Source organism: Cynocephalus volans, chromosome 11 (assembly GCF_027409185.1).
Source record: "Cynocephalus volans isolate mCynVol1 chromosome 11, mCynVol1.pri, whole genome shotgun sequence".
NCBI classification, from domain to species: domain Eukaryota; kingdom Metazoa; phylum Chordata; class Mammalia; order Dermoptera; family Cynocephalidae; genus Cynocephalus; species Cynocephalus volans.
The window spans coordinates 95,234,847-95,378,046 of record NC_084470.1 but is presented as its reverse complement, the minus strand read 5'-3'; the positions used below and the strand labels follow the sequence as shown (position 1 = coordinate 95,378,046).

General features: G+C 53.3%; 1 protein-coding gene across 2 annotated transcripts; it reads right to left on the bottom strand.

The window, feature by feature from the left end:
• Positions 1–50,607: 50,607 nt before the first annotated feature.
• On the bottom strand, positions 50,608–133,928 carry FBLN2 (fibulin 2). Of its 2 annotated transcripts, XM_063113965.1 has the most exons (18): positions 133,853–133,928; positions 107,880–109,190; positions 82,096–82,207; positions 80,603–80,732; positions 76,884–77,064; positions 72,797–73,006; positions 72,092–72,205; positions 71,278–71,379; positions 69,196–69,336; positions 64,823–64,957; positions 62,938–63,075; positions 61,061–61,204; positions 60,817–60,945; positions 60,266–60,391; positions 58,039–58,155; positions 57,393–57,521; positions 52,410–52,533; positions 50,608–51,456 (listed from the first exon to the last, which is right to left on the bottom strand). In XM_063113965.1, exons 2-18 carry the CDS (start codon positions 109,147–109,149, stop codon positions 51,099–51,101), a joined length of 3,660 nt encoding a protein of 1,219 aa, XP_062970035.1. In that variant the 5' UTR covers positions 109,150–109,190; positions 133,853–133,928; the 3' UTR covers positions 50,608–51,098. The 2 variants fall into 2 exon arrangements, with proteins under 2 accessions (XP_062970035.1, XP_062970036.1); XM_063113966.1 differs by lacking the exon at positions 69,196–69,336.
• Between the last annotated feature and the right edge of the window lie 9,272 nt (positions 133,929–143,200).

Below are 143,200 nucleotides of genomic sequence, written 5' to 3'. Positions count from 1 at the left end.
CAGGGTGCCGTACACACAGTGTTTAGAGTGCTCCCCTGGGGTTGGTACTGGCGCACAGTAAACTTGCCTCCCACTCCCCAACCTCCCTCCTCAGCCCAGTGTCACCCCCACCAGAAGTCTGTCCGGCCCTGCATGACACTCCCTCCCCCAACCTAGAGCAGGTCTCCAATTACTGTCTCTCATCACTGCCATCATAATCCTCCCCCAAACCCCACAGGTTGTAAGTTTGTGTCTATTTGTGTGTGTGTGACATCTGTCCCCTCACAAAACCATCCACTCTGGGAGGGCAGGACTGGGGTTGATTTGGCTCAGTGGTGCCACTCCAATACGAGGCACTGGGCCTGGTTCACTATCGGGGCTCAGTAAATATTTGGAGATGACTAGCCAGAGCATGGGGCTGCCCTTGCGTGAGTCACTTGATGTGAGAGTAGAGGGGGACCCAGGGATGGTGCTGGGCTCTGGAGAAAGGGGGCCAGGTGGGCTGGCTGTTGGGATGGGTGCTGACTTGCACAGAGCACACACAGCAGAGCAGGGACTCAAACCCAGCTTCCGTCCTCACCGGCCCCTTGTCTATCCATCTCAAGTGGTAGGCAGGCCCACTGACCACTGGCACCAGTCCCAGGGAAGGACTCCAAACACTGCACCTTGGGCTGTTGCTGCTGCTTGTACGAGTCCAGTGAGACAGGACATGCCCTGCGCTGGCCCTTTGACCGCCCATCCCACTGCCACCAGACAGTAGCTCCTTCATGTCTTCATCTGAGTAATGGCAGGGCTTGCAAACCCAGCACTCCCTGAGGCCCTCAGTGTCGAGGTTGGACAGGTCGGTGGGGTTGATGGGGCCTGGGGTGGGAAGGTAAGTGAGGGACGCTGACTCCACAGGGGGAGGCACCCCTGGGTGGTCTCGGAAATGTGTCATCAACAGCAGCAGCAGCAAGTAAGAGCACTCAAGTTGTCCCCACCTGGGACTCCTCCTACCGGGGCTTTCCCCACCCGATCTCCTTCCAGCTTCCTGCAGGAGCCTCACATCTATTCTGCCCCTTCCTGGGCTCTGTGCCCGTCCCCCAGATTCACAGTTATGGCAGCACCAGGCTTATAACTGGCATAATAAAAGCACAGAGAATTATGAGGCCATCCAGCAGGCAGGCAGCAGACCTGGCCTCCTAATGTAGGATTCCAGAGGTCCAAACATTCCCTCTCCCTGTCCCTGACAGTATAAGCATGTGACCTGGGCTTGGCCCACCAGATCGTCCCACCCAGATAGTGGATCCAAAACACAACTCGGAGACGCAGTGGAGATTCTAATTCACTCCGGGAACCTCAGGAACAGCGTCCCAACACACAGTCCCCAAGGCTCTGACCAAGGCTTTTCTCTGGTCTCAGCAGCCTCAGGTTGCAAGTATCCCAGGCACAGTTCTCCAGCCTTCTTGTAGACTCTGTGAAGCCTCTGACAGCCACATGCATTAGTTAGAACTGTGTGCACCTGCGTGTACCAGACCCCAGTTCCATGCTTAACCAAAAAGGCCTTTGGTTTTCCCTGAAGGGTGGCAGGCCAGGCCCAGGACAGCTATTTGAGGACAGGGACACAAGCTCCTTCTAGCTCCTGGTTCACCACCCTTAGCATGTGGCTTTCATCGTCACGCAGGCAGCAAGAAGAGGGGAGGGGGAGGGGAAAGGCCAGTGCCCATCTTTTCAGGAAACAATAGCCTTTTATGAACCCACTGAGGAGACTCCCACTTACACCCCACTGAACAGTACTGGGTCCCATGGCGCCCTGCAGCAGGAAGAGAGTCTGGAGAAGGAGCTCCAAGGACACATCATCCCTCTGAACCAAACTGGGGTCTGTTAAGAAGGAGGAAGGAGGGGAAAGGACGCAGGGCAGGCAATTAGCAGCATCTACCACCACTGCCCAAGCATTTCTCCTCTGCTTCTGGGTGATCACAACTAAGATCCCAATCCTCCCAATCTAGGAGGGCCAGGAATCCTCCCTGAGGAAGTGACATTCAAGCTAAGATCTGAAAGGTAATAGGAGTGACCTCAACGATATAGTGACAGAGAGTTCTGGGCAGAAGGAGGATGCTGAGGGAGAAGGCAGCATAGGATATCTGAGGGAAGGAAAGCAAGCCAGTGACTGGAGAACAGAGGGCAAGGGGCAGAGGGAGAAAAGGGCAGGAGGACAGGAGAGGAGAGGAAAGGGGGACAGGCCTCCTGGGCTGTGGGAAGGGTCTGTGACTGCCCTACGAGCAATGGGACCATCCACAGGGTTTTTGCTGGAAACTCATGACTTTTAAAGACCATCCAGGTCTGGAAGGGGCCAAGACAGGTGTGTGTATTAGTTAAAATAAGTTAATCCTGTAACAAAGAGCCCCCAAAACACAGTGGATTAAAAGAGCTAAGGTCCATTTCTCACTCATGTCACTGCCCAGTGCACAGTGGCCTGGGGCCCAACTCCACTCAGTCATTCAGGGATCCAGGCTCCTTCCACTTTGCACCCCTCCATCTTCAACATATGGCCACCAAGGTCACCATGGCATTGTCCAGCTGGGGAATGAAAACAGAGAACATGGGGAAGATGATGTGGAGTGGTGGAGGCCAGGGTCAGTAGTGTGCATCCTTCTGCCCACATTCCTTTTGCTGTAGTTTAATGGCATGACCCCAGCTAACTGCTAGGAGCTGGAACAGTGGCCTCATGCAGTGCCTGGGCTGAAGGGAATTAGCACAGACGTCACTGTACACTAGCAGTCTCTGCCACAGTTCGCCCCTTGGCCAACACATGTCCACAAGTGCTCTCCATCCTACCCATGGAAAGAACTCATCCTCTCCCCAAGGGAGACAACCCCAAGTCCCATCCAGCCACTGCAAGTCCTGGTGGGCTATGGACTACAGAGAAAACGTGTTTGTTGTCCCCTTTCACACACACACACACACACACACACACAGAATGTGATGACAGAGCAAAGGTAAGAACCTCAGTAGAAACTCCCATTCAGAAGAGGAAGAATGGCAGCCGTCCCACAGTGAGTGGCCCACTGCACGGTGAAATCTGATGGCGCAAGGACTGAGATTTCCCAGAGAGTCCCCTGACTAGACTCTGGCTCTGCTCTCCTGGAGACTCCTCGTCCGCTTTTCTCCGTGTGCGCTGGCCCCACCCTTTCTGGGATTCTTCCTTGTTGCCTCTGCGGCCACCTGTGATGTGGGAGCAGAGCAGTGTGTCCTCCAGGACGCCACAGAGTTCTCAGAACCTACGTGCTGCTTGTGGATAGTGGGGACCCAAGGGATATTTCAGGCTTCGGTCAAAGACTCTTCTTCGTCCAGGATCGTTGTTTCTTTAGCAATACAATTCCCTCCAACCCTGAGATTCTGATCTATTTGCTTCCAGTCAGTTCTATGTGCCAACAATCGTACCCACCACTCTTTCCTAGACTTAACTGTTGAGCTCAACTCATTTTCCCCCAACTTCCTTGCCTTCCTGCCTCTTCCTCTCAACTTAATCATGACAATCCTGAGGCTGTGTAATTGATGGAAATGTCACATCCTTCCTCTAATCTCTACTGCAGCCAGGGGTTTTTCTCAATCTTATTTCCTACTGTTTCAGGTCCAGGGGTGGTTGGCTTCTCCAACCCTGAAAACCCCCTTTCTCTGTTCCCTTTTGTTTCTGCTTCAAACCAGCTGTTACTCTCCTGAGCTCATCTCTTTCCTGTAATACCTTGCCAAACACAGCCAGTAGTGGCCAAGACACACTAATCCGCTAATTCTTTCCAACCACTTCCCCTAGAGCTACAGGCTCAGTGCCCACGTGCTCTGCCTTCCAAGTTATCACAGGCAACAGTTCTCCTAGATATTTTGCCACTTCATAACATGACTGCCATATATCAAAGACTCTAATGCCACTTTCCATACTGTCTGTCGCTCAGCAGCCAATGCCCCATGTATTAGATGCTTATGGTAACATTCACTGTAGAGCTCCAGTTTCTGTGTTAGTAAAAGAAAGCAACTGCTGTAATGGACAGCCCTGAATCTCAGCGGCTCATCACCACAAAGGTCTATTTCTCACTTTTGTGGTTCAGAGAGGAATGGCCAGCGAGCTCAGCTCCATGCCACCACATAGGGACTGTGGCTCCTTCTGTCTTGTGCACCAGCGTCTTCACTGTGCAGCCTTGGGCTGCCCTGGCATCATCCGGCCTGGAGTGGAGGCAGGCCATGTGCAGCAGAAGGATGCCTTCTCTGGGTCAGACTTGGAAATAGCAGGCATCTCTCTGCCCACAGTCCAGCCCCAGAACGCAGTCTCTAACTACATCAGTCTGACGGATGTCCCTATCAGTGTGCCCAGGAAGGAGGGCGGAGTTCAAATTTGGGGTCTAGTGTGTGCCCACAGGAGCCTCGGTCCATTCCTCTCTGCCTGAAACACAGGCAGACCCAGCATCCAGGGTTCCGATCCTAGTTTGTGACACTTCCCTTCCCCCGGGGTATAAATGGCGAACCCCTGCTCTGGGCCTGCCCCGTAGTCTACATAGGCCTCTCCCCAACGTTCCTCACTAAGGATGGCAATTGTCCCCTTACTTGATTCCTAGACCCTAGCGTGCAGGAACAGCACCAGACTCATGGGCACAGCACAGAGCCTGGCATGGAGAAGGTCCTGATCGGCATCTGAGAAAGAATGAACACGGCTGGACACTGCTCCCTGAAGCAGGGGAGTTTCCTTTGGTTGTACTTTTTGCCAGCTTGGAAGATGCATGACACCTCTTGCATGCTCTGGGCCACATCTCTGCTCCAGCTGTGGCTCTGATAACCAGCTCTGCACTGGGACCTCACGTGCTCACCTCGTTGATCCCTCATGGGCTATCTAAAGCCACCACATGGGACATAGCAGACCCCTGGAGCCACGCTGACACATGGCCAAACTGGAAGTACAGAGGATGCGCCATTCCATGAGGACTTAACCCCTGAGAGGTGGGAGCCCCTCTTCTATCCCTCGGGGGATAAGCCTGAGGTTCCCTGCACGCTCTTCAGAGGGTCCCCAGCAGGCTCAAGCCCCCGTTGCCCACAGCAGTGATTAGCTCAATAATGCCCCCTTGGACTGGCTTTCCCCTGCCCCAGCCTCATTCACCTCAATCTTCTACTCCTGGTCCCTGGGATTGCACCCCAGAATGAACTACCAGGTCCTAAAGCCTTGCTACAGGCTTTGCTTTTGGGAGGGAACCCAGGTAAAAAGACCAAGTGACTTCCAGGACTAGAAGCCCCTAGGAAACTGGCCTGCTCATGGAGAACCCCACACCTGAATTGTATTACTGCTACTGGAAAGACTAGCTGACCCCCCCAGCACCCCTGACCAGCCCAACCCAGCTGGCACCTGCTAGTTGGCTCCAAATGTTCTTTCCGTTCTGAAGCTCTCTGCTCTGGGGACTGTGGCATGTGTCCACCACATGGGAGGAGAGGGTCAAGTTCTCAGCTTGGCATTCAAGGCTCCCAAAACTGGGCTCTCCCCTCTCACCTTTCACTTCTTCATTTCCTCCCCAGTGCTCCCACCAACACCCACATGACAATTTGCACTCTTATGAGCTGAATTGTTTCCCCCCCAATTCATATATTGGAGCCTTCAGAATGTGACAGTATTTGAATAAAGGATCTTTAATGGGGTGATCAAGTTAAAATGAACTCATTTGGATGGGCCTCAATCCAATATGACTGGTGTCCTTCTAAGAAGAGGGATTAGGACACAGATATGCACAGAAGAAAGACCATGTGAGGACACAGAGGGAAGATGGCCACCCACAAGCCCAGGGGGAGACCTCAGGAGAAATCACCCTGCCAACACATGGTCTCAGACTTCCAGCAACTGTGAGGAAGAAGCTTCTGTCATTCGAGCCCCCCAGCCTGTGGTGGATTGTCATGGTGGCCAAGCAAACCAGTACCCCCACCTCCACTCCCCTGTCCCACCCTGGAGTGCCTCTCACACCTCCTGGGCTCCCCGGTCCTGCCCACCTCGGGGGCCACACACCACCACTTTCAAGAGCCCATCTCTCCCTGGGCCTCTCTCTCCTGGCTGTGGAGCAAGTGTGCTACAGGACAACCTCACCTCGTGCATAGGAGGAAGTGGGATAACATACAGAAAGCACCTGGCGATGCTCATAAAGACTGAGTATTTTCAAAAACAAAGGACTCCATCTCAGCGTCTCTGCTTGGAGAGAATTCTAGCCGGCTGCGCTGGAACCTGCCCTCCCTGGCCGCCCCCCACCTCCTGTCCCGGGGCCTGCAGAGACCTGGGCTCAGCCATGTACCTGGAGGCTGCTCCTCCCCAGGCCTCAGCCCCTCCCTCCGTTGACACACCACACTATTTTGAGACCCTTTTGTGCAGTCAAGTTGGGCCCTAGAGACAACGCAGTCACTGTGTCAGCTGGCCCATTTTGGGAGAATCCAGAAAATTACTGAATATGCAAATGAAATGCAAATGAGCTGCTTCTAAGCAGAAAGTGTTCCCTCTGGCATTTTTTGAGGGCCTGCTTTATTGAGTAGATATAAATGCCGGTAAGTGGCACAGCAACTGTTGGCATGGAAACAGGGCTTCCGCGGTGCTTAAGGAGACTTCACACCAATCCAGAAGCGACTGTGTCAAACACCCTCCCCCTGCACTCTTGTTCGCTCTGAAGCTTGCACTTCAGCTGGAGAGAGAGTTAAGCTTCAGACTCTGAGCGCTGAGTCGAGATTCAAGAGATTTGCCCCCAAAATGAACACAAGCTTTAGAGTCACACGGGCCTAGATTTAAATCTTGGCTCCCAAAATGCCCAGCTGTGAGAATTTGGGCAGGTTGCCAAATGCCTCCGACTCTCTGTTTCTTCACCTGTAAAATGGCTAAACCTTGGGGGAGCTGCACTGAGAATCACCAAGCTGGAGGGGTCCGTACTGCCCCACCCAGGCTGGGCGAAGGCTGCCAACAGGCTCCAGAGGGCCCAGAACAAGGCCTGGCACATAGAACACTCTCAACCAACACTCTGTCCTTCCTTTCTCCACCCCGGGAGGAAGGAAGACGCTTCTCTCAGGTTGATCCATACATCTTGTAGGCTATTTTTATTTGTGTTCCAGGTGAGATAGAACAAGTTAAAGCAGAGCATGAAATCTGAGGATTCCACCTTAAGGGGGAAAAAAAAAATCAACCTTTGCAAAAGCAAATAGTTGAAGCTGGTGCACTACTTGGGTGAAATTGTTACCCCTCGAGACATGTCTAAACTCTTCAGCATTATGAAAACTCTGAGGATTGCTTTGCCACCGAAAATTTATGGCCCCCAAATCATTCCTAAAAGACAGCGCACATTCCCAACTGAGGGTTTCCTTCTGGTACGACCAGCTCCTCTCTCCAGGAGAGCTGGGGAGGCCCACGGCTGCCGTGTCTTGGGACGCAGGTCCCATGTTTCTGCCTGAGGTGTCTGCTCTGTAGCGCCCATTAGGGGCCCGGCACATGGTAAGCGCTGGATAGACATTCCGTCTTTGTGTATTTCTGCCTAGTGGCAGCACCAAAATATGGCTTGGGAGAGTGCCCTTCCCCTCCCTAGAATGTCTTAGACCACCCCACCCCCTATCAGCCACACAAATAGAATCTCTGTCCAAGCTGCATGCTCACAGCTCACCGGCAGGGGTTGAGGACAATTGCCCCATACCCTCCTCTCAGAAACACTTGCACCCTTGGAGATGGGAAACCAGGACATGCCTATGCTGAAAGGAAACTTCCAGACTAAGTGGTTCAGCCCTGAGTTTTACGGCTGTGTAAACCTAGGCTCAAGGGGGGTGAGGAAATCTGCTGCCCGGGCTGCACTGGGGTGGAGCTGGGATTCGACCCCTAGCCCGCCTGAATTCAAAGTCCTGGCCCCTACCCCAGGGGCTCTTCTCCTGCAGGGCGGGGCAGGTAAGCATGTGGGGACTAGAGTTTAAAGATCCAGACCCAACCTCCTCTGGCGCTGGCCTCTCCACCAGCCCCAGGAGAATATCCCTGGGGTGGATCTTTTTTATCAACCCCAAAGCAGAGGCATTAGAGCAAGTGCATCCTTCTGCATCATAATCAACTACACAGAGAAGCAGGTGCCCCAGAGCCGCCGTGGCTCCCCGTGGCCAGGGTTCCGTCTGCGTACCTCAGCAGCTTCCTCTGCCCTCTGCCGGTGTCCCCTCGGCACCCCCAAACCCTCTCCCAGACTGGCTGCAGTCTGACCAGGCCTCTTTGAGTCCCTTCAGATGGGGACATTCCCACACTGCTCCCCCTCCTGCTCTCCCAGCCCCCTCGGGGCCCTGCCCTCTCTCAGTGGTGCCTCCTGAAGGTCCCCTGTCTTACCCAGCACCAAGCTCCAGCTACTTAGCACCAGGCATTCCCCCACATTCACCACCCTGCTGGGAGGCTTGCAGGGAAGAGCAGCCCATAGGAATGGGGACCTGAGAGGCTAAGCGACTTTCCCAAGGTCACACAGCTGGGAAGTGCTAGAGGCAGGCTCCACTCCAGGTCCCTCTGGCGTCACAGCTGCAGCAGTTCCCTACCCACTGCCCACTTCTGACCTGCACAGGGGTGAGCCCTGACTCCTTCCACCGCCCCCGCTAAGCTCAGCTGCCGTCAGCCATGACATCCAAGCACAGGCGAGATGCCAGGAAGGCCTGTGCTGAGCTGGGCGCCACACGCTCTCATCTGCTCTGAGGCTCAGAAAGGCTCAGGGACTCGCCCAGGTTCGCACAGCAGGTAAGAAACAGAGCAGTGCTTCCAAAGCAGCTCGTTTCAGGAGTCAGGGATCGCAATCTCAGGTGCCGTGGGGCCAGGCAGAACACATCCACGAGGACACTGGCTGGAAAGGGGAGTGGGGCTGGGAGACACGTCCTCCACCTAACGGGAAGCTGCTCCCAGCTCCAGCCACAGGTTAGCAGCTGAGCACACCATCACAACCAAAGTTTCTGATTTTTCAAGAGAAGGCGGAATTCCAGATTTTTATGGGAAACCTCCTATTTTTGAACATGGACACCTGCCCTGAGTGTTTTATGTAAAACAGATCACAACAAGGGAAACATATCTGCAGGTACGACACAAGCACCAAGTCTTCCAGCATAAGAGTTTCAGAGCAAAAGTGCATAGCTGCTTTTTACAGATGAGGAAACTGAGGACCAGAGATGGGGAGGGCAGCCACGGTTACACGGGGCTCAGTGGCAGAGTCCAGGCCAACAAGTCCTTCTGCAGAACGTATGACAGACTCAGCAAACAGGGGCTGTCAGCTCCCAACCCTGGGGACACCGGCCCTGGGCAGTCTCAAGGGAGACCAGAGACTGGGCAGTGGCCCCTCTGTGTGGAGAGGAGGCAGACCTCGTGTCTATGAGCCTCAATTTACCCATCTGAAAAATAGGGAAAGAAAAAAATAAGAATGCCTCCCCTCACTTCCATCTTTGTGAAGATGGTAAAGAAATGAAGGGTTTAAATAAATAAATCATCCCAAAACTATAAGAGGTGACAGTTCCCCTCTCTGCCCTGAACAGAGCTTCCTGGCCTGAGAACATGCCCAGGAGTGCCACCATGCATCCTCCTCTCTGGCTGGCACTGGGACCACACTTTACAGGTGAGAAGCCTGAGGCCCAGAGGGGCTTGGCAAGTGGCCGGCAGACCCAGGACCCCAGGATCAGTGGGCTGTCACCACAACCGCAGCTTAACTCACTGCTCCCTTTGAACTTCAAAGAATGGGCCTCGCCCTTCCAAAGCAGGCAGTAAATCAGGCAGGAGAAAGGAAACTGTCCATCCCAGCTGAGTTACGGCGGCCACGGCGAGACAGCCCTCACCTTCTGGGTCAGCCAGCCCCACCTTCACCTGCCCCCTCCCACCCCCTCCTGTCCCCTCCTGCCCCCCTGCCCCAGCCCATCTCCTTCATCCCCCTGCCACCCCTGGCTCCCAGGGTGTGTGGCTGGAGGCTCCTGTAGGACTCTGCCTCTAACCTCTCTCCCTCCAAGGCAGGCTGAAGGCCCTGTACACTCTCTGTTGAGGCCTGGCTTAGCCCACGCTTGCACTCCTCCTGGGATGGGGAGTTCACCTCATTCCCAGCCAACTCTACCTGACAGAGCTCTCCCTTCCTCGGGGTGGAGGTGGCTTCCTGGTGGCTCTCCCATCTCATTCCTGCAGGCTGGCCCTGCACTCCGGGTCACAGGCCCCTTCCTCCTTTTACCCCAGACAGCTCTGCAGAGATGGGGGACAACTACCTAGGTAGACAGAAAGCACCCTACCACAGGAGACCTAAGGGTTTGTTGGTGGGAACTCAGGGGTGAGGGTGCATATGGGTGATCTGCACTCGGAGTTACGTGGACTTGTGAGTGGAATGAGGGGGTCGTGGACAGCAGAGGGTGCATGAGTGTGACTGTGTGTGACCCCAGGGCAGGCACCGGTATGTGTGAGCAGCCTCTGAGGACAGGGATGTGAGGGAGTGCAGCAGCGGGTGTGCACGCATGTGAAAGTGGAGGGCAAGGTGAGTGTGTGATGTGCAGAGTGTGTGCTGGGGGCACTGGGGAAGCTCAGGGTGTGTCAAGAGCGGAAGTGTAAGTGTGGGAGGTTGGGAGCCTCTCTCTGAGTGTGTGTGTGAGAATGTGAGAGTGTGAGAGAGGTGTGTGTGAGAGTATGAGGGTGTGTGAGAGTGTGCATGAGACTGCGTATATGTGAGTGTGAGGAGAGAATGGTGTGGGTGTGACAGTTGTGAGTGTGTGGATGTGAGAGAGCATGTGCGAGTGTGAGAACGTGCAAGTGTGAGAATGCATGCATATCGAGTCGTGTGGATGTGTAAGAGCTGTGAGTTCATTGTGGGTGTGAGTGTGTAAGCACTGTGAGTGTGTTGTGGGTGGGTGTGTGAGTGCTGCGAGCCTATTGTGGGTGAGGGCCTGAGGCCCCGTCCATCTTGGGGCCACCAGGGGGCCCCACTCCCTCCAGACCCCTCACTGCTGGCCGGATGTCCCGTGCATGGCATCTGGACCTGCCCCTCCCTCTGCCCCCATCTAAGCCCCACCAGCCCCTCGGCCCTCTCTGCCTCTCTCTGGGATCCAATCAGCTGTGGGTCCCAGCAGCACCCACTGCGTTCACACCCCCATGCTCCCATCCCGACCACACAGAGGCTCCTTCCTGGCCTGCGGCCCCGTCTTGCCCCATGACATGCTCCTAGAGACACACGCGTGCAGCTGCACTCGGGTGCACGCTCACACATGAGCACACACACTCGTGCGCACACATTCACATACACACACGTGCACACACGTACACACATGCACACACACATGCACAAGCACAGGAGCCTGCAAGAGGAAGCAGCCTGCAGAACCCAGAGAAGGCGCGGCGCTTTCTCTCAGTGTCTCCAGGAGGGGAAGAGGAGCTTCCAGAGCCCTCTCCTCACTCCTCCAAGACCACCACGGCTGCTCAGCCACCTGTCTTCTGTTCCCCCGGCTCCTCAGGCCGAGCAGAGGCAGCAGCGCTGTGGGCACCAGCCCTGGGGCCCTGCATGGCCAGCTGACTATGCTATGGCCATGGCTTTGAGGATGGTCCCCTTGTTGAACCCCCTACCCTCTTCCAATTCAAGTGTGCCTCAGTTTCCTGCTGGGTGCCTTGAGCCAGTTTCCAGGCCTCCCACGAGTCACACACATACTCCTGCCCTGATCGGCTCCTCTCTGGCCTGGCCCAGGCGGCTTCTGTGTCCACCGCCACCCACTGCAGCCAGGGCGGGAGGGGGGCTGTGCCATTTGGCCTCAGCCTGCACAAGGCCCAGCCCCTGGAGTCTTGGGAGGAGTCAGCATCTCAGAAGCACAGGGGCTACCGTGGCAAGAGAAGACCCCACACCCCACACGGCCAAGGTCCTCCCTGCCTCCCTCTGGGGACACTTGGGCTCCATCTGGATGTGCTGGCCCTGGGGCGTAAGGGGCACGTCCCAGTGAAGACACAAGCAAGCCGCTGGACACGGAGATCTTGCATTCAGGAGAGAAGTCTGGGCAGCAGGCAGAGCTCTGAGGGTCTTCAGGATGTGGGAGATTCTAGAAACAGCTCCTTGATGTGGCTATCCAAATCTGTGTGTCCCCTCACTGCAGCCTGCTCCCAGCAGAGTGGAAGCTGCTTGTGGGAAGAAACCAGGAGTTACTTGCTGCCTTGGGACATAAAGTAGCAGACTGCAGTGCCACACACAGCAGGTGCTCAGTAAAGAGCTCATTACTCAAAACACAGAGACACAGAATGTTGGGGCTCAAAGGTCTTTGAAGATCCAAGACTCCCAAAGGGGCTTGAAAACTCTGAGGCCCACTGGGGCCCAACAGTTCCCGTCAGTGAGGGGAATGGCTGGTGGGGGCTGTGGGGAACTGGAGAGCCAGCTCTGGCTGCAGGGGCCCCACTGCCCAGACCCAGCCAACCATGCCCTGCAGGAGTATGGGCTCGAGGTGCACAATGAGCTCCCATCCAGAGCCCCTCATTTATTCCAAGCCTCTTTTTTTACTGAAAACAAATTGGGAGCTCCAAAAAACTTAAGACCCAGCTATGCTCAGCACCAGAGCAGAAGTCCAGGGAGCTCTACACTTGCACACACAGCCCATGTCCCAAGTACCAAGGGAGTGGCCGGGTTGGTGGGGGCAGAGAGTGCTGTTGGTGCCAAGCCTAGATCCCCCTTGCCAGGCATTGTGCCTGCTCCCCAGCTACTGCGAGGGTCCCCACTATCAGCTCAAAACCACACTTTATTGGGGAAGGCTCCTCAAGTTCTTGGAAATACCAGAAAGGATCATGTATCGTCTCCTCACACCCCCAGGGACCACCTGCAGCCACCAACTGACTGTTACTAGGTCTCGTCAGTCTGGACTTCAGCTCCATGTTGCTTTTGGCTCCCCAGAGCTCCCTGTGGGGTCGGCTGGAGGCTAGACAGCTCCTGCAGCCACATCCTTGCTTGATTCCCTCCTCTGCCTCACCCCCCTTCCCTCCTGCCCTTCTCCCCAGGTCCCTCCTGAGAGCTCCCTCGGTGAACCACAGGCACCCCAATCCCTGTCTCAGGCTCCACTCCTAGGGAAGCGACCTAAGCAGTGAGCGTGGCCATGCGAAGGCTGAGACGGCAGAGCCTGAGCACAGCTGGAGGCAAGAGGATGGAGACGGGGATGCAGAGAAGACAGATGCTGGGGAAAGGGGTCCCCTGGAACCCCATCTTGTACTCTCCGTGGGAAGTGTCAGAATATATCAAATGACAGTCAGTGTCAACTTGGAGAAAAACTGGGGGACAGTCATTATCACCATCTACCCCAAGAAATTCCATAGCCAGCCAGTCAACAAAACTCACGGAGGGCCTGCTGGGTGCTGGGGTGCTGGAGGGAGACACACATACGGTGAAGGCGCGGCCTCTGCACCCCGCCCACCTGCCGCCTTCACTCTCCTCCTTTGCTCCTATCCTTCCATCTGTCCTATCTTTCCAGATCATATTTCAGCCCCTGCATTTTTCCTATATTCATGGTAGCTTTGACACATACAGAACAACCTAAAGTTCTTGGAAACCTATGGAAGGAACAGAAGACAATGAGCTCTGGAAAAGCCCAGAAGAGGGAGGCATTGAGTCAGGCTGCAAATCCAAGAAGACTTCAGGGAGAAGGAGACCTCAATGCTGTTCCTGAGGGTGGAGGGGGATTTGGATAGGAGTAAGGGAAGGCTGTCATTTTTGGCTGGCATCATCCAGTCTCTCCTCATGCCCCTAGATGTCTTTCAGAAACCCTCCTTTGCCATTCTAGGGGCCCACCTCCCAGCATGGATGTCCAAGGCAGCAGCTTCACCCTCTCCCTGCCCTACAGCAGCCCCGGACAGGCATGAATCTGAGCTGGGCTGGCCAGATGCTCCAGTGCAGGACTCTAGGCCTTGAGAGAGTCACCCAAAGTCTGAGGACGGCTGAGGATGGCTGAGGAAGGAGTAGTTGGGAGGCAAGTGGGTCAGGCACGTGGTCTCTGCCTGCTCTCCAGAGATCGGCCCTTTTTTTTTTTTTTTCTGTAAACATGGTACCATATTTGGTCCTTGTCAAGCCCGTTCATGTTTTTGTCCCTTCACTCTCTGTAGACATACATCTATAACCTATAAACAGTATTGGGCTGTTTTTGCATTTTATACAAATGTATTCATTGCAAGTACCCTTTTTGTACCTTGCTTTGTCTGGCTCAAAGTTATGTTTTTTGAGATTTATCCATGTTGACATTGGTAGCTCAAATTCATTCATTTTAATACCTGTATGATTATTCAAAAATGTGAATACCTCAGAACTTCCCAGATGAACCATAGATTCAAGAGCAACCACAAAAGCTTAGATTTTAAGCTACTGAATGTGGGTTGTTTTGTTACACAGCAACAGCTAACTGATACAGACATGTAGGTGACTTTGGCATTTCACTGCTACAGACAGCAGAAACCAGTCCTATGTGTCCCTTGGTGCCCATGCATATGGCTGTCAAGTCACTATGGAGTAGAGTTTGACTGTTATCAACTGGCCTAGATATTCTTGTCCACTTTCCAAACTGGGTCTTCCTGACCCAGTGATTCTGTGAGCTTGCACCACCTCTTCAGTAGAAGAACCACCAAGCTGATCATAGACTTGTGAGCAATGCAAGTTGATGTCTAACTTTTTTAAAATGGTTGTTACTAATTTGGGGGGTGGTTTATTACCTGGCAATTGCTGATACAGAGAGCTACCACAATCTAGCTACCAATTGAAAAACATCCATCAAGCTCCTGAGATACAATTTCTTTAAGAGCAAGAGAAGCAACACAGAATTCTAAAACAGTCACACTCAGACAGCTTGGTTACAGCATTTCCATGCAGAAAAAAAAAAAAAAAGTGACTCTCAGAGCTCTTTAAATAACATCTCTAAATTGGGGCTCAGAATAACTGGTACGTGGTCCCAGCCCAGATGATCACAAGAAGTAGGACAGACCCATTGCTATTCCTGAGTCTCAGTATTCTTGTCTATAAAAGAGGGTACCAACTTCTCACAAATGTGTTGTGAGAATTATGCAAAATGATAGGATCTGGCACAGTTGCTATTTCAGTTCCTCTGCTCCTGAGGGACCGAGTAACCTGAGTAACCTGGGACAAGCCCCTGACACTTTCTGGACCTCTTCGTCTGTAGCTTGGAAGTAATCACCACTATCTCAGGAGAATTTGTGCAGTAGATGAGAGGATGGATGTCAGACGTGTGAATCAGAAAGGACACTTTTGGTGGCAAATAAAAGAAAACCCAATTTTAACTAGTCTAAAGTATAAGGAGAATTTATTAGATCACATAAAAGAAAATATGATGTCTTCAGGTATGGTTTGATCAAGGCTCCACCTTTGCTTCTCTACGATCCATTCTCTTCTACAGCCCTTTGGATGTTGGCTTTGCCCTCAGGATGACTTGCCCCCATGCAGCAGTTGGCTTAGGCACTCATTATTACATCACTATGACAAAAGGGATGGGACTGTGCCTCCTAGCTCAGGCCAAGCAGTGCCCATTCTGGAGCTAAGCTGGACACAGTCATTTCCAATATGTTATGACCACTGCTTAGTGGGGGGGATGGACAATTGGGCACTAAGGAGGCCAAAACAAGAACCCTGACAGGTGGCTAACCCTGTGACAGACACATGGGTTAAGGTACCACCTCCTCTATCACTGGCATGTCCCTGTCTGGGCCTCAGTTTCCCTTCCGGTAATACAAGGGGCTGCCTGGATTATGTTTCTAGATCTCCACCCCACCTCAACTCCCAGAGCCCAGGCCTGATAGACAGTTTGAGTCTTAGGTGGGGAGCTATAGCCCACCACCTGCCACTTAGGTGGAGTGGGTTCTAGGGGCACATGCTTCTGAGCAGAACAAATTGCCAGGGCATTGTTCTTCAATCTTTCCAGGGTGAGTGATTTCCAGGAGCTGGCTGGGGCAGGTGAATGATTTCCTAGCCCTGCCAAGCCCTTTCCAAGACTATAATTGCATTTCTAGTGACAGATTCTCAATCGGGCCCCTCAACCAGGGCCAGGATATAGTTCACACAGTTTGAAGCCATCTGTTTGTCTGCTGTCTGTCCACCTCCTGCCCACAGCCAGGGGTCTGGGCACTGTGGGTGGCAGCAGATGAACTGGAAGTTTCAGTCCTGGCTCTAGCACTGCATCATGCACAGTCACTAGCCACATTGGCTACTTATACCAAAAATTCAGGCCTCAGTCACACTAGCCATGTTTCAAGTGCTCAGTGGCCACATATTGGACAAGGCATACATAGGATAGTTTCAACATTGCAGAAAATTCTATGGGCAGCCCAACTCCTGCAGAAATCCAGTGGGAAACCCCAGGCCAGTCCCTTCTCCCTTCTGGTCCTCAATGTGTGCTTCTGTCCCTTCCAGCTCTGAGACTCAGTTTCCTCCTACGTAAAATGGGGGTGATAGTACTAATCTCAGAGGGATAAATATGTGAAATAAGGACTGTAAAATGCTGAGCACAGGGTCAGTAGTAACTGGAACATGGTCTAGGATTTAGACTGTGGACACTCCGAGGGAGGGGGAAGATGTCACAAGGAGGGGGCCTTTGAGCAGACTTTGCACGGGAGATTTGGTTGGGTGTCCACGCAACAGTCATTCCTTCTTTCTCCTTGCTAACACACCTTCAGTTTTCGGTGGGGCTAAAACTCATAGTCCCAGGGAATGAACGATGACTGATCTGTGCTCATCATGACACTTTGTAATCATTCACCTGTGACTGGTCAAGGGGCAACCACGTGACATCAGGGAAAGTCTGCTGGGGGTTCTGGGAAAATGTGTCCTCCCCATTAATGGAGAAGCACACCGCATGGGGAGAAAGCCCCCTTGAACCCTGCTCCCCACTTCCCGCTGCGACTCCATGGTGCCTGGTGCTTTGGCAGCCACATTTGGAGGCCACGAGGCACAATGTGAACACACGAGGAGGCTGCATGTGAGAACCGGGTCCCTGGTGTCTTTGTCGAGCCCCTGAACCCACACTGCACCCCTCTTCTTATAAGGTAAAAGTAAATGTCCCTGATGGATGGGTTTCTTGCAGCCAAAAGCATCCTGAGTGGTTTCATTCAAGGGTGAGTCAGAGTCTGCTAGGTGCGCATGACACAAAAGCACAGAGGACAGTATGCCAGGGACACGTGGGCATGACAGCAAATGCTGCTCCTGTGAATGGGAGGATGGCAGTGGGTGAGGCTGCAGGTGACTCTGGACTTGGGCAAGGGCAGCTCAGTGCCGAGCTGTGGAGTTTGGACTTCCACATGCATGCGGGTGGTGGGGGGGGGACTTCGGAGGGCTTAAAGGAGCTCCAGGGTTAACTGTGGGTGGGGATGGGCTGGTGGGGAGAGACTGGAGGCAGGGAGGCCGGGAGGAGGCCAGGAGGTGGCTGAGGGTGTGAGAGCCACCGACAGGGCAGGTGGGGAGCAGGTGAGCGATTTCAGGGGAAGGCTAGGGGATGCAGGTAGGTGTGGGTGACTGAACTATTGGTTGGTGGAGAGGAGCCGAGGGTGAAGAAGAAACTGAGAACAGGACCCTGGTGACACGGATGGCTGACACAGACCAAGGGGAGCAGAGAAAGGGGTCAGAGAAAAACCAGAAGACAAATTCAGGGAGGGTTTGCAGAAGGAGCAATGGGCACCTGCAGCAAATGCTGCTGAGACAGCTAAAACATCAGTGCTGCCACCACAATGGATCCAGAATCGCCCTGGCCACCGCTACCACCACCACCTCCCACCCGAGTCCATGCCACTAGCCCGTCTTAGCTGTGTCCTCTCCCCCACACACACTCCCTGCAGTCCAACCTCCCCACAGCAGCCAGAGGAAGCTGGCAAAACCTAAGCCGGGTCATGCCCTCCTAGCTCCACACTCTCCCATGGCTCCCATGTTGTTCCTTGAACAAGCCAAGCAGCTTTCCACCTCAGGGACTTTGCACTGGCTGTGCCCCCTGCCTGGAACACGCTTCTTTGAGATTTTGCAAAGCTGCATCCTTCACGTCCTTCAGTGAGGTCTTCCCTGGCTCCCTTTATAACACACCTTCCTCCTGCAGCACTCTGCTTCCCTACCCTGAGTTATTTTTCTCTACAGCGTGTACCTGAAGTATACGGTATCTGTGCCTATACTATAAATATGGGTGTATTTATCAGCTTGAATCAGCTCCACGAGGGCAGGGATTTGTGTCTGTTCTGTTCACTGTTGTGTCCCCCATGCCTAGAAGAGTACGTGAGAGTGGTCAGTGAAGTCTGCGGAATTAATGAACGACTGACGGTCAAGTACAATAAGGACCACAAATAGTTCTAAGTTCAGCAATGAATCCAGAAAGTGGGCAATGTAGAAGTGGAGGCAGCAGGTGTAGACAACTCATTTAGGAAGTTTGGCGGTGAGTGGAGAAAAGGAACAGGATATAGGGGAAAGGAAGTGGTGGAGGGCTTTATTCTTCAGATGAGTGTCATTTAAGCATGTTTAAATGCTGATGGAAGGAGCCAGAGAGAAAGGGGTTCAAGACCAGGACGGGGGTAACTGATAGAGCTGGCCAGACAAAGGGGGAGGGAGGGAACCCGGAGCCTTGCACGGCCAGCCCAGCAGCGACTTCGCAGGGGTGAGTGGAGGAGGGTGGGAAAAGAGTCATCTTGTTAATATACCTCTGAAAGTGGTCCCTGCAATGGGCAAGGCATACAGAGGACACACAATGTCAAAATTACTTGAAATTACTTTGGTTCATCCATGGGAGGCTTGAGGGACTGCTTGCTTATATTCCATATAAGAAGGAGAGCCAACAATATCTGACAAACATTTGCCAGGTGCCCACCCTATGCCAGGCACTGGGCACTGGAGAAAACTCTGTCTGTGATGTGACCACAACTAAGTACCAAGGAAAACAGACACTCTTTTCAGTAACCCTTCTTTAGGGATCATGAGAATCGTGTCTGTGCTGGTGTTTCCTCCTTTACGTGGCTACTAGGAAGACCAAAGGCAAATCGGCAGGTCGACTTTTAAAGACGTGTAATTCTGTGTCCCACATTAGTGCCTTCTTACCTCCTTCCCAGAGACAGTCTCTAGTTTAGATTTTTGTTTTGCTTCGCCCTGAAGTTTTTGTTTGTCTTTGAATTTGTTTGTGGGGGCTGCACTGCATAGAAAACCTAAATAATGATGACTTAACATGATAGTGATTTGTTTTTCTCTCTCAGAAGTCAAAGCCAGGAAGTGTACAAATCAGGCCTAGGCAGCTATTCTACACTATGCCTGGGGACTTGGGTTCCACCCCAGCCTACTCTACTTTCCTTCAGGTATGCCCCTTGTCCGCATGCTCACAAGGCACATGCAGGGTTCCAACCATCACGTCCACATCCCAGGCAGAAAGAAAACAATTGCTCAATTGCCAGAGGACAAACAACAAAATGAGTTTCCCAGGAGCCTATCACAGCAACTTCTGCTTAGAACTCATTGGCTAGCGCTGTGTCCCTTGGCCACTCCTAGCTGCAAGAGAAACTAAGAAATATAATTCTATACCTGGGCATAGTGCAACTCTGAACAAAATCAGAGTCCTATTACTTAGAAGAGGGGGAGATGGGTATTGGTTAGCAAAATAGCAGTGTCTACCATGGTTATTTATATATTTCTCTTTCATACTTTATAGCATAAAAAAATACAAATGTTGGAATGAATATAAGCCCTATAATGTCCAGGGCAGCTATAAGGTCTGTGTCTTTCTTGTCTGTGGCTTAGTCTTCAGTTTTCAAAGCAGAGCCTGGCACATAGTTGGCGCTCAACAAATACTTGTTGACTTGAAAAGGAACCAAGTGCTTCATGTATGGAGGTGAGTGTCATTATCCCCATTTTCTAGGGGAGAAAACAGCCTCTTCTCCTGACCTCAAAGAACATCAAGCCACAGAATCATTGGGCTTAAGGTTGTTATTTCACAGAGATGTGGCCCAGAAAATTTAAGTGACTTGCCCAAGATCACACGGAAAATTCATGGCAAAAACTAGAACCTGGGTCTGCAGAGATATATTTCAGATTAAATCTGATCCAAACTCAGCCCTGACAGTTGTCTATGGCAGGATTTCTGCATACACCAAGATACCGAAATTCCATTACCCACAGTGGACTTAGACATGGGCTCTTGATATGGGAGACTAAAGTCTTCCTTGAGTCATACAGCGGCTATAAGGTCAGGGGAATGGGGAAAATAATAAGTTTCGATCAAATTCAGGGTGAAACTGGTAAACAATGAACTTGAGGTGGGGAGGGGGGGTTGTTTTCCTCTAAAAGTCCATTTCCTTGAGTCAAAAGTCTTTTCGGCAGGATGGTTTTCCAGTAGACCATGAAGACCTGAACATGCCTAAAATATGTAATCACTTAATAAGTGCTGGAGAAACCCCACAGTGGAGCCCTGACAAGTTGCCACCCAAATCACAGTACAGCTTCAGCCCCCAGAGAGAAATCAAAGTCTCCATTATTAAAATGCATTATTTATGGCTTCCACAAAGTCTTCCAGACCCCTGACAGCTCAGGAATGAGCTCAGAAATTAACTCTTTGATATTATCAGGATCAATCCATCTCTCTGGATTCTTTACCACGTTCTTTTTTTTTTTTTTTTTTTTTTCCTTCTGAAAGGCACGTACTGAAGAGGAATTTCATTCAAGGCACAAAGGCGTGACGAAGCCAGCTGGGGACTTGCATTCAGTCCCTTCACTGATCAGCCTCTGATTCATCCGTCCTGTCTGTAAAGACAGAGATGACTTCTCATTTCATTGAAGGTGGCTGTGAGGACAGGAGAGACCAGGAAGTGGCCAGTGACGCAGAGAGTGAGAAACTGGAGAGCTCCTAGAGGCCACCTCATCCCACAGAGGCTAAGAGGGCACAAGACCTGGCCACTGTCACACAGCAAGCCTGTGCACCAAGGCTGTCGGAGATGGCAGGAAACCAGAATCCCAGGGCCAGCAGTGCTCTCCTGAAAGTCCTTGGCAAAGTTCCAACCCTGCTTGGAACCTCAGTTTCCCTCTCTGTAAACTGGCTGTGGACACGAGTCCAATGTATTACAAAGATTTTTGAATGATTAAACCCATATTTATTTTTCCAGCAAAATCATTCAAGGCAACCCCAAAATATAAAACAAACAAAAATAAAAAGAGCAGTCTTTTTTCCTCCTGATCCACTGACTACAGATGCCAAGGGACCCAGGAACTCTTGGGCTCCAGGAGGGGTTCTGGGATGGTGGGAAGCCATCCATGCCTTCTCCCTGAGCTTGATCCTGACTGTGCTGGCAGGTGGCAATAGCGGGGCGCCCCTCCTCTCCCTCCAGGGCCCCGCAGTGCAGAGACAAGACCTGGCCCACCCCGCCCTGCCCTGCAGGGGCCTCCTTGCTACCCGCTGGTCAGCCCTCCCCAGAAGCCACGCTACCAGGGTGAAGCCTGGGAAGCCGATGCCGAGGGAGGAAGGAGACTTCTGGCTAGGTCCCGAGTCTGTCACCAGGTCGCTGGGTGACTTCGGGCGAGTCACTTTCCCTCTCTAGGTCTCAGTTTTCTGTACAGATACAATGCCAAAGGGTATGTAGGACAGGAGTATTTTAGTTTAGCAAAAGGACATCCAACTCGAACTGGCTTTAACAAATGGAAACGTGAAATATATTGGATCCAGTAAAGGAAAAGCCCAGTGGTGGCTTCGATCGGGCAAAGGTGGATCCCAGTTCCAAACGACGCCATCAGGACCCTGTCTCTTGCCTTCTCCCAGCACTGTTTTCATCCCTGTGGCTTCACCCTCAGGCAGGGTTTGCCCCTCGGTAACAAGACGCCCACCAGCAGGTGGCGCTCGACTTCCAGCCACACAGCGCCACCCCCAGCGGAAAGAGAGGGGGCTCCCCGTGGTGCCGGTAGAATCTCAGGATTGGCGCTAATTGGCCTGTCTGTGTCATGTGACCTTCTCTGGACCCAATCACTGTGCCCAATTGGGTCATGCTCTTCTCTGATTGGCTAGGCTCGAGTCCTGTACTCACCTCTGGAGCCCTTCCCCAAACCATATTATTCCCCAAAGATAATAACAAAATCTCTGCTAAGAAGCGAAGTGGGCACTGGGTGGGGAAACCATCACAGGCAGGCTGGCACCTCCCCTCTTCCTGTCCCGGCCACCACGCCCCACCCCGCCTTGGTGCTGCGGCTGCTGGAGGACCTGTGTGCTCCCTGGGTGAGATGCTCGGATGGACCCTGGGGTAGGAATCAGGGTCTGCCCCCAGCCTAGTGTATAATGGTTGGGTAAATATTGGATGGGTGGGTGGGTGGATGGATGGAGGGAGGGGTGGAATACATATCTTCCAAGATAGTCCATCTTTCCCAGAAACTAGGACTGGGAAAAAGCACTCACACAGAGCTGCCAGTCTCCTTCAGTGTCAGACAGATATACAGAGGGTCCCAGCCCACAGACTTGCCTGCGTCCTCTGTCCTCAACCATTGCAGGGCAGCCCTACGGACACTGGGGGAGGTGGTGACCCAGCTCCTCCCATGGCTCCTCATGAAGTGAAGTCTCTCCTGCCTGGCTGCCCCTCTAGACACAGCACATCCTACCCCTGTCCTTTTCTCAAGGATCCCAGCTGCAGCATTTAGGGGGTTCTGAAGAGTACAGGAGTGGAGGTAGGAATCACCTCCCTCCTTGTGGGCCCTATGCCTTAGGTAATGTGTCCTGGGGGTACATTAGCTTTTCTGTGTCAAACAGAGACCGAGCTCCTGGACACCATGAACAAGGCTAAGCCATATCTTCTGATCCTGGCCATGTACAGCTTGCTTTTTGGCCCCAAGTGCTAGAATTGACATTCATTCCTAATCAGATTCACTTTGCATGATTCCTACCAGCATGACAACAACATTCTGAGTCCTGAGGCAGTCTGTGGCCTGTCCTGTCCATGGTTTGGGGCCATCCCCACTTCAGCCCAGTTGCCCCCTACCCATCCTTTGAGCAGCCATGGGCAGGACATAGTGGCATTTCTCCCCAGAGAGGCCACCGTGGAAGGGAAGTGGGCTCTCGCTTTACCTTCGCTGGAGAGGGGAGAGCACACCGTGTCCCCATGATGAGTGCCTGAGTCAGACCCTGACCCTTACCCCAATATTTTTTCTTTTCCATCCTTTGTTGTCCCCCTTATTCTAGGCTGGGGGCTCCAGTCCCCATCCTGCCAGAAGCTTCCCAAAGACTTAACCCTACTTCCCCCCGCCCCAAGAATCACTGACAAGTGGCCAGGACACACGTGTGTTCTGTGGTTTACAGATGGGGAAATTGAGGCCTGTAGAGAAGAGAGGCCCAAGGTCTCCCCATGCGTCAGGGGTCAGATTAGATTGCAGCTCTGTTAACACATCCCCACCACTTACCAGGTAGGGCTTCACAGTGGTTAGATTTCCCAGGTGGAATCCCAGACCCATCCCCCTGCAAGCCGGGTAAGCTTAGACAATGACCTCCCTGGGGTCGGTTTTCCCAGTTGTAAAATGGGGATGGTATAGGACTTACCCACATCACCCAGGAGTTATAAGGGTTAAATGTGGTAATCCACGTGGAGTGTGAAGAACGGTGCCCCAGACCTGGAAATGGACAACACCTCTGCATGTTTTCACTATCATGTGCCAGACACAGTGCTGGGCACATGACACACATCAGCACCTTCCTTCCTCATGACACTAGTTAGAAAGTGTTATTCTCATTTTACAGCTGGGGAAACTGAGACTCAGAGAAGGAAGCCAGGTCTGCTGCACTCTCTACCCCCAAACTGTCACTGTGTGTTCTGTTGACCAAGAGAACAAGCGTGTCCACCCAGGGTACTGCCTGCTTGCCTCCAAGTTCACGGTTATTCCCACATTTCCAGGCACCAGTCTTGGCTCTGAGGAGCCACAGGGAACAGCACAGATGAGGTCCCTGCTGCTTCTGATGTGGAGAGACCAGGGCTGACCTTCAACAGTACCCATTGTGACCTTTACTTGGTGCCCCACTGTGCCCCTGAAGGAGCTGGACCGTAAGCAAGTAAACAAATACATAAGAAAGACAAATTCCCAAAGTGATAATGCCACGATGAAGATAAACAGGATAATGAAGAGATGGAGGTGGACAGGTACATTTAAGCTAGGGTGGCCAGGAGAAACCTCTCAGGAAATACAATTTGAGTGTTCAGAAAAAGACAGATTGTGGCTAGGAGAGGGAAGGGAGTCCAGGCAGAGGAAACAGCAGGTGCAAAGGCCCTGAGGCGGGAATATGTTTGGTAGGTTTGAGGAACAGTGAGGAGGCCAGCATGGCAGTTTCCAGAATGAACTGGAAGCCATGGAGAGCAGGAAATGAGGCTAATGTTAAGGATCCCCAGGAACAAAGCCTGCCTTCCAAATTGGTATTGGCTCTTCCAAAGCATGGGGAATTAGGTTCAAAGGAGGAAACAAACGTAGCATGGATCACTTTTGATCCCAAAACATTCTGCATAAAAACTAACACACAGCTAGCTGCTGGGCGTATGAACTGGTATCAAGAATCAGACATTAAAAATTCACACCCTCAAACCAAGGTCAAGGTTTCGGATCCCTACACCAACCAGTGCCAAAAAAAAAAAAAAGCCCAATCTTTGAATGGGCCATTTTGCTTCGAGACACTGACACTAAGGAAAAGCATTAGATGGAGACAAAGATTAAGCTGCAAGAGTGACCAGGTACACGTTCAGCACAGCGGAGGAAACCTAGGAAGCCCTAATGTTGGTGGAGGGCTTGGCCACACACATTGAGCTCTGTCGAGGATATCATGTGGCCGGACAAAATGATGATGCAGAGAAACATTTAACAACATGTAAAGATGCACAGTATATACTGTTAAAATGGAAATTAGCATAGTCTCTTCTTTCTAAATAGAAACACGTATGTGTAGGCACAGAAAAGGAGATGGGAAATGCGAGTGATCGTCTCTGTAAGAGGACTGCAGACAGGTGCTCTCGTCTTCCTTTCGTTTATTTGAGTTTTTCCCCCTGAAGTTCCTTCAGTTCCTCTAAGTTATAAGGGGAAGTTTAAAGAGGTGCATGGTTTTGTGGTTCTGTAGTCAAGAAGGGCTCCGAGGCTGGCAGGTGCTGGGCCATGGCTCTGGTCCCTGAGGTCTGTCTGCCATCCACAGCCCTCTGGTGACACAGTACCCACACTCTCAGGGTCGTGGGGGAAGCCTATGCTGCCCTGGGCTGACCAGAGCAGAGGAGAGACATGGGGCCAGGGCTGGGACATGGACAGCCAGCACCCCTGGGGTATCCTAAGGTGCCAAGCCTTGTGTTGAAGCTTGCCCCACACTGCTTCCAATCTGGGAGATATTGTTGTCCCCACTTGACAGATGGGGAAACTGAGGCTCAGGGAAGGGAGCTAACCTACCCAAGGTCTCACAGCAGCACCAAGGCCAGGCCCCAAACTCAGGCCAGTCAGACTCCAGAGCACTGAGTCTCTGGCCATAAGAGTTGCTTATTATGGCCAGCTTATGGCCAGGTGTCCACCTGCACACTCACCGTCTCAGCTCCTGCCCCATGCCAGGTCCTACACATGCTCTCACCAGTGCCACATTTTGGGAAACTAGGCACAGAGAGGGTAAGCAACTTGCCTGAGGCCACAGAGCCTATATGAGGCAGAGCCTGGGCTCCAACTCCCCACTGCATTCCCCAGCTTCCACAGTGGCAGCAGTCCAGAGTGAGCTAGGAAGCCACCTCCTGTTCCTAAAGACTTGCTGGGGAAACTGAGGTAGTTGTGGGTGGTTGCTGGGAGCTGCTGATGGCCCCCTTCCCCGGGCACCCCAGCCTCCCTGTGCGACCCTCCCCGGAGACCAAGGGCCTTAGGTGGGGACTGATTGAAGGTCTTTGTTGGAGGTGCTCTCAAAGCCATGAAGTCCCACAGGAAGCCCAGAGAAAGCAGTGATGACTTGCCCAAGGTCACATGGCACAGCAACAGCAAGGCGGGGCCCATGGGCTGGAGTAAGGGGGCTGTCAAGGAGAAGGAAGGAGAGAGCTCGTGTCTTCCAGGCAGAGATTCCTCACGTCTGGCAATCACGTCATCGGCCAGGACGCTACGGCCCCGGAGTCACCGTCCCCGTCCTTCATGACCTCATCTCTTGGCTGGGCCCCAGAGCAGCGCCTGGGGCCTGGAATCAATACCTCTTGGCAGTGCCCAAGGCCCCCTGTCTTCCTGCGCCTCCCACCCCCAGCAGCCCCGCCCAGCACAAGGACCCACCACCTGCCTCCCATTCCCAGACAGCAAATTGGGGCTGCTGCTGCTCACGACAGGCTGGAAGCGGGTACTGAAATCCTCCAGGATCTCAAATGGATTCTCCTCCCCACCAGTGTCCTGCACTGAGCCCACTGCAGGGGGAGGAGGGAGGCTCCGCTCAAATCTAGCCATCTCCCCACCCTATGGGGGCAGCTCACAGGCCTCCCCAAGCCTTGGGTTCTTCCTGCATCTAAAGGAGAGAGGAATCCAACTTAGAGCAGCTGTGAGGTTCCACCGTACAACACAGTGCCTGGCAAACAGCAGGCACTTAACAAATGCTGAGTCCCTCCTGCCTCTAGTCTGGATGCTTACTTACTCATGCAAGTTCACAGTTAACAGCAACCACGTGAAGGAGGCCAGCTGGGGACTAACAACTCCATTATACAGATGGAAAAGTAGAGATTCTGGGAGGGTAACAGGGAAGCAGGCTTTGAAGCCAACACTTTGTGACTTCGAAATGCACCTCGAGGCTGCATCTCAGTGCCTGGGCTGGAAAGCCTCTTAGAGAACATGTTCCACACCCGTGTGCACCTGTTCATGGGTGGGAAACCGAGCATGGCTCAGAAGGGCCGAGGGAGTGTGGAAGGTCTGGGACCAAGTCAGAGGCAGGGCTGGGGGTCTGCACTCCAGGCCAGGGGGGAATGCCAGTCTTCGGGGCCCAAGACCTGGACAAGGCTGTAAAAGGACAGTCCCTCCACTGTGGTCATGTACTCTTGTGGCCGCCTGAGCATGGGTGAGCATCTACCATGTGCCCACCCACAGCAAGTGCTCCTGCCTTCATTGGACCCCCTAGGGAACTGATCTCCCTGTATCATGTTTTACTGGGATAGTGGGGCTTCACAGCATTGGGACAGGGTATCCTGGGAGCGGCTGAGAGAGTTGGGGACCTGTACTAGGCTGGGGCTGGAAAGCCAAGGCCCCAAGCCCCAGGCAAGTAGCAGAAGAGGCATGCGTGAAGCAGCTCTGCTGGGCAGACCACAGGGAGCGGTGGGGACCGAGGAGAGTGGGAGAGCAGGCGCTCCATCAGAAGGGAGAGGGGGAGCACTGGGCACCACGTGCAGGTAGGGGCTTCCACATTGTATGGCTTTTGAAGAAAGCACCAAGGCCAGATTTTTATATAAAATCTCCTCATTGAATCACTTAAAATGCTTAGCCTCAGACAAAACCCACCCGCAGGCTGAAGGAGGCCCCTCTAGAGAGGGCTGTGGCTGTCTGTGGGGCACTGGTGGTGAGGTGGCATAGGAGTAAGGGAACCTGGGGGTGGAGGTATTTGGGCTTAAACCTGGAGCCTCAGTTTCCTGGTCTGTAAAGTGGGTCCATCGGTTCCAACCTCGAAGGGTGACTGTGCAAATGCCTCCCGGGCTCTCTAGAACTCCAGAGGGCCAGGGCCCTGGGTGGGGAGGGGTCCCCTAGTGGCCCACCCCTGCCCCCTGCCGGCTGGCATTGGGGTCAGGAGGGCAGCACTGTGAGGTGAGGACCCTCACCCTGGCCCCCTGAGGCTGAGAACACCCCCTTGTGCAGTGGCAGCTGTGGATTTGGGACAGTTACTGGTGTCTTCACTGAACTTCCCTTTCTCTCCCAGCCCAGAAAGCTCTAGGGGAAGTCTGGGTGGGAGGGGACAGCAGGGGAACCTGGAACGCACTGTGGTTGCGGGGGGAGCGAAAGTGCACCAACCTCCTCGGGTCTTGCGCATCGTATTCAGGACACATTCCCCAGAATGCGTCTCACGCCAGCCAGGGCTCACACCACAGTGGACAGGAGCTGCCCTGTGGGTTGCCTGGACTCAGTTACCCAGCCCAAGCTGTCCGGAGCAGCCATAGCCTGTTGAACAGATGAGGCAGGGTTGGAGAGCCCTTCCTGCAGTTCTGAGTAGGGCAGGGCCACCACTTCAGCCACTGTGGTAAGCAAATAATGCCCCCCCCCCAAAGTTTCCTCATCCTGATCTCTGAAATCTGTACATATGCCCCCTCACATGACAAAAGAGACTTTGTGGAAGTGGTTAAATTAAGGACACAAGAGGAGATTGCCCTGGGCTACCCAGGCAGGCCACATGTAATCACAAGGATCAGGGCACAGGCAGAAAGAGATATTTGAAGAGGCCACACTGCTGGCGTTGAAGATGGGGGACAGGGCCACAAGCCAAGGAATGCAGGCTGCCTCTCCAAGCTGGAAAAGGCAAGGGGACAGATTCTCAGAAGGAACACAGCCCAGCTGACACCTTGGTTGTGGCCCAGTAAGACCCATTTTGGACTTCTGGCCTCCAGAACTATTAAGAGGATAAACATGTATTGTTTTAAGCTCCTACATTTGTAGTAGTTTGTTACAGCAACAATGGCAAAATAATACAGATGCAAGGTCCCCTTAAAGAGGACCTGGGATAGGAGCAGCTGGGCTGGGCATCGGGGCGGGGTGGGGGGCCAGGACACATCCCCTGCAGACGCTGCTCTACCCCCCAGGAAGGCCACATTCCCAGCTCGGGTGCAGCAGTGGGCACCGTGGTGGCCTCACCTCACCCATGGAGTGGTGGACATGCACATGGTGGGGAGGAGGTGACCACCACTCGCCCAAGCTATGCTGTGACATCCTACCCCCTCGCCTCAATGATTGGTCCAGATAAGCCAGGACAAGGCCAATCAGAGCAAGACCGGGCACAGACATGGCCCAATCTGTGCAAAGGCCAGAACCTCTGCAGACTCTGCTGGAAATCCTGCGAGTGAGGCCCAGAACCACTGCAGCCTCTTTGCCATCTTGAGGGAGTTAAAAACCAGAGGAGGCAGGGGGAGCAAGAGAATCACCAGTGAGAGAAGTAAAGGCTTGAGCCAGAGCAACAACTGCAGAGAAGACAGAGGGGCCAGAATGAGGAAGACTCAGGAGAGAGAGCGTGGTCCCAGAGCTCCATGGTACTGAGGAAGGAGGACAGTCTGCAGGCAAACAGCCACCACCACCAATCTCATCCACATTCTCCCCACAGCAGCCAGGGGCACACTGTAAAAACCTAGGTGAGACAGCTACCCTCTGTTGTTCAGAACCTCCTGTGGCCCCTGCCTCACCCTGAGTAAAAGCCAAAGTCTTTACTGTGGCTTCAAAGCTCTGCACGATTTGGCCTCTGACCTCGCTGCCCACCACCTTCTCCTTCCCCAGCCTGTACCCCCTGGGCCCTGCTCTCTAACTCAGACACACCAGGCACACACCAGCCACAGGGCCTTTGCTCAGCCTGTGCCTCCACCTGCTCACCCTCTCTCAGATGCTTCCTCAGCTCCCTCCTTCCTCCCTTGCTAGTCTTTGCACAAATGTCACCTCACAGGGACTTCCTCATTGACCATCACATCTAAAACTGCAACCCCTGCATCACCCCGCCACATTTCCCACTTGGTTTTGCTCCCTAATGCTTATCACAGAGCATTTATTTACCTATTTGTTTTGTTAACTGCCTGTAGCTCCCCAAGGGCAGGGGCTTTCTGTTTTTCCAGGGCCTACAACAGTGTTCTACACAGAATAGCAGCAAAATACATACTTGAATCAGAACCAGGAGACCTTCCTGGGGAAGCTGAGCTCTGATCCAGATATCTACCCTTACCACCTGCCCCAGTGCCTGGAGATTGCTCTGGGGCGCCCTCCACCGCCCCATTCACCTGGCCGTTGAGGCAGACCTCTGCAGTCTGCACAGACAACTTTGCCTTAAAAAGAGCAGGCATTCCTGGGCACCCCCCTCCCACCGCCTCTGGCCCTGGGGCCTCCAGTGCACGCAGGCACGTGTGCGGACAGGCCGCATGAGTGGATTCCAGTAGCTGAGGGAGCAGCCCGCAGGCCCAGAGAGAGAGGCTGCCCACCAAGGAGCACCACCAGCCCCCATCCTGGGAGAGCCCCAAAGCTGCTCCCTGTGAGGGGTCCTGCTCCTCAGCGTGCATGCGCACTTGCGCACACACACGTTCCAGGCACACTCCATTTGGAAATTCTAGAATCTCAAAATCTTAGAATTTTGAAAACTTGTTTATTTCAGTTTAGCCCATGTTCTGTTCCTGAAAGCCTGGGACATGGCAAATTGTACATTTCCAAATCCTCAGACCCCTCAAGAGTCCAAGCAGAAAGGCCCCACAAGATTGTTCTACAGCAGAGCCAGCTGACAGACCCCAGTACCGCCCTCCCTCTCTTCCCCTGATTTTCAGCTGGGCTCCCTGCCTCTCTCCCATCTAAGAGTGGCTGTGTGATTAAGCTCTGACCAGTGGGGTGCAAGCAAAAGTGCCCCACGTTAGCTTCCAGGGGCCCTTCTCAAAAGACAGCTAATGCCCATGCTCTGACCCTTTTTCTTGTTCCCTCCTACCTCTGTCCTGCTTAGAACTCAGATGTGATGGCTGGAACTTTGGCAGCTGACTTGGACTACAAGGACCAGATCTCCTGTTTGGTGTGGTAGAGCCAGGAGACAGAAGGAAGCTGGACCCCATGCCAGATTTGTAACCCTTACTTCAGGGCTTAAATATGGAAGAGACAGAAATGTCGCTCTTGTTTCAGCCATTGTTCTTTGGGGTTTGCATTTACAGTCTAACCTTCCTGCTGTGTAGATGGGGCAAGTGAGGCCCGAGTCAGGCATCCACCCATGCGAGACCAGACGATGAGTCAGGGTGGGGCCAGCACAGAACTCAGGCCCCTGCCTTGTCTCCCTGTGAGCCCCTGGGCTGGTTCCTTGGATTTCTGCTGTAATGGGTCACAAGACCCTCTTCTCCCCAGTCATCCTGGATATCCCTCTGCCTCATTTCCTCCTATGGTAGCCCCAAGGCCACTGGAGGCAGCCCTGGGTGGAGGCATTGGGAGGTCTGGGGTGTGCCAGGGCCTTCTGCCTGAACCTAGGCAAGGCCCTTCCCTTCCCTGGGAAGGGAAGATCGCTTCACCAGCCCCAGTTCCTTGCCTCCATGCCTTCCTTTCATGGCTTCTCCCAGGTCCCTTAAATCTCAGGACTAGAGGGCCTCAGGGGTCTCCCAGCCCAAACCCTCTCCCTTCCACAGCATGCTTGCAGATGGTCACCCAGGTGCTGCTTGGACACCTCAGGTGACAGGGGAACAATTCTTTCTGACAGTCCAGCCCAGCACTGCTGAGTTCCAACTGGGAAACCAGGGCCGCACGCAGAGCTCTCCCAGGGACAGAGACCAGGACCCCCTGAGGCTGCTCCTCTCGTGGGCGTCTGCTGCCCTGCCACACTTTGAATTCTGCATCCCAGGAAGAAGTTCTGGCAGGAGAGGGGAGCAAAGGGAATATCATCAACTCACCAGAGACCTCCTCAAGTTCTGGGTTTTTATCTTAGCAGATAACAGGGCAGCAGAAACTTGCCCGGGCCTCACAAGGCACAGGAAGGGACCCAGCGTGCATCGAGCCTTGGCTGTATACCAGGCAGAGTGCTGGGTGCTTTCCATACATGAGCTGATTTAAATTTTCTAACAGTACTCTAATGTATTCCCAGTTATTAACCCCATGTTACAAGTAAGGAAACTGAGGTGTGGAGAAAGTTGCCAAGGGTTGCTCAGCTAACAAATTCAGATTGATCCCAGTGCATCCTACTGCAGGTCTGCGCTCTTTCAGGGCCCAACTCTACCCCTGAAACCTGCAGTAGGCCCCAGGGGTGGGGTCTGAGCACTTGCCACCACTCCTCGCACCCCTCCCCACCTCCTACCACCATGTCCCAGTCAGGACAAGACTCCAACTTGCAGGAGAAATTATGAATAGGGCGAAAGAAAGTTGTCCTGGCCCCTATGCATGCCTTAAGTATTTAAATTCTTTTTCATAATTATCTCAAATAGCAATTATGGCAGGAGCAGATGCGCTTATCGCAGACAAGAAACCACCTGCCTTCCCATTTTTGTCAAAAGTGGAAACACTGACATTATTTTTGCGATTTGCTTCAATAGCTGTTTTCACTGTAAATACCACCTTAACCACAAGAAAAATACCCTGGGAGACGCTGGAGGTATTCGAGGTTTTGGAGGAATTACTCCAAGAGGGCTGTGGGTGTCTCACAGGACACAGAGAGAAAGAAACACGAAAAGCTGCTTCCTCACCAAGCTGAGAGAGGGTCTTTACTCCCTCGGGCAGGGGTTCACGGGGTGCTCCCCAAACCCCCTTCCTCCTCTCTGCCTCCAATTCCCAACCCCACTGTCACCTCCACCCACCCCCAGCTGCCCACCCAGGCAACATCTCATTCACCCCAAAGAACGTCAAAATGCCCCCTCCCAGGCACCACTGAAAACAAGGGGCTCCAGCGCCGGTGGGAGGTTCTAAGAATTCAAAGACTGGAAAGGACCAGGTTTCCAAGAACGCAGCATTCCAAAATTTGCAGGTCTCTAGTCCTCTTGCACAGTCTGGCACAGGAGAAGTTGGGGGTAAAAGGGAGCATTAGGGGATACCGCCTGGAAAATCACTTGCCCTGGAAGGGAAGGCCTATGGCATGGCAGGATGAGGGTCTGTTGGGCAAATCCTCCTCTTCAAAACTTCAGCATTCTCATCTGAACAGCAGGACTTTCCCAACCCTAAGCCCCCAAATCGGAAATGATATTGTCATTATTATTAATTATTATCATTGAGCATTTACTAAGTGCCAGGTACTGTGCTGGGTTCCAGATGTGCATTATGTAGTATGTCAGTTTTCTTACACAAGGTTCTCACACAACAGTTCTATCATCATCCCCACTTTACAGATGGGGAAACTGAGAGAGAGAGTGTAAGCAAGTTGCCCAAAGTCACACAGCTAATCAGCCGAAACACACACGACTGCAAGCAAACAATGTTACTGAGCACTTACGGTGTGACCCCTAGAGATGAAACTTTGTTCCCATTTCACAGATGCAGGCATTGGAGCTGAAAAAGACTCACCATACCAGAATTACAAGAGCCAGAGTTTTAGCAGGTGCTGTTCCTGCTGGTTAGAAAGGAGGAGAGTGGGAAAAGAGACCCACGGTTGGGTACAGAGAAGCAGAGAGGGAGGGGTCCTGTCTCCAGACCCGGCGCCTGACAGCGCTCAGATTCAGCCCTCAACCTCCGTCCCAGTCCCAGCTGTGTTCTCTGCTGCCCCTGTGTGGTTGATGGAGTTGGCAGCCTCTCGGAGCTGCGCAGCATTGGGGTCCGTCCGTACAGCTGGCTTGAGTGAGGAAGCGGGGACAGCACAAGGCAGAAGGCAAGTGGGCCCTAGGGCATAGGACGTGCGGCACAGTCCTGCCCTGCAGTCTCACTCTCCCCACTCCAGCCACACTGGTCACCTGTGAGCAGGCCAGCACATTCCCACTTCCCAGACTTTGCCCTTGCAGATCCTGCTGCCTGGGACACTCTTCCCCCCGCTTTGCACATCATTCAGTCTCCAGACCATATGACACCTCCTCTATCTAATCTGGGCCCCCTCACCATTGCCCTCTGCCGCTGACCCTGCTCTATTGTTCATCTTTATATTTGTCACCATCTAAATCACTTTATAAATTTGCTAACTATTCCTCCAGTAAAATAGTATCAGCATCAGTGTTTGGCACACAGTTGGTATGACTTCTGAGCAAATGACTGCATGAACAGCCCCATCAAATAGCTATCCCAACTCACTCACCCCCATTACGGGGCAGCTATGACTAAAATGGGGGACTTCCCCACAAGCCTGGGTCCTGTCTTCACAAGGGTCCCAGCCCTGCCCACTGACCTACTAACCCTTCCTGCCCCTCCTGCCCCAGAACAACCCTGCAGAGAATTAGGGAAAGCAGTTGGGACCCCTGAGCCTATGCTTCTCCAAGCCGAGCCACTCCATCTCCTCCCAGAATGGGATGTCTGGGGGTTGCTGTCCATCTCAGTGTCCACTGAAGGGTCTGGAGCTGAGCACAGAAGCCAGGGAGCTCAGAGAAGAAGAAAGAAGAACTGAACATCCCCTCCCTCACTGTAAGCATTGGCCTTTGGTAATGTGGCCTTACAGACAGTCATTCACTCAACAAATATATCTTCATGCTGCGCCATGCTGATACACAGGGTCTGCAGAAATGAATCTGGCCTGGATATTGCTCATGGGAGAGACAGATGGGCTTGGCCCCCTTCAACCTACACGCCTCTGTCTGGCTGCATGACCTTGGACAAGTCTGTTAGCTTCCTCATCTTCAGTTCCTCTTAGTGTGGGGCTTCAAGTATGGTCACAAAGCCCCCTTCTCATTGCTATTTAACCTGTCCTCACTCTGAATCTGTGCCTTTCACAAATACCCCCACCTGGTGTGCCTGCCTGCTCCTCCAGCGACGGCCCTTCTTCCCCTCTGCTGCTCAGGGGCTGGCAGCCTCAGCAGGGAAGAGGAATGTATAGCTCAGGGGGACAGCCAGGGGCATTGAAGGCTGCCCCACCTGCCCAGCACCCTTTGTGCACGGCCTGACAGCAGTTGTCATCACTGTCTTCTGGGATGAAGGGGATGGCCTGGCCCAGCATCCCCCAGACAAGCCTCTCTTGCTGTGTGAGGGAGTTGGGGAGACAGCTACCCACTTTTGTTGAGCACCTACTGTGTGCCACACCCCATCCCAGACACGCCTCCTCAGCCTGTGTGAGAAGCATCTGTGCTCCACTTTATGGGAAGACTGGGGCTCAGAGCATTCAGCAACTTGCCCACACACCCAGTTCGTGTGTCTCCAAGGCTACCGTGTTGGCCTGGCACCGACTTCACCTCTACGGCTGAATCTGCTGGGGTCTTTCCCAGAAAGAGAAAAGTGTGGACCAAATATCTCCTGGACGTTTCCAGTCATCTGCAAGGTATACGCTGCTACATTTTCCAACTTTCTGATTCTCTGCGCTTCCCACCGTAAGCCTTGGGGTCTCTGAGCCAGTGCCTCAAATGCACTGTAATAATGCACCTGGTAACCACTCCAGGTGTTCTGCTAGGGCTGAACTGCCCTGACTCATCCCGGCCTCATCACACCCTGCGAGGCTGGTACTGTCATTAACCCCATCTCACAGGTGAGGCAACCTAGGCACGGAAAAGTTAGGGCACTTGCCTGGGGCCATACAGCTAGCTGGTCAAGGGCAGAGACAGGAGCTCAATGCAGGCTGTCTGGCTCCACGGTCTGTGCTCCTCAGGCCACAATGCACTAAAACTCAGAGAGCACGAGTCCTAAATTCCTAAATTCTGAGGCTGAAATTTCAAAACAGCAATATCACAAACACCTAAGACGTGTCATCTCTTTAATGGAATGTTCCCGAGACCTCCGTCTTCGGCTCTCTGGAAAAGCATTCGGGCCCAGAGATTTCCGGGGACCTGTGCCCTCTGGAGAAGTGGCCCCGACACCCTAAGGTCCCTGTCTCCGGGCAGCAGCTCCCCCTGAAGAGTGCGGGGAAGGCGGCTCCCTTCAGGAGGGATCCCCAGGGTGGCTTGGCGCCTCCCTCCCGCCTGGGTCCCGCCCGCGGGGGCACCCTGGGGCACGCTGAGTCGGGGCGTCCCCGGGGCAATGGCAGTGGGCGAGCCGGCGCTGGGGGCGGGCGGCCCGCACGAGCCCGGCCTTGGGGCGGCGGCGGGGAGCCCCTCGGCGCGGGCGGGCCCTTCCTGCGCGGAGCCGGGGCGCCCCGGGAGGCTGCAGGCTGCAGGCAGCCAGGGTGGGGACGAGCGGCCCGCCCCCTGCTGGCGCCTCGCAGGCCGGCGTTCTCGGCCGCTGCAGGCCCGGGCAGTCTAGCGCCCCCGAGAGGCGGGTGCGCGCGGAGGAACGTGAGACACGGGGTGGCCTCAGCGGTAGCCACGCTGAGACTGTCCTCACCTCGGCCGAGCCCACTTCTGCCCCCGCGGGCGTGCAAGCCGGGAGGTGGGCTCAGCGTCGAGTTTATCAAAGCGGAGCCGTGTACAGATGGGAGTGCCAGGGCTGGGGGCGTAGAGAAAAGCGAGGGAACCTGCCCGAAGCCACCATGGGCCGGGGACACGCCCCTGGGTCCTGTTGCCCCCGACCCTCCACCTCTGGCCCTGTAAACTCTAACCTTTCATCTTCTGCCTTGCAAACTGTAAGCTGCGGAGTCGGGGGCAGGGTGGCCAGAGTGGGATTCCCAGGTCTTGGCCATCGGCCACTCAACAAGCAGGACCTCAGGCAGGGTCCTTTCCCCAAACCAGGCAGCTCTGGAATTAACAAAGGGAGGTGGGCGCTGCCTCTGCCGGATCCTCGCTCCTCTGTTTCCATGGCAACCCCTCCTGCAGGATAGGAATTACCTGTATCACTTTAGCACACTTGAGAGAGAAGGGTACAGATGGGGAAACCGAGGCCTACAGAGGGGCAGCAACTTGCTGAAGGTTTCCCCCATCACACCACAGAGTCTGTCTCCCAAAGACCCCCAGACAATAATCATACAACTAAATATATAAAATAAACATATAAAAAGGTGAGAAAACAGAGAACAAGAGGTGGGGGAGCAGTGGTTACTGGGCGGGGAAGACCACTCTGAGGAGGTGACGTTTGAGCCTGATGAACACCTGAGGAGCAACACGTTGCAGGCGGCAGGTGCAAATGCCCTGAGGTGGGAATGCACACAGTGAGCTCAGGACCATGAGGAGCCCCACGTTGGGTGGATGTGGCAGAAGGAGTGAGGGAAGGAGATACAGTCAGAGAGGTGGCAGGGGCCAGAATTCCGAGGGTCTTATAAGCCCCAGTAAGGAATTTAAATTTATTTTGGTGTGATGGGAAATGATCGGGGGGTGGAGGAGCTGAGAACAGTCAAGTCATCTATAATAGTTGCTCAGGCAGCTGCAAGAAGAAGGGCTTGTGAGGACAGGACAGGAGAGGGTGCGGGTGAGGGAGGAGGCAGAGAGACTGCAGAGGCGATGGCACTGATGCAGGCGAGCGACCTGGTGGCTGGGACCAGCCTGCAGAAGTGGTCAGATTCTGGAGTGTTCTGAGACTTGCGCAGGGCTCACCGCTGGTTTGGATTTTGGGGTGAGAGAGAGAAGTCAGGCTACTCCAGGTTTCCAACTGAGCAACAAGGTAACCAATGGCACCATCTCCCAACTCAGGCTCGCCCCTCCTCCCACCCCCAGTCCTTCCTGCTGTGACTCCTGGACTCAGTCTGCTGCCAGCAAAACTGCCAAAACCACTTGCCCGCACGAGCCCCAGCTCACTCCTGAGGACCCCTGTTGAGAGGCTTCCTCTTCAACACCCACACGTGGAGGGATGGCCGGGATGGTGTGCAGGGAACAAAGACCGTGTGGATGGGGAGAGCTCTCCAAAAGAAAACAGGGGGAGGGCTCTGCAGGTGAGCACATTAACTCATGTCCTGCAGACACGCACCATCAGGGGTGGCCAGTAAGATTATGCCCATTCACAGTTGAAGAAACTGAGGCTCGGGGAGGCAGGGTGTCCCAGCCAATGTCCCAGCCAATGTCCCCCAAGAGCTGGGCTCAACCCAGGTGCCATCAGTTGAACCGTGTCCCCTTTACCTGGGGTGGTGGTGGGCTCCCCAGGGAGTCTCTGTCCTCCAGCAGTGACAGGGAGACATGTGTTCACTTGGGGCCCAATATGCAGTGAGGCTACTATCTCAGGATGCTTCCTGCTTCTCCTGCCAGCCTGCCACCCTGCTCCACCCACCCCTGCCCAGCGCCTGGTTTGCAGACTCTGTTGGGCCCCCCGCGGGGATGGCTCAGCCACTGCGAAGGGCATCAGCCTGGTGACTCTTCCCAGGGTGGGAGCATCAAGGCATAAATCCTGACCCAGCTGACAGTATCCTGGAGCAGGCGCAGAAGCCGTACTGTCCCCTTCCTGTCCCCACCCTTCCTGGCATGTTTCACAGGGTCAGAGTGGCTGGAATGGAGAGGACAAGCACATAAACCTTTGCCCTAGCTGTGCCGACCAGCCTTGAGCTTCCGACCTGATAAAGGGGTGGAGAAGAGGATGAGGCCGGGCCCTGCACTGACCTCCAGGGCCGAGACAGCAGGCTGTAGAAGGCCCAGCCCCAGTGGGGACATTTAGGGGGCTGTGCTGAAGCAATAGCAAAGCCCCCTCAAGTGGCATGCAGAGAGGAACCTGGAGCAGATGCTTCAGGCAGTGGGGGGTGCATGCAGCTCACGACAGGCCCAGCCTGAGGCCCCCCAACCCCAACTGCTGCCCGCATCACCACTCCACCCTGCTCCTCCCTTCAGCTCTGCCCCCAGCCTGGAAGGCTGACAAACTCTGATTTCCACCTGCGTAGCTCGAGCGGGCCCGGCCTTTGTCTCAAGCAGCTTGATGTGAGTGAGGGCACACACATCTGTTTCTCCAACAAACATTTATTAATGCCTGCTTTGCACTGTGCCTGGTGCTAGGTGCTGGGGACTCAGAGATGATGTTTATCTGCACAAATCCTGAGAAGGGCTACCCTGAGGGGGCTGTGAAAGCAGCAGGCACAGAGCAGGGCAGTGCCAACTCTGTGTGGGGTGGTCTGAGCATTGCAGGCACAGAATGAGCAGCGGCATGGGGACATGAAGGGGCTAGGAAGGAGCTGGGAAGGGCTAGTGGCCAGGGTGCCTGGAGCACAGGAAGTGGACAGGGAGTGATGGGCCATGAGGCTGGTGCGGGGCAGGGACCAGAATGCCAGGCTGTGGAACTTGGATTCAATGCTGTGGGTAGTGGGGAGTCATGGTGGGATTTACACAGGGGAGAAACAAAAGCTGAGTGGCTCCTCTGTTAGCTCAGCCAGGGACATCTTCCTCTCTCCTCCTGACAGGGCACACTAAGGCTCAGAAAGACCAGGTGTCAAGACCCACCACGATGCCCAGCCCCTCATCACCTATGGCTGGATTCCTTGTGTGGCCTGGGCCAAATATTCAACCTCCCTGGACCTCAGTTTCTGCACCTGTAAAATGGGGATGATCATGGCAGGGAGTATGAGTTTGGTGAGGCAAGAAGGCTACTCACGTAGCCCACCTGTCCCCAGGAGCTCTGCTCCCAGCCCAGAGGACTGCGCCTGCGCGGCCATCCGCAATCCCGCGCACCACCGCCAGGTGCCGCTGCGCATACGCCTGGAGGAGCCTCTGCAAGCCCAGACCTCAGGTTCAACCCCGGCGGTGCTCAGCGAGGCTCTAGGGGTTAGCACCCAGAGTCCCCTTGCCTGCCTCCTGCAACAGATTTCTGCACAGAGCAACCCCATCCTGCATCTCGGAAGTTTCGCTGCTCCCCCAACATCTCACACCTCGGTGCTTTTTTGCATGCTGTTTCCATGCCTGGAATGCCCGCCGGCTCTGCTTCTTCTCATGGCTAACTAACTACACCGTCAAAGCCTGCGGGAGGCGACACCTCCTACAGGAAGCCTTCCTTGATGCCAGTGTAGTAGCCTCTCTGAGTTTTCACAGCTGTCTGTGGCTCTATCGTCATTGCAGTGACTGTCCATATGGTTATATCTGTTTCTGTGTCCCACTCCTGGCTAGACTGTGAGCTTCCAGAGGCAGGTAGGGTAACGCGACAACCTCCACACTATCAACTACCCAGGAGAGTAGTGCATTTGTCCCAGTGGACGAACCTGCACTGACACATCATAATCACGCAAAGTCCATAGTCTACATTAGGGTTCACTCTTGGTGCTGTACACAGTCTATGGGTTTGGACAAATGCATAAGGACAACGTACCCACTAGGGTAGTATCATTACAGAGTAGTATCACTGCCCTAAAAATCCTCTGTGTTCCGCCTTCCTCCTCCCCGCCCCCGCTAAACCTCTGGAAACCACTGTTCCCATAGTTATGCCTTTTCCGGAATGTCATATAGTCAGGATTATACCATATGTAGCCTTTTCAGACTGGCTTCTTTTACTTAGTAACATGCATTTAAAGTACCTCTCTGTCTTTTCATGGCTTGATAGCTCATTTCTTTCTAGCGCTGAACAACGTCCCATTGTCTGGATGTACCACAGTCTATCCATTCACCTACCGAACATCTTGCTTGCTTCCACATAATTGTTTTGACAATTATGAATAAAGCTGCTATAGACATCCGAGTTCAAGTTTTGGTGCAGACGTAAGTTTCCAGCTCATTGGGATAAATACCAAGGAGCACAATTGCTGAGTCCTTTGGTAACGTATATTTGGTTTTGTAAGAAACCGCTACACTGTCTTGCAGAGCGGCTGCACCATTCCCCACTCCCAGCAGCGATGCACGAGAGCTCCTGCTGCTCCCTGTCCTCGACAGCGTTTGGTGCTGTCAGTGTTCTGGACTGTGGCCATTCTAATAAGTGTGCAGTGGTATCTAGTTTTTTTGAATTTGCAATTCCCTAATGACATGATGTTCAGCATTTTTTAATATGTTGAATGGATAAATGTATCTTTGGTGAGGAGTCTGTTCAGATCTTTTGCCCACTTTTTAACTGGGTTCTTAATTTTCTTACTGTGTTTTTAGGGTTCTTTGTATATTTGTATCATATACAGCTATGTCTTTTGCAAATGTTTTCTCCTGCTGTGTGGATTTTCTGCTCATTCTCTTGAGCAATGAGCCATGAGAGTTTGAATCCCTGTGTGACCTTAGGTAAGTCGCATGCTTTCTCTGAGCCTCAGTCTCCACCTCTGTAAAATAGGGGCAGAAGCCTGCCCTCCCAGGTTGTAATGGGATGACATGAGATCTCAACAATACAGAGCCCTCAAGCACAGAGCCTGAAATACAGCAGGTGCTGCCAGGTAGACGTTGCTAGAACTGAGTCATCTCAGTTCTCTGGGTGGTGCCCTTGCCCACTGTTCCACTGTTAAAGCACCTGGCCATCAGTAGTGGTCCCATCCATGGCAGGGCAGGCCGGGCCAACCAGTAAACCTTTGCCAGAAAGATGCTTATAGGTGAGAACCCTTTGGTCCCAGGGATGAGGCAGAGGAGCAGACCCCAGGGAAACCTTGAGGCCAGGAACACACCTGCAATTCACGGGAGGGTTTGCCACTCTGCCAAAGTCGGCCCAGGTCCCCTTGAGGACCATTCCTCACTAAGCATCCACTACACTCCTCACTTGGTCCCCACAGACCTCTGGCCTCCACTCCCGTCACACAGGGCCTTGGGCATGGCCTCTGGTGTGTCCCGTGAGATCTTGCAGTCCCACCTGCCACCATAAACACCTTTCCCCCACGCCCACCAATCCAAACCCACCCTTCTCCATTACTCACAGCCAGAGCAGCTGGGCTGGGGCTACAGCCACGAGGGGGCACTGTTGCCCCGCAGGTGTGCCCGAACTCGTGAAAATTGAAGGATCCACTTCCATCCCACTGGCTTGCAGAGCAGCAGGCAAGGCAGATGCTTGTCACACAGACTCATGGAATCTGGATGAGACAGAACTTCAAGGACCCCATCCCACACTAGGAACTTCTGGAGAAGTTCCACCACCTCCCGTGACAGGCCCCCACCTCCTGTGATGGGCGCCCACCTCCTGTCTCACCTCCTGTGACAGGCGCACACATCTTGTCACGACACCCACCTCTTCTGACAGGTGCCCACCTCTTGTGACAGACGCTCAACTCCTGTGATGGGCGTCACCTCCTGTCTTACCCCCTGTGACAAGCGCTCGCCTCTTGTGATGGGCGCCCACCTCCTGTGACTAGGTGGTCACCCCCTATGATAGGGTGGTCACCTCCTGTGATAGGTGGTCACCTCCTGTGACACGGTGATCACCTCCTGTGATAGGTCTTCACCTCCTGTGATAGGTCTCCACCTCCTGTGACAGGGTGGTCACTTCTTGTTATGGGGGAGAAACCTGAGCAATACCATTTTAGCCAGGGGGTCAAGGCCAATAGCAGTGATAGGTCGTGCTGATGGCAGGTGCCCTTGACAGGATGTGATGAGAAGGGCACTTTGCCTCTGTGGTCTTCCTCCTGAGCCCCACAAGCCCAGTCTAATCATAGAAAAACGTCAGACAAATCCAAATTGCCGGACATTGGACAGAATGGCCGACCTGTCCTCCTCAGAACTGTCAAGGTAGTCAAAAACAGGGATAGTCTAGGAAACTGTCATAGCCAAGAGGATCCTTAAGGAGACATGGCAACTAGTTGTAATGTGGTATCCTGGATAGGATCCTGGGACAGAAAAAGGACATTAGCTAAAAACTAAGGAAGGAAAGCTAAATAAACTATGGAATTTAGTTAATAAAAATGTATCAACAGGAGCACATGCCAAGGGCTCCTGAGAAGGTGCCAATGAAATCACAAAATAAGAAGATTACAAAAAAGATACTAACCGTGGACATAAATTTCTTAAGTAGGCTGGAGGGGATTTGAGAGTGGGGGAGGCAGCTCTCCCACATTCACACAGGGAGGTGAAAATCTTGGGAGGTCATTTGTTCTCCAAAGTGGCATATCTCATTTTTAAATGGAAGCTAATTAAATAGACAGTTTCTACTCGAAATTCATTATACTGTCAATATTTTGCTGAAATGTATGCTAACAACTGTTAAGCAAGGGAACTGAGTGGAGATCTAAGCACAGGGATCCGTTGGCTAGTCCGCACTCTGCAGGACAGTCCTCTCCCGTGACACAGGCACGAGGTGGCGCCAACAGCGCAGAGAGAAATGTTAACTGTGTTGATTTGGGTTCAGCGTTTCCAGTGCAGCATGATCAGTGGGCCTTTAAAAATACTTTGTGAGTACATTAGCTTTCACTTTCGTTGTTAAATTATAGCAGTTTCATTACAGAGAACAAGTGTGCCTTGATTTTGTTCGAAATGTCTTCTCAGCACCCAGAAGATAAAATTGCCATATTTTCATAACATAAGCACACTGCTCCTGTACATTGTGTTCACTCTTGAATAAAGTGAGTTCACTATTGGCTTGAAGTTATTAAAAAGAAAGTATTGATTTTGATTTAATAAATGCTTTCTTTACAAAAAAAAGTATGAATATCGGTCATATACATTTCATCCTGACAAATGTGTTTAATAATGTCAGATGTTAACAAAAGAGGAAGCTGCGGGGGAGGGGGGCAGTTTTGCAGGAACTCTCTGTACTGTCTTTGTACCTTTTCTATAAATCCAAAACTTCTCTAAGATAAAATGTTTATTTTTTTTTTTTTTTTTTTTTTTTTTTTTTTTTTTTTTTTAAAAGATGACCGGTAAGGGGATCTTAACCCTTGACTTGGTGTTGTCAGCACCACGCTCAGCCAGTGAGCGAACCGGCCATCCCTATATGGGATCCGAACCCGTGGCCTTGGTGTTATCAGCACCACACTCTCCCGAGTGAGCCACGGGCCGGCCCAAAATGTTTATTTTTTAAAAATGCATGTACAACAAACCTCGGTACCCACTCTCTAAAGCTACTGCCAGCACAGAAATACACAACACAGACGTGAGGATGGAGGCCTGCGGGGAGCAGGGGTGGGGATATTGACGTGGACCCCGGGACAGTGGTGTGGATGAGTGCCAGCCCTCAGCTTCATGGTCCCCAAAACCAACCCAACAGAAAAGCCAGTGGCCCCAGGCACTCCCTACCCAGCCATCTGTGAGCCCTGATGGTGGGACATCACACAGCCCCACCCCTGCAGGTGTGCCCTTCTCTAGCCAGTTCCAGGCTGGCTCTGTCTGGGGAGGGCAGGCAGGCCAACTGAGACATGGGCTCCACAGGCACCAGAAAGGCTTTGGTAGGGGAGGCTAGCGGGTGGGCTGGGTCCTGCCTGGAAGATATGAGACTGATCACATGTGCGTGTGTTTCGGGTTGGGGGCTGTGCTCCGCGTGACACATGTCCACAAGCTACTGCCCCTCCTCAGGGGCAGAGAGCAGAGCACATGCAGAAGGGCAGAACACGTGAACTTTAACAAGGATGCCATGGTTCTGATTAAGATGGGTCTTGTCCAGTCTGGTGGCTGAGTCCCCGACTGGTCCCTGAGATAAGGAAGGCAGGGGCCCAGACATGAGAAATGGCCAGAATGATAAGACAAGGGCCCTAAACCACGAGGTCCTGATAACCCCAGAGGTATTGACTCCCACAGAGGCCTGCACTCACCCCTATAATCCATTCTCCAGACTGCAGCCAGTTTGTGTTAAATGCAAAGCTGACCCTGTCACCAATCTCCAAAGCTCAGTGGCTCTTATTGCACTGAGGATGGGATTAGAGGCCCACCTGAGGCCTGCCATGCCCTGTCTGACCTCATCCCAACTTTCTCTCCACCCTCAAATTCACACTCACCTGTCATCAAGCCCTTCTGGGCACATCAGTCTTCCCCCGTCAGAAGCTCAGCTCAGGCTGCCTCTTTGCCTGCATGCCCCTCCCCTTCAGTCTGCCACCCAACTCTGCCTACCCTTCCACGTCAGTAGACAGGTGCCTCTTTGTGAGCTGCCATGAAGCCATCTGCCTGTCCCCCTTCGCCATTGACCACCTATTAACAGCTCCAACTCTCTCGTTACTCCTCTGAGAGTCAATACAACTTAAGAGTCTCCAGCCAATTCCACTGTCTTTATAGTCATTGCCCCCTCGTATTTTACAAATGCCTGCATCAGCATTTCCTGCCAAAGCGTTTCCTCCACTAGGACATGTTCCCAGGCCACCACTGGCAAAATATTTAGCAATTGTTCTGCCACCTTGTGTTAGGGACTATCTGTGCACCAACTACTAACAAGCTCCAATAACAACTAAGAAACCAAATGGCATCTATGACAAAGACTCTGGGCAGCAAAGGCACAAGTGAGATTCCCTAGTCTGCCGTCCTCTTTGTGTATCATCACATACCAAGTCTGAGCGGCAATAGATGCTGCCTGGGACTCCAGGGGGACAGGACAACCAGAAGCTCCATGTCTGGACCACTCCTGGACTATGCCCTATGTGCCTCTTCCCTCGGCTGATTCCGATTTGTATCCTTTTGCTATAACTAAATTGTAACAATAAGTATGGCACTTTTTCCAAGTTCTGTGAGTCATTCTAGTGAACTGTTGCACCCGAGGGTGGTTATGGGCACCTCCAACCATGTAGCCAGCTGGTCCCAAATGAGGGTGGCCCTGAGAATGCCCAAACTTGTTGCTGGTGTCAGAAGTGAGAGAGACTTGTCTCTTGTGGAGACTGTTTCCTCAGACTGTATAATAGGCTGAGCTCCCTGCAGTTGGTGTCAGAAGTGGGATTTGCTAGACCAACCATGACTGACTGAAAGATATTGTTTGGGAAGAGAAAAGATGGAAGGATGGGAGATGAGGAGTCTTTGATTCCTTGTGGCTAAGGGGGCACCCATGGTATGAGATGGCAGCTGCACAGCAATGAGTTGCTGAGGTACATGTTACATGTTACTGTGGGATTTATACATGGTGGCTCCAGCTCCTGTGGCGCTGGCTCAGTGGAGTATAAGGAAATGCAAAGTAACAAGAAAACGTAAAATAGGTAATCCTTTGGTTATTATTATCTGTAATAGCTAAAATGTAAGTAAGATAGTATTGGAGCAGATCCTAATGCCAGGCCAAGATTCTGGTCAGTCTGGACTAGTCTCATTCCTACCAAAGGAATGTGTTGGGGTAGATTCTGGTTCTGGACCAGGACAGACTCTGGACAGCCCCAGGTGCGCTAGTGGCCTCTGAGCCTCCTCCCAAGGGAAAATTATACTGAGAGCACAGGCAGTGAAAGCTTCAAGAGAGAATGGATAAAACAAAGGGTGAGACAGGAGCGTGGGATGGAAACCCTTAAACAGATACTTTTTAAATGGGATGGATAAAGTAGACACGGTGGGGTCAGAACAAAGGTCTTACTGCAGTTCTCGGAAGCTGGGCTGACTGATGCAAGCCCCTGCTGGTCTCCAGCACTGAAGGGCCCTAAGTAAATCTGCCTTATCCATCTAGTCTGAAGGAATTTGAAAAGCCAGACAGCCTCAGATGACAATGAGAAATCTGCTCTCAAGTTGCCTGAGGCGACAGCCTCCAATTGAATCAAGAGCAGGCCTGAGAGAAGGTCTAGGTCCCTGGCCCAGCCCTAGCTGGGGACCCAAAGCCATACACACATGGGAGTTAGAATGTCCGGGGATGGAGAAAAGATTCCTCTGGGATTCCTTCTACAGTAAAGTCTTCTGTTGGTAAAGTCCTAACGGGGCTATGGTTAGACTGGGAGGGTTCAGAAACGGGATGGTAACATTAGATGAAAACTGGAGTGTTTGAATGAACTCTGTGTGAAGTGGTCGCCTTTCCTTTACCTGAGTGTATGACTGGGGACGGATGTTGCGTCTCAGTGGGGAATGCTTGCTAGCGTGGTAAAACAGAAGACACGTAAGTCTGCCCTTCAGGCAATATTGATTGATTGAAGACCAGCATCTGGTCAGTTTGCTTAGATTTTGGAGGGCACATATTCCACACCCAAGAATATTGCTAGCTCCTATCCATAAAACGACTCAAAACAAGCCCTGGAGTTCTTTCACAGACTGGGGTTTATGGCAAAAGCCTGTTACTGCCACCCAGGGGTGACCACTTGGATTAGGGATCAGAATTTTCCATTTGAGAGTCAATTAGTAGATTTAGATTGAGACCACCCTTATGACTGAAGGCCATAAAATAATCTTGAAATCTGAAATACACGTAACATTTTGGGCGATGTTGGATAAACACTCTAATGGGGAGAGCCGGGAAGAGCTCCATAATAAAATGGAAACAGTTTGTGCAGGAATCTGCCACCTGGGAAATGCAAAGAGGTACCTAGGACATGTTGATGCCCATCAGAAGAATCCCCTTCCAGGATCAGAAAGTCATTGGAATCAGCAAGTACAGACACCGGTGCGCTCGCTTGCGGTGGCCACCTGGGCCCATGAAATGAGTGGACATTGAGGACTGCAGCAATGCAGAGCTGGGCTGGATCGAACTATGCTCCTCTTGCACTCTGAGGCACAGCTCAACCAGAACTGTTCCATCTGCCAACAAGAGAAACAGAGACTGCTGATGGCTATGGGGTAGATTCCCCAGGGAGGAAGGCCCTGAAGATAGCTGGCAAGATGAACTCAATATGGAAATCCCAGGAGAAGACGCTGACTCCAGACTGAGATTTGCCTACCCAGCAATAGATGCAAATGTTCAGCATGCTGTAAAAGTATGGGAACAGGAGATACTGCACCAATTTAGACTGCCAGGTCACATTTCTCCACACCAGGGAACACACTTTACAGCCCCACAATGTCCAACAATGGGCAGAGAGCATCCTCAGAGTAATGGTTGGGTGGAGAATCAGAATGGACAATTGAAACATCGGTTTTCTAAGAGGGGGTGGGGTGGGGAAGAGGAGAGATGGAGGCCTGGAGAGCTGGCCTGCACACCTGCACGAGTGTGTGCTCACATTCAACGTGAGGGGGACCCAGGGAGGCCTGGCCCTCCACCACACTAAATAGATTCCTCTGCCTTTTCTAGGTGAACTGGGGAGGAAGATGGGTCTGCTGGTTTGACTATACTTTTTCCTTTTTTCCCATATCACTTCAGCTTTCTCTTTTCCTGTCTGATGCAGTGGTCCCAGGGCCAGGGCTGTGACTAGGGGCTGGAGGCAGGAGTGATTCCTAAGCAAGAAGCTGCAATCATACCTCTAACCCTTGTGTCAAACTCCTACGGGCCTGATAGGATGTACGGTGACTTCACCCCGTCTGGCAAAACCGGGGCTGACAGTGAATGCAGCTATGTTCCCTAGTGGCTGAGAGAGCCCCCTAGCTCTGCACTTATGTGACCCCACCCTATCTGAATAGGAGTGGACTGAGGGGGAGGCACTTGCTAGAATAGAATTGTTACCTGTGATCTAGACCAGCACAGTGGCTGGGCCCAGTGTCCCTTCCAAAGGTGGAAAATTGGGGGTATAAATGAAGAGAACGAGAAACAGTAGCTGATGGTAAAGGAATGAAAAAATGGGTTATGTGATGGAGATCCAGTTCACACGGGTCCAATATCACAGCCAACACCTTAAGAGAGGCCTGGACAATGTCTCATTGCTCAGCCATGCCAGACGCCTGAATGGGTGAAGCCAAAACCACGTCTGCTTTTGGCACCTGACAAGGTTGAATGGAAGCCTGCAACCCTAAGCAGCCTCACCCTGGAAGACGTTTGGTCATACGCCACGATGGTGGACGGACTCATTGCCAGTGACCACGTGGGACTCTAGTCTTTTTTTCAGGTTACATCTACCATACTGCAGTGTGGCATCACACTGGCATTGTTGGTGAGGTTGTGCCTCTGACGCTGATGGCCAAGGGTATTAGAAAACTGAGTTACAGCCTTCAGGATGTGATACCCATGCAAAACGACCAGTCTGCAAAAGAACTGGATTTAGCTCATCATCAGCTAATGTCGATGCTAAATAGTTCTGCATAACTTTATCATAAGGTACAAATAGCAGAGGATCAAGGGAGGAAACAAATCATACTAAATGCAGATGTTCAAACAAATATGACCATTGTGCTGTAGGAAAACCAGAGGCCAGGGGGTGGCCTGCAAAGTGAGCTCTTGCCCCCAGAATGTCCTACCTGACAGCAGTGTCTTTTGTTTCCTGGAGGATTTGGGATAAGCCCTATTAGTTCCAACCTCTGGGAGAGACCAGGGACTAAAGGTCGGCCACGCTGGCATCCTGTCACTTATCCGTACTGAGGGTGGCATGTGTACCAGAGGACACAGCAGCTCTGTGTTTGGAGCCTCCTGGATTCTGCCCTATGCCTCAGAGTCCTCAGGTGATTTCATTATAATAAAATTGTAATTGTACAGACAGTGCTTTCCTGAGTCATTGAAGTGAATTAACAAACCTGATCAGAGGTCCCCAGATTTGTAGCCAGCTGGCTGGATGTGAGGATGGGGGATCCCTGAGTTTGTGTGTGGTGGCATCTGAAGTGAGGGTGCTCTTGTAGGGACCGTTTCCTTAATCTGCAGTTTGCCAAACTTGCAAGCATGGAATTCTAGAACCTCTGAACCGTAGACACTGTAAGGTCAGAAGAAAATTGTTCTCCAAGAGTCTACAGGTGTGCAGGGCACCAAGCCGGATGATTTATACATGCTGCTCCTTTTACCAGCTCGGCAGCTGTGCGCCAGAAGCACGGCTGGTGTCCCCATTCACAGGTGATGCAAGGGAAGCCCAGGTCAGGGACACGCAGGGAGTAGCCCAGGAGCGGAGGGAAGAATCGGGACCATGCAGGAGCAGGACAGCTTCTGGCAGCACGTGCCATCCCCACCAGTGTCTCTAACCCACCCATTCACGGCCTGCTGGTCCCTGCCTGGTAGATGACCATGTACAACAAAGTGGCCAGCTCTGGGTTCTCTGAAAATCAGGGAAAGAGAAGGAACAGGGACAGTTGGGACAGTGACAGTGACGAGGAAGTCCTGGCTTCTGCTGTACACCTTTGGGGACAGGGCCAGTGAGGAGCAGGGAGGGGACAAAGGCCGGGAGACAGTGGGCCCCACCGTAGGCTCGCGGCAATGGGCTTCAGTGGGTTCACATCTGTTTTGCAAAAGTTTTAACCACCACCTCTTAAAATTGGGAAATCTTACATCAAAATGTAGTTTGGGAGCTTGTCCTGAAGAACAAGAACACCGGCCATCCCAGGGCCCGTGCTCCCAGAAGGTGCGGTTGCTGGAGCCGACGTCGCCGCCACCTCTGCACAGGGTCACACTCTGCAGAAGGCCAGGACACCCTGGCCTGCTTCTCTACTTTGACTGCCACTCACAGGAAGAAACATACTTTATATCACAAGCCAGAGTGGCCGTGCCCACGTGCACGTGCACACACCAGACACACGCACTGGTGCTGGGTGACACAAGTCTTCTCTGCACCAGGTGTGAAGCCCTCACACAGTCTTCTCTCTCCTACTTCATTTTTAAATGCTCGCTGCCACCCACCACATTTAATTCAAGACCGGAGAGTGACAGACTGCTTGCAGGAAGAAATGCACTGGCTCAGAGGACGCCCAGGGCAGAGGCAAACATGCATGCGTGGGTCCTCAGACCTGCGTCCGACACCCGCTCTGACGCTCGCTGTGGCCTGTGGACACGTCCCTTCCTGTCTCAGGGCCTTGGTCTCCCTAGTTCTCATAGCCTCTTCTTTTGCCCCAGCCTCGGGGTGCCAGAAACCTACACTGAATTCTGGAAAAGCCGAACTCCCGCATCCTTCCGGTGCCTGCGCCAGTCCACTGCTGACCTGAGTCCTCAGGCCCCAGCAGCAGGGTCCAGTAGTGGAGTCTGGATGACATCCAAAGCGACAAACCAGAGGCTGAGGTCTGCATTTGGGAAGGAGGAGGAGGGAAGAGGGGAGAAGACGGGCAGAGGAGCAGAGGTAGAAAAAGCGGACCACAGGATCGCGGAGCTACTACACTGCACATCCCTCGCTCCCAAGGTGAGCTCCCGATTTGGGGGCTAATTATTTGAGTGAGACACCTAGAAAGGTCTTGATCAGCAATCCGACACACTGGCCAGGCTGGGGAACCCTGTGACATTCACACACCCTCATCCAAATTCAAACACTGTACAAAAGTAAGGGGACCAAGAGGCGTTTTACTTTTTTACTTTATAACCCATTTGTACTATTTGAATTTTTTTTTTACAGTGTACATGTACTACTTTTATAATTAAACAAAAAACTTAAAAATGATTTTTTTTTTAAAGTAAAGAATTAGTCACAGTGGAACATGAAATGGAATGTCAACTCTGGGGACGGGGTCAAGTTGAGACTAGAAGCCCCAATGTGTCGTTGTGTTTCCAGTCTGCAGGTCATCATCCAGCCTCTGGTCCTTCACCTACAGGCCACCTGCAGTGACTATGACCTGCGCTCGAACTTCACCTCAGTGCCTGTGTAAGAACACGCCTCCTGCTGCCAAGCTCCCTCCCGTGGGGCATAGGAGAGGCCCAGACACCCAAGAGGAATCAAGTCAGCAAAATTAAGTTAATTTACAAAGTTATAGTAAAAACCACCCCAATAATCGCCCAGCCCCGCCCATGCAGTGCTGGGCAACCACACAAGGAGGTGCGCTTGTCGGGGAGCAGGGCGGGCCTGCAGGGCAGGCGGGGGCCTCACAGGGCAAAGGTGGTGAAGAAGATGTGCATCTTGGCCAGGAAGGTGGTGACAGAGCCCTGCCGCCAGAGCTTCATCTCCACATCCAGGGCGAAGTCCCGCGGCTCCAGCACCGCCCGCTGCAGGTAGACGATGCCCGTGTAGGCGTTGAGCCGGCGTGTGCCGAAGTAGCCCTCCTCATTGCCCTTGACAATGGTCAGGGCGATGGTGTCGCCTGCGAAGGCTGGTGCGGGGCCAATGCGGAAGATGTGCGCCGGCACCAGGAGGCCGGTCTGGAAGTTGAGCTGGTAGTGCGTGATGCGCGCCGGTGAGTTCTGGCACTCCACGAAGTCGTGGCACGTGGTGCGCTCACATTTCCTATGGGGGACAGGCGCTAGGTCAGCAGACCAGGCTCGCTCCCACCCATCCCGGGCAGGGCCCAAGGGCCAGCTCTACCCTTGGTGGCCTGGCAGCCTTAGGTATGTCATCTTACATGTCTGGGCCTCAGTTTTCTCATCTGTGAGATGGGTTAATAACAGCCTCATGGTTTTATTGGGAGGATAGGCAGCGCTCAGCACAGTGCCTGTTGGGTCTGTCAGCAGCTCTCATTCACCCACGCCTCCCTTCCTCCCAGTGCACCCAGGGTCCCACCCACTTGCAGCCACAGCTTGTGTGGTCCCCTCCTAAGGTCCCTCCAGCAGTGCTGGACTACGTGGCCAGTGGTAGACATGACAATCTATCACTTCCAAGACCAAATTAGGTTAGAGGACTGTTGCTTGCTCTCCTGACAACACGTGCTGGGGCATGTCATGTCACAAGCAGCCCCATGGAGAGACCCAGGTGGGGAGGAGCTGAGGCCCCTGCCCAGAGCCACGTGAGTGGGTGGCAAGTCCTGCAGCCAGTCGAGCCGTCAGATGAGGCAGCCCCGCCAACAGTCTGAATGCAGCCTCAGGAGACCCTAAGCCAGAACCCCTAGCTAAGCTGCTCCCAGGCTCCTGACCCACAAAAACTGCATGAGATTATAAATGTGTGTTGTATTGAGGTACTAAATGTTGGGATAATTCATTACAAGACAATGGACAACTAGTATGTTTTGTTTTGCATGAGAGAGAGGCAGAGACGTGAGATTTTCTGGGTGTTGTCTTCTCTTCGTTCTCTATACTCTGAGCTTTCTGCAGGGCATTTATTTGCTTTTGGTCAAGAAGAGCACAGACCCAGCAGTCAGGGGCTGTGGAGAGCAGGAGGCGGTCAAGGCAGGGGCCACCGTCACTTGGCCTCTCCCCTGGGCAACACGGGTCCGTGGCTGGGTGAGGGGGGGGGCTGGCACTTACGTTTTGGAGACTCGGACATAGTTTGGAGGACACTCGAAGCGCAGGCAACGGAAGCTACCCTGGATGTTATGGCAGGTCTCAGCCTCGGAGCAGTTGTGGGTGCCCAGTGCACACTCGTCCAGGTCTGGGGGAGGGGAGGAGGGGTGATGGGAGGGGTCCCCAGCCTGAGCCACCCCAGCCCACGCTGCAGGCCTGGGCCTCAGAGCAGCTCTCCTGACTGTGAGGATACAGCTCACATGCCACCCTGCACCATACACCACATCTCGCCTCCTCTGCACCCAGAAGCTGGGGCCTTGCTTTTAAATGTAAATCACATTATGTCATGTCCTCTGATAACTTCTCATGCTCCCGGAATAAAAACCTAAGTCCCTCCCGTGGATGCCAAGCCCTACGGTGCAGGGCCTCTCTGAGCCCCACCCCTTTCCTCACAGGCTACAGTCCTGCGGGACACCTCTGGGCTGCCACAACAGCCTGACCCTTACCCCATGTCAGCCAGGGCCTTTGCACATGCTGTTGCCGCAGATGAACACTTCCCCACATCTTCCCATGACTGGCTTCTCATCTTTTAGATCTCAGATCTGGGGTCACCTCCTCCAGGATGGCCTCCCTGACTACCCTCAGTGGTCCCTGTCCCCCGCTGCCCTCCATCCCACCTCACTTATCATCCTTACACTGCTTGTCAGGTCCGGAACACACCTAGGCTGTTTTGCACGGCTGTTCCATCTCCACCCTCTCCTCCTCAACCTGGACTCTAGGAAGGCAGGAGTATTTCTCTTTCTCCTTCTGTGGGGTCCCTGGTACCCAGCACAGTACCTGCACAGAGGAGGTGCTCAGCATGCACCTCTGGACAGAAGTGCAAGACCCATCAATGGTGCAGACACTGAAACGCACAGCTACGAACGCCCCCACTGCAGAGATGTACTCGTACTTCCTGCACACACTCACAGGAACAGACACGCATGTGCCTGCTCCAACAGGCACATGGGCCAGGCACGCACATGCTCAAGCACAGCCACACAAATGCATAGAAACACACACACACAGAGGGCCCATTCAGGACATGGAAACACACAAGCACTCAGAGGCAGACAGATGTATGGATAGTTACCTGCATATGTGTGTGTGTGTGTGTGTATGTGTATGTATGTAATCTACAGGTAACAGGAAAGACAAAAGATCAAGTTAATGTGTCCTAGAGACTCTTTCTTCAAAGATCAGCTGCTCAGCTTAGAGAGGACAGTCTCAGAAGGCCTCAGGGACTATTCCCTGAGCTGGGGGGGAGGGATCTTTCCAGAGCAGCCCTTGAGGGCTTCCATTTTTGTTCTCTAATCCTTCACACTGATGCCATTTAGGGATTTCTCCTCATTAAATCCTCACACCAGCCTTGTACGGTGAATGTCACCAGCCTTGGGCAGAGGGGACTGAGGCTCACAGAGGGGCACAGCCTTGCTCAAGGCCACGCTGGTCAGTGAGACAGCAAGCCAGGTCTGCCTGATGATACCAAGCTGTCTCCTAACAACTCAGTAGTAATAATAACAGCCAGCCTGCACCGAGTTTACTGCCTGGCATCCCTGAATGCTCGAGGCTGTCTGCACTCAAAACAACCCCACGAGGCAGGTACCAGTATCCCTGGAACCCACAGATGTGCCTGGGGTCACACAGCTGCAGCAGGGCAGGCCCAGGGCTCAACCGCTGGCTCACCCCGTTCTCTGGGCTGTTGGCCACTGGGCACTCCTGCAGGGGGTCAGTTCACATTTGCTCAACTCTCCAGGCCCCACTTTCCCCTCTGTAAAATGGGTCACGACCCTAATTTTCCAGGGTGGCACAAAGGCGAGTGGGAGAAAACATGGCAAGAGGCCATAGCAGGGTGGGACCCAAGCTGGGCACGGTCATTGTCCTGCTGACTATTCACTAATTGAATCCACATGAAGAGAGGACCTCCTGTTCCTCAGCCTATGCCGTGGGCAGCCTGCTCTGATGACCCTGGAGCTGGCTGTGGGTGGGCCAGGAAGGAGGTGGGAGCTTGCTTCTTGCTGCTTCTGCCCTGGCTGGTACCTGTGGAGGTACTCCGAGCAGTGGGAAGGGCCATGATGGGCCAGCACCTACAGCCAGGCCTCACCAAGCTCACAGGAAGCTGTTACAGGACTTCTCTACAACCCAGGGTTCCACCCATCGGTGCTGCCAGGCTCCAGGTGAGTAGGGGCCCTCAACCCTGCACCTCTCCTGGAGAGCTCAGGCTAATGTGGGAGGGCGACAAGGCCCTACGTCCAGGGGTGTCATCTCAGCCTCATCAGAGATGGCCAGGCATCAGCCACGACCAGATGTGCAGAAGTCGGGGACAAAGCAAAAATACAGAAAGAGGAACACTACAGAATGCAGCCCCCGGAAGAGAGGATTCCAGGGGCTTCTGGAGGACCTGAGAAGATGCTCACCACAAGTTAATGGTAAGACTGATAGTACTGCTAAAGCTACCAGGTCTTTATTGAGTGGCATGCTTATGGGGCTGACACTAAAAAAAAAAGTAGGTTCAAGATTATTTTCAGCATGGTCTTAACTAATATTTTAGGTATATATACACACTGCATGTATATGCATATGTAAATATATATTTGCATAAAGCAAGACTGGAAGGAAATACATGCAAAGATTAGCAGTAGCTGTCCCTCCGTTCAGTCGCATGGTCAAATGTTCAGCGAGCCCCTGCTGTGTGCTGGGCACTGCTCTAGGTGCTGGTAGATGAGGCAGACACAGCCCCGCCTCTATGGAGCACATCTGCTAGGAGAGATGGCTGTGTCTGAATTCCTTCACATTTTTCTGTCCTTCTCTTTGCTATTGAGGAGGGGCAGGATGCTAATGCAGATATTAGCCAGCATATTCTTTTCCCCCATGGCCAGCCTCCTGTCCTCCCATTTGAGCTGAGAGACCTCAGTGTTTGGCCCGAATCAGAACAGGACCAGAGAGGGCAAGGTGGACACCCTACTAGCTGTGCAGGTTGGTGTCTGCCGACGCCAGGTACGTGAAGTGACCTGGGAAGCGAGCGAGACCAGGCAGACCCGCATCCCCTGCTTTGCCCTCCTCCACCCCATAACAACACAGAAGACTCTTCCAGAAGGAGAAAGCAAGAGCATCAGATGTGCAGGTGGGGGGCTGGCGACACAATGGGGACTGGAGAAAGGGGCCTGTGCCTCGCCAGTTCTCCTGTACCTTGGGGTAGGCTGTGAGGGGGCAGAGGGGCAGCCACCCCAGAAAGAGGCTGCAGAGAGCGAGGGGTGAGGAAGCCTGAGCAGGAGAGAAGCTCCAGGGGTCAGGTACCCAAAGCAGCACTCAGCAGGCATGTGCCAGGCCCCAGGGAGCCCCCTCTGGTGGCCAGCACACCACACAAAGATGTCCGAGCATCCCTCAAGACCTAGTGCTTGGCGTGGGCTGGGGCACAGGGTAGGAAGGAGAGACTATCCTGAACGCAGACAGGTTTTCAACGTGCAGTGGTCCAAGAGCAAGTGTCACTGCAGTGTCTGACGGAGCCTTCCTGGAAGTGGCCACGCTTGTATTCTGCTACCAGGTAGAACAGGGGCTTGTTGTCACACATGAATTTGCATATTTCCTGACCAGCTGAGCTTACTGCAGGTAAAATCCTTACATTTTAGGGATTCTACACTAATTCTTTTTTTTTTTCTTCTTCTTTTAGATTAAAAAGCAGAGGACTTTGCAGCCAGGGAGATCCAAGTGAGCTTCTGTGAGCCCAGCAGGCCTCCCAGTGACTGACATGGTCTTGCTCAGGGCTTTTTGACTTAATTTATTACAATTACTTAGGAATCCTTCCACACTGGGACTAAGTACACACGTAAGGACTGGAACAAGAATCATGGGCACAATGCACTGTGATCTGCTCTATGCAGTGCCTCTCCACCTGCCCTAGCATGCATCCTATTCCACGCTAATCAAAAAGAAAACACACACATCTGGGTGAGATCTACTAGCTCTATCTCAGGATCCATTTACAGGTAGCAACCACCAGCAGGCACCATGCTGGTCTAACTCCACACCCTTTTGGGTGCTAACTCTAAGCCCTGCTCCCCCAGGAACACGAGGACCTGCCTCTGTGGACCAAGATGACGCTCAAGGCTGGACTAATATGCTGGTCATACCCTGAAGGTTGCAACACAGGGAACTCCAGGCTCTCAGCTCCACCATCTGGGGAGGACGTGGCCCCTGAAGCCAGGAGGAGAGCAGGTGGTCTCAGCTCCGGGGCGCTGAGTGGGTGGTCCCCTGGGGTGATTCAGGTGCCATTCTTGTGTCCTGCCCCTCCACCTTGCCCTGCTGGCTCTCCAGGCCCAGAATTTGGGGCAGATGGCACTGAACTGAATCATGACTCTCCAGCTCAGAAAGAACACTAAATGTTACAGAACCTGGTCCCATCCAAGGGCATAGTGCCTTCTATTGCAAATTTGCAAGGTGACTGCCCAGCTCCGGCTTGCACACCTCCAGTATCGGGGGCTCTTCCCCCCGTGCAGCCCTCTCCAGCTCTGCACAGATCTGACCAGGAGAATATTTCTGCACTGGGCTGGGATAAGCCTCCCTGTGACCCCTTTCTTTACCCCTGGGGATCCCACCTACCCTCTGGCCCATGGATCTGCCTGCTCCTTCTGTCCCTGGGTAGAACCGAAGAGACTTGGGGACAATGACTGGACTCCCAAGGTTGCTCTTCTCCAGCATCCTCACTGGACAGGTCTCCTGCCTCCTTAGAACCAACCCACAGTATCCTTGTCCTGCTCCCAGAGCTGAGCTCAAGCCTGGAAGATTCTCAGCTGAACTGAGCAGCAGGAAGACTGTCACCTTCCTCATCCCAGGGACAGACCTCAGTTAATGTGGACACCAGGCTTATGCTTTTGGTGTTGGAGTTCCAAGTGCACAGAAGCCGTGTGTGTTTTTCTGTGTCTGCCTGGAATCTGCCCAAGCCCCGGGCAGGTAGGGGCCCCTGCTCACCCTTGCAAGACCTCCCGTTGGCCATCATGGTATAGCCCTGCTCCGGGCATGCACACTGGTAGCTCCCTGGCACGTTGAGACAGCGGAAGATGCAGAGGATACCAGCGCCCTGAGCGCACTCGTCGATGTCTGCCAGAGAAAGGTATGGCCACTGGTGAACCTGTCCACTCACAGGGCCCAGCCACTGACAGCCCATCCCTGTCACAGCCATCGAGCTTGGGGGCCCACTTTACAATGAGGACAAGAGGACTCAGAGAGTGGAAGATTTACCCAAGGCCACACAGCAAAACAGGACTCCCATTACAGTCCTCGCTCCTTGGGGCTGGTGCATAATTACTGCCATCAGCCGAGGGCCAGTCAGGTGCTAGTTGAGCGCTCAGGCATTGTCCCACATGATGTTTAACCTAATCCTTCATCCCGCTGAGGTCAGGACCATTATCCCCATTTTACAGAGGAGGAGCCTCAGGTCAGAGTGGGAACGTGATTTGCCCAAAGTCACACAGCGAGGAATTTCCAGGGCTGGACTCCAACTCAGATCTGATGCTAAAGACTGTGTGTGTCCCCGGCCAGGGAGCGACTCTCTGGGAGCCTGGCACACAGGGAATGGGTGCCTCTGGAAGGGGGTCCCTGGGCAGAGGAGAGGTACCTGTGCAGGTGTGCCCGTCCTCAGCCAGCTGGTAGCCCTGGCGGCAGTAGCACTGGTAGGAGCCGTAGATGTTGGCACACTCCTGGCTGCAGCGCTTGGCCTCACACTCGTTCACATCTGCAGGGACACCAGCAGCAGTCATGGCAGGGTCCTCCAAGCCCAGAGATAAGGTCTGAGCCCCAGCTCACTAGGAGCCTTGCCTTGAGGTATCATTAGCTACAACCTCCCCTTGGGGCCAATGGGGAATGGGAGGCCCAGAAAAGGGCAGGAGCATGCCTGGGCACACAGCCAAGGCAGGCGCCAGGCTGGGGCCTGCTGCCCAGAGAAAGCAGCCACAGGTTGGCTCCAATCCCCAATGGGGAGCTAGACGTGGCCCTCTGGAGGGTCCACAGCAACTGGCACAGAAGACTGTCAGTGTTGTCACACAGGTGCTAACAAGGGCCTCCTTCGGGACTAGGGCCTCATCTGCCTGTCCTGGTCCCAGAGGGACTGACACTGCATGAGGGTGGGGGCAAGGGACACAAGCGCTGGGAAAGAGGGTGAGATGAACGAGCGCAGGAGCAGATGAATGAGCCGCAAGTGGATACGCAGGAGTGGATGATTGAGCGTGGGAGTGTATGAACAAGTGCACGAGTGGATGCACATGAGTGAATGAATGAGTGCAGGAGTGGATGGATGAGCACACAAGTGGATGAATAAGTGTATGAGTGGATGAAAAAGGATGCACCAGGCCTGTGCCAGACCTGGGGACAGATCCATGAACAAGATGGACAAAATCTCCATCTCCTGAAGCTAACATGCATGCGTGTGTTGAGGGAGGTGTGAGAGGTGGGGAGCGGAAGGAACCATAAAAACAAGTAAAATAATTAGGATGCCAAAAGGTGGGAAGTGGAACAGAGAAAAATAAAGCAGAGAAAGGGGACAGGGACTGCATCTGGGTGGGTTGTAGTTTTAAATAAAATGATCAGGGAAGAAATGACTAAGAGGGAAGGAGCCATGTGGGCATCTGGGGGCAGGGCATTGCAGGTAGAAGGCACAGCATGTGCAAAGGCCCTGAGGTGGGAGTGTCCTTAGTGCATTCAAGGGACAGGGAGGAGGCCTGTGAAGTTGGAACAAAGTGAGAGGGGAGCGTGGAAGGAGGTGAAGTCATATCACGCAAGGCCTTGTGGACCACTGTCTGACCCATGTGTAACTCCTCAGGACCTCACAATATTCATTCACAAAAGACGACATAATGCACATGCAAATGAATGAATGACCAAGAGAATGAATAGCTGATCTGCTCTGCTGGGCTCTAGCTTCTGGGTGGCCAGAGCCCAGGCTGGATGCATCTCCAAGTCCCTACCATCCTGCCATGTAAGCCCCGAAAAGTGAATGAACTCACAGTGTTGTCCGAGAGGCAGAGGCCCGCCTCACAGCCACCCACACACACCAGCAGGAGAGGGTGCTCCCAGCGTGGAAAACTCCACATGTGAGTGAAAGAGTGAACAGGACAACGTCTGTTTGGGGGCCCATCCAAATGTCTGATGTGGCCAGGCCTGGTCATGCTCCCCTACCCCCCGACTGGTCCTGATCCATGGCGAGCCAGCTTTCCTGCCAGGCCAGGTGGTTGGGAAGGGGCGCACGACTCCCCTGGGTCTCAGCAGACTCGCCTCACTGGCAGGGAAGTGGGAAACACCTCCAGGCTGGGGACGGGCAGGGAAAGACAGTGCCGGGCACGTGGGGCCGGAGACCCTGCATCCCGCCGGCTCAGCCCCTTGTCCCTCATGAGCACCTCATGGCCTCACTCCACCTTGAACCAACCTCACTGTGAACACGTGTGGGAACAGCGTGACAGACCCTGCGTCAGCCATGGGCGCATCCACACAGGTGAGTACATGGGCCACAGATGTCAGCCCATGGGCTGCGGCCAGGAGATTTTACATAAATATCAAGATTTCTGGCTTCTGGGAATCCAGGAAGATCGGGCCACCCCGGACTCACACGCTTGACGGTGCCCACTCACGGAGGCTGTGTGGCCACAACCCCCTTCCAGTGACTTGGTTGCCACGGACCCTGTGTCATGGGTCTCTTCCACTCCCTGCCTGCAATCCCGCTCACTGCAGTCATGACCAGGACCAGAACCCACTATAAGGAGAGACATCCCACCCGCCAGGCACTGTCTGCCTGTGTCCAAGCCAGGCTGCCTGGGGTCAGAGGCCAGGGTCACAGGCCAGCATCCGCGTACCTTCACAGTGCTTGCCGTCGGCAGCCAGCAGGAAGCCGGAGGCGCAGGAACAGCGGTAGGAGCCGAGCGTGTTCTCACACGTGTGCTGGCACAGGCGGCCCGGCGAGGCCCAGCACTCGTTCACGTCTGCGGGTGGACGGGCATGGGCACAGGGTGGGCGGCCCATAGGGAGGGCAGAGATGGCCCAGAAGACAGCTCCCTCCACCCCAGGTGCCCCCAGGGCTGAAGAGGGGGCTGGGAGAAGAGAGGGACCCAGAAGAAAAGACAGGAAACCCCGATGGGAAAGGGAGCATGGGCAGTGGAGAGGAAGAGACAGGACAGAGGGACCAACAAACACAGCAAGAGGCAAGGAAAGAAGGTGGCAGAGACCAAGAGAAGGAGCTAAGGCCAGGGCAGAGAGAGCCGCTTGCAGGCTGGCCTGGGGGAGGGGCTCTGGGCCGGTGGGCACCACTCAGGCAGTGGGTGTGCTGGGGTGGGGAGGTTAAGGGGCACAGTGGGGGCAGGCCCTGTCTGGTGCTCCCAAGGGGGTCCTGGCCACCAGCCCCTCCTACCGATGCAGGTCCGGCCGAAGGCGTCCCGCTGGAAGCCAGTTTTGCAGTCACAGCGGTAGGAGCCGGGGAGGTTGTGGCACAGCTGGCCCTCGCCACAGCGGTGCACACCCGTCTCACACTCGTTCACGTCTACGGGGGTGGGGAGCAGGGCACCCTAAAGCCGGGCACTCCCTCTGCACGCACCTCCCACAGGCGGGGAACCTGGAAGGCCGAGGCTGGGGCGGGCGGGGAGCGCTGGCCTTACCCACACACTTGGTCCCATCCTCGCTGGCGCGGTAGCCACGCGCGCAGACCAGTGGGTTCCTCTGACACGTATAGGAGCCCACCGTGTTGATGCAGCTGAAGCCTGGGCGACAGGGCTCCGACAGCGACGTGCACTCATTGATGTCTGCAGAGGCGGGTGTGGGTGACAGGGTGGCTGGCACTGGGAGGCGGCCAGTCCCCCCAGAACCCAAGCACCTGACAGGCTGATTCCTGCATTCTTCTCACATCTGCCCCGATGGAGCAGCCAGGGGCAGAGGGGGCACGAAGGCTGAGTTCTAGGATACCTGCAATCCTGAAAGCTGCCCATCCCACCCAGCACTCGGGCCTACAGCTGTCCCCCTCAGCCTCGAGCCCTCCCTCACACACGGCCAGCCCCGGCAGCCTCCTCACCAATCCATGACACCCAGGCGCAGCCCCCACAGGACCTTTGTACATGCTGCCCCCTCCCCTGGCACTCTGCCTTCTAGTACTTTCCTGTCTGGCTTCCTCACTTCCTCAGGCACCTGCCCCAATGTCACCTCCTCATGGAGGCCCTCCAGGACTAGGCTAGGTAGAGGAAACTCTCCCGGAAGTTTTAATCCCCTACACGTTTTATTATTTATCAAAGCACCATGAGTGACTGCTACGTTTATAAACGTGTTTGCTTAGTTAGTCTCTCCCCCGCTAAACTGTCTTGTGAAACTGCTGTAGCTCCTCAACATCCCTGGCACATAGTAGGTGCTCAGGAAATATGTCTGTGAATGAATCACTGCGGAGCTGACTGAAGTCGGACAAACCCCTCCCCACCTTGACCGGACCCTGGCTGGGAGGGGTGGCCCCAGGGCAGACCACGGGGTCCTTACAGGGTCCTGAGGTGTCCTCTGAGTCCTGTGACACTGGTGGGATCACAGAATGATGAGCTGTTAAAGGGATGCCTCAGGGAGGGCTCTAGCTCCCAGACTGGCCAGGGAAATCCCCAAAGTCTTGAGAAAGCATTCAGACATAGAAAGTCAAAGCCCCCTTGGCACCTCAGTCTCTGCCCCGTGTGGGGATGCCCACCCCACAAGCTATCATTGTGCAGGGGGTGTGTAACAGGACTGGGTCCAGCACACACCTGTCCTGTCCACCACAGCAGCTGGGCTTGCACAGTGCCTGCCCTTCCACCTCTCCCCTTCAAGTTCACGCCCAGGGTGGAGCATGGCCTTGACAATCCCTGCCCCAGACGCAGTCTGTCCAGGGCTGCTGCTGCCCTGCCTCTGGGCGGGGCAGGGTCGGCAGCCTCTGGTGAGGTGAGGTGTCCGGGCTTCCTGGCCAGGCCAGCGGTGTTTTGAAGGGGTTAAAAGGGGCGGGGATAGTATGGGATCTCAGACCCACTTGGAGACAACTAGGCTGACATCTGTCCAATTGCAAATCTCAACCCTTGAGCACAGCACGGAATCATTCTGGAAGGTCTCATTAGCATTCTTTGAAAATGGAAAATTTCAGCGAGTAGCATATGCCTACACTGTTCTGTGAAATTTATGTTCCAGTTGTCTCTAGATGTGTGTCTACATACCAAGTCATGATATAAAAGATAGTTCTTACTGCTGGCTTGGCTAAAACACAATCTGATGTGCATTCATCCAGTCCAACCCCACAGATGGGTAAACTGAGGTCACGGGAGAAATAAGCTGGCCAAGGTCAGACCACTCAGGGTAATAAGGACAAGCCATGACTTTGCAAGTGCCTGCTGCGGTTGGGCCCTGGGTGTGCTCATTCACAGGTAGGAACACTGAGGATGGAGGCGTGGAAAGGACAGGCAGGCCTAGCTGGTCTCTAAAGCCCTCAGACAGAGCCCCCCACAATGCCTCCTGAAGAGCCCCTGCAGCGCCCGCTCACCCACGCAGTTGCCCTCGGGGTCCTGCAGGAAGCCCTGCATGCAGCGCTGCCGGGCCTGGCAGTAGAAGGAGCCCTTGGTGTTCTGGCATGAGAAGCCTGCCTGGCAGTTGTGCGTTCCCATTGCACACTCGTCCATGTCTGCCACACAGAGGACAGGGAGTCAGGGGTGCACGGGTGGGCAGCCCTGCCCACACATCCCTTCCCTCAGACCACTGTGACCTTAACAGTCACAACGGTCTTGTGCATCCCAGGAAGCTGGTGGAATCACGCCGCTGGTGTGGCCCACATCCCAGTAGCACTAATGATACAACCACATTTACTGAACTTCTCCTTGGTCCCAGGCACTGTTCTAAGCACTCTGAGGCTTACAGTCCCAGACTGAGGATTTTTCAACTTCACAGAGCGAAAGCCATATGCATTCAGTAGAAACTGTACTTCAAGTTCACGTATGACCATTCTGTTTTTCACTTTCAACACTTTATTATAAAATAGGCTTTGTATTAAATCATTCTGCCCAACTGTAGGCTAAAGTAAGTTTCTTTTGAGCACGTTTAAGGTAGGCTAGGCTAAGCTATGATGTTCGTTTGGTAGGTCAGGTGTATTAAATGCATTTTCAACTTACAATATTTTCAAGTTATGATGGGTTTATTGGTATGTAACACCATCATAAGTTGAAGAGCACTTGTATTTATCTACTTAATCATCACAACAACCTATGACTAGCCCTAACTTATGAAGGGGGAAACTGAGGCAAGGACAAGTCTCCACAGCTAGGGAGCATTGGGCTGGGACCAGAACCCACATGGTCTGGCTCCCAAGCCTGCGCTCTTAACCACGGCCCCACATATGCCAGGGACAGACAGGAGACAACTGCTTGAATCCCAAGGTAAAATCATGCGTTGACACTTTTTGGGAGGTGGCATTGGTAGTAGGAAGGCTCCAACCCCCGACACTTTCTGTTTTATGAACATGCTAAGATTCCTTCCTCCCCACATCTAGTGGGCCTCCCCACCTGCCGTTCCCTCTACCTGAACTCCCTTCCCAAGAGACTCTCATCAATCAGGTCTCAACTCTGACATCACCTCCGTGGGGGACCTCCTCGGACCCCCCCCACCTAGAGTAGCACCCAGCCCATGGCCACTCCACCATCTCCCTGTTTGCTGCGTGCACCCCATCTCCCTCACCATGAGGTCAGAGAAAGGAGAACACATCCCACCCTGTGTCCCTGGTACCCAGAACCCTGCCAGGCACAGAAAGGGAGCTCACGAAGTATTTGCTGAAAAGGTTGAATAAACATTCTCCCTCTTCTTATTTTTTTTTTTTTTTCTTTTTTTGTCCATTTTTGTGACCGGTAAGGGGATCGCAACCCTTGGCTTGGTGTCGTCCGCACAGCGCTCAGCCAGTGAGCGCACCAGCCATCCCTATATAGGATCTGAACCCGCGGCAGGAGCGCCACTGCGCTCCCAGTGCTGCACTCTCCCAAGTGAGCCACGGGGTCAGCCCTTTCCCTCTTCTTAGAAGGCAAAAATTGTCCAATGAAAGGGCAGAAGTGACCCCTCCATGAGGCTCTACCCCAATGTACGCATGGGGGAACCGACATGGCACAGGGAAAAACCAGCACCCAGAACACCAGCAAGTGGCAGCAAAGCCAGGGCAGACCCTGGCCTCCCCCGACCCAGTCTCAGACTCCCCTTTTTCTGTCCCAAACAACACCACTGCAGGCTCTTCCCACGTGCAGGAAACCCAAGTGATGGGAGCTCACCAGAAGGGAGAAGGACCTGTCTGGGCAGCCAGGGGAGGGACTGGGCGAGGGGTGGGGCATGACATGGGAGTCCTGGCTCAGGGCAGGAGGGCCCCACCCCCCACCCCCACCTGCCCCTCTCACCTGTGCACTCGCCATCCTTGAGGATATAGCCAGGCTTGCAGGTGAGTGCCTTGTAGCAGCGGAAGGAGCCCATTGTGTTCATGCAGTGCTCGCCCCGGCTGCACGTGTGCAGGTCCGTCACACACTCGTTAATGTCTGCGGGGACAGTGAGGGTGTCAGGAGCTGCAGGGTGCTCCAGGACAGTGGCAGCCAGGGGACCTCAGGTCACCAGGAGGGAGGGTGCGCTGGGTCCTGCCCTCAAGGTGCTCACTACCCAGAGTGGTACGTGGCTGATGTCCCCTTATTCATGCATCCCTTCATTCAACAAAGATTTATTGAGCACTCACTATGCACCAAGCACTGTTCTTGGCACCAGGGGTACATCAGCGAACAAGACAGACAGAAATCCCTGCCCTTGCGGAGTAGACACTCAAGGGAAGGAGACACATCGACAGATACATAAACAAACATGATATGGAGAGTGGTCACAAGTGCTATGCACAAAACAGAGCAGAACAAAGGAAATGAGGCGTGCCCAGGTGCAGCAGGGGCATGCACAATTTTAAGTAAGGGGAAAGATTCCCAGAGAAGAGGACATTTGAGCAAGGATTTGAAGAAGTGACAGAATGAGCTGAGCAGATGGTCCAGGCACACAGCATAGGGATGTGGGGGCCTAAGGAGGAAGCCTTAGGGCTGGCCAGGAGGCGAGTGTGGTTGTGGGGTAGAGAAGAAAGAAGAGGGGGAGCAGATGGAGTCAGGTTGGGAGGGAAGGTGGGAGCCATAGAGGGTTCCTAACAGAGAAGAGAGGGTCTGATTTATTTTTAGCAGGGTGCCCTGGCTGAGAGTGGAGAACAAACTGGGGTGGGGGGCTTAAGATGGAGGCTGTTAGACTAATGCAGGCAGGAGATGGTGGTGGCTGGGACCACCAACCATAAAGACAAGGAGAAGCAGGTGGATTCTGGAAATATTGTGAAGGTGGAACCAATGAGATCCACAGATGGATGAGATGACGGTGAGAGAGGAAGAGAAACCAAGAGGTCTACAAAGCTTTTGGCCAAGCAGCTGCACAGATCTCGGCTCTGCACCTGGGATGGGAGAGCTGAGAAGAGCAGGCTGGCAGGAGAAGGCAGGAGCCCCAGTGACCATGTAAGTTCAAGAGTCAAGAGGCAGCCAGAGACATGCCTCTGAGTTCACAAAAGGGGCCTAGGTAGAGACACTAACTTGGGAGAGGTCATATAGCTGAGGTTATCTGGGAGGAGAGGGCACACAGAGAAGAGGTCAAGGAATGACTCTTGGGAGACACAAGGGATAAGCTGTTGAGGTGGGAACAAGGCCACAAAACAGAGGGAGGCATAGCATCAGGAAGGCCAGAGTAGGACCACTGAGGTTTCCACCTCCCAGATCGCCGCAGGCCAGGGCTGAGGACAGGTGTGGAGGAGTGACCCAGGTCCTGCCTCCTTGAAGCTCCATCTGGCAGGGCAGGTGCACCATTCATTCAGTAATCCATCCATTGACACACATTCACTAGCAGCTCTTCTGTGCTAGGCTCCTGTGGTCAAGCAGGTGTGGCAGCCACAGCCCTGCCCTCAAGGAGCAGCCATCCAGCAGTGGAGACAGGTCAGGCAGGTGGAGACGCCAGGGTGAGAAGAGGCATAGTCTCCAGGGGCTCAGTTGCTTCTCAGGGGTGGTGACATTTGAGCTGAGTCTACAAGGTCGACTAGGGGACCAAGGGGGCAGAACTATGGGGAAAGAGACCCTCCCAAACTACCAGGTGAACCAAATGGTATTCCTGCCAGGTTTGGGTGGGGACGTGCAGATGGGGAAGGGAGAGTTCTAAGCAAGGCTTGGCCGGGCAAGAGAAAGACTTCACATTTACAGGCAGGGTTAACGAAGGGAGACAAGTTCCCAGGACCCCAGAAACACCACAGCCCCGGGAGCCTCCCACAGCCTGGGGGAATCACAGTAACACACAACAGCAGCCACCACTGACTGAGGCTCACCAAGGCCAGGCAGTTTATAGGGACTGCGTCATTCCATTGTCCTGCAATGCAGAGATGGCTGGTCCCATTTTACAGATGAGGAAATACAGGTCTCCCAGAAGTGATGTGATTGGACAAAAGTCACACGGCCAGCATTTGGCAGCAGCAAGAACAAAAGCCGGAGCCGTGCCCTTTCCCCATGTTCAAGCGCTGCTGCAGGGCGGGCCCCAGAGCCAGGGCCTGCTCGCCTCCCCTCTGCCTGGAGCCCAGCTCACCTGGAACACTTTTTTCAGGGGCCAGTCATCAAAGTGCAGGGCACAAAATGGTAAAGCACAGATGAGCCCCTGGCAGAGGTCACACCCTATACTGTCCCCCTTTGGCTCACATATATCCACTAACGGGGAGCTCACGACCTCCGCGGGTTGCCACAGTGTAGCACATTTGTTGAATCAATAATGACATCAAAACACTAGCAAGTTCTCTACAAGGACTAACTCATCTAATCTCCACAATGACCCTTTGGGTGGGCACTATTATCCCATTCACAGATAAGGAAACAGGCTCAGAGAGAGTAACTGACTTGTTTCAGGTCTTAGACCCAGACAGTGGCAGAGCAGGATTTGAACTGCGGAGACCACGCTCCCTTCTAGCAGGAGCCCCCCGTCTCACCTGCCTGGGTTAATACACAGGCCTGGAGCATACGAATGAGCAGGAGAAGACACCAGGCGACGCTAGCAGGTGCATAAATGATGGGAAGACAGCACAGTAGGTACTAACAGGTGATACAATGAACACGTGAGTGAGAGGAACAGAAGGACGCAGAGCGCACTGCAAGTCTGTGTAGGATGAACAACGAGGGGACAAGATGAAACGGTGAGAATGTGAGCTCATAAATTTTGCTGAATGGAATGTTCCTTTGCTCTGTATTCCCGGAACCCCCTTGTGCGCCCCTTTTAGCATGAGGTCTCATCTCCAGGCAACCAGGGGAGCCTGCACACTCGGGCATGGTGAGAGGGAAGGTGTCCTGGAAGGGGATCCACCTCCCCAGACATGCACACACAGACCCGGCCCCACGGGAAGAGCTGCCCAGCCCGCCGCCAGCAGGTTCAGGAGGGCACATGTTGTGCCCACGGCTGGAGGCCTGGGGCAAACATGTCTGCAGTGGCCGCTCAGCCCAGCACCGTGGGCCCATCCGCCCTGCAGCGGAGGGTGAGGAAGGGAACATGTCCAGGCTGGACATGGTCCCCAAGCACAGAGAAGACAGACGGGGCTCTGGTCACGTGCCCTGAATGCACTCTGCTGTTCCTACCTCCACACCTTTGTTCAACGTGTCCCTTCTACCCTGCATGCCTGTCCCGATTTCCAAGTCCCATCCCTCCTTGGAGGCCAGTGCAAATTCCACCTTCTCCAGAAAGTGCATCCAGATGCCCCCAGTCGGAATGACCTGTCTCTGCACCCGTGTCTCTTGTGGCACTTACCACAGTCTGCCCTGAGTCCCTGATACTTTGGGTCTATCTCTGTCTAGGACCATGAACTGCAGGAGAACAAGGGTTTACATTTCCTCTGTGAAAACATTAGATACCCCAGACACGAGAGAATCAAGTCCACCCTCCTCGCTGCCCACAGAGCACTCCCGGTGGCCCAGCCCCTGGCCTACAGGGGCACAGAGAGACAGAGGGAAGAGATGGTACGTGCAGGCTTGGCTCTGGCTACAAGACCTTGCCTGGCCTTCTGGCCCTGCAGTTAGAGCAGAGGAAATGGAGGCTCAGAGAGGACTGCTCCACTGCTCAGGGTCACAGAGCAAACAAATGCTAAGCTGGGGTGCAAAGCCAGGTCTGCCAGACCCCAGCATCTGTGCATTTGCTTCTGGATACATCTAAGGATACTCTAAGCAGCTGACATAACATGCTCACAGTGCCCCAGGCTCTGTGCTACACTGTACACATGTCACTAATCATCAAAGGAGGATCAATAGCCGCCTTTGTACAAAAAAAGGAAACTGTGGCTGACAGAAGACACGTCACTTGTCCAAGGCCACACAGCCACTAGGGGGTCTTTCTTGGAACCCAGGCCTCCTTGCCTGCAGACCCCAAACACTATCCTGCTGCCTATACATCTGGTCTCCTGTTTTCCTGCAGCCCAGGTGGGTCAATGACCCAGCCAGGGCCCATGTCCAGTTACAGTTTTCTGACTCGCAGGCCCATCCTTGGGGAAAGCAGCTGCTCAGTGGAGCCGGCGGGTAAGCGGGACAGGACACCAGGACACGCGAGCATGACACAGAGCATGGGGGTGCTTGGGTGCTGAGAGCTCACATGCAAAGGGCAGTCCCTTTGGCATGTGGCTGCAGTGTGGCGGGTTTGGCGTGGAGCAGAGCAGAGGGCCGTGGCGGTGGGCGCAGGCAGGGCTCTGGCTTACCCACGCACTTCCTGTGTGCATTGAGGATAAAGCCCTCGGCACAGAGCACTGTGTGGCTGACACAATAGAAGGATCCCAGGGTGTTCACACAGAACTGTTGCCGGCTACAATCATGAGTGCCCATCAGGCACTCGTCCCGGTCTAGTGGCAACCACGGAGGGAAAAACAGAAGGGCTGTTAGAGAGGCGTGGCCTGCTATGAAGCATCTCGTGACAAAGGGGGCACCTGAGACCTGGAGAGGGGCAGGGACCTGCCCAGAGCCTCCCAGCCTGTCAGAGGCACAGCTGGGCCTCAGCCCAAGTCTGAGTTTGCAGAGCCAAAAGACATCGGAGCTGGGACCCGCTGCTCCAGTAAGGACAGACGGAGGTGAGACTCAAAGAAGGTGAGCAGCCTGTCCATGGTCAAACAGCAGGGCAAGACCAGAGGCTGCCTCTCACCCACTCTCTGTACATGCCCCACTTCCACAGCAGCCAAGGGAACCACACAACAGCAGGGGTTGCAAACCCTAGTGGTCAGGGATCCAAGCAGACAATATAAACAGGAGAAGGGCCACGGGGGCTCTACAGGCACGGTGGGGCCTGCACTCTGTCCAAAGGGGCAGGGGGTGTGGGCCCTTCATGGACAGACTACACGAAGTTTCAAGAGAAACCTGAAATCTAGGGATGTTTTAAGAATTCTTGAGTTTGTCATGGTGTGTAACTCATAATGATTTCGGAAGGTATCTTCTGCAGGGCAGGCCTCTTCTGCAGGGCAGGCTGCACCCTCTGGATGCCTGCCTGCAACTTCTGGCCTGGACCCCACAGGCTATACTGCCAGGGGCCCTCCAGAGGAGGAAGGGAGGCCAGGAGAGACACAGACATGGGCCAGGCCACACAGCTGGCAGAGGAAGAGTTGCACCAGCCCTTGGCCCCAGGTGCCTCTTGAGGGCTGGCCAGAAGGAGTCCTGACCAGGACAGATGCATTCCTTGCATCTTCAGAGCCCTGGGAGAGGGGGACAAAGCCCAGAGGACACAGCACCCCCTGGACCCGAGATCCACCCCCACCATGTGAGAGAAAAGTCTGCTGTTATGGCCATGCTGTGCTCCCTGGGCAAGTCTGCTGACCTCTCTGGGCTTGTAAGATGGTTTCTGTCCACAGTGGAATAGTCTCAGCTGAGGGGCTGGACATGGGAGGGATGTGGGTATTCTCCCACATAGACTTCACCCCGTTATCACCACACACCCACCAGGGTCGTGTCGCCTCAACTTGAACCTGAACTGAAATACTTCCTAGACTCTGCATTCTCTGTCTGTCCTGCCTCCAGACATGAGGATGTGGAGTCTCTGAACCTCTAGGGCTGCTTCTTGGGGCATCATTCACTGTGTGGTCCTGGCCCACAGAAGCCCCACCGAGACAAGACCCAGACCTAGAAGGCCACCGGGCTGTAGGGGATGTGCTTAGTGGACCCCCTCAGCCCTTTTGTGAATTGTGGAGGCAGCGAATCGTTGCCAATCTCCATCCCCCCTCCTCCGCTCTAGTCACAGATGCGGCGAGGGTCCTCTCCAGCCTCCCTCCCATGCCCCACTGGAGGCAAGCAGGAGGGCTGGACGCCACTTCTGGTGATGCCCTGGGAAAAACTGGGCATCACTCCCTTTTTCCCTTTCTCCACCCTCGGATGAGGACATGGTGGTCACAGACCAACTTCGGACAGAGTGAGTTGAGAGTGGTCCACAGAGCAGTAGCATCAGCATCCCCGGGACCACCCTGGACCTACTTCATCAGGATCTCTGGGGATTCCATGCTCTGCAAGGGGCCTGGTGCACACTCAGGTTTAGGAGCGCCACTCTAGGAAATGCAGAGCAACAGTGTGGAAGGTGCTCAGGCTCAGAAGCTGTGGGGCAGCGCAGTGGCCCAGATGGAGGGCATGTGCTCCTGCATGGTGACCAGAGAGGGAGCAACTGTGTGAGCTGCTCTACTGATGGCTCCTCACCACGGCCACATCGGCCCCTCATAAACACAGCAAGTTTTCAGTCCTGGCCACGCCACCCCACCCCAGGCCAAGTCAGGTGTGCCCAGGTTGGAGGGCGGCCCCGAGGTACTCACCTTCACAGGACACGCCATCTGCCATGATGGCATAGCCAGGAAAGCAGGAGCACATGGCCGAGCCCCCAATGACGTTGCACACCTGCTTGCAGGGCCCGTTGTCTGGGAAGAAACCGCACAGAAATCAGAGACAGCCAGGCCGTGGCCTTGGCCCACACTGCCTCGCCGCCCCCCCCCCCCCCCACCTGCCGCCGGCTCTGACTTAATGGTCAGAGGCAGACACAGAGGCCCAGGGAGGCAGACAGACCAGGAGACAAGGAACCCCACTCCTCATCCTTCCACAGATGCACCCGTTAGGTTGGTTCCAGCACCAACTGGTGTCAAGGATGATGTTCTGGGTCTCCCTCCACCACCACTCAGATCCCAACCTGTCCCTCAAGTGACAGTAGTGACAGTGAGGAGGACACAGAGAAGGAGGAAGAGACAGAAAGCGAAGAGATGAAGAAAAGTGAAAGGGGGAAGAGTGTTAAGGGAGAAGAACGATGAAAGAACTTTCTAGGCTTTACTGAACGCCGCCTCCACGACAGCTCAGCAAGCAAGGATTTTACTGTCTCAATTTTACAGCAACAGAGACAAAAAGCAACAAATTGGCTTGCTTGGGGCCACACACACTCTCCACTCGCCCCAGGCTCCCCCATCTCCTTTCTCAGCTACTCAACTCTGACAGGCCCCACCAACCCTGAAAGCAGAAGCACCCCTTCGGCAGGAGCCATCCTGCACATGCCCAGCAGGGAGAACTCACCACCTGCAAGCAGCCCAGACCCACCCTATGGCTCCAGGGGCCCTGCCCAGGGACATCTCCCCCTCTGCTTACCTTTGCAAGTGTTGGGCTGTGGTGGTGGCAGTGGGATGGTGTTGGGGACCACTTGGGCAGATTCTGGCCTCAGTGCAGACTCCCGTGCAGCCTCCGGCTGTGAGTGGTCACCATCTGTCACAGAGAGAGCAAACAGGAGGGGCCAGTCTTGTGTCCTCTGCCAAGCCTCAGGGACTAACAGGCACAAGCCCTTCACACACCTGGGTACCACACCAGGCAATGACATTTATCCCCCCACCTCATTTCATAGGAGTGGAAACTGAGGTCCAGGGTGAAGGTAATAACCTCAGCTACTTGGGGCAGAGAGGGGTGGAGGGAAGGGAAGTGAGACAGAGGGAAGAAGGAGAAAGAATGTCCAGACTGGAAATGAATCAGTCCCTGGACAGCTGGCAGGGAGACAGCCCTTCTGGACCAGGGGTCTGACCACCACAGGCCCAGCACTGGGGACACAGCTAGGTTTTGGTGAGAGCCTCTGAGGCCTGAGCCCACCCCTGAGCTGGAACCTGGGGGCAGGGGCAGATGGAGATCCAGGAGGGAAGGCTGTCTGCCTGGCCTTGCAAGCCCCCATTGCTGGAGACCTCTGGCTCCTGCAAGTTCCAACGTGTGGGGTGGCGGGAGGTGAAGTACCCCATAGTCTCCACTCCAGGAACGCCATGCTCCACAGGTGAGATCAGCCCCTGTCCAGCCCTTGCCCAGGGCTCTCACCTGGGCGGCAAGTGCGGCCATCATCTTGCAGGGAGAAGCCAGGAAAGCAGGCGCAGCGGTAGGAGCCCACGGTGTTGATGCAGAGGTGCTGGCACAGCTCCCCTGGGAGGAGCAGGCACTCATCCTGGTCGTCGCCCGGCAGGCTGTTGGGCAGTTCAGCCTCTGTGCCCAGCGACAGAGCCTCCTGGCCTGCCACCTCTGCCTCTGAAACTGGGGCGGAGATTGGCTCTCAAGACAGAGCCAGCTCGGCCTGAGCCAGTGTCTGAGACCCTAGCCCTGAGAAACCAGTGCAGGTCCTCACCAGGCCCTCTGTGTGCCCAGCACACAGCAAGGGTGGATGAAGGATGATGGATGAGTGGCAGAGGGGGGGATGGGAGGGCGGGTAGATGGATGGACAGACAAACGGATGTATGGACAGATGGATTGGTGGATGGCTGAATGAATGGACGGATGGACGGATGGATGGATGGATGAATGGGTGGGCAGGCGGGTGGATGGGTGGGTGGGTGTTATGGATGGATGAACAGATGGACAGAAAGACAGATGGATGGATAGACTGGTAGATGGCTGGATGAACAGATGGACAAATGTACAGGTGGATGGTTGGATGGATGGAAGGATGGATGAACGAATGAATGAACAGACCTCCACCAATAAGAACGAACCCATCCAAGCCCAGTCCAAGTCTTCAGCACTGAGTTCCCTGCAACAGGACAGGGCCAGGCCCACAGGTAAGCTCTTGCTAAAGTGTTGAATTGTTTTCAGACCCCTGAACTCAGTGACATCAGTGAGGACCTTCCCTAGCAACAGAGAGGGCCCCAAACAAAGGGATCCATTCCATCAGATCACAACTCTGACTCAGGCTTTGCCTGGTTGTGTCACCTTCAGCGGCACCAGGTCTCTGTGCCTCCACGTTCCAGGATAAACCCACCTCCCAGGGCTGCAGTGCAGAGCAGGTGAGGGTGGGAGAGAAGGCTCCTGGGGCTGAGCTGCCTGGGGAAGCTCTTTGTATAACAGCCCTGGGAAAGGCACATGGTCCCTCAAGCTCCACACCAGCCCACGGCCTCTGCCTTTCCCACCAAATCCATCAGCCGAGTCCCCCGAGACAGCAATTGCGTGAAGTCATGTCTGAGGAATGTGTTTCATATTGGGGGTGTTTACATTAAGCTCCAGTCCAATCAGTCCTGGCCAGCACCTGCAGTTGGGGCCACAATGGCCATTGGTCCGGCCCTGTGAAGACTCAGCCCTGCAGGCAGGCAGTGGACAGACCTGGGCCCAGGGCCCCTCTGAGCATGCCACGAGCTGGGCAGCACTATCAGGATGCAGGCTCAGCTCACCCTCATCAGTAGGTTCCTCCCAGGAGGAGGGAACACATATCTCTGGCTCTGGACCCTGCCCTGCCCTGTTGCCCACCTGTTCCCCTCCCACCCACTTCCTGAGACCCCTGAAGCCAAACTTCCTCCCAAACTTTACCTTGAACCAGATTCTTCTGGGTACTAACCTGGCCTTCACATCAGGACTCAACCAGCCCCTTTAGAGGCAATCTGAGCAAGTGGTGTTTCCTTGGACTGGACTGAGTCTGCTGCACTGGCCTGGGGAGGCTGCCCAGTCTGTCTGGGTGGTTAATCTGCCCTGGCCCGGTCCAGCCTCTACTCATTTGCCCTGCCTTGTCCTGATGGAGATGCAGGTATCTGCTGGGCCCACCATGATGCCCAGGGAACACCGCACCCTGGGGTGTGGGCTCATCTCAGAGTGCCTCAGCCCTGTTAGCCTGTGGACAATGGGCATCCTGATCCCCATGCACGGATTTCCGCCAATCCTACATCATAGTGACAGAGTGGGGTTGATTCGAGCCAAGGCTGATGGGTCTGGGTCACATTCAGGGAAGCATGAAGCCCAGGGCTCACATGGGGAATGATCAGAGCAAAGGAGTCCAGTCCTGGCTGTGTGTATGCCAGTGGGTGCCCTTCCTGGGCCTCAGCTTCCTCCTCTGACCTGCTGAAACATGACAATTAGCAAGGGGGGTGGCAACCCTGAGTGCATCACTGGGCACTGTTGTAAGCGCTTGACAAGGATCACCTCATTCATCCTCTCACTGACAAGGGGAGGAGTAAGATGACACCTGACAGATGCAACAACGAAGGCTCCAAGAAGATGCTCGAGGTAGGCGGAGAGCTGGGATTCCAGCCAGGTGCACCTGACTCCAGAGGCCAGGAGTTTAACCTCAATACTGGGACCACCTCTGTGGTTTCAATTCCCACTCCATGAAGTGCCCAGGACAGGCCTGCAATGGGCCCATGTGGTCCACAGGGACAGAAAAGACTGGGCTGCTGGTCCCGGAAGCATCCTGGGCATCTGGCCCCAAGCCAGGAAGGCTGTGGACCCCTGTAAAGGGGCACTCCAGGGCTTCCACTGTACCAGCCCAGGGCTGCCAAGGCCCAGCTGCACAAAGGACACCACTGACTCACTGGGACACCCTCATTGGGCTCCTGCAGACCCCCTGGGCACAGAGAAGGGTTATGGCCATGGGTCCAGGAGACAGCCTTGGCTAGGGTGACAGAGGCTGGACATGGCAGGTGGAACAATGACCTCAGCATGAGGACAGAAGATGGAGGGATGCTGAGGACTGGAGCCTTGGGACATGGCCCAAGCTCTGGGCTCCAGCTCCCACGCTGCCTAAGGCTGCTCAGGGACAGGCTCTGGGCAGGGCACAGAGAGGGCATGGCCTGCTCAGCCCTCAAAGGGCTAGGTCTGGTGGTGAAGGGGTGGCCACCAAACAAACCCATCATTCATTCAATCATTCAATCATTTGTTAGCAACTCTTCCGGGCAAAGCACAAGGCCAGGCACTAAGAAGACAGAGAAAAGAAGTTCTGGCCTAAAGGTGATGATCAGGCAAGTGGCAGAAACGTTGATTAATGAATTCCCTGTTCATGGTTATGTACCCTGGGGACACAAGAATGGCAGAGGTGAGAGGGATGGAGGATGGATGGACAGAAGGAAGGGTAAGTGAACAAGTGGACAAGTGAAAGCCTTGCTGGCCGGGCTGGTGAATACACGAGCAGATGGAAGTATGAAGAATGGATGGATGGATGGATGAATGGATGGATGGATGGATGAAAGGACAGATGGAGGATGGATGGATGGGTGGAAGGATGAAAGGATAGATGAAGGATGGATGGACAGGTGGATGGATGAATGGACAGATGAAGGATGGATGGATGGATGAATGCATAGATGAAGGATGGATGGATGGGTGGGGAATGGATGGATGAATAGCTGGATGAAGGATGGATGGATGGATGGATGGACAGATGAAGGATGGATGGACAGGTGGGTGGATGAATGGACAGATGAAGGATGGATGGACAGGTGGATGGATGAATGGATAGATGAAGGATGGATGGATGGGTGGGGAATGGATGGATGAATAGCTGGATGAAGGATGGATGGATGGATGAATGGACAGATGAAGGATGGATGGATGGATGAATGAGCAGATGAAGGATGTATGGATAGATGAATGAATAGATGAAGGATGGATGGATGGGTGGGCAATGGATGGATGAATGGATAGATGAAGGATGGATGGATGACTTAATGGGTGGATGGGCAGGTAGAGAGATAGGGGTTTGGGGATGAATGAGGGAGTGGACGGATGAATGCGTGGAGAGATGGACATGAGATTGAGAGGAAGGGTAAGGAACAGGTGAGATAGACAGATGGATAAAAGAGTGGATTACTGAGTGGAAGGGGAGGAAGATGCATGGATGTGTAGATGGACAAAGAGATGTGAGGGTGGTGAGCGGACAATGGAGGGGTGATGGGTCATCGTTGGTGGTTAGGTAGAGTGGACAGTACACAGAAAACTGAACGAGATCACCATCTTGGAAATAACGGGGAAGAGCCCACAGTCAGAGGCCACAGAACTCTGTCAAGACCAGAGCTTGTGCCTCAAGCCACAGAAGACAGTGGGCCCAGGGTCCCCACAGAAGGCCAGAGGCACCCGGCCTTGGCCAGGAGACCCAACAGTTCTCCTCCTCACCCGACTGACCCCGATGTCCCAGCCAAGGAGGGGCAGCACTCACCTCTCTGCAGTGTGGCCACGGGCTCCGGAGGCCTGCGGACCTCAGGCACGATGAGGGGGTCTTCACCCTCACAGCAAGAGAGCATGATGTGGTTGCAGGGGTAGCCCAGGTTGGGGTTGGACTCACATGACTGGCCCTCGGCCCGCACACGAAGTCCCAGGCCACAGCAGTCGCAGCATTGCTAGAGGGAGATACGGCTCTCAGCACCCACACCCTGGCCTCTCAGAGCGCGTCTGCCTTCGGCATGGCTGGTGTGACTCACACAGGGTCCCCAGGGCACAGCCTGAGGCCAGGCTCTGGGAGGGTCTGACAAATGGGGGTCAACTGACCATTATCTTGTCTATTCCGCCCTGTGTGTTCACCCAGGGCAGAGGGGTCATCTGCCTCCCTTTCCCAGGTTTGGCACAGAGTAGGGCTAATGCAAGGTTTTTGCAGTAAGTAATAAATGTCCTTTTCTGGAACTATAAATTAACCCATAGCCACACACATTATCCCCCCACCTTTACTAGCAGACTCCAATTCTATTCAGTTCAGCTAAAAGACATTTCCCACAGGCCATGGCAGTTGGAAAGAGATTCCCTAGGTGGAGCTTTCAGGAGAGCTTTTAAATGAGCCTGACTCTACTTGGAAGTACATCTTTTTTTGCTCTCCCCTTCCTCTTTTATGGAACACATATGTGATGTCTGAAGCTCTAGCAGCCATCTGGGGCCATGAAGTGACCCTGAAGATGGAAGCTACAAGTTAAAGATGATAGAGTGGTGAAACATAACCTGGGTCCCTAAAGATGTTGTGAGATATACCCCTGTTCCAGATTGTCTACCTCCAAAAATGAACTTGGCTTAATTTTTTTCAACTACTGTGGCAGACTGATTACAGTAATAGTCCCAATTGTTCACTCTTCCCTCTGTTCACCATTTGCAATGTGACCTGCAGCTCCTCAAGACAAGACAGCAAGTGCATTCCCCAAACTCTTAGTTGTGTCTATGACTTGCTTTGGCCAATAGGATAAGATAGAAGTGACACTGTGCCAGTTTTGAGCCTAGGCCTCAAAAGGCCTTGCCAGCTTCTATTCTCTTTCTTGGAACCCTGCTCAGTCACTAACTGAACAAGCCCACGTGAGCCTGCTGGGGATTGAGAGACTGCGTGGAGCAGAGGTGAGACATCCCAGCTGAGGCCATACTAGATCATCTGGCCCCAGCAGTGCCTTCAGCTGGTGACAGCCACATAAGCAATCCTAGCCAGGTCAGCTGAAGTACTCAGCTGACTGCAGACTCACGCAATGAGAAAGTCATGGGCCACTAAGTTTTGGATGGTTTGCTACACAGCAATAGCTAACCAAAGCTCTAGACTGGCATCTCCCAATGCACGTGCTGAAGGCCCACCACCTACTTAAAAATTACTTAGTTTGCATGATCTGTGATCCACAAAAGCATCCCATAAGACACAGATTATTATCCCCATTTTATAGATGGAGAATCTGAGGCTCAGAAAAGGGAACTGGTCCAGTACAAACATAAAGACAGAAAGGGGACTCTAAACTGACCTGTCAACAGGTCCTTTCGCTAATACCAGTTGTTTTAGGAAAAATTGACCTCAACATGATAAAACTCCAAGTCAAAATCCTCTCCCAAATGCTGCCCTCCTCCAGAGACCTCTGCCACCATCACCCAGACTTGACACATAGTGGGCTTCCTCAACCCCTTCTCCTCCTCTGCCCCTTTTACAGTATTTCCTGAAACATCCTCTACCCTCGTTTGCTCCCACCCCCTGCTGCAGAGCCAGCTATCACCCCCCTGTCTGTTTTCCCTTCGTCCTCATCTTCAGTGGGGCGCCCGAGTGCCCCAGAATAAATACTACATTTCCCACCTCCCTTGCAGCTAGGTGTGGCCATTGGATTAAGTTCCAGCAGCAAGACCTAAACAGAAGTGCTGTCTGCCTTCGAAAAAGGGGCTCTTCTTACGCCCATGCTCATAGCAGCACTCTTCACAACAGCCAAAAGGTGGAGGAGACCCAAGTGTCCACCAACAGATGAGTGGATAAACAAAATGCGGTCTACACATACAACAGAATGGCATTCAGCCTTAACAAGGCAGGACATTCTAACACACACTGATGAACCCTGGAAATAAGCCAGTCGCAAAAGGACAAATGCTACATGAGTTCCCTTAGGTGAGGTCCCTAGAGTAGTCAAATTCATAGAGACAGGAGAATGGTGGCTTCCAGGGGCTGGAATGGGAAGTTAGTGTGTAACGGGCGCAGAGTCTCAGTCTGGGAGAGGACAGCGTTCTGAGCTGGATGGGGGTGACAGCTGCACAACAAACAATGTGACTGTACTCGATGCCAATGGACTGTACTCTCAAAAATGGTTAAGATGGCCAGTGTTACGTCCTGTGTATTTTACCACAATACAAAATACTTTAAAAGAAGGGGACTCTTCTCCCCTTTCCTCCTGCCTCTGCCTGGAGCTCGAGTGGCCAACTTGGACCACGAGGCAGCAAATTAAAGTTGGTGGAGCCACGAGACAGCAGGAGCCTGGCAGGCCTACCTACCTCCAGCCTCCAGCACATGAGAGAAAAATCAGTGTTCTCGGGAGTTTTGCATCACGGGTGGCCCAACTGCCCTCCTGGCCCAGCCCTGCCGCTCAGAGGCCAGCGTGAGCTGCAGCTCAAGACCAATCTCCTCTCTCTCAGTGCCCCAAAGACCCTCCACTTGAAGCCCAAAGTCTCAGCGCAGCTTTTATCATCCCTCAGGTTCCAGCCTGAGGACTTCTGGTGGCCTGCCCCTCCTGCTGCCAGACCCACTGGATGGCACAGCCCGTCCCCACGCTGACCCGCCCATGCGTCAGCTCATGCGGCTCCCCCTGCCTACAGCCCTCATCCACTCCCTGTCCCCTGCTGCCTGGCAGGGTTTTACCCAGTCCCGATCCTACTGACCCTGTGGGAAAACCATCTTCAACAACTGGTCCCTGCAACCACCAGAGGGACCCAGATTACATCCCTCAAAACTCTCCACGGTTTCCACCTTACTTGGAGTGAAACCACCGTCCTTCCAATGACAGCAGGATCTGCCCTATCACCTGTCTGACCTCAACTCTGGCTACACCCCCTCGCTGGCTCCACTCCAGCCACACAAGCCTCGACGTCACTCTGGTACAGGCTACACACATTCCTAACTCAGGACCTCTGCACTCGCCATTCCCTCTGCCTGGAGAGCATTCCCAGAGACGTCCACATGGCACACCCATCTACTCCCCCAGGATTTTACACAAATGTCCCCTTCTCAGTGAGGCTGCACCCACCTAGTCAGCTGAAACTCCAGCCTTTCCCAGCTCTGACACAGAGCATCCCCTCCCCCTCGCCTCTCTAGATTTTCCTCCATGGCATGATCGCCTTCCATAACACCTATCAGTGTATTCACCTCGATCTCCATCTGTTCCCTTGACTACAAGGAAAGCCCCTTGAGGGCAGGGATTGCCAGTGCGTTATCATCATTGTGTCTCTAATGCCTAAGACACGGCCGGCACACACTGGCAGTCAATGCACATTCTGTGAGCTGACCAGTCAGTATAAGAACACACAATCTTTTCTGTGCAGAAGAAGAATCCCCCTCCCCTGTCACTCTCTGCAGACAGTCTAGTCCCCGGGCCTTGAGGGCCTTCAGGCTTGAGCCAGCCTGTCCCAGTCCCAGTCCCAGGCCAGAATGCCGCAGGTCGGGCTTGCCTTGTACAGAGAGACGCCACAGGTGTCGTCGTCCTCATCCCCACAGGCCTCGCCCTCCTTGGCCCCCAGGACGCCAGCCACACAGCTCTTCTCCTTCAAGTAGGACACACAGCAGTGCCTCTGGGCTGTCCTGCAACAGAGGTGCACCTCAGCCCCCAAGTGCCCACCCCCTCCTCCCAGGAAGCCTCTTCAGGAGGGACAATGGTTCCCATTTCACTGAGGGGAAACTGAGCCAGGCTCAGAGAAGGGAAGTCCCTGCCCACAGTGCACAGCAAGTGGGCCCAGTGCTGGTGGTGGGGCTCGTGCAAGCCCCACCGAGTGACGTGGGTTTCATTTCTTGGCTTAACCAAGACTCAGGCCTGGGTCTCTCTGGATTCACACTGCGTGTCCCTGACAATTGAGGAAGAGGGGCTGGCACTAAAGCCCCCCAGCAGGGCCAAAAAGGATAGGAAGACTCAATACCAGAAAGGGCAAGGTGCGTCAGCCTGGAATAGAGTAGCCTCCAGGTCCCCAGTCATTGTTTGCCGATCACTGTAGGGCTGCCCTGGGGTACAGCTGGCTGATGAGTTAGCAGCACAGAGGGCAGAGCCAGGACAGGGAAGCAGGGGTCACTTGAGGAGGGGCATGTCCCAGAGAGGACTACCCAGTGATGGAATCAGCTGTCCATGAAGTGGTGAGCTCCCCATCACGAGAGGGATGTAATCACACACTAGGGCTGCTTAGCTCGAAACTCCAGGGTTCTGGATGGTGCACATTCTAACTCCTATGTAGCCCCAGACTGATGAGACAACAGAAGGGAAAGGAAAGAGACAAGGTTAGAATTTAAATTTTTCCAAAGGAGGCAGCATGGGCTGGAAAGTAGAAACATCAAGTCTGATCCTGGTCATGCTGCCAGTGAGCTGCGTGGCTTTGGGTGAATCACATCACCTCTCTGAACCTCACCTCCCTTGTCTGCAAAAATGAGTAGGCTGGAAAAGATGGTGTCACTAGAAAAAAGAAGGGGTGAATGGCTAACCCAGATCTCTCCTGGGTCTGGCAAAAGGAGGACGTGGGTATAAGTGATTCCTTGGCTGAGAACACCAGAGTCAGAAGAAACAAGCAGCACTGGCGGCAGAAGAGAACGGTGAGAGGCCAGTCTTTTGGAGACCCCAGGGTAGCAAAGTAGGGAAAGAAAGAGGGCTAAGGAGAGAAAACCCAGGGGGCTGAGCACTGCACAGCAGCAACCGTGAGGTGTGGCAAGAGAAGCACCTAGTTGTTCCCAAGTGATAATGCTCCTTTAAACCTTGCTCCAAATTGTGCGCTCTTCTGATGCTGCTCATTAGGCCAGCTACCAGCGTACGGGGCTACTTTATTCTTGGGACCAGTCTTGTGCTGTCTAAGCCTTGAGACAGCCCGACCAGTTGGCCCAACACAGCCACATGCTCGCCTGCGCTGCTGGGGCCTGGGACCCAAGGCACCAGGGATCTGGAGCAGAGAGTGGGAGCCGGCCCTACCTGCAGACGTCGCCCTCAGCGCCACTCTCGGGGATCTCCAGGCACTCGTCATTATCAATGGCCCACTGCTGTCCCGCTGCGCAGCATGTCTCCATCAGGTCCTTCGTGGAGGCTGTGGGTGGCAACACAGGAAGAGTCACCACCAAGAGGAGGCATCTGGTTCCAAGGTGTCGGGGCACCCAGTACAGCAGCTGCAGCTGGTTCCTGTCCAGACCTGCTTCCCTGGGCAGGTAAACTTACCCAGCCCTGCTGCCGTGTGTGGGGGCTGCTAACAACTCACAACTGCAACCTTCTCTGGAGAACTGCCTGGGAGGTTAAGTTCTCCCCATGGGGGTGGGGCTGGGAGGAGGACAGCCAACAAAACTAGCATGGGGCTACAGGCCTAGCCCCCCTTGTCTCAAAGGGGACATCCCTGTGGGGACCACACACCAGAGATCCCGCAGGATCAGGCTGAGGCTCTGTCCAGTTCCTATTCCCTGCTCCCTGGACAGTTTCTCCTGAAAGGACTCCCCAAATGAACCACCATGCTGTGAATTGAATTGTGTCCCCCAAAGTCCATGTATTAGAAACTTGACCCCCACTGGGACAGTGTTAAGAGGGTGGGAAATCCTATTATGGTCATTAAAAGGTGGGGCCTTGAAGAGGTGACTGGATTGTGAGGACCACGCCGTAGTGAATGGATCGATCCATTCCTGGAATAATGGGAGTGGTTCTGGTGGCTTTAAAAGGAGAGTGAATGAGGAGGTTAGTCTCCCTCTGCTTCTGCCATTTCACCATGTCACACCCGGCATTGCTGTAGAGTCACCTCACCAGATGTGTTCCCTGGACTTTGGACTTACCAGCTTCCAAAACTGTAAGGAACAAATATTCCATTTCTTTATAAATTACCCAGTTCCATGTATTTTGTTATAAAGCAACAGAGACGGACTAATACACATCACGTGCACAAGAACCCCTGCCTGAGACTCTGCTTCTAATGAACCCGACCTAGATGCCAAGACAGGACAAGAGACGGGAAGGTAACAGTGGCAGCAGCAGTGAGGAATGACACAGCTCATTTGGGAGAGTTAATAGAAAAAGTTAATGCTGAATATGTTGGTGACTGGGGAAGACAGGAGGAGTCAGGGCAGGGGAGAACTTCTTAAAATTCAAAGGCACAGACTGTAGGTTTAAAAATTGATGAATGTGACTACCTCAAAACTCAAATTTTCTGTATAAGAAAGAATTCCATAGACAAATATAATAGGCTGCTGGCAAATTAGAAGACATTTCTGGAATGTCTAAAACTGAAAAGGAATTGCCACTACAAGACATAATAAACTCCTGGAAATTAACAAGAATAAAGCAACCCCAAAGCTAAAATATCTATTCAACTGGAAAAACTAGGAAGAGTGATAAATGCCATTGACAGGTGGAGACCTTCATGCCCAAGGGTGGAAGCAGTGACAGTGCAGCCAGCCTGGAAGCATATGAGGCAGGACTTACGCAGTTGAGTATGTGCATCATCTAGGACTCAGGCATTTTGCTCCTGGGGGTATATGCCAGGGAAGCCCTGCCCAGGCCCGTAACACACCAATATAAGGATGCCCATGGCAGTGTCATTTGTGGAAGAGTTGGAGGCAGCCTGGGCATCCATCACCATGGGAGTGGATGAGTAAAATTTGGGGACATTCTGCGTGGAGGACTCTGCAACTGTCCGAAACAACAGATCAGATGCACATCCAGCCACGTGGAGCTGGACATGTGGACACACAGCAATGTGGAGCCAGACATGTGGACAAATAGCAATGTGGAGCAGGACACACGGACAAACAGCAACGTGGAAGAACACAGAACACAGAGGTGAGGGGTAAAAGGAAGAAACCAAATGAAATCAATTATACAAATTTAAAATATTGCACACAAAATAACAATGCACATTTTGCAAGAACACATGAAAAGAAAACAAAAAAAATACATATTACACAGAAGACAGCTGTAACCTACAGGGTGGTGGTGGTGATAGGAATGGAGAAAGAGGATAAAAGAGAAAAAATTCACAAATAAAACAAGGGAGAGCCCTGCATAGGGGATGATAAGAGCCTTGCCAGGAAATGAGGAGTATAATTAATTCAAGCATTTGCCCCTGAGGTCTGAAAATAAATGGCATTCACAAATTAAGCTCCCGTAGAATGCCTACTGTGCACATGCTGAGGGGCAATGGGGTAATGGAATGCATACCTCTGAGCCTGATGGACCCGGGTCCACATCTCAGAGCTACCATTGATAGCTGGTCCCCCTCCCTAAAGACTCAGTGTCCTTCTCTGTATGAGGACTGAATGGCTATGTAGGTCCTGAAGCCTACAAGGACCTCTAAATGTCCTTGAGCAATTCATATAACCTGGCAGAGGTGAGGAACAGATGCCCCAAGGGGTGTCAACAGCCTGCACCATTCCAGCAACAGCAAGAGCCCACTACGGATCATTAGATTCATCTGCTTAGTGGGCACGGCAAGTCACCGAGCTTTCCTAACTTTCCATTCCCTTCTGTAAAACAGGGACAATACTCTTCAATAACAACCTGTTACTGTTCTGCTCTGAGGAACCAGGAGGAATGAAAAGAATTCTTGATATCCAGTGTCTACCAGAAACAAGTAGCAAATATCACACTCAATGGGAAAACATAAGACACATCCCCCACCAAAGTCTTTAAATGACAAAAACGCCCACTGACAATGCTACTATTTAACATTATCCTAGAGATACTAGCAAATGAAATAAAACAAGAAAAAAGGGCAAAAGATAAAGAAAGACAAGTAACAGTCATTACTTGCACATGTTATGGTTTCATCTTCCTAGAAAACCCTAGGGAATCAAAACAAAGTATTAAAATTAAAATAGTTAAAAATCATTATTACAATATGGTGGCCCAAAACAGAACTCAAATTAGTGGCTTTCCTATACACCAGTGACAATTAAATGAAAAAGTTAGGGGAAAAAAAACCCATTCAAAAGAGAAAAAAATCCTAGAAATAAATCTACAGTGAACATACTCAATGTACATGAAGAAAAAAAATTTAATTGCCTAGTGGATATAACAGTAAACTTTATTCAAAATACATACCATGTGTCTGGATGACAGATTCAATACCTTAAAGGTGTTAATTCCTCTCTACTTAATCTACAACTTCAGTGCGATCCCAAAGTCCCAACAGAATTTGCCACAGAATTTGTCAAGCTGATTCTAAAATTCATCCAAAAAAGTGCTTAAGAATCCCCAAAAATTTTCTGAAAAAAAAGAAATAGAGGGTAGACCTTTCTCTATTATTACCAAAATGCACTCTGAAGTTCAAATAATCAAAACAAAGAGACAAGGAAATCAATGGAACAGACCAGAGTTCAGAAACAGAAGTATGTGCATACGGGAATTTAGTATATGATAAAGGTGTCATTCAGACTTAGCAGGGAAAGGAGTTACCATATAATGTTGGGACCTACCTCACACTACACACAAAAATAAATTCCAAATCTATAAAGGCAGTATTAGAAGAAAGCCTAATAAATCATTTTTAGGATAAAGACAGCCTTCTTCAGAAATAAAATCCTTGAATCAAAAGGAAAACCTTAATACCACTGATTATATAAAGGTGTAAAATACCCATAGGGCAAAAGACAACACCCCCATGAGCCTCAGCTATTCCTTCATTACATCACTCACTTTTAAAATCCCCCGTAGCATTTGTCACGACACGAGATCCTCTTGTGTATTTACGAGTTTATTTTGTAAGCTGTCTGCTTTCTCTTCCGCAATGTTAGCTCTGAGATAGGAGAGATTTTATCTATCTTGCTCATAGCTATATCCCAGCCCCTGGCACAGAGCCTGGCACGTAGTGGGTGTTCTATAAGTGTTTGTTGAATGAATCAATGAAAGCCTGGGTGCTTGAGAAGCGCTGTGTCAGAAGGTAGGCTCAGAGCTCTCCATCTGACTGGAACACGGCACAGATGCACCTGGCCTGGACTCAGGGGTGCTGGGTACCAGGCAGAGCCCTGCCACCACCTGCCCAGATGCCACTGAGTCAGGATTTGAGTCTATGCCTCTGATAGAGATGCCACCATTCGGTGCTAATCCTCTCTTGTTACACTCCGGGCATCCTCTGGTGATAGGCAGCTCACTCCACCCAGGCTGCCTGTCTCTGTCCCACAGAGCTCAGACTCACAGTGTTTTCTTTTACGGGACTGAACTCTTCCTCCCCAAGCCTTTCCCAAGATTGCCTCACAGAGATAGGAGATTGCAACAGGCGCCTGGGTCTTAGCCAAGGAACATGAGATGGATGCCCCTCTAGGAAAACAGTAAAAGCTGAAACGGACCAGGTGCTATCAATGGGCAGGCACGAGGCCGAGCACTTGACACGTCAGAGTCCTTATGAACAAGCACTGTTCTCACTCCTGTTATACGATGCGGAGGGGAATGTGAAGTCCCACACCTCACTTTCCCCTCTTCCCTCCCCTCTTCAGGCCTTCACCTCCCATCAGCCACTCAGGTGACTTGATGTAGCCAAACCTGAAGGTCCTCTCTGTGAACCTAACCGTCCCCAGCCTGAGAGGTGGCTCTGCTTCCGTGTGGATGGGGGCATTCTCTTCCTGCCCCTCCTTGATCAGATGCCAGGTTTCAGCCTGGGCTTGGCAGGCTTCCTACCGTTCTCTCCTGGCCTTTCCCACACTGGCTTCCCTTCTTTTCAGACAAAGGAACTCAGGGGCTGTAACCTTCATGCTGGGAGGACCACCCACTTGGAGCAGGATGGGGAATCAGTACAGGGACCGAGTGTGGCATTGCCAGGTAGTTCCCAAGACCTAGAAGACATGGCCACCCAAAGCCCAGCAAGATGAGCCCCTGCTCTATTCATCCAGAGGACCCACCTCTACCCCTAACCCAATCCTCCAAGGTTTGCCCAGAGGCAAGGTCTCCTTCCTTGACCACCCCCTCGGAGGTCCCCCAGCCTCCGTGTGCTTCTTAAGTTCCTGAGCACCAGTCTTTCAGAGTCTCAGTCCTGGGGCCTCTTCTCTCCTCCATTACGCCCTGGCTGCTCTCCTCCAGTCTCGAGCTTCCAATGCCATCTTCACCTTGCCTCCTCCTGCACTCCTCTCCCCAGCCCTAGTCATGTGCACATGCACACAGCTGGCTAAGAACCACCTCTGGACATCTTCTGGGCATCCCCATGGCAGGAATTTGCTCAGCTCCTGACTTTCCCCAAGCCCCCTCCTCCCCAGGTCTTCCCTGTGTTAGCAAAGGGCCCCACTATCCCCAGGACCCTCCTGGGCCAATCTTCATCTCCCTCCTCCAACCCATCACCCCTGGGGCCACATCCAAGGTGCATCCCAGTCCACCCGCCTCATCCCTCACTCAACAACCACCTCTTGGTCCAACCAGCTCCACATCTGTCTTCCTCCATTCATCTCCCAGATGGTGCCAGAATGACTGACCACAAATATCTCTTCTGATAGGGCCTCTCCTGTGCCTTCAGGTCCCCAGTAGCCCCCACTTTCTTTACAGTAGCCCCCACTTTCTTTACAAAGCCCTGCTGACCTCCCCTCCTCATCCCTTTCTCTGATCCCCTCTCTCACTCACTCTGTCTGCTCCTTGAAGTCCTCAGGCTCATTCCTGCCTCAGGGCCTTTGCACTTGCTATGCTGTCTGCCAGAATCTTCGCCCCTCCTCTGTGCCCTGCCCCACCCCCACTCTCTACAGGGCTGGCTCCTTCTCTTTTTGGGGGGAATTTCACCTCCTCAGAGAGGTCTCCCTGAATTCCACATCTAAACTAAACTCCACCCTGACCCTCATCACATCACCCCGCTCAGTCTGCCCTACAATGCCCTGGACTTCAGCAGCCCTGAGTCATCCTGGGGAGCACCAGGACTCTGTTCTACAGAATAAAGTGCCTCTCTCTGGTGTGACAATCAGGGCCTTTGCAGCACAGCCCAGATGCACCCCCAGCTCTCAGTCCTACCCCATCCACTCACCTTTCCTTGCTATCATGCCTCTGCACACGCTGTTCCATGTTGGGAACACCCTTGGTCCAACTGGCAAATGTCCAACCACCTGTCCTTAACGAGCCAATCCAAATGTGACTCTGGCCTGTCCATCCACTGGGCTCCTGCAAGCACCCACCTCCACCCCAGGCAGGACAGGCAGCTCCCTCCTCTGGCTTCATTCACATACTCTCATCATGAAGGCCCTACCAGGCGGCATGCTTGTCTCAGCCACCAGACTGGGAGGGATTCACGGGCCAAGAATCAATTTGAGTCATCTCATGTCCCCAGTACCTAGCACAGGGCCCAGCACAGACCTAGTGCTTACTAACATCTGAGGTCAGAGGAAGTATTCCAGGCTCTCGGTATGTAACATCTCATTTAAAGCTCATATCAACACCACGAAGGTGTGATTATCTTCTCTTCCCAGATATGCAAAAAGAGGTTCTGAGTTTAAGACACACAGCCCGAGGGCACAAGCTTAGGAAAATGACAAGGAAGAATGCAAACCCTCATCTGTCACCTCCCCTCACACTGCCTCTGGGTAGCAGTTTCTACCATGGGTCAATCGAGACAAGCCCAGGTGTGTCACTACTGATGCTGGCAGCACGAGTGTCAGCTGGGCCCACTGTTCACTGGCTGAGCCTTGGGAAAGTCACTTATCCTCTGAGCCTCCATTTACTCGCCTATAAAATGGGCAAATAACTTCTCCCCGCTGCACTTCACAAAGGGGGGATGTGAGAAGGTTCAGCATGTGGCTAACAAGAGGCACTTGGTAAACATGACTTCATTGTCCCTTGGCACATACCAGGTGTTTGGTGACTACTTTCTGAATTACTAGTTAATTAACATACCAAGGAAAAGACAAACAGATGAACAGGACAAGACTGTGAAACCAGCCACGCCTACTCTGACTTTCTGCCTTCCTCTGGGTTTTCACTGATTCTCCCATTTCTGTCCACTTGGCCACTTTGCAAAAGCCCAGGCTAGAGGGAGCGTGGCCTTCCTCACCTCAAAAGGCACAGGCGATGTCTTGCTATGACAGCCACAGCCCTGGCCTGGGGGGCTCTCTCTGGCCTCCCAGGATTAATAGTGACGTGGTCCGGCCTCACCCCAGCTTCATAATGCTCTGCCGTGGTCTACGTCGCAGCATCAGGGCTCCAGGGCCCTGACACAGGAACCCCACTGCCTGTCACACCCGAAGGGCAGAGGGAGAACGGATCCACTTTGGAAAGCCACTTACTGTCATCTGGTAAAAAAGACACACACATTCATCCCTCAGTTTCATTCTTGGAGGTAGATGCTCAAGAGAAACACGCACACTGGTGGTGGTCTCCAGGTGATCTTCCAGTGCCCACTGACAGGAGAAAGGGGCCGTACACTGCAGTGTAACCACATGATGCCAGCGACTTTGCTGTCACCACATGTGACAACATGCACGGATCACACAGACCTGGCGCTGGAGAAAGAAAAACCCCACACGCTTCCTTCATATAAAGTTCAAAACCAGGAAAAAACCAACAATATTGTTTGGGTGGTAAACTCTAAAGAACAGGAAGAAACTCGTGATGACAGATGTCAGGACAGTAGTAACTGTGGGGGAGGGATCAGGCGGGCCAGGGTTTCTGTCCCACTGCCCCTTAACTGCTCACACAAGCCCACACCCTCTTCTACTCCCAAATAGAAGATGAGAAAATTCTAAGATGAAGACTAAAGACTAAAAGTCTTTTAAAAATAAGACCCAGCTCAGTGAAGTAAGCCAGACACATAAAGACAAACGCCATATAATTCCACTCACATGAGGAATCTAGAATAGTCAAATTTTCAGACAGAAAGTGGAATGGTGGGTGCCAGGAGCTGTGGGGGATGGAGAGTCAGTGTTTAAGGGATGCAGAATTTCAGTTTCACAAGAAGAGTTCTGCGGACAGATGGTGGTGTTCACTGCACAACAATGACTTAATGCCACTGAACTGCACACCCCAAAACGGTAATCTTCATATCATGAAATTTTTTTAAAAAATGCATTTCAGTGTAAAAACAATTGTGACCCAGCACTTCCCCTTCTAGAAATGTAAGCTGTTGATAGATGCCACATGAACACAAACAGGAGAGTCACAGATGCTTGCCACAGGTGCATTTGTGACAACACAGGTCCCATCTATAAGAAAACAACCTAAACCCCATCCACAGGGCAGTGACTAAATGACTGATGTTCTGTCCATCTGATCTCAGCGGGTGTTAGAGTTAGACCTGCATGCACTCGTATGAAATGATTTTTCAACGCACTGTGAAGAACTTTTTTAAAGGGTCGGTGCTGGATAGTATGTTTAATAAGCTGCCATTTGTCTTTTTAAAGGGAAGCATGGATACACATAGAGTGGTTTTGGAAGGAGACCCAAGAAACTGAAAACAGTGTCTGTCCAAGGGAGGGACCCTGCCCTGGGGAGGGAGGAAGGAAGCTAACATGTCTCTGTCCATCCTTTTGTATTTTGTGTTTATTTTTTTATTGTATGTAGGTATTACCCTTTCTGTCATAAAAAAGATTCCAAGATTCCAGGGATTCTCACCTCCTTTGATCATAGGACAATGGGTGCCCGGCAATCCAGCCCAGAGGTCATGACCTCTCTAGACAGTCCCCTCCCCTGACATTAGCCCTAAAGAATGCTGGCTTTGCAAATGCTGCAGAGAAATTTCTAGACCTGGCAGGAGGGTCATGGGGCCATCTCCACCAGGTCCCTGTTTGGACAGGAAGTTTGTGGGGCCTGAACAAACAGCCCGGAGGATGCTGCAGCCCTGACGTTCCCACAGCCTTGGCACTCTTGAGGGGTGGAGGGTATCTGCAGGCCCCGTGGGGAGCCTTGAGGCTTTTTACGAGGACTGTGAAGTAGACAAACAGGAAGGCTTCCTGAGATTGGCTCTGTCTTCTCACCCCAGGACCACAGAAAGCAGGTAATGGTTGAGAAACAGCAGGAACCCTTGGGCTGTGGACTCCGCCTCATCCCCCCAGCCCGCCCCCCTGAGAGACACCTTGCTCCAGCACACTGGGCGGGGCAGCCCCAGCCCCACTGCCTCACACCTGGTTCTACCTGCCCACTGCTCTTCCCAGCACCCGACAGCACCTTGCTCCTTGTGTGGGAGTTCACTGTCCACCTCCCGCCCTCCCCCGAGCTGGCTGCCCCCCCATCCACATGCTCACACCCTCACACCCAAGCCTGACCCAGAGGTGGTGCCCACTCACCCGGCTGACCAGCAGGGTCTCAGGTCTGGCAGAGACGCCTGCTGAGCCCCAGCCTGCACCTGCCACATCCTGCCTCCGGCTCTAGGAGGACAGTCCTATCCACATTCCCATTTTACAGATGAGTAGACAGAGGCCCGGAGAGGAGGCACGATATGCCCCAGGACACACACCCCAGCTGCAGGATCCTAACCCAGGCTCCAGAGCGCATCCTCCTGAGCAGTGCATCAAAGGCGGGAAGAAGGGAAGAGAAGACAGGAGGGAGTGAGGGGAAGTTCAAGTCCCCTGTCCTGCATCAACTCTTCCAAGGGAAGCAGTGCCCTTCTCCAAGCCCAGTTTCACAGCAGGTTTCAGCTGCCCTCCTCCCAACACAGGGCTAGAAGTTGGGTGGGGGCCAGGCTCCAAGGTCACTGTCTGCCCTGCTGAACCATTCAGCTCGGCCAGCCTGAGAGGCTCAGGACCCAGGTGAGAGCTGTCTCTTGGGCCCAGGTGGGTGGCTAGGATTCACCCTCCCACCAGAGCCCGCAGAGCCAGGATCACTATGGTAACAGCCACCACCCAGCTAGGAAAACCAAGGCCCAGAGAAGCAGAATGGCATGCCAAGGTCTCACGCACAGGGTCTAAACGGTAGGTTTATCCTGTGAGATAAGTCCCAACTCCCAGGGCAGGAGTCAGGGGAGCCCAAGTTGCAGGTGTTCTGAGCCCATGAATGGTGAGAGACGGGGTCTGAGCACAGCGAGAAGTGCATGGGATGGACTTAGACTCAGGAGCCTCTGCCCTGCACCCCCCCCGTCACCCCCACAACCCCCAACACTCCCACTCCACCGGGCCCAGGCAATTGCCCATTCTGGCAAAAGAGGGCTCTGACCACATTATCAGAACACACCCCAAACACTCAAGGAGGAGGGGTTAACTGCCCCCTTCAGCATCCCAGACACCCACCTGGGGCCTATGAGTTTTCCAAAGGTCTCTAAAAATGTTTGACCCCTGGCCCTGTAGGGAAAATGTAATGGCTCCAAAACCCAAAAAGACAACTGCCAAACATAAATGAAAAAAATGCTCACATAAGGGCTGTACATTTTACAAAATATCAGCTTGTCAACTGCAGCTCAGCTCAGCTCAGCTCTGAAGTGAAACAGAGGTAAGCCGAGTGCTAGGAAAGCTCGCAATGCGGGGGTGGGGGCGCGAGCAGGTGCACTGTTTGAAAACACTGTGGCTGCTCACATGTGCTAGGCTTGATCATAAGCCACCATGGGACTTGTGAATATGTCACTCCATTTAATTCTCCCAATGACCCTGAAAGTTAGGAACAATCACTTCCTCTCAGTGGTGAGGAAGGACATTGAACCAGGACTGGAACCCAGCTCTGCCCGTCCCCAAAGTCCAGGCTGTCACCTGTCTGAAACCAACTTGAAAATATTTCTGTGTCCTACATCACAACATGAGTGTGCAGGTTACCTTTGACCCACACCTGGTCAGTTACCACGTGAGATGAAGGACTTTAATGAGGATCCAGCACTGCAGATGTAGCTGCTAAATTCAATTTGAATTTTCCCGTCCTGCCTGTGATGATCGCAGAAACAGCCACAGCTCTTTGCAGCTTCTCTCACTGAGAGGAGGCACCTTTTCCCCACCTCAGGAACCTGGGCTGGTGTCCTGACTACATTACTTGGGATGGCAGGATGCTGTGGATGTGAAATCTGAAGAGGCCTCGCAGTTTCTGCTTTTCCTCCTGGGACTCTGCCAAGACACTCCATGAAAAGGTCTGGTCTTGCCGACTGGAGGACAAGCAACCATGTAGAGAAGCGACTACCACCCCGGTGGGACCTTCTAAGACCAACCAGCCGAACTGAGCCACTAACTGACCACAGACGCATGAGCAAGCCCCGCAGACATCAGCCACAACTGGCCCGGGGCCGCAGAGCTCAGCCCAAATCGCCAACCCACAGAATCATGAACTAATGAATTAAATAAATTATTGCAAAAGCTAACTGACAGCAGCCACAAATAAGTAGAAAACAAAATGTTAATATAATTTCCAAAAGTATCAAAAACATCAAATAGCTAGGAATAGATCTAATTAAAAATTCGTAAGACCTCTACACTAAACACTACAAAACGCTGCCAAAAGAAAGGACAAAGGCCTAAACAAATGGATGGATATATCATGCTCGTGAGTTGGAAACTTAATATTGTTAAGATGTCAGGTCTCTCAAAATCGCACTACAGATTCAACACAATTAAAATCAAAATCCTAGCAGGATTTTTAAAAATAGAAATTGGCAGGCTGATTCTAAATTTATACGAAAACACAAAGGACCTAGAATAGCTAAAACAATCTTTAAAAAGAATAAAGCACTTCCAGATATTAAGAATAGTTATAAAGTTACAATAATCGAGACAGAGTGTGTTGGTGCAAAGACAGACATAGGAACAGAAAAGAGAGGCCAGAAACAGACCCCCACGTACACAGACCCTCGATTCCTGACCAAGTTAGCAATGTTATGCAGTCGGGGACAGATGGCCCTTTCAACACGGGACACTGGGTCAACCGAATGTCCATTTGAAAAACAAAATGAATTCTGACTCCTACTCAAACCACACACAGAAACAAATTCCGGATGGACTAAGGATCTAAATGTGAAAGTTAAGACAATAACATATCGGGCCGAGCCCGTGGCGCACTCGGGAGAGTGTGGCGCTGGGAGCGCGGCAACGTTCCCGTCGCGGGTTCGGATCCTATATAAGAATGGCCTGTGCACTCACTGGCTGAGTGCCGGTCACGAAAACGACAAAAAAAAGAGACAATAACATATCTAAGATACAATATAGGAAAATATCCTTACGACCCTGGGGTAGACAAAGATTTCTGAAACAGGATACAAAATGCACTGGCATAAAAGCAAAGATTAATAAATGGAACTTCGTTACAACTAGGAAATTGTGTTCCTCAAAAGACAGCACTTGCCATGTACTCATCAGAAATCATCGTTAAGAAAGTGGAAAGGCCAGGCACAGAGTAAGATGGGATACTTGTAATCCAACAAAAGACTCATAACCAGAGCATTTAAAGAACTCCTACAAATCAATACAACAAAGAAACTCAATTTTAAAATAGGCAAATGACAACATAATGGCCAATAGTAATATGAAATTGTGCTCAGCATCATAACTTACGAGGGAATGCAAATTAAAATCGTGATGAGAAACCGTAACACATCCACTGGATTGGCTAAAATTAAAAAGAATGGCAACACACAGTTTTGGCAAAGACGTGGCGCAACGGGAACTCTCACTCACTGCTGGTGGGGGTGTAAATCGGCGATGTCCATTGGAAACTGTCTGGCAGTACCAACTAACGCTGGACAGGTCCTCTGACGCAGCACTCCCTCTTCCAGGTGTACATCCAACAGATGTGAACACCGGAGTCCTCCAAAAGACACAATCAAGAGTGCTCACGGCAACCGTATACATCATGGCCCAGAACTGAAAGCAACCCGATCAAGAAACCATGATTTATTCCTACGTGGAATAATAAAGAGCAATTCTTAAAAATGAACTATGCTACGTGCAACAACATACACGAGTCTCAAATACTCCGTCCTGAGCTAAAGAAGCCAAACACATGCAAGATCACACTGGTTGGTTTCCATTAAACAGAACAAATTCAAGAGTAGGCGAGATTAACTGGTGGTGATAAAAGTCAGAATAGCGGTTCCAATGTGGGGCGGGGATGGGGGGCAGTAAGAACTGATTTAGAAGGGGCACCAGAAAAATTCTGGAGTTCTTGAAATATTTTATATGTTGATCTGGTGGAGTGCCTGGGTTTACACATAGGGAAAAACTCACTGAGCTGTCCCATTAAGACGTGCGTGCTTTACTGTCTACACGTTATATTCTAACAAAGAGTTTAAAAAGGAGTACTGTTATATTAACCTAGATTAAAAGACACTCAGAGTATGTACATGATGCTTCAAACTTTTATGAAGAAGGAAACTCAGGAGATATAACAACCCAAAATAAACCAAATAATATCTAATCATCCCTGATTAGATATTACTTTTACAAAATGAGCTACAATGTACTTTGGGGACAAGTGGAGAAGCAGGAGCATGGTCTGAGCATTAGAAGGGCATTAGGCAACTGGTCTTTGTGTTAAGTGTAGGGTTGTGGTATGTGCTAATACAGGAGAACATCCTTATGTTTTTATTTCTTTTTTTTTTTTTTGGCATCTGGCCAGTCTGGGGATATGAACCCTTGACCTTGGTGTTACAACACCATGCTCTAACCGACTGAACTAACAAGCCAGCCCCCATCCTTATCTTTTAGAGCTGCAAGATTCAAAATGCATATGCACACATACACATACCATGTATATCTTTAAATCAAGATACACGTGGTGTGTATGTATATCTCAAACAGTAGAGAGCACTGGACAATAACAGTCTGAGACGCTTTCACTGAGCCCGCTACCCCCTCAAACAGCCCATTGAGGGTCTGTCCCCGCTGCCTGGTGTGGGCTGGGGTTCCAGATGGAACCGTGAGATGTCAGTATGTTGTGGCTGGCAGAGCCATGGCTATCAAAGGGGGCTCCACGGTGGGCTTCGACAACGTGGGAGGCCTTCCGGGGCCTCCCGGGAGCAGCGGTGTATGTGCCTGCCATCAGCATTTTAATGGGTTATTTCTGTTCACACATTTACAACCAACTAGGACATAGCTTGCACAGTCCCCGGCTGCCCTGATTCAGGAGAAAACCAGAAATTCTTGACAAGCTCGGCTGTGTGCAAGAAGAGCGTGCGGAACCGGCGAGATGCTGGGGCACGCACTGTCTCTCCTCGGAGAGAATCACGTTTCCCTCTCTCACTGCTAGTTTAAGAAACTGCTACTACCTGAGACTGCATTCCTGCTCACGCCCAAGGGTGATGGAATTCTCATTCTCGGGATGGTGATTGGTGTTACCTATAGATCAATCTTATTGTGACTTAATTCTATTTACTCTTCTTTCTTTTTAGTTTAATTCCCAGTCCATCACACATACAGCTTAATAAGAGATGTTTAACTACAAGAAAATTTTGGTTTTCCCAGGCCAGTATTTACTATAAGAGAAATGCAAACATACCTTCCTTTAACATTAATAAATAGCGACTGATTAAAAAGTAAAAATAAAATCATGACATTATAAAAAGCTGGCCATGTTTTCTCTCTTACCTGCAAACAGGAAGCGGGGCACTGGCGCCGCCGTACAGCAGGGCTTCCTGCAAAGGCCCAGGTGACCGGTTGGCCGGGGAGGTGCTGACTCACAAACCCTGCCTGGAGAAGGGGCGGCAGGTGCCTGGGGGAAGTTACCAGATGTGGCTCTGCTGGAGCGAGCCAGGGGCAGGAGGGCAGCACCAGCCAGGAATCTGGGGGCTGCAAGACTTGGATTTGGGACTCAGCATTCCCAGTGGGAAGCCCCAGGGCAGGCTGGGGCCCTCCACAATGAGACTCCCAGTGACCCTACCCAGCAATCTTCCATTGCTCTTTACCTACACACTTGGGACAGTGGCCTTACAAGGCCCAAATGCTTAGATCCTGACCAGGCACTGACCTGATTCCCCACCTCACTCCCACTAAAATAGACTCATCCTCTGTGCAGCTCCTCCTGCAGACCACAGAGTGACTGGCCACCCTAAATACTCAAAGTAAAGCAATCAGCACTGACCAAAGGTGCCCAGGACAGGCCAGGGTAACATGCTCCCCATCCCCACGCCAAGCAAAACAACATTTCTCTGTTGACAGCCACAAGCTGGTGTACGGGGATGCATGGAACCTGGATGCCAGAGAGCCCCACTCAGCCCAGCTGTGCCCCCACTGGCTGAGCGGCCTCCAGCAAGACCCTTGGCCTCTCTGCTCCCACATCCAGGCTCCAAGGGCCAGGTGGTGACCAATAGGGAACCATGAGATCGTCCTCCAGGACTCCTCCACCCCCAACCCCCACTGGGACCAGCTTGGTGATGACGGCTCAGAAGCACAGCCACTCTGATCGGTTCCCACCTGCAGCCCAGAACTGTGCCCTAGACGTCAGCCCTCATCCACTTACCTGAAGCCGCCCATCTGGGGAGGCCTGGGAGATGGCATCCTGGAGAGTCCCTGTTCCCCATCCATCCCAGATCCTCTTTCCACGAGCTCAGCCCTTTGCCGAGGGAGGCTGGCCTGGAGTGGCAGCAGCCAGGGTTCCCATGCAGGCACGGCTGCTTCTCTGAGGCCATAGCTACTCCCTAGAGCCTCAGCTCTCACCAGGTTCCCCTCCAGGTGGGGGGTGAGGGGGTCATGGCTCCCAATGTGGCCAGCTCAGGCACTGCACCATCCCCTGTTGGTCCCCTAACCCCACCCTCACCCCTGCATGTAGCCTCTTCATGAAAGGAAGGGAGTCTGGGCACAGAGAGCACTGGGCTGGGAGTCAGGACTACTGGGCCCTGTCCTCTGGGCATGTTGAATCTTGGCCAGCTCCTTACCCAGCCCTCTGTGTGGTCCTCATCGGTCATCAGGGGCAGGAGGGGGTGGGGAAGTCGATGCTCTGTGGGTCTAAGTTGTGGCAGTAAGCTGGTGCCTGCTTCATGCTTTGTTGGTGCATTTAAAGTATTTTGATTTAATTGCAAATATTTACAAACCAGGAGCTTTCACATAAAATCCCAGATTCCAGGCTTCTTTCAGAAAATCCAAAGTCATAGGTCATCTTCCACACTGTTGGTGGGACTGTAAATTAGTGCAGCTGTTATAGAAAACGTTTCTCAAACAACCACAGATAGAACTGCCACACGTACCAGCAATCCTACAGCCAAGTACATAGCCAAAGGAATGGAAATCATCATGTCGAAGGGACACCTGCACTCCCATGTTTACTGCAGCTCTATTTACAACAGCCAAGAATTGGAATCAACTTATATGTCCATCGACAGACAACTAGATAAGGAAAATATGGTATATACACACAATGGAATACTACTCAGCCATAAAAAAGAATGAAATTCTGCCAGTCCCAGCAACCTGGATGAGCTTAGAGAAAATTAGGTGAAATAAGCCAGGCACAGAAAGAGAAATACCGCATGTCCTCACTCACAAGTGGGAGCTAAAAAAATTGAGAAGCAAGGAAAAAAAGAAAGAAAGAGAAAAAGAAAAGAAAGAGGGGGAGAAGGGAAAGAGAGAAACAGAGAAAGAAGAAAGAAAGAGAGAAAGAGAAAGAGAAGAAAGGGGAGGGGAGAGAGAGGGAGAGAGAGAGAGGAGAAAGAAAGAAAGAAGGAAGGAAGGAAGGAAGGAGAAAGAAAGAAAGAAGGAAGGAAGGAAGGAAGGAGAAAGAAAGAAAGAAAGAGAAAGAGAAGAAAGGAGAAAAGGGAGGAGAGAGAGAGGGAGAGAAAGACAGAAAGAAAGAAAGAAAGAAAGAAAGAAAGAAAGAAAGAAAGAAAGAAAGAAAGAAAGAAAGAAAGAAAGAAAGAAAGAAAGAAAGAAAGAAAGAAAGAAAAAGAAAATAACAATCACGTAATATGCTGAACTTTCAGAAGGTGAGAACGTAACTGTGGTTACTAGAGGTGGGAGGGGGAGGGGGAGGAGGTTAGTGAGAAATTGGTTAATGGACACAAAGAATGATTATGTTTTGCAATGATGCATGTGCTAATTATCCTGATTTGGTCATCACATACTGTACACAAATACAGATAGTCAACTCTACCCCACAAACATGTATAATCAACTGTTTACATTTTTTAAAAAATTTTTTTAAAAGTATGAAGGCGTAAATGTATAAAAACAGTGAACAAAAAAAACCCCAAAGTTGTGGGTCACACTGGGCCTCCACTGCCCCAAGGCAACATCTAGAACTGGGGAGCAGCTGCCCTTGAGGTCAAGGTGCGGGTCTCCAGTCTCCGTCTCCACAGCCCCACGGCCCGGGGACTGGTTCCCAACGGCTGCTTCACCTGCGGGCATCTGGGCTTGCTCCCCACTGTGCGCATTCCACAGGCCCGCCTGGCACAGTTTCTTGCGGCCACAGCAGGTTCCCCCACCCCAGCAGGAGGGTCTCCACCTTTCTGGTTCTCACCAAATCCCTGGCACACAACACAGCCTGATCCAGAGCGTGTGGTCTGTACCTGTGTCATGAATGGTAAGGGGCAGGCACGAGGCAGGGGCTGGGGCAAGACAAGGCAGCTTCTCTCCCCCTGTCCCGGGGCGCTCCCTGCAGCCAGATTTTGCTCTTTCTGCCCCTCCCACCCTCCACCATATGGATCCCAAAAGGTCCCAGCGTCCCCAACTGCTGCCAGGGAGGAGACCGGTGCTGGGGCAGTGCCAGCCGTGCCCTGGGGGCCTGAGGGCCGTGATCGAGAGCAGTCCCAGAGCCTCAGTCTGCCAGCAATGGGGAGACACCTGCTGGCTAAAGGCAGCCGGGAAAACTCAGGGAGGTGGCGGGCAGGGGCTGGGAAGTGCCCGTGGAAAGGGCCAAGTCAGTGGCCAGCAAACATCTGCTTCATTGGCCTCAGGGACCTTGGACAGGTCACTTAACCTCCCTGGGCCTCGGTCGCCTCATCCCTCATGGGGGTGTCATGAAGCTTAACAGACCAATACATGCTCAGGGAGGAACACAGCGCCTGGCGCATGGTAAATGCTCCACTGACGCCGGGTACTCCTGTGAGGGTGGAGAAGGGGACCCAGCGTGCAGACTCGGTGGAGCCCTTGGACAAGGCAGGCGAGTACAAGCAAAGCACACACAGACTAAACCACTCTGAGGTGGGCCAGGTTCAGAACATTCTATAGCGCCCTGCTTAATTTTCTCCTACCATGAGGGAAGGGGATCTTGTCTGTTCTGTTCACCGCTGTCTTCCCAGCACCTAGAACAGTGAGGTGGGCACTCGAAAAACATTTGGGGCATGAATAAAATGAGGAAAGAGGCATCCTCATGCACTGCAGCAGTGACTAAAATCTGGTACACCCCCTCTAGGGAGGACAGTTGACATCTACCAGGGTTATAAAGATACAGCCTGTCTCTGCTAAAGCTGAGCACATGCCAGCCAGTACCTCACAACAGAAATGCACACGCGTGAGAACCAAAAGATGGGTATCAGAAAGTTTGTGGCAACACTCCCGCTGACGGATCCACACTGGAAACAACCCAATGTCCCAAATAGGAGAATGAACAACCAAACCCCAAACCTGGGCCGGTCCATACAGTGGAGCACTACTCAATGGTAAAAAGTACCAACCGCTGACACCCACAACAACACGGCGAGTCTCAAAGACAGTGTGTGGAGCAAAAGAAGCCAGACACGAACGGGCACATCCAGTTCGGTTCATTTACAAAAGCCTAAGGGCAGGAAGATGAATCTCTGCCGTTAGAAGCCAGAGGAGCCGTCCTCTGGGCGGGGGCACAAAGGGGTTTCCTGGGGACTGACTGTGCTGTCCCACGATCTGAGTGCTGGCCCACATTGGTGTTCACCTGTGACAGTGTACTGTTGAGCTGTATGCTTCTCACAGTTGCTTATCCTCCAGCAAACAGTTTACAAAGAAAAAAAGAAATGCACACTGACCCAGCAAGGCCACCCGGGGCGTGGCATAAAGACGCTCACTGCAGTCACTTTCTCACACAAAAGACTGGAAACACCTGCATATCCATCGCCAAGAGCCTGTCAGTACGAGGCGGAACATGCACACAGCAGAGCCCTGTGTGGCTGTCACACAGAGTGAGGGAACTCTGCACGCAGCGACAGGGAAAGCTCCAGGACGCGCTGTCAATGGAAGAAAGCACAGCACAGAATGTGCGTGTCATGCATCAGCATCCGTGAAAGACACCTATGAGCATGTGCATTCCCCACTGTGGTCCTGGACCTAGAGGGTCCCCGAGACCCTTTCGGGCAACCATGAGATCAAGATTGTTTTCACAATAAATAACACTAAGACACTGGCTGTCCTCTTCACGCTATTTCTCCCCAAATACAGTGTGCAGAGAGCGGTGCGGTTTTCCAAAGACTGTAAGACACTGCCATGACGTCATTACTTGGATGGCTAACGGAATGTGTGCTGTGTATTCTGTGCTTTTTAGAATTTTCTAAAGCAATCTCATGAAAAGATGCTCAGCAGCACTAGTCATCAGGGAAATGCAAATCAAAACCACAACAAGATACTATCCACACGCATTAGGGGGGCCATAAAAACAGGCATTGGTGAGTCTGTGGAGAAACCAGAACACTTGTGCACCGCTGGTGGGAATGAGAAATGGTGCAGCCATGTGCAAAACAGTCTGGTGGTTCCACTAATGTTAGAGTTACCACATGACCCAGCAATTCTACGCCTAGGCCCACTCCCAAGATAGATGAAAACATATGTCCACACAAAAACTTGTACACAAATATTTATAGCAGCATTATTCATAATAGGCAAAAGCTGGAAACACAACGTCCATCAACAGATGCATGGATAAAAAATGTGGTATATTCCTACAACGGAATATTATTCTTCCATAAAAATAAATGAAGTCCTCATTCATGCTACAACATGGGTGAATCTTGAAAACGCTGTGCTAAGAGGAAGCAGACAGACACCCACAGAAGACCACAGACTGTGATTCCTGGGTATCCAGGAACCTCCAGCACATGCAAATCCATAGAGACAGAAGGTACGTGAGCGGTTGCTGGCGGTGAAAACGAGGAGGGCATGGAGAGTCACTGCTACAGGATGTGGGGCTTCTTTGGGGGGTGATGAAAATGTTCTGAAACTAGGTTTTAGTGATGTTTGCACAACTCTGCGAATATCCTAAAAGCCACTGAATTGTACACTTCAAATGGCGGGACTTTATGGTATGCAAATATCTCAATAAAGCTGCTTTTAAAGAAAGAAAAAAAAAAACAGAGTTAGAGTTAGTTTTAAAAATTAAAATAAACTCCCACAGTCCCCGCCTGGCCCCAGGCCCTCGATACAGGGCCAGCTGTGCAACACACCCATTTCCTCCCGGGCAGGGAGAGCCCAGCCACAGGTCACCCAGACCCACTCCTACCTCGGGGTCCCCCATGGGAGCCACAAGCCCATCACCTCTGCTGGGATACTAGGGCCCCCTGCCACCAGCTCTACTGTGACCCCCAGAAAAGCCCCCCACCCCAAGATGACAGCTTTCCCTCCCATAAAATGAGATGTCCTCATGGGCTCTCCTAGAGATGCCATAGGGTGAAACTCTCCACTTCTGATGGGTGCACCCTGAGAAGAGGACCTGAACCCACTGGAACCAGGGCTGGGTGGGTGACAAAACCCTGGAGAGCTGGCCTGGAGGGGTCCATAGCAAATGCAGAATACCTGCCCAGGCTGAAGGGCAGCCTCTTCTCAGCTCCCCACTGGCCAACCTGTGGCATGTGGGCCCAACATGGCCACATCCGCCAATTTTTCAGCACACACCAGCCAAAAAGCTGAATTTTAGGTGAAGTGTCCCAAATGTCTGCAATAAATTCTAATGTTTACACCAGTGCTTTTCAGACAGAAGCTAGCAGGTGGACAGGCAAGAGGTGGGTGTGCTGTTTTGATAGAACTGCTGGTGATGCCAGGCAGGCAGGCAGTGGCTTGACCAATGCTGGCCTCGCTCCCAAGGCTGGGCAGGCAGCACCCCCCTGAGACCTCACAGCAGCCCTGTGTGCTCAGAACCACACCATTTGGCAATGACGCTACAGGCTCCAGGTCACACTAGCAACAAGGAATGGGCTTTGCGGAACAAGGGCCACAGCCCCCCATGAGGCCAATCCCTCCCCAGCTCATTCTAGAAGCCTGGAGCTCCTGCAGCAGGTGATTCTGTCACACAGGCCATGGGCTCAGGTATCCAGAATCCAGGTCCCTAGGCCATGTTCATGGAGTCTTCAAACACTGTACAGGTTTAAACCCCCACAGGCCAAGACTGGAGAGGAGCGTCTACAGGAGCCTCTGGGGAACAGGGCAAGCCTAGGTGGGTCACTCTCTGCTACTCCCTGGAGTCACAGCCTGGTGACTGTGGGCACCACGGAGACCCATGGACATTGGAAAGGCCCAGCACTGTCTCCCGGGGCTGCATGGTGAGGGGCGAGATCCCTGCTCCTGTGTCCTCTTCCCCATACCCAGAGGGAGCTCTGAGAAACACAAACCAGATCCCGCCACCCCTGGCTTACACCTTCAGTGGCTCCCTACTGCCCTCGGGACAAAGGCCCAAATCTTCATCTTGCGTATGCACATGTCACCCTGGGTCTGATCCCTGCCACCTCCCCAGCCTCTTCTCACACCAGCCACAGCACTTGCTTTCGATCTAGTTCAATTCACTCCAGCTGCAGGGCCACTGCACCTGCCATTCCCCTACCTGGAGCACCCTCTTCTCCCCACTACCCACCTACACCTTATCCTCCACATTGCCACTGAGGCGTCACTCTCTCCAGGAAGCCTTCCCTGATCGCCAGGAGTCAGATCTCCCAAGACAGCCTCACAGAGCACTTCTGCCTCATTCCTCAGCCTGCATCGCAGCTCAGAACGTCACGCTTGTGTGACTGCCGGGTTATCTTTCCTACAAAAGCCTAAGCTCCCAGGAGCAGGTCTGCACTGGATTTTGCTAACACTGTACACTCAGCATCTGCCCCAGCCCCCTGCACACACCAGGCACTCAAAAGGAACTGCCATGGTTGAAGAAACGGAGAAATGCAGAAGCCACCTGGTTCTACCGCGCTCCGCCTGCGTGGCCTGTGCTCTCCGAAGCTCACTTTCTGCTCCTGTGAACTGACAGGGGCTGGTGTGATGATTAAAAAGGCTCAATAATCAGAGTGCTTACAGCATGCCAGGCGCAAGTTGCAAGTGCTGTATGGTGTCTGTAACCGATAGAAACAGTCATCTGAAAGTTTAGGAGTTTCCTCGCTAACCTGAGTGTCAGGGCTTTCAGAGACCCCTGCCCTGCAGAATCTAGTTTTGTGAGGCCCCAAGGAGGGGGCCCCTTTCCTGCCACAAGTTCCTGGAGCCCACAGAGCTTGTGCTGGAGCCTTTTTCAGGAAGGGGGCTGCCTACGTCTGCTCCTGGAAGGAACCTCCGACCTCCTGAGGGCCCCCTCCCCAGGAGGGAAGCGGGAGGCATCCCCAGCTCCCTCCGTACCGCCAGCCCAGTGGGAGAAGCGGCCCTCACAAACAGTGACAACACACATCACACCCCTCCTCCCCAGCCCAGGAAGCCGGGCATGTGGCTTCCATTAGGCCACATCTGGACATGCTCAGAGGCAGGGACGGCCCAGCCGAGGCATCCCAGAGCCCTGGCACAGCTCCGGCTCCAAGACAGGACCCCCAACCCAGCCCCGCCTGGGGTGATGGCTGGAAGCCTCCTTCTCCAGGCCCCAGGGCTGCCATGGCAACATGGCTGGGGGGCCATTTCCGGCCCCATCACCCGCCTCTCGGCAGGCACCAGGAGCTGAGCAGGGCAAAGCTTAACTCCCAGCTGCTCCCCACCATGATACCTCCACCACCCAGATGCCCCCGGGCCCATCCACAACAGCAGCCAGGGGGTTCTAAGGCCCAAACCCCACTCCTTCCAGGCAATCTGTCAGGCAACCTGAACCCCCACCCGCAGGTCCCCTATCACACACCCTCCCCAGGCCACGTACCCACGGTTGTGACCAGGAATAAATGTGCATGTGTGTTTGTCCACTAATGCCTTCCTCCCCATCAGATCCCAAAGGGGAGAGGATGTGCCCTCCTTGTTTGCTGGCACGACCCCTGACACAGAGAGGGTGCTCCGTAAATATCTGCTGGAGAAATAAGCGGGGGGACTGGAGAACAGATGGTGAGCAATAACCGCTAACATTTTTAATTACTCAGCAAGTACTCAGCCAGGGCCGAGCATTTGACATGAATTAGCTCATTTAAACCCCATGAAGCAGGGATTTCTCTGCTGGTTACAGATGGAGAAACTGAGGCACAGAACAGTAAGCCACTTGCCTAAGCTGCATGGGTTGTGGAGTCAGAGCACATGAATTGGTGGGTGACAGGTGGACCCTGGGTGGGCCGAAGGACAAAAAACGGGGGGGGTGGATGTTTATGAGGCCAGGCCTGAGCTCCTGAGTCCTATTTAAATCCACCCCCGTCTCGCACCATGCCCCCACCCCTGACTCCTCATTCCTTCCATTCCCTACACACCAAAAGCTGCAGCTGCCTGTCCATGTCCTGCTAATTCTAGTCTCTGGGGCTTTGCATGTGCTCAGCCCCTGCCAGGACAGCCCTCAGACAGGATAAGGGGCACTCAGTCAGGGCCTCTACTCTCCCCAGCAGCCCTCATCAAAGACCACATGCCAAAATCCATCTGAGAAAGCCCAGGGCAGAAGAAAAAAACTGGGGCTCCTGAAAACAAAGCTGTTCTCCAGGATTCCAAGGCCCAGAATCACAGAGAAGCCGCCTCTGGCAGCAAGAGGTGGGGGTTGGGGACAAGGGTATGAGCTGCACTTATTCTGGAAGCCCTGGAGGCTGCACCCTAAGCATGCTGCATGCACCACTCAGGAGCCAGACTGAAAGCCCTCCCAGGGCGCATGTGCCTTACACACCCTCACCCCCCAAGCAAGCCTCCCACCTCCCGCAGGCTCAGGGGTGGGTGGGGAGCGGAGTGAGAGGTGCATACTGTCCTGGTCCCAGCCCACCACTTCCCACCATGAGACCTGGAGCCACAAGCCACACCTCTCGGGTCCAGCTCAGTTTAGAGTGGGGAGATGGAGCCCACCTCCCCCACTTGTCGGGAGGAACAAGTCACTGAAACAGGACCCTGGCCACTAGTAGGTGCTCAGCAAGGGTGAGTTCTGTGCCCCACCCACTGAAAGCAGGCTGGAAGCAGCGGTTTCAGAGAGTGGGGGCTTCTGGGCCTAGAAGATCCCTCAGAGCTCCCCAGTTCCACCCTTGCTGCATGTGCACAGGCTTTACACACAGTCCATGGTCAGCAAGAGCTGTGGGAGCACTTAGATGGGGAAACAGGGCCCAAGCTGGTTAAGAGGCTTGCCTGAGGCCATACAGCTACGGGCAGCAGGAAAGGAGAATAGAAACGATGCAGAAATTTCAGCATCTCTCATGCCCCCACTTCCAAGAAGCCTTCCCAGATACCACCCAGACATCCCTCCCTCACAGCCTCTGACCTGTGAACAAGGTGCATACTAGTCCATCCCTGCCTTCCCATGGCCCACCGGGGCCTGCTCACAGTTGATACCTAAAGCAGGTGTATAGACTGAATAATATAGGACTGAACAAGATGCAGGCTCCCCGCTGTGGGGAGAGAGCTCTAGAAACCAGACAACTCCCCAGAGCACCTTCAGAGGGGCAGGAGGGTGAGACAAGACACAGAGATTCAGGGAAGGCTTCCTGGAAGAGATGCTGTCTGAGCTGGCCAGGAACAGTGTGAACAGATGCTTGGAACAGAGGGGAGACAGTGTGGGGTGCTCAGGAGACAGCTGGGGAATGAGTGTGAGAAAGGACAACTGAGAGAGGGGGTGGCCAGAGAGCCCCCACTGATTCACTATTTATTCATCCAACATCTACAGAGCCCCAGCTGTGTGCAGGCCTTGCTGGAGGCCCTTGGGCTCAGCGGAGAATATGACAGATGGATTCCCCGCACTCATCTCATGGCACTAGCATTCTACTGAGGGAGAAAAATGATAAACAAATACATGAGTTATTATGTACAGTGTCAGATATTGCCAAGAGAAATTAAAGCAAGGTAAGAGGAAAGGTGGGTGGGCAGGGACAGCCTCCCCAGGGAGGTGGCCTGAACAGAGAGCTGAATGAAGGGAAGCAGCCAGCCACCTGGGCCCCTGGAAGAGCGTTCTGGGAAGAGGGAGGGCAGGTGCGGCAAGAGGTGCCTGGCCAGGAGGCGAAGGGAGCTGAGCAGAGTGGGGTAGGGGAGGAGAACAGGAGAGGAGGTCCAGAAGGCACAGGGGCAGGCCGTGCAGGGTCTATGGCCACTGTGAGGACTTTGGCTTTTACTCTGAGTGAAGTGGGAGCCACAGCAGGGTACTGAGCGGAGAAGGACCGAGGGCTAACTTGTGTGTTAACAGGATCCCTGGCTGGAAGGAGGGGCAGAGGTGGTGCCGGGTTCTCACAAGGGGCCCCACAAGAGAACACGTGTGGAAGCAGTCTGGAAGCAGAGGTGTCAGGGTGCCACTTCAGAGACCAAGATGGCAGCTGTGCCTGGAGGCATCCAACAGAGAGGATGTGAGCAGGCAGCTGGCCCAGCTCTGCAAAGCTCCAAACTTGCTGCCAGGGTACCTGTGGACTGTGGTTTCTACCAGGCCCAGCCTGCACCCAAGCAGGAACCCTCCTCAGGGACCGCAGCTCTGATGAGGTATGCCCACAACAGGCCTCACCTCCACCCACCCACTCCATCCCCTAGAGCGAGACCTGGGAGAAAGCACTGTCTTGGATCCTTCAGATTGCACCATCGTAGGCCAGTCCCCACAGACCCAGCCCCCAACCCCAGGCAGCTGTGCAGAGGCCTGGGCTGCAACCAAAGCCCTGAAGCTGCCCTTCCCGGCCGAGTGCCCCTGGAGGAACCAGGAAAGAGTCTTACCTTCAGCGTTGCCTCTGGGGACAGAATGGACAGAGTTGCGGTCTGTGTCCTTCTCTGCCCAGGAACGAGGCAAAACCTGTGGCTGCCTAGGCGCTTCCTGGGTGGGTGGGACCTTGGCTGCATCATGCAGAGGCGTGGACAGGATGGTGGGTGTGCTGGGTTTGACCAGGCCCCCAGAAGAGCTCAGTGTAGCCTGTGACAGGACCAGGCCAGAAGTGCCTGACCCCGGCACTGACGTGGCTTCCTCCTGCCCAGCACCACGAGGAGTTGCCTGGGCATCTGGGATGAGGTTCTCTTCAGGCCCAGCCCTGGCTTCTGCCCCGGCTTCTGTCCCCTCCTCCTGGACAGGGAGACCAGGTCCAGCTGGACCTGTGGTGGGTAGCACATCCAGCCCCTGGGGCCCACCTGCTGCCAGCTGCTGCGTGATGGCTGTTTCTTCCCTCTCCTCTTCCTCTTCCTCCTCACTGTCCTCTGTCACTCTCCTAGCTTTGGCCTGCACAGGGGCCGGGGGGCCCAGGGCAGTGGCCGCCGTGGGTCTGGGGAGGGCGGCTGACCAGGGAGTCGCCTGGATGGCAGACAGTGCCTGACTCCCACCTCCCAGAGCGGCCGGAGGGCCCCCTGCACCCGCCTGGATCTCCCCTGCCAGGGCCGCCGCCTCCGCCTCAGCCACCTCCTGGTCATAGCTGTAGGGGTCTTCATAGTGTCGCTCAGGGTCACTCTCCTCGGTGTCTGACAGGTTCCCCTGGCAACCAGGGAGCTGATAGCAGATGAGCTCACCACCGGCATCAGGGCAATGGCAGGCCCGGCAGGGTGGCAGGTGGATGGTGTGGCCGGCAGCGTACTTGCGGCCCGCGTGGATGCAGCCCACCTGTCCACACTGCGGGCAGCTGTCGGCAGCCGCCACGGCCTCTATGCAGTTGGGTGGCAGCTCCGGGCACAGCATGAACTGGCAGCTGATCTTGCCGCCGCCCGGCGGGCAGGAGCACTCAGTGCTGCCAAAGTCCACAAAGTAGGATTGGCCGGCGGGCACGCGGCCACGCACGAAGCCGCCCTGCAGGCAGTCATAGTACTGGTAGCCCTCGCAGGCGCAGCCCCGCTGCACACATGTGGCGCAGCAGGCGCCCGGCTCCAGCGCCTCCTCGATGCAGTTCTCTAGCGGCGGGCACTCGACACCTGTGCAGTCCTGCCGCGGGGTCACAGCACCCACGCTCAGGCCCAGTGCCAGGGCCAGGGCCAACCAGGCTCCTGCAGGCTCCCAGAGCAGCGCCATGGTACAGACCAGCCCAGGACGGTCCCCTCTCCTGCAAGGCCCTGGAGAAACCAGAAAGAAAGCCTGTCAGCACCAGGGGCACATACACACGTGGGGCACAAACAGCTTCAGCCACCTCCACTCACACACATGCACTTGTCCTCATGCACACTCTGCCAAGTTTGCTCAGATGCACACTCTGCCAAGTTTGCTCAAATACACACAGCCTCTGCCACGCGTGGGGAAGATCCAGAGATAGGCGAGTGCACAGTCGCTCAGGTGCCACAGGTGTTGATGCTGCCAACACAGCCCTTTGTCTGCATCCTGACACAGGCCCTCTGACTGGGCCCCTCATGCCCACGGTCACACACACACACACACACACACACACACACACACACACACACAAACAAACAAACAACCACACCCTCTCTCAGTCACTCACTCACCAGGGCACACGTCCAGCGACTCAGGCACCCTGTGTCTCACACACTGCCCCACAGTCCTCCATGCACACTGACACACAGTCTCACCCATGGCCACACCTACATGCAGGACACACCTACATGCAGGACACACCCACAGGTGGTCCTGCATGTATAGTCCCAGCCACTAGTGCATACACACACAACCACCCAATTTCTCTCTCCAAAAACCCAGCTCAGTTCCCAGCCATCTGCCCCTGGCTGGTGGCCAGGGGATACAGTCAGTGACGAATGCTGGGCAGGAATGAGCCCCTGCTGCAGCCCCAACCCTCAGACCCCAGGGCTCAGCAGCACCCCGTGTGACCCCTGGGACTGCAAGTTGAGCCCCAGGGGACACTCCAGCCAACCTCCTCAGCAGCACCAGCAAATGCACCCTAGGAACCTAGCTGTCCTGACACCCTCTACACCTTTCCCAAGTCCCATCAATTGGTTCTCCTCCTGCACAGCTCTCCACTCTCTCTGCTCCTTCCCTCCATCACCGAGCCCTGCCCCAGCTCCAGCCTCACCTCCCGTCTGCCCTCTGCCACTCCACCTCCCCTTCCCTGGGATGCCAGTGTGATCTGACAGTAGCTGGCCTGAACACACCAAGGGCTCTTTCCTCCCTGGCCCTGCTCACCATCCTCTACAAGCCACTCAAGTGCACCTTCTCGCCAGTCCTCACTCCTCCCCCCACCTCCACTTTCACAAAAGTCAGTCCCGCTGAGACTTGGTGGCCAGGCCTGTCCCATCTAGACAGCACACTTCTGCAAAGTCACAGGCAAGGCATCTTTCTCACCAGCTCCCGGCCCTGACCCAGTGCCCGGCCCTGGGCTATGCTGATGTTGGTAGCTACCCTGCTAAAAGTGTCTAATTTTTTTTTTTTAAAAAAGAAAAGAGAATGAAGTGACATCTCTAGTATTTTAATTTGTCATTTCAAACTTATAAAAAATAGTAGCTTTTTAAAAGTTTCTGATGAAGAAGGGGAGAAAGGAAGCAGAGAGCGGAGCTGTTGTTCTTTCTAGAGGAAGCAGTCGTGTGCTGCCCACCTCCCAGCTGAGCCCAGGGCAGGGGCAGGTGAGCAGGACCAGAGCACAGAGGGCAGTGACAGAGTGACAGCTGGCTGTTGCCACCAGCAGCGGTCACCAGGCTGCCCCCACCCCAATGCCTAGCATGGCTGGTTGACCAGAGCTGACTGAGTGCCTCCTCTGTATGGGGCACCCTCGAGGACCTGGGGCTTTATCAGCCAATGAGACAGGCCTCCTGGCGGTCCTCCTGGCAGTCCTCCCAGCAAGGACACTGCTGAAGGGAGGCAGATAGCAAACCCAAACCCAAGAGCAGATCCTCAGAGAGCTGAATGCGGGCAGGAGCAGGTGCAATGAAGAAATGCACCAACAAAAGCCCGGGGGTGGAAATAAGAAGCGGCCGGGTGGAGACAGCCTATTTCAGAAGGTGATCAAGGAAGGCTTCTCTGAGGAGGTGGCATTTGAGCTGAGATCCGAATGGTCTGTCTGGAGGCAAAGCATGTCAGACAACAGGAACAGCAAGGGCAAAGGGCCTGAGGCAGGACGGCAGGACGCAGGTGAGGAAGAGCAGAGGGCCTCCATGGCTGAAGTCGAATGAACAAGGACAACGTGGTGGCAGCAGCAGATCGAGCAGGATTCTGGTCTCAGCATGCCTGGAGGCCCCAGCCCTGATCCGACTCTCTAGGTCAAGAGGGATCCCCCTGGCTGCTATGCTGAGACAGGGAAGTAGGCAGCAAGAAGGTGAGAGACGGCCGGGGCAGTGAGTGGTGAGGATCAGGAGAGGAAGGTGGAAAGGGGATTTATTCTGAAGGCAGAGTAGATGGGATTGGCTGATGGACTAGATGGGGCAAGATGAAGGTAACGAGTCCAGGAGGAGTCAAGAGTTCTGGCCTGAGCACCTGGAAGCGGCCGTGTCTGGAAGCAGGGGAGGCTGCCGATGGTGGCTTTGGACAGCGGGGGAGACTGAAGTCTGGTTTGGGCTGTGCCCAGTTGGAGAAGCCCAGGACTTGGCCAACGAGAAGGCTGCTGGAGACAACCATGCCAGGCCCAGAGGCCAGGGAGTCCAAGGGACCCTCTGGGGCCATGAGGGCTGACACCCTCTGCCCCCACACTGAGATGCCAGCTCTGGAGAGCAGAGGGCTCCATAAAGCCATGAGAGCAGGAGTCAGCTGCTGGGAGAATCAGGACCTTCAATCCCAATTGACAAAGTCAACGCCCTCTAGATGGTGATGGGGGAGGGGTACAAACGCCTTCAGGTCCACTCTCAACAATGCCATTTAAGAAAGGAAATCTCTACCGAACCCAGACCTGAACTCCCCTCCAGCCCTCACACATACCCACGCACCCTGGCTGCAGGCAGGCCGCAGGCCGGTCTCTCCTAGCGCTTCTCCCAGAGGAACCTCCATCCCAGCTGGCCCTGGCCCCCTCACCTGATCCTCCAGGCCTGTCCCCTTGCTCTGCGTACCCGCACGGCCCCCAGGGTGGCTCGGTGCTTTGACTCCCAGCATCACATTCTGTCTATACCCAGTGGTTCCAGATTACAGGCTCGCCCATCGCCCCAGGCCCAGGGTACCGACAAAGAACATCAGGACCAGGCCTGATTCTGCGTTCTCCTCATGTGCTTGCTGTGCAACCCCAGCCAAGGGCCTGGCCCTCTCTGAATGAAGAGGTTCAACCATACCTCACGTCGTGGTTGGGGTCCATGGGCACTATCTAGCCAACAAGTGCATTTTGTTTGGCCCACACAGTGGGTTTTTAGTTTTAAATCGGTTACCAGTATTCACAAATTGGAAGCATTCATGTGAAAATTCAGGTTTCCACTCTTCAAAACCACTGAGTTCCGGCCACCAGGGTTTGAGTTCCTGGTTTCCCTGCATGGTCTGGGGCCTCCCTGCATGTAGATCAGAGCCCCATGGTGCTGTCGGAAGACTGTCTGCCTGCCCCAGAGGGGAAAGGACCAGCTGGGATGTGTCCAGAAGAGGTGGCCTGGGTGGGGAGGGGGTGGCTCACCTGGAGAAGAACAGCCTCACTGTCCTCACGTTTCCACAGCTGCTCTGAATGGGACACGTGTGTACAGGAGCAGGGGCAGAAATGGCAGATCTCAACCCCACGTGCAGAAAGATTTCTCCAGGTCAGGGATACACCTGGCTGCTGGAGGAGGGAGTGAGCTCTACATGCCTGGAGATAAGCAAGCAGGGCTGGAGACATTTGCACAAGTGAGAAGCAGGAGGGCACAAACTGTACATTGCTGGGTCGCAGATCAATCACACCCCTCCCAGGAGCTCCAACCGGGTTTTCCCACAGACCCTGCAGCAAGTGGCCTCCTGAACTTCTGGCCTCTGCAGACAGCCCCACACACACACTCAGGGATGGGGTGGGGAAAAGGGCTGACTTCTCTGCAGGGAGGGGCCCCAGCAGTGCATCTCTGGCTGGCACAGCCCCTGTGACAGGCTGCACGGTGCCTGCCGGGCTGGGTCACACTGCACTGCACCAGCCCTGCCGAGACAGGGACTCATCGGGAGCCAGGGAAATGTGAATTAAAAGCAGCGCAGGCTCTCAGTTTCCGCCTACTAGGAAGGCAGGTGGGAGAGTTACGATATCACTATCACTGCCGTGCCACTGCCCAGGTGTCCATGGGAGCAGCCACTCTGGAGGGCGGCACACGTGCAGTTAAGCGCACACGTGCCCCGTGCCTCTGCCGTTCTGATGTCCAGTGAACCACTCAAGGAAATACGTACCAGGCCCACACGGCCCATGGTGGCCACTGGGCGGGCATCCGTCTGGGGGTAGGAGGGGTCGGCAGGGGGAGGCCACTGGGCCAGTTCCTGTCCAGCTGCGCATCCCCAGATGCACTGCCCGCCCTTCTCCACCCTGTTCTGTACTAGGCTTGCTGACTGCAGACTGCATCCTGACTCCCAAGCCCCCCCGGCTTCCTGAGGGTTCAACCAACAGGAGCCCCTGACAGAAGATCAGAGGGTGGGAGAGAGAGGCTGGTGTTCATTCTCCAGCCCCCTCCCTCCTGGGCAGGGGCTTGGAGGTAGCTGTCCCCCGACCCCATGGCCACAGCTTCCGTCCAGCGACCCCCTCCCTCTGCCACAGCCCTGGTGGAGTTCTCACAGCTACCCTCCCCACCCCTTCGGGCTCACGGTGGTAACAGCTCCCCACTGTCGCTACTCCTGGAGCTGCCCACTCCCCAGTGGGTTCCTCTAACTCTGCCGACACCCTGACAGACACACCCCCGGGGAGGACTCCTCAGCACTCTAAGCTAACAATTCAGTGTACATTCAAAATAGAACACTAAGGGGGAAAGGTAAGAAGAGACAGAACAAGATATATAGCCCAAGCCATTAATCTGAATTAAAAATGCATGCATGCAAGGTAAAAGACACATTTTGCAAGACACAGGCAAATTAATAGATGCAGGGGTGCTTTAAAAAGTTCATAGAAAGATTCGTATTATCTTTTAATCCTATTTTTCCACGAACTTTCTGAAGAATGCTCCTACACACTAAGCAAAATTGGACGTCTGCCTGCAGGGGGAGGGAATGGAGAGGGGAACAGAGATGAAGGGGAATAAATAAACCAGTTAAACTAGAGCAGGACCCTGCAGAGACCAAGGTGATAGTGTGTTACTAGCGGAGGAGTGTAAGTAACGCAACTCATAGTGCCTAAGGGCTAGGTGAAAAACCGGAAACAATCCAGAGTCCCAACTGGCCACCTAGACAAGCGGAAACCCCTCCAGCCTCAGGAAGAGTGCAGGTGAGCCGGCCCCACGTGACCACACCTGGCCGATCCTCAAGGCACATCTACCTCTTTAAAAGGAGAGCAAATGAGTCTCTCTCTCTGCTCTGCCATTTTTTGCCATGTGAGACCCCTGCGTTGCTATAAAGCCACCACCAAAGAAGACCCTCACCAGATGTGTTCCCTGGACTTTGGACTTCCCAGCCTCTGAAACTGTAAGCAATAAATTTTGTTTTCTTACAAATCACCCAGTTCCAGGTATTATGTTATAAGCAACAGAAATAGACACACGGTGACTGTTTTAGGGATGGGCATGTGACCGAGCCTAGCCAATGAGACTCAGGACTGTGGCCGTCTGATAGAACAATGGCAGAGGGATACTAAGGCCAGGCAGCATCTGCCTTAGTATCTGAGAGCCCTGGGCCACCAGGTAAGACGTCTGACTGCCCTGCCGCAGAGACCATATGAGCCCAGCCCTCCACCCCTCCCTGCCAAGGTGCCACGTGTATAAATGAAGCCATTATGGATGCCCCCATCAGCCCAGAGGCCAGATGAATACCACCAATGGCCCTAATGATGCCCCATGGGGCAGAAAAGAGGCCCAGCCAAGCCCAGCCTCAGTTCCAGAGCGAACTGCAGGACTCTTACTGCTTTCAGCCACCAGCATCGCAACAGTTGGTTACGCAGCAGTAAGTAACCGGTACCACTGGGATCTAAAGTCAGCACTGAAAAGCAGACAAATCCAGAGGTGAGACATCCTATAGGATAAATGGCCTGGCCTCTTCAGCATGTAGGAAAAGGGGGTAGGGAGAAGCTGCTCTCGATTAAAAGGGTCCTAAGACAGAACCACCAAATGCACATGGGATTCTTGACTGGACCCTGGGATGAGAAAAGCAGCCAAGAGAGACATGTGGGGCTGACAGAGGCACTCTGAGGATGGACTGAGTGTCAGCCACATCCAGGAGCGGGGACTCATTCTGGGGGCTGTGACGGTTGTCAAACGCTGGCATTTTAAAAAACAAATGCTTTACATATCATCCTGTCTATAACATGCTCTACTACAGCATGAAAAGTCATCAAAGGCAATATGGACAAATGTCGACAGCTGTAAGTCAAGGAGACGGGCAGCTGGGGTTCCTTTAACAGTACTATTCGGCTGGCCATTCTTCATTGTAGGAGGCACAAAGGCAAGGGGCATGTAGGTGGGAATGAAGGATGTCAAGCCACCAAAGTGGCATTCAACACGCAGCATCGGGGGAGCATCTACCCTGTGGATGAATCTTTGACATCCACATAGAGAAACGGGAGCAGGCTCAAGACAGGACCAGAGGGCAGTGGGTGGAGGCCTGGGCTGCCCCAGCTTTGGTCTTTGTTGATTAAATCCCTGCGAGGGGCGGGGCGGGAGGCACCTGGGGATTCTACAGTGAGCAGTGGGGTTCCCACCTAGGTTACATTCTCAAGGCCATCACTTGAATGTGGACAGGGCAGCAGAGGTGGTGGGAAGGGCACACTCAGCAAGGGTCTCTTCCCAAGGAGTGTCCGTGGAACAGGAGACCCTTCAGACATGCCCACTCTCTCACGGTCTCCCCACCACAGGGCACCGGGTGGGCAGGATGGGGGAGGGTGGTCTCTGGCATATCAGAGTCAGAAGACGCTGCTCAGACCTCACCTGCCCCTCCTTGCCTGACTGCAAGCTCCTCCTCTGTCGTCTTTGCTGCTCCCCCACCCGTCACAAAATGCACACGCACATCCCTGCAGCAAGGTGACACAGCCTCCTTTGACAAATTAACTTCCACATTCAACCACAGCAGACCCCTCACGAAAATGCTCCAGGCTGGCAAGGACACTGGAAGGTCAAAGCCACCCGGGGGGGAACTTCACCAGTGCCCCCATTGTCGAAAGTGGGATCCTGCCATAGTGAGAGCACAGACCGCGTCATATGACATCAAGTCACCCAGTAAGAAGAGTTCATCCTTTCTCCAGTTCTCTGATCCTTCTGCCTCTGACAAGAATGGGCTTGCCAGATCTCGCAAATAAAAATACAGGACGTGCAGTTACACTGGAATTTCAGATAAACAGATAACTGTTTAGTGTTTGAGTATGTGCTGTGCAATGTTTGGGACATACTTATTTGATGCTTATTTGAAATTCCAATTTAACAAGGCAGCCTACGTTTGATCGGATAACTCTAAATAATAAGAAAGTCTCAGGTTGCCATGGATATGGCTTTACAACTTTTTAAATATTTGCTGGGGACCTCTCTTTTAAACAACAGGCAGCTGTATCAAAACACTGGGACTTGCAAACAGCTGGGATGACAGCAGGGAAATAAACACATGAGATACTCGCAGACATGCCGCTTGCGCGCGCGCGCGCACACACACACACACACACACACACACACACACAAGTAATCAATACCACCTGGCCTGCTGGCTCCACCCAGATGGCTGCCCCCAGCCCCCAAGTCAAACCAGAGGGCAGGTGCAAACCAGCCACCAAGCCCAGGGGCACACAAACCGTGTTTATGGGGCCCACGCTGTACTTTTTAAATTAGCTGCCAAAATTACTAATTTACAATTAACTTAATACTGTAACATTTAATACCTGAGCATTTTATACCAAGGCATGGGGCTGACAGCAGGGCTTTCCTGGTCTAACTCAGACTCATGTTCGCTCTCTGCTGGCATTGGTGGGCTGGCATTGGTAGGCTTGCTTGTCCCTTTCTACTGGCCTGGACTCTCCAAAGCCCTGAGCTTCTCCATCCACACCCGCAGGAGAGCAGCCCAGATGAGGGAGTTCCTGCCCCCCACACCCCCACCCCAGAGTCACCTCCTGAGGAGCCTGGTTTCCTGGGTTAGATGTACATCTTCCATACATGTTGGACACTGGGAATTCTCACCCCCTTCCGAGGAGACCACCCCTGACACATGAACTAGACAGCCTCAGGATGTCAGTCATATCAGAATCCAACCCGGCACCCTGCAGCTGTGCAAGACCCACGATGGTAGGAGGAATAAGTGAGTTGCACACTGTCTCAGGTTGGGCTCCCCAGATGCAGAGCCCAAGACAGGGTGCTTGTACATGTGGCTCACTGGAGAAGAGCTCTGAGGAGAAGAGAAAGAGGAGGCAGGAGAGGAGGGGCGAGCTGGGCAAAGCTGTCATCTCAGCTGGACTACAGCAACAGCCTGACCCACAGGGACCCTGCAGTGTGAAGGGCATGTGGGGGCTCGTCCCACCCACAGGCATATTAGTCAGTCATTGGCCAAAGACCATGGGGATCCCAGGCATCTTGAGGGAGGGGAGGCAACACCTGCCAACCAAGAGCAAGCGGCTGGAGAAGGCTCAGGTGCAAACCATTAGCAGCCGACACCAGCAACACCTGTGGCCACTGGGGGACGTGTGCACCTGCAGGTGAGCTGGACAGAGCACCAGCAGTGGCCATGGTGTCCAACACACACAAAGACACACAGCTACACACTCAGGCAAAAGCAGGTAAGACAGCTTGGTCCTAGAAACTGTCCAAAACCCTACCTTTAATTATAATTTAGCCTGGGATCACACAAGGCTAAGAAAAGTAAGAAAGTTATTTATTTAAAATAATATTTGCACACTCATGTTCACTGCAGCATTGTTCACAAGAGACAAAGGGTGGGAGCAACCCAAGTGTTCATCAGTGGATGAATGAATTAACAAAGTGTGGTCTGTACACACGATGGAATGTCATCAGCCTGGAAAAAGAAGGGAATTCTGACACGTGCTACAACACAGATGAACCTCGAGGACCTTATGCTGAGTGATACAGCCAGAGACAAAAGGACAAATACCGCATGATTCCATTTATATAAGCTAACTAGAGTAGTCAAATTCATAGAAAGTAGAAAGGTAGTTGGCAGGGACTGAAAGTGAGGGAGAGGGGGAGTTACTGCCTAATGGATACAGAGTTTCAGTATGAGAAGATGAAAAAGTTCTGAAATAGACAGTGGTGACCAGTGCACAACAATACAAATTTATTTAATATCACTGAGCAGTACACTTATAAATGGTTAAAATGGTAAATTCTATGTATATTCTACCAAAATAAAAAGTAATAATAACATGCACTGTACAGTCAAAAGCGAGGGATCAAAGAGCAGACAGAGGAGAGGGAAGAAAGCACACAGTGAAGGGCTGGCAGGAAGCCAGGGCTGCTCCTGAGACCTCGCCATAGTAGTAAGCTTCCTGGCGGCCAAGGCCAAAAGGGAAATTAGAAGGTGACCCGGTGCTCCTTGTCTGATAAGAGGAAGTCATCTAGTTCACTGGGAAAAATAAACTTGTTCTTGGCACAAAACATCAGTAGGAATGTTAGCTGTTGATCAGGTTCATATTAACCACCACTTCCTCAGTGCTGACATAATGCCAAACACCGGACTGTGAGTTTCCAGGAATGTTTATTTAACCATGCTCTATAGATGAGGAAACTGTAAGTGAGGGGTAGGGTTCGGCTACTGGTTTGGATTAGGTTCCAAGGTCACATAACCAGTAAAAGGTGGCACAGGGATTTGAACCCAGGTCTGTCTGGCCAAGGGAGTATGTTCAGAGTCCTGCAGTTTGCAGCTATTCATCAAGAACCTGCTACCTGCTGGCCCCCATTACAGGCGCTGGGGTTGTAGCAGTGGACAGACCAATGAAAGTTCTGCCCTCATATGTCTGACATTCTGGTGGAGGGAACAGACAAGGGACAAATAAATAAGATAACCTGGGCATTGTGATGGAGAGAGACTGGATCTCCTTTGGCAAGAGTGGTCAGAGTGGGCATAGGAGGAGACATCCCATCTGAGAGCTGCCTGGCAAAAATGTGGTGGCCAAGGGAAGATTGGAGAATGGTATCCCAGATAGAGGTAACAGCATGTACAAAGGTCCTGAGGCAGGAACCAGCCTGACACACTGTGGCTGACATGCAGGGAACAAGGCGGGGGAGGGAGGGGGCGGTGAGAAGCAAGAGAACAGGTGGGGAAGGGTGACATGAACATCAAGGAAGGAAAGAAGCCGAGGAGAGATAAGTCAGTCACCCACGTCCAGGGCCCAGGGGACTCAGCAAAGCATCAGGTACATTTAGTGGACACTGTTCCAACAGGGAAGTGGAGCCACACTAGGAATTCAAGAAAGGACTATAGACACTCCTTTCAAGAAGCCTGAGAAAGATTCCAGTCATATAAAGTACAAAACCCCAAAACATCATTTAGGGATTGCAAATGCAGGAGGCCGAACTAGAAAGCCAAGCCGGAGTGCTCGCCATCCCAGTCTAGGGGTGGGTACCTGGTGGGGGAGAAGCGGAGGAACCACGGGGGCTTCCAGGAGCAGGCAGTACCCTCTTGCCTCACCCAGGTGGTGGGTGCCCGAGGGTTTGCTCCCCAACCCTACACTGACTTTTAGGTACTGTTTTGTATGTATGCTTTTTTACAATAGAAGAGACTTTTTCTTTTTCTTTTTTCTTTTAAAGATGACGTGTAAGGGGATCTTAACCCTTGACTTGGTATTGTCAGCACCACGCTCTCCCAAGTGAGCCACGGGCCGGCCCCTGGAAGAGACTTTTTAAAGAAAAGAAAAAAGAAAGAATTACAGTAGTCTACAAAAAGGAAACAAAAGCCAGAGAGGGCGTGGGCACGAGAAATGGAGACGGGAGAGGGGTGTGAAAGTCACCAGTCATCAAAAGCAAGTGATCGGGTTTGGCTTCCGTCTTTAAAACCATATTTTCCTTTATTTCCTTCACTGTAAAAGTCTTAATAACGGATGGCACGATTTGCAAAAACACAAGCCTGGCCGTGAAGGGACGGGTCTAGGAGGGGTCTGTGGTCCTCTCGGTTGGAAGCATGAGCAGGTGGCAGGCCAGGGGAAGGCAGGTGAGGCTGAAGGCACAGGTGGGTTCCCGAGGAGGAGGGGATGCGGGTCCAGAGCGAACCCTGGATGCAAAGTGCTGGCCACACAGTGGGCCCAGGTGGGACGTGGGGCACCGGGGCCCCGGGTGCCTCACAGGCTCGCCAGCCACTGGGGATTTCCTTCAACAGGGTGAGCTCGTGAGAACACCGGGAAAAAGAATCCTTGAAGAGGAACAGCCAGGTTTCTGACCCCTCCCTTCCCTCTCCTCCCTAAAAAAGAAAAAAAAAAAAAAGTAATAAAAAGCTCCTTAAATCTTGGGTGAGAGCTGACCCTACATACACAATCACTAATCTCATTAGCAACATAAGCAGGTGAAAAATTACGAAGATTTAATGTCCGTGACTTTTAATCAACCTTTGAGAAAAGAAAATGTTGCTTTTGGCAGTGGAGGGAGCTGATATTTCCCTTCCCCACAGTCACTCCTCCTGCGAGAGGAAACACCCCAGGGCGGAGCGACAGAGACACCCAGGCCAAGGCTGAGCTCCCCCGTCCCCACCTGGAGCTCCACCCATTAAGTCCCCAGGCCTCTTCCGCGTGGCTTGCTGACTGGGGACTTCTCATCTGTTCACCTCACACGCCTGCTCAAAATCCCTATCAGCTCTGGCCCCTCTGAGAATGTAAGAAAAGCTACAAATAATCCACAGCCATCTCCACCAGAAGAGAAAACACAAACAACGCTCTGTAGCAGGTGTTGGGTGGTTTCTGAGCACAGGACATACTCACCCTCTTTCCAGGAACAGCCTCTGGATCTCATTCCAGGGCCCACACCACGCCACTGTCACTCCAGACCGCACATCCCATTCCCCTCACAACAGTGCCCGACTCGGGATGAACGCCAGGCCAACTAGAGCCCATGAGACCCAACCCAGGCGAGATACTGAGCAAACGGCCTCTCTCTTTCCCTCTGTACTAGGCATGAGATGATTTAATGTTGAGGATCCCTGAAGCCACCTGAAGCCACCTGAAGCCGTCTTGTCACCAGATGGAGACTGTCTGAGGCTGGAGCCAACTTAAAAAAAGATAAGCCAAGAAAAGGAAGAAAGAGAAATGGGGTCACAGTGACAGCTATGGGGCACCTGGATCCAGCCATGCCTGAAGCTAACTGAAAAACTGAACCATGCAATGACATGGACCCATTTTGCTTAAGCTAACTTGGACCAGGTTTTCTGTCATTTGCAACCCTGAGTGCTTGCAACATAGGCAAGCACATACCTAAAACTGTTGTGTTAGGAGTCTCACAGGCTCTCTAGAGTTCACTCATGGACCCCTGGCTGAAGACCTGTGGCCCAAGGATAAAGTGAAAACTCCTAAAGGCAGCATTCAAAGCCTTTCACATCTAGCCTCACGTATCTGTCCTAAACCACCTCCCTCCGTTGCCCTCCATGCACCCAACTCCTGCTGAAGTGGAAGACACCTTCTGGTTCCCAACCCCTCATCTTTGTTCTTATCATTACCCCAACCAGGGTGCCTTCTCTCCTGAAACTCTTCACACACAAACACCACCCCGTACTTTAAGGCCAACCCAAGGGTGTGTGGGTGGGTGGGTGGATGGATGGATTGGGAGGGTGGCTGGATGAATGGATGGATGGATGGACGGATGATTTCATGGGAGGGGTGGATGGATGGATGGATGAGTAAGGTGGGTGGGTGAGTGAATGAGTGTGTGGACGGGTGGGTGAGTGGATGAATGAGATTAATGAATCTGTATGGCCCAAAGGCTACATGGGATGAGTTACGAATGTGAGCATCACTGGCAAGTCACTAAGTTGGGAGCCTCACACTGTAACAACTAAGGTACATGTCCACTCTTTATACAGAAGCACTGTCATTCCTGTGTCCTCCTTTTAGCCTCACAAAGGCCTGAGATCCTAGAAGGTAGGTAGAGGGGTGCTGGCAAGGGACAGGCAGAAAGAGACCCAGACAGACACTGAAAGAGACAAGGACGGGTATCTGTCAGGGAGGCAGAAAGAGAGCAAGACAGAGGGACAGAGAAAAAGAGAGAAACATAGAAACAGAGAGAAGCACACACCGAAAGCCAAACAGGCGATGGAGACAGGCGGGTGGAGCTGGCCGCAGCACACCCAGGCTTCAGCATCTGGAAGGAGGCACCAGCCAGGGAGCGGGAGGCCAGGCCTCTCTGCGACTCCCTCGGGCCTTTGCCGTGCCAGCGCCCCAATTCATTTGCACGGCCCTGAACGTTAGGAATTTCTCGGGGCTGCCAGTGAGGCGGCCAGTGAGCAACGAATGGCGGAGTCGGGCCCAGCCTGCCGTGGGAGCCTTGGAGGCCCCCCAAGGCAGTCTGCAGCTGCCCCTGAGCAAAGAGGACGGCAAGCAGCACTGAGCTCTGGACTCCCAGAGGTCGGGGCTCAAATGTGCACCCAGCTCTACCCCTAGGCTGCTGGGCGACTCAGAGCACATGGCCCCCGAGCAGCCACACTTTCACCTGCCAAATGGGCCCAGCCACAGCAGCCTCTCAGCAACGCTGGGAAGACTCAAGGAGATGATGTAAAGACTCTGGCACCATGCCTGGCAAACAAGAGGCACTCAATAAATGTTCAGTTTTGTTTTTTTTTTTTTAAAGATGACCGGTAAGGGGATCTTAACCCTTGCCTTGATGTTGTCAGCACCACGCTCACCCAGTGAGCTAACCAGCCATCCCTGTATGGGATCCGAACCCATGGCCTTGGTGTTATCAGCACCACACTCTCCCAAGTGAGCCATGGACCAGCCCTAAAAGTTCAATATTAGAAAAAGAATTGGAGCTCCTCCAGCTACTCTAAACCTCTCACAGTTCCTCAAACCTGCCCATTCCTTTGCAAAGGCTGTTCCCTCTGCCAGACACACCTTTCTTCCCCTTAGCAAACTCCTATTCATCTCTAAAGACTCAACTTAATATCCCTTCCTCTGGGAAACCTTTCCTCAGAGCTCAGTGCTACCTCTCTGTGACCTTTGGCACTTGCATACAAAGATCTTGGATCTTCAGGGTTCACAGACAAAAAAGAATGACAAAACAAGAGGTTTAGAGCAAACCCTCAGAGAGCAACACACTGCCTGCATCTCCATCTCTTGGGGTAAGTGTGGTTGGGCTGGAAGTCAGGACCCCAGAGCCCCCAGTCCCTCTCTACAACTCCCTGTTTTAACATGAACTATCCCAGATCATGACTAGCTGCTATTACTCATGCTAGAACATCTTCGCATTCCCTTTGAATGAGTCCACCGTGGGAGGCAGGGATGGGAAAGAGATGTGCTGGCTGTTTATGTAGAGCAGGCCAGAGATACTCCGGGATCTCCTCCCCCTTCTCCTGCTAAGAGCACCTCAATTTTCCTCTGGTGAACCCCCCTCTCCCACTTTCAGGCTACACGGACCACTAGATGGCCAATGACAGGTCTCCCTCCCCTATCCACAGTGACTGGTCAGGGACAGTCACACAACCCAGTCATATATGACTATGCTTAAGTTCCTGGAAAAGGGGGTTTCCTTGCTCCAGCCTGGAGCTGCTGGGCCAACTGACTACCATGTGGCAGAGCCAGCCTGAGAACACTGCAACATGGAGAAAAGCAGAGCAAGAGATGAGACACGGTCCTGATGGTCTCTTTAGAGCTCCTGGATACAGCCATGCCTGAAGCTAGACCCTGTACTTTTTAGTTCCATAACTTTTTTGCTTAAATTGTACTTTATATTACCTGCAATCAAAATTCAGAAGGTCCCCGATTTATAACGGTTCAACAATTTTTTGACTTTACAATGGTACAAAAGCAATATGCATTCGGTAAAAACTGAACTTCAAATTTTGAATTCTGACCTCTTCCCATACTAGCAATAGGTGTATTAAACCATTTTCAACTTACAATATTTTCAGCTCACCATAGGCTTATCAAGATGTGACCCCATCGTAAGTTGAGCAGATCCGTAATCCTGACATTCACGACAATAAAGAAGAGTAACAACCTTCTTGTGTCTGTTGCTGGCTGGACCCCAAGACTGTGTGAGTTTCTGGAGTTACTAGACTTTGTCCCTCCAGGAGTCCCCTCTTGCAGTGTCAGGCTGCTTCTCTCAATCCCCCTTCTCAGGGAATGGCTCTGAAGGGGCCCCGAAGCCACATCAGCATCAGGTGGCATGACCCCGCCACCACAAACTGGCCCAGGGCAATGCCTTGCCAAGCTGGGCCAATCAGAGCCCTTGCCTGGGCTGGTGAGGCACAGACCACCTGCACTGGGAGAAATGATGAGCTCCAAAGCCCCCAAGCCAAGGGTGGGCACGTTTCCTGCCATGTGGTAGACGTCGTTTTGAGACTCAACCAGGCTCACAGAGAAAAGCAGAAACAAAAGAAAGATGGGGCATGAGGAAGTCCTGGTGGCTGCAGCTCTACCCAGGGCCAATGAGTCGCTAGACCTTCCCCGACCATGTAGTGGAGCCCCCTGCATCCACTGAGGGGCCTTAAACACAGAGAGGCCCATGGGAAGGAGGCCGCATTCCCAGCAGTGGACAGGCCCACTGCCGAAGCCAGGAGCAGGGGAAGTCAAGCCCAGGTCAGGGGTGGATTACGTCGCCATGGCTCAGGCCCCACCAGCCCCGTGGGACCCTCTGAGGTTTGCAGCTGAGGAGGTCACTCCTCCCGCCCCATACCCAGGAAGCCACAGCCATCCCAAGGAGGTGTGCGTGGGCTGGGCACATCCTACCTTGGAGTCACGGTGGGGCGATTCAGGAAAAGGCAGGTGGTATTCCGTCCTTTCCATCCTTAGCAGTTTATTAAACCAGTCTGCTATAGACTGAATATTTGTGTCCTCCCACACCAAATTCATACATTGAAGCCCTAACCCCAGTGGGATGGTATCGGAAGGTGGGGCCTCTGGAAGGTAACTAGGTTTAGATGAGGTCCTGAGGGTGGGGCCACACGATGATGGGAGAAGTGCCCTTAGAAGAAGAATAGAGACTAGAACTCTCTCTCTCTCTTCTGCTTGTAAAGACATAGCAAGAAGACAGAAGCCAGGAAGAGAGCTCTAGCCAGGAACCGAATCTGGGGCACCTTGATCTTGGACTTCCAGCTCCCAGAACTGTGAGAAATAAATATTTGTTGTTTAGGCCCCCCAGTCTGTGGTATTCTGTTATAGCAGCTGGAGCCAACTAAGACACAGTCTTAGGTACAGAGCTAGGGGAATACAGGACAATTCTAGCGCCACATGACAACAGGGACCAGCCACTGCCTGAGAGCCAGGGGCTTGGTCTCAGAGAACACATCCCTGCTGGAGGGGTGGAGCCTCCTCTCACGGCTCATTCCCAACACAAAATATGCCAAGGAGTCCCCAGAAGATGGAAGGTGTGCAATGACCAGCCAGAGGGGCCATCCCAGTTGGGCTATCCCAGTGGGGCTAGGGATGACTGTGCATGGTAGCATCCAATTCCAAGTGTAGACATCAGGATCGGTGGTCTGTGGTGAGGATTTTTCCCCTTCTAGCTCTCCTCTAGCCAATCGATATCAGAGACTGTCTCTGGGAAGCACTGGTGTGCCTTTGACATCGCTCGGGCACCTGCCAACGTCTTCTTTAACAAAGAAAGAGCCCAGGCCTGTGGCAGGGAACAGAAGGTGGCTGGGACTTAAGGAACTGCTTAGTTAGTGCTGTATTTATTTTTATAGGTATTGCTGATTTAGAGCAAGTGATCCTGATTTTTATCTACAGCTGTGATGAAAGGTTTCCTTTTAAAGTAAGTATGAACAAAACGGGGGACAGATTTTTTAAAATACTGTAATATTAAGTATGACGAAAATGCAGAGGAGGTAGGAGGGCACAGCCAGACACATGGTGGTTAAACTCATCACCACTTTATCAGAAGAGAAAGCCAATATCCGCTGGTCCCCCTATGGAGCCTGCGACTATCAACCCTGTGATCAGATAACAGCCACCAACGCCCCTGGGACACCCGTGAGTCAGACAAGGTGGTGAAATTAATTTGCTTCCAAGGACATGAGGCAACATGGAGACACAGGTGCTCAGCAGGCACCAAGCCATGAGCACGGCTCATCTCTCCACTCCCAAAGATGGGGAAAGTTGTCTACAAAACCGCAGAGGTGAGCAGGGGTCTTCAGTGTGAGTGAGTGAGTGAGTGAGTGAGTGAGTGAGTGAGTGAGTGAGTGTGTGTGTGTGTGTGTGTGTGTGTGTGTGTGTGTGTGTGTGTGTCAGCGGCCAGCGAGTGTGTGGTATAGCTGTGCCTTCGAGGGGTTAGCACATGTCAAGACCCCCATCCTGGATGCCCCAGCCCTGTGCTGTCCTGCTGCCCACCCTCCCCTGGCTCAGACTACAGGCTGGGGAGGTGTGTTCAGGGCTCCTTAGAGTTCTCCACTGCAATTTTTTTTAATGTTGTATTTTCATTTTGAGGAGACTCTAAGAAGAATAGAACTTTCTGGATCACCCAGAAGCTCACTCAGGACCAAGGACGGGACTGGGAAATCAGGGCCAGGAAGGGGGTCCCAGGCTGAGGAGGGAAGAACTCTGGGAGGCTTGTCAAGCACTGCTGTGCCCCAGCCACGGGGCTGAGGGCCGGCCCCAACACATGACGGCGTCTCAGACCAGGAGAGGCAAACGTGATGGGAGAGATGGCCCCGTGCTCAAGGAACTGGCTAATGCACACTAACTCAGTGCTGTCTACTTACCCAAAGCTTGCTTGGGGCTTTCCATTCATCCCTCAGTCTCCACACCAACCCTACAACGGGAGCACTACCACCAGGCCCATTCTACAGATGGAGAAACTGAGGCTGGGAGAGAAAACCCTCACTGCCCAGGGTCCTGTGACTCAGGCCCAAGCGGGCGCTGGATGCCCTCCAAGTTCCCCACAGGCTGGCAGGTCCCTCACCACACTTCAGAGCCCTCTCTACACACTGCAGGTCATTTCCGGGCACCAAATGCCAGCAGAGCCAGAGGGTCAACCCTGATTTACAGAGGAGCAAACCGAGATGGCCTGGGACCAGCAGGGCCTGCCTGTGCAAAGACTCCCGTGGCCGCAGCACATGCGTGCTCCCTGCCCTCCCTCTGGGCCTGGCAAGGCTCCCAACATCCCCCAGCCCAGGGCAGGGCGGGTGGGTGGCACCACTTCCTCAACAGCACTGAGACTTGGGCAGGGACACTCTGGCTGCCTACAATACAGTCCCTCTCAGAAAAGCCAGGTTCCCCACCCTTGAGGAAGGAAATAACCTTTCCCCAAACCAGCACTTTCTTTGCAACAATCTCCATATACGAGAAGAGAGAGAGGCATTTTTGCAACATTTCCAAATTCCAATAACTGTGAGGACAATGGTATAAAATGACGCATGGCTTGACCCAAGAGGGGCCCTGGGAAGGGACGTGCCAGAAGAAGGTGAATCAGAGGTGGGGGTGGGCCGCTGGTGCCCATAATCAAGGGTGCTCATGGGGGGCAGGATCTGGGGGTGGGCAGAAGTGGCTACTGCCCCGGTTCTTCCTCCTCACTCACTTTGCAACTGCAGCAGGTCCCTCTCTGAGCCTCAGTTTCCCTGCCCTGTCACACTCACAAGCCTCCCACCTGCCATCTTGCCCCCTCCATTCCTATCCCCACACCTGGGCCACAGAGAGAACCTCCTACCTCACAGGTCTGGCCATGTCCATCCCCTGCTCAGAATGCCCTGAGCTGCCCATCACCTGCTCTCAGACCAGGACTGGAGGTCCTCAGTTTTCAAGGTCCAATCCACCACCCCAGCCTTACTTCCCACCTCTCCTCCAACTCCCTCCCCCAACAAAAGAAGCCAGACTTCCTCCCATGTCTCCCTCACCCCTCTACCTTATGTCACAGTGCCTGCACTACCTTTTCCAGGAAGCCCTCCCTGACCACCCCCAGGCTCAGCTGGATGCCCCTACAGCTCCCATGGCCCTCGCACTCTCCTCCAGGACAGCCTGACCAAAGCATTCAAGAACTGCCTGGGTGGGGGTCTCTGGGATGGCCGTGGGAGGGACCCTGTGTTCTCCCCGCTCTGTGCACCAGCCCAGAGGCTATTGCCAGCACTGTGGGGTGAAAGAGAACCCAAGGCCCTGGGCATGGAATTTCAGGGAGCTGCTAACCCAAGAACCCCAACTCCAGCAAGCCCCTCCCTGTTGCTCCCACACAATGCCCAGACAAGGTTCCTAACCTTCCTGGAGTGAGACCACCAGTCCACCACTCCCCTTTGCCCCTTAATGACCAGCTGTAAGTCTCCAGCCTTTAAAATCTCAATCAGGCCTCACCCGTCCCTGAATCAGAATGCTCCAGTGGGTTCTCATCACACCTAGTGACTGGCCCTGGCCCATCTCCTTAATTGCCCTCCTCCCCCAACCCCTCACTCACAGAGGGTCCTGTCCTGCAGCTGTTCACGGTCATTTGCCCCTGCTGTGCCCTCTGTCTGATGTCCCTTCCCCCAGCACTGCCCTGGTCTGGGTCCCTGCCTCCACTGACACTCTACCTAAAACAGCCCAGCCCACCCCCAACCCCTCCTGGCATGCATGGCCAGCAGAGGCATCCCAGTGCACGTCAATTCTTCTCCCGTCTGTGTCTCTCACCAGAAGTGAGTTCCGTGGAGGTGGAGGATGTCATCTTGGTCACTGCACTATCCCCAGAGCTTAGAACAGTGTCCAGCACCCAGTAGGTGCCCAATAAATACCTGTTGGATGAAGGAATGAGTGCTCTCATTTCCTCTTTCCAACAGCCCTGAGAAACAGGGATTATGACACCTAGTTTACAGAGGAGGAAACTGAGGCACAGAAGCGCAAGTCATGGCCCCAAGGCAGCACGGTGTGTGAGCTGGGATCGGAACCTTGTAGGATGCCAAAGCAGGGACTTCCCTGAACCCAGCTGCTCCCTGCCCAGGAGCCAGGCCTGGACCTGTCCCTAAGCTCCAGGCCAGTGGGGCAGATCAAGGAAACAGGCTCCTGACAGAATGTTAAATGCAAGGTGTCCACCCCAGGAAGAGCCCACAGTCAGTCTCCAAAAGGAAACACCCGCAGGAAAAGAGGCGAAGAAAGGGGTGGGTGGGAAAGAGGGGGACCTTTTGTACACTGGCCAATCTTTGCAAAAAGTGACTTTGTGCCATATAATTATAATCACAATGGAAAATTTCACACGCCATGCCAGGAAGAAGTCTGTTCAACAACAAGGTCAGTAACTCAGGGAATTTTGAAACCACCTTAAACACTGTCACTTAAAACTCACAAATGAACATTCACCCACCACCTTTTAATTTTGTGTAATGTTTTGAGCAGGGAATACAGTGACACAGTTCAAAAACCAGAAAAATAACAAGGCACACAGTGGCACACCTCACCATGCACCACTCCCCTCCCAGGACCACCCACAGGTAACCACTGAAACCAGCTCCTGGTGCTTCCCCTGGGGTTTGTTTTCGCACATACAAGCAAACATGAACTTATATTCTTATCTTACACAAGAGGTGCATACTTTACACCCGACTCAGCACCTTGTTTTCTTCTCAACAGATCTTAAAGATCTGTGCATAGAGAGAATCCTGATTTTTCACAGCTGCATAATATTCCACTGTAAGGATGTGCCATCATCTATTTAACTATTGTGCATCACACTGGATCTCAGTATCTGTCAACAAGCCTGTCTCCCCCAGCCGCCTGTAGCTTCCCACTGGCCTGCCCCCCAGCATGGGGCCTGGCAGGGCCAGCCCCAAAAACGGCCAGCAGCCAGCTCAGCCCTTCTGCCAACATCCCCTGGGCAGACGCGCAAACCCCCTTGATCTCACAGCTAGCGAGGATTCCTAAAACAGAAATGAATCTCACTATTCCCTGGCTCAAGATTTTTCAGGGGCTTTCAAACCCCCTCCCCCACGCCCTCTCCAACTCCTCTGTCCCCTTTCTCCACCCTCTCCCAGCTCTAGCCTCCTCCCACCTGGGCCCTTTGCACTAGCCATGCCCCCTTGCTACTCCTAGCTCAGACCAGAAATCCCCTCCTCCCACTGGCCTTCCCTGCCCACCTGGATCTCGCTGAACAACTGGCTTCACCTCCTCAGCACCATTATGAAATCAACTTCTTAGTTCATCTCTTTGTGGCCTCATCCCACCTCACCCCAACTAGAATAGAAGCAGCATGGGCAGAAAGACGGTGTCTGTGCTGTCCTCCGTGAGCACCCTACCCAGACTGTGCCTGACCTAGCACACACAGGTGACTCCTGCGTCAGCCCAGGAGGGCCAGGCCTCTGGCAGCAGCTCCCACCTGCTGCAGCTGGTCCTGCCAGCCTTATGGAGGTCCACAGGGCTGGCAGAGCAGAGCACCCAGAATCCCCTCCCAGGCTAGAACTGCATCCCAGTGAACGGCCTTCAACTGGGGGATGCCCTTCAGAGTTCAGGAAGCCAGAGAGGTGGACCACACCCAACTTCCCCTACACAGCAGTCCCAGAATTCCATCCCCCACCTCCCCACCAAGGACCATGAGCACTGGAAACCCATCAGAAGCATCCACTTTACAGAAGGGGAGACCGAGGCCCCTGAGAAGGAAGGGACAGGCCCTGGGACACACAGTGGCCAGCAGCAGACCAGCTCCTGCTTAGGGCCATCTGCACCACTGTGCTCAGCCAGGCCTAGCACCCTCCTCCCCGGTAGGAAGGAAAATGAAAAAGCCATGTTCTGCCCTCTCAGGGAGGTACAGGGAAGGGGCCAGGGCCTGCCCACCACCACCAAGTCCCATGTGCTCCTAAAGGGCCTGGTCTTCATTCACCCAGGAGCCACATATTACAGAGGCATTTAGTTTGCATGAATTCAGCCACATTTGAATGGCAAACAAGAGAGCAGAGGCTCACAAGGATGCAGACTTAGAATAAAGCAGCGACTGCCCCCAGCCACCCACCCAGTCACATAAGCCAGGAGCTGGACACCAGCTGTCCCTCTGCCTGATGCAGGTCCCCTGAGTCCCTCTCTGTGTGGAGTATCTCATCTGCCAAGGCCAACCAGGGCTTCGACAGAAAAAGGCTCACACCCCACAGTTCCTAAACACTGCATCTGGTGTCCAAGAGGACACACCACAATGTTCCAAGGCCCTACACAGACTCACCCAGACTCAGCGGTCCCCACCTGGTGACTAGGGGGTCTCGGTGAATGTGACCGTCAAGACTCGGGCAGCAACCCTGCGCTGGGTTTTCTAGCCAGTTAAAAGGATCCGTAATGGCCACACAGGCTGTGTGCAACCTCCGCCTTAGAAACTGCATTTAGCTCCACCCTAACCCCTACAGAGAACACAGTTTCATTTTTCTCAGTCATGCCATCGGCATTTATTAAGCACCTACTGTGTGTCAGGTGTGGATGGGGCTCGGAATTCCCCCCAGGGTCAATGAGATTGAGTCCTCCCTCTCATGGCTCTCTGAAAGAGCTTTGCTTTATAGTCAGAAAACCCTGGGTTGAAATCCCAGCTCTTCCACTTGCTTGCTGGGAGACCTCTTCTGAGCCCCCCTTTCCTCATCTGTCAAATAAGGGTAAGAACATGGCCTTGCAGGAGGGTTGACAGGAAGAAAAGCGATAGGCAAGGCCCAACTCATGTCTGGCAGGGCCCCTTCCTTCCTCTCATGGGGACCCCAGGCCACCATCCCCCACCACCCAGCAGAAAGTACCTGCCACCAGCACAAAGACGCCTGTGGTCCAGGCCCATGGCCACTATTCACTGCTCCAGTGACAAGGCCTTGAATGGTATGAGGCTCACCAGGCTTCCCCAGCCATTGGTGGGGGGAACTAGCCTGGGCCCACCCTAGAGGTGGAAAATGCAGCAAAACCAGCCCAACATACACAGCAGTCAGAGCCAAGACAGAGGCCTGTGCAGGCCAGGCAAGCAGGCCGGGTGGGGACTGCGGCCAGAAGGCGCTCCTGCCCCATCCCCAGGCGCAGCAGGAGGCAGCACCAGCAACGGGTGCCACAAGGGAATGCAGACCCTGAACTGCCAGACCCCGTGATTTTTCAAGAGAAGACGGAAATCCGGACTTTTATGTGAGACCCTGCCAATTTGTAAATGCTGGCAGCTAATTACATTTTTAAAAATAATAATAACATGGTGAGAGCCAAACAAAACATGCAGAGCCAGCCACAGCCAGGGCTGGCAGGTTTGTGCCCTGGAATAAGACTCTTTGACTTCATCCCCTGCCCATTCCCCATCACACAGCACTGGATGCAGGAAGGAGAGGAGGGCAAGAAGTCGAGGCAGCCCTCAGGGCAACAGCTCCCAGTACCCCCTTCCTTCTGGTGTGGCATCTTCGCCCCTACTTTCCATGTGGGGAAGGAGAGGCCCAGAGCCCCCATCAGTCACAAACCCGAGGTAACACCCCCCCAGATGCCACCCGGCTCATCGGGGCACCATTCTTCAGGAGCTCTGGGTGAACACAAGCACCCAAACTGCCCATTTTGCTTTTTCTTTTTCTGGTCTGTCAGGGCGCATCTGCTGACTCAGACCAGCTTCAGGCTGGCACAAGTGGCCTCCACAAAGTTGAGATGGGACGAGGCCCAGTGACAGCAAAGAAGTGAGGGAGAGCACCCCTAATTGGGAGAACAGGCAGGGGGCGATGAGGAGTCAGGCCACCCCTGAAGGCTGAGCCCTTCCTGTGCTCCCCACAGCCACCCAGGCCCCTCCTGGGTAAGGAAGCTCCAGCCAAGAGCAACGCCCGCCTGCCGCCTCGCTCTCCCCAAGACTCCAGCTCCCACCCCACACCACCCAGGACGGCCACCAAGACTGTGCCCGTGGAGGAGGGGGTGAGCGCTCAGGACTGTGTGTGTGAGAGTCACAGTGTGTGTGGCACTTGGAGTGCGGGGCTGTTTGTGTCTCCAGGTATGTGAGAGACACATGTGTAACACATGTGATGGAGATATGCGTGTGACAGACACCCACGTGTGGCAGACGTGTGGGTGAGTCAGAGGCACACCAGTCTAATAACAGACACAACTGTCTGATAGAGGCATGTGTGCCGGAGGGACGCCTGTGTGCAAGGCACGTGTGTATGAAGCATGTGTGTGCAAAACGAACGTGTGAGAGAGATGAGCTGAGGAGCCAGTGTGCAAGAGAGATTCTGGGCTTAGGGAAGAGGGTGGGGGGTTCTGAGCGTGAAACTGAGAGACTGGGGGGATGGGGTGACCTGGATGGCTAGTGTGCCTATGCAGAGTGTGCAAGAACTTCTGCTGATGTGAGTGCATGGGCTGCAGTGAGTGTGACTTGGGGATGGGAATAGTGACCCGTGAGGGGGGTGCCACACCGAGGGGCCCTAGTCTTCCTGCTCTGGGGTGGTCACCTGGCCTCCGGACTGGAGGGATGGCCGTGGGGCAAAGCTGGGGGAAGGGATCAAGAGAGGGGCCCTGCAGGGGTGGGGGGAGCAGCACTGGGGGCGCGGGGCGGCCGACCTGGCGGGATGGGAGGCGCGCCCGCAGGTCCCGGGGGCCCCCATTCCGAGCCGTCCTCAGTGCCCGCCTCTGTACAGTGGGGCCCGGGGCGCTGCGCTCGGGCGCCGTCCCCGCGGCCGGGACCGGGAAAGCGAGACCTGGGCGGGCCGGCGTCGCGGCTGCAGGCGGGGGTGCAGACCCCAGGCCGCAGGGTCCGCGTGCACTCACCGCGGGGCGCTCCGCGCGGCGCCGTCCGTCTGTCCGTGCGTCCGTGCACCCGGCCGTCGGCGAGTCCGCAGACCGGGCGCCCCCGGCTGTGTGCGGCGCGGGCGGGGCGGGGACGCGCAGGGGCGGGACGAGCCGGCCCCCTCCCCAGCGGGCGGTCTAGACCCCGCCCCGGAGGCGGAGGCAGGGGAGGGGGCCGAGCCGGCTCCACTCCTGGGCGGGATGCATGAACCCTGGCCCCGAAACCGCCCTGAGGCCGCCCAGCGCGCTCTCCGCGGAGCCGCGAGCACTCCCCGACCGCTCCCTGCAACCCTCTTCCCCATCCGATCTAAACTGAGTTTCAGATCTGGCACTGCTGCCCACCGGCTAGGGGGCTTCGGCCCCGGGACCTCAGCCAGCCTGAGTCTCACTGTCCCCACCTGGAAGATAGACCCAGTAACCTTGGCCACGTAGTGAGGGCCTGAGGGACCTGGGTACAAAACTGCCAAGAGGCAGGCCGGTCAGAGGCCGGTCCCGCCTGGACCCAGCCCCCCAGCCCTTTGCTTCCTCCCCTGGGGGCTCCCAGCACACGTGGCCTGCCTGCAGAACACCGCTGCTACTGCAGGTCCTTGCCCAGACGGTTCCGAGCCCCCAGCTTTGGGAAGTCTAGGCTTGTCCTTTTTCTCAACCCAACTCTGCTGCCTATGATCACTGTGTGACCTCAGCCAAGCCTTGACCTCTCTGAGCCCAGTCTCTTGCCCCCTGTTGATGGAAGACATGGAGAACCCTGTCATGCCCCCAGCACATGGCCCCAACTGGTATGAACACTCACCATTGTACCCTGACTCCCACCCTGAGGGCAGGCGGAGCATCCCACATCTGGTCCCACTCACCACCATCAGCAGACTTGCAGCCTGTGCCTGGTTAAGAGGCCCTTTTGGGGAGCAGGCAGTTGGCAAGGGGCTGCTTCCCAGGTCCTTCCTACTGGCCAAGGGCACAAAAACCCCACCCCAAAACCTACAAAAGCAAAATCTGGCCCTGCCAGACTAGGGCAAGCATTCCAATGCCAGAGCAGCCCATGTGGAAGGGGGACTGGCCTAGAACCTACTGGGCCCTGCAGGCCTGAACTCTGGCACAGGGACCCCAAGCCCAAGTCCCTTCCCCAGCACCAACGTTGGGTCCCAAAGGCTAGCCAGGCCTGAGCAGAGGCAGGCTGGGGGAGCACTGTCCTTCCATCTCTGTCTGGGTGTCTCTTTTCTCTGCCTCTTCATCTGAGTCGATGTCTTTGTCTCTCTCTTTTTTTCTTTATTGTAGTGAAATTCACATGATGTAAAATTCACCATTTTAACCATTTTAAAGAGTTCTATTCAGTGGCATTTAGAATGTTCACAACTTTACCTCCTTCTCTCCCTCTCTCTGGGTGTCTGTCACTGTGACTCAATCTCTCTCCACAGCTTGGTGTCCCATTCCCTCTCTCTCTCTCATGTATCATCTATCATGTCCCTCTCTCTCTCTCAGGGTGTCTCCCACTCTTCTCTTCTGTGTCTCTTTCTGTGTCTGCATCTCTGTTCTAATGTCAGCGTGTCTCTCCATCTCACTCTGCATGTCACTTTTGGTCTCTGCATCTCCCTCTGACTCTGTCTCCTGGTTTCTGTGTGTCTGTCAGTCGTGGGGCCACAGAGGCAGCAACTGCCACTCTCTACCTGGTTACTCAGCTGCATTCTCTTCAGAGTACTTGTCACTGGCTGGGTTTTTTATTTGTTTATAAATGACTGTTGGTAGGATAGCTTGGTAGTTAAGAACTTCACCACACACCAGCTGTGTGACCCTGAGCAAGTTACTTCACCTCTCTGGGCTTTGATTTCCTCGATTGTAAAATGAGCATAATGACATCAGGACCTGTCTCTTGGGGTTTTGGGGAAGATCAAATGAATTGAAATATAAAAGCACAGATGCTCCTTGACTTATATGGGGTTACATCCTAATAAGCCCGTCGTAAGTTGAAAATATCACAAGTCAAAACCGCATTTAATATGCCAAACCGATCGAACATCACAGCTTAGTCTGGCCTATCTTAAAAGTGCTCAGACACTTGTATTAGCTTACAATTGAGCAAAATTATCTGACATACACCCCATTTTATGATAAAGTGTTGAATATCTCACATCGTTTATTGAATGCTGTACTGAAAGGGAGAAAAAAAAACCAGAATGGTTGCACGGACACTCGAAGTACAGTTCCCGCTGAGTCACTTTCACACTCTCATAAAGTCGAAAAACCGTAAGTTGAAGTCTGGACCATCTGCACTTTGAACAAGATTTGACCTGAGGGTAGTGCTCCTTAAAAATCTGATGAGTGAGTAAGTGACAGATTGAATTCTTCCTTCTGTCAACAAGAGTGGTGGCCTTGGGCGCTAGAAGGTGCCCTGCTGCTAGACCCTGGACAACTCTGTCCTCTAACAAGGCTTCCTCTCATGCTGCAGGTCCTGGGCCTGGGGAAGAGAGTCAGGGAGCTGAGACTGAGATTCAGGGCTTCCACAAGATAAAGTGGGGACACTTCCATTCTCTGTTATCTGAGCTGGAGATGTGGCCAAAAGGCAGCCGTCCCCTTGGAGCCCTGCCAGGGCTGTTATCTAAGAAAGAATTCACATCACCCACCAGGAATTTGGGGCCCAGGGCCTGGACCAGACATGGTTGGAGGAAGTTTCAGGCTGATAAGGTGGAGTCAGGATGGTCATAGTGGGCAATGGAGTTATTTACATCTGTGACAATCTCACCATATCCTGGGCACCGAGGCACCAAGGCCAGTGGGAGTGGGGCTCACCTGCACCACCTGGCCAACCCTGATGGGGAAGAGAAGGCTCACTGGGTTTCCTGGGTCTATGTCCTTGCTGGGTAGCCCGAGGGAGGTCACTGTGCCACTCTGAGCCTCAGTCCTGACCTCCAAAAAATGAGAGTAACCTAATAATAATTCCATACAATAATAAAGGACTAGGAGCATGGGCTCTGGGACCAAATGGCCTTGGTTTAAATCCACATCCTCCCTGTGTGATCTTCAGAGGTGGCTTCACCCTTCTGGCCTCCTGTACTGTCTTTAAAATAGTTCCTGTCTCATAGGATTGTTTTGAAGTTAAGATGCTAAGGGGAGTGTGTGGCATGTGATAAGCCCTCTATTAAATGCTTGTTGTTGTTGTTAATTGCAAACAACCTAAACTAACTTGAGCTATTTGGAGGAGAAAAGGGATTAGCTATCACAGTGTCTCTGAGAACCAAGCTAGGAGAGAAAGAGCCAGCAACAGGACCCCTAGTCTCGCTGCAGCCTGGGTGCAGACTGTATGAAAGTTGGCCACTCCTCAAGTGGGGGGCCCAGGACCCCACACCAGAATTTCCTCCGCTGTTGCCTCTGAGGGCCGTCGTGACACCCCCTGCCCCTGGCAGTGGGCTCTGCCATGGGCCTGCTTCTCACCCCTTTTGCATTCACCATCTGCTGCAGCCACAGTGAGGCAGCGTGGCTCTATTGTGCTTCCCCAGCTGCAAAGGCAACTGGGAAAGTCAGTCCCCACGCAGACACTTGAGGGGCAGAATTCCACAGACACAGAAAAGATATTCAAAGGTGATGGGCGGTGATTTTCAGACAGAGCCCACCTCACCAGGGGATGGCATGACCTGCAGTCCTGCAGCCCAGCAAAGACCAGGCAGCAGCATCCCAGACCCAAACTTTACAACAAGGCTTCTCAACCTGGCAGCACTTAAGAATCATCTGGAGATTTTATTTTTTGTGTTTTTTGAAATACCAATGTCTAGACTCAAATCCAGAACAAGTCTACAGATGGTGGAGTCAGGCATCAGTATTTTTCTGTAATCCCTTGTTCACTGTAAGGTGCTGCCAAATTTTAAAAACCCTGCTTGGGGGGCTCCCTCTGGCCTTCCAGTTTCGTTCCTCCTCAATGGGGGAGGAGTCTATGAGACAAGGAGACATGCCCACCTTGGGCACCCAATGCCTCCTGCACCACTTGCTAAACCATACGTCAGTGCCCGGAATTCCCTGTTCAAATGGCCCTGAGCCCCAGGGCCCGTGCAGGTCTCTTCCTTCCAAGAGTGGGCCACACCATGAGTCTACACACCCCAGGCCTGGGGGGGCCTAGGCCAGCTGTTGGCAGGTGGCATGGCTAAAAACCACATTCCCAGCCTCCCTGGCAGCCGGGTAGGACCGTGAAAGTTTGGACCATTGCATGGGAGCAGAGGTGATGTGGCCAACTTCTGGCTCATGCCCTTAAAGGAAAGAATGAGTCTTCCCCTTCCCCTCCCGCTGGTTGGAAGCAGCCCCTTATGTTACCAGGTGGACATGATGATTGCACAGAAGGAGTCTCTGGGCATTGTGGAGCTGCCATACCTGGCCTGGACCTTCACATGGAAATTTGCTAAGCCATGGGTCTCTTTGTTATAGCAGCCTACCTATACCGGACTAACAACCCCTGGCTCAAATGCTCTACTAACAAGTTATAGGGGCTGGCCAGTCAGCTCAGTTGGTTAGAGCGTGGTGCTGATAACATGAAAGTCTAGGGTTCAATCCCTGTACCAGCCAGCTGCCAAATAATAATAATAACAATTTTTTAAATTTTAGGAAAAGAGGTTATAAACACACTGTGTGCTCCAATCTCCCACAAAAGCTCATGATTCAGAGCCCTCCAAGACTTGTGCAGTCAGCATCTGTGGTTTCTGCCCATCCACGTGCCTTGCTCCATCCACCAGCCCCTTGAGTCTCCTCTGCAGAACCCTCTTTTCTCCGTTCTGGGTCCATGAGGTTCATTTGGATGGAGCTGATCCACCCCTTCCCAGTTGGGCACCTGGCCCAGGTGTGGACCACTGGAGCACTCCATCCCCAGCCACAGTGGTGGCTCAGCTCAGCAAGCGCAGGGCCTCATGTATAAGGCAGACTGCCTGCACAGGGGCTGGGGCGCTCCTTCTGCACTGCTCTTCAGCTGTGGGCATGAGCCTGTGGCTTGGCGGTCACCTCTTAGGGGAACCTACTGAGAATAAAACCAGCTCAAGGAAAGTGGGGCTGAGAAATAAAAGAGAAACATGGCTTTCTAATGACATGACACTTAAATACATGGTTATAAGCTTGGCCTGAAGACATACCACTGGATTTTTCAGTTATATGGGTCAATAAATGCCCTTTGGGGCTTCATCCCATTTGAGTTGGGGTTTCTTGACCCAAGATTTCTTGTACCCAATTACTATTACCCAAGAGCCTTGGCTAATAGAATCTGTTTCACCAAGTCTGATGCCTACACTTCTCAAACCCCTTCAGATTACCAATTGAGGATCCATTTTTTATGATGCCCAGACTCTCTCCAAGGGTGGTTTGCCTTAAATAAAGGGGAAAGTAATTGGAATGAAAAATAAACTCATATCTGTTAACAATATTCTATGTGCCAAACATTTTAATAAGCACCTTACATGGATTAATTCATTTAGTGCTCCAAGCAATCCTAGAGGTGCTAGATATCATCTCCCCCATTTTACAACGAAACAGGCTCAGTGGCATAGCTAGAGACCCACCGAGCATTCCGACTCAGAGTCAGCACACTTTTCCTTGCATTTCCAGAAGAAGGTGTGGACAACTAGTGAGGCAGTAGGTTCCCCATCACCGGGGCATGTGATCAGGGACTGGGTGGCCTCTCAGCAGAGTGGCTGGAGGGGCTCCAAGTGTGTGAAATGGGGTGTATGAAGGAGGAGGTGGGGGAACATTACAATTTTTCTGCTCAGGAGTTTCTCCACAGTTTCCCAAGCTGTGTGCTCGTTCCAGGAAAGCTCCCCAGCCTTATGCCTCCCGTCTGAGAATGGCCGCCTCAACCTTCCGAGGCCCAGCTCACTCATGACTCACCCGGCCTATCCCTCCATCTAGCGTGATAAAATCTCTGGCATTTCTTGGAAGTCCTGGTCACCCTGGACAAGACTTGGCCCAGCCTTGCTGTTTGGGCCAGCTCTCCTGGCAGGGGATGGGGGAGGGGCGGGGTGCTGAGCTCAGAGGCTGGGACCTCCCCAGTGGGCTGGAAAAGTGGACTGAGGGGCCTCAGAGCCCCTCCCTTAATGGAGCAGCCCAGAGAGGGAAGGGGCTTGCCTAAGTCCACATAGTGACATACTATGGGGCTGAAAGGGACCCCCAGGACAACAAAGGCAACCCACAGAGAGGATGCCTAGTCCCAGCAAATCTCTTGCCCACCACGAGCCTCCGGTTCCCCATCTATGAAATGGGAGAAGCTGGATCTGATTTTAATACATGAGTTAGAAAATACATATAAAAAAATTCAACACCAGCAAATCTATCTTCCAAAAGAATCTCTTCCAACCACTTTTGTTTTATACACATGTATGAATGTATGTGTGCCTGCCCTTAATCAACTTCTGATGAACACTTTTTCTCCTGCTACATGTTTTTTCATGTGATACATTGTGGCCATTTTCTCCATCAATAACATGTGTCTACATAATCACTGTCAACAGCAGTACAATATTCCACTATCTGCAATAACCACCATTTATTGATCTGATACTCCTTTTATTATAAAAATTGATTTGAAGAATATCTTCCAATCTGTACTTCTGGGCACTTGTCCACCTCCGAGAAATTGCAAGAGCAAAGGGCATGTACACTTTTAAATGCTTTCCATATATCTTGCCAAAGGGCCCTGAGAAAGTTGTACAGACTGCCTCCTGCCAATGCGGCAGGAGAGCGCTGGGTCCTCTCATGCTCACCAGCAGCAGGTTGACACCAGGCTCCCTGGCTTATCATCAGTCGGGTAAAGATGTAAAGATGCATGCACATCTTCTTCGTTCACTCTCAGGTGCTCATCTTTACCTTTACGCTTTGTAAGAATTCTTTGTATAGTAGGAATGTTCACCTTTTGTCTGCCGAGTACGTACTGCAGACCCCTGTATGACCTTTGGTTCTGTACTTTTTTACGTACAGAATTTTTTAAGTTTGACGTAGACAGACCTACCAGCATTGTTCTTTGTGGTCTATGGCTTTTGGACTGTGCTTAGGAAGGCTTCCCCATTCTAAGACAGAAGTAAGAAGCTACCTCTATTCTCCTCCAGCTCTATTTTCATTCATTCATCCATCCTCCCATCCTTTCATTAAATGCTGCCCTTAAATCTAACCCCACGCCCCTCTGGCTGCCCTGTCCCACACAGCTGGTGGCTGGTCCTCCAGCACATGCCTTGTTGAGGGACAGGAATTTCCAGCAATTCCTGGGAGCCTTCTAGGAATGTGAGGACAGAAAACACTTCTCTGTTTGAATAACAAACCTTGGACTCTGAGGCTCCAAATAACCTCATTACCTGACAGGGCCCAACCCAACCAGTCCGTAGGTACCGATGAGTTTAGGGTAATGGTGATTACGGCAGCCATGAAAACACATCGCTCAGATCTCCTGACCGCCCCTCTAGATCCACCATCGCACTTGAGCTGAGCGCACTGTGAGCCGCTCCCAGCCAAGGACAGAGCACAGTGGCTACTAATGCAGGAACATCCCAGTGAGACCCAGGACGCCCCCTCCCTGGCAGAAAAGTTCCCAAGGGCTTTCTGAGACCCTCCCTGCCTTCTCCTGCTCCCTCCCCCGCAATATGTCCTTGCACACCTAATCCTGTCTTGGCAAAATCACTTAGGACTTCTGAACAGACCCGAACTAATGCAAGGATGGACATAGTAACTAATAGTCCCCATGTTACACTTTACAAAGCTCCAACACACCCGTCTCTCTTGCTCCCTCCCCCACAGCCTGGAGGTTAAACACTGTGGGTCTCCACTTCACAGATGATAAACTGAGGCTCAGAGACAGTGGAGCTTGCATCCAAATCCAGGCACTTTCTGCCCCACCAGGCAGCTTGGGTGTGTCCCAGGGCCCCTGGAGTCCCAGGCTCTTCAGTCTAGGCTCTCAGTACAAGCCTTTGCCCAGGGGACATGGCCCGGCAGGCTTTGTATTTTGTGTCCAACTCAGACCCTTGGGCCTCACTGGGCCACAGAAATGCAGGGTGGATAGGGCCAGGAATCCCGTTTCCTTACATCCTTGAGCAACTCTGGGTGTTGAGAGAAAAGCTTCCTGAGACAGTGAGGTGGCTCCCTAGGGTTCCAGCCCTGCCCTGTGGTCCTCTAGGCCCGCCTGTCCCTCCTCAGCCAGGGCCCCGAAGCTGCTCTTCTCCAGGCTGAGCCTCCCCAGCTCTTCCAATGGCCTGGGGAGTTCAGCCTGCCACTTTCCCAGGGCTGCACCAGGGACTGAGCACAGGATGCCAAGGTGGTTTGCAAAGTCCATAGAGAAGTTTCGCCTCCCACACTGCAACCTTTAGACTTCAGGTAATGTGACCCAAGCTGGTAGTAGTTTGGGGTGACTGTACTGCAGTGCCACACACCAAGTCCCTCAGTCTCCCAGCTGAGCAGGCAGAGCTGCTTGGCTCCACGTTGAGCAGCTTGGGACCCCATGAGCAGGCTGCCCACCTACCCAGAACCTCTGTACAGAGTTGCCCTCTGGTCTCTTTCCAGTCCATCCAGCTTTCCCCCGGAGCTAGCTTCAGCCTTTTCTTCATTCCATCCTCCTCACCAATGCCCTGAGAAGGAAGCAGACAGGGGACCCACCCCCTCTGGACCCCACTGGTCAGCTGGCCCCAGTCCCTAAAAGCAGAGAAGTCCCCAGCAAGGTGTGTCTTGATCCTTCATCTCCGTCTGTCCAGCCCCAGCTTCCTGACACGCTCAGGCTGTGGGCCCAGCCTCAGCTCCACACCCGGGATCCCCACTCACCCTGACCTCCATGGGAACACTGCCTTGGTGTCTGCCCACCCATCCACTCACCCACCCACCCACGCTGGGACAACGTAATGCAGACCCTGCAGCCAGGCTGCCTGGGTTGGAATCCCAGCTCTGTCACTTACTAACCATGTCTGTGTCTCAGTGTCCCCAACTATAAAATCACTGCCTACCCCAGCATGCTGTGATGAGGACTAAATGTGTTCAAGTACGGCAGGTGCTTAGGAAGTGGCTTGCACATAGTAAGTGCTCAGTGAGTATCAGCTGATGTCATTCGCTCGGCAAGTCTCTCCAGGGCACCCACTGTGCCAGGCGCTGCGCATCCCTCAGGGGGTCCAATGGTGAGAAGGACTGACTTGCCCTGTCCTCATGGAGCTCATACTCTAGGCCAGAAAGATCTAAATTCAACAACCTCACACACAACCAGTAGAGCACCATGAAGAGGACCAAGCTGGGGAGGCAGTGTGGAGTAGTGGTTACCTGGAGCCACACTGCCCAGCTCTGTGACAGCTCTGACCTGGGAGGCTCCTAGCCCCTCTAGGCCTCATCGCCTCCTCTATAAAATGG

Excerpts from the sequence above, each read along its gene's own strand:
- FBLN2 (XM_063113965.1), bottom strand. The coding sequence starts at position 109,149 with ATGGCGCTGCTCTGGGAGCCTGCAGGAGCCTGGTTGGCCCTGGCCCTG. Across the intron at positions 69,337-71,277 it reads AGATGGCGTGTCCTGTGAAG|ACCGGGACGAGTGCCTGATG; the intron begins GTGAGTACCTCG and ends GGTTGCCACTAG. Across the intron at positions 60,392-60,816 it reads CTTCGGCCGGACCTGCATCG|ACGTGAACGAGTGCTGGGCC; the intron begins GTAGGAGGGGCT and ends GTCCACCCGCAG.